This window comes from Capricornis sumatraensis, chromosome 1 (assembly GCF_032405125.1).
Source record: "Capricornis sumatraensis isolate serow.1 chromosome 1, serow.2, whole genome shotgun sequence".
NCBI lineage: Eukaryota > Metazoa > Chordata > Mammalia > Artiodactyla > Bovidae > Capricornis > Capricornis sumatraensis.
In genome coordinates, this window is record NC_091069.1 from 193,981,507 (window position 1) to 194,125,685 (window position 144,179).

Here is a 144,179-nt window from a genome sequence, read left to right on the forward strand (position 1 = left end):
GCTGGACCTGGAATCTAGCCTGAGTGAGAAGGAAAGTGCAACTTGGAACTCGAAGATGAGAAAGTTCTAAAGATCTAATGCCGAGCATAGCGATTGCAGTCAGCCATGCTGTGTTATGTACTTTAAAGCTGCTAAGAGACTAGACCTTAAATATTCTCTCCATAAAATAGAAATGATAATTATGTGATGCAAGAGAGGTGTTAATGCTTTGGTGGTGATCATATTGCAAAATATCAAATCAGCACGTTGTACATCTTAGATTTACACAAGGGGTAAAGGGGTCCAGTTGGGTGCATATGTGCTATCAGTGAAGGTTGTTCTGAGAACTAACATTTGAATCTAGGTAAAGGTGCGACAAATGAAAATGTCAGGGGCGAGAGGCTTCCAGGCAGAGGTAAGAGCAGGTGCTGAGACTGAAGCTGGAGCCTGCCTAGTGTGTTCACTAAGAAAACTTTGTAATGTTAAGAAGGCTTTTGCGTGTCTGGACCAGAGAGAGAGGGGGAAGAGGGAGGAGAGATATCATGTTAGAGGGATATATAACAGATTGTGTAAGACTCTGCATTGATGTTGTTGTTTAGTCGCCAAGTTGTGTCCAACTCTTTGTGACCCCATGGACTGTCTCCCACCAGGCTGCTCTGTGCATTGGATTTCCCAAGCAAGGAAACTGGAGCAGGTTACCATTTCCTTCTCCAGGGAATCTTTCTAACCCAGGGATTGAACATGCATCCCCTGCATTGCAGATAGATTCTACTGCTGAGCCACCAGGGAGGCATAAAGCTTTGTAGGTCAAGATAAACAGACTTTAAGCTGAGTGGAGTGAAAAGCTATTGTAGAATTTCAAGCAGAAGAGTGACTTGTATTTTCAAAGGATCACTAGTTTGCTATGTTTAGAATAGACTGGAGAGTGGGCAAGGGAGATAGGAAGGAGACCCAGTGAATGATAATGGTGACTTAGACCAAGGTTGGAGAAGGCAATGGCACCCCACTCCAGTACTCTTGCCTGGAAAATCCCATGGATGGAAGAGCCTGGTAGGCTGCAGTCCATGGGGTTGCGAAGAGTTGGACACGACTGAGCAACTTCACTTTCACTTTTCACTTTCACGCATTGCAGAAGGAAATGGCAGCCCACTCCAGTGTTCTTGCCTGGAGAATCCCAAGGACGGCAGAGCCTGGTCTGCTGCCATCTATGGGGTCACACTGAGTCGGCCACCACTGAAGCAGACCAAGGTAGAGTAGAGGTAATCAGAGTTGGTCAAATCCTGGATGTTTTTTGAAAGAATGCCTGACATGATTTGCTGGTGGATTAGAGGTAGGATATAAAAGAAACCGAACAGAGAAGTTAAGGGTGACTCCCAGGTTTTTGGCTTAAACAATTGAAAGGACAGAATTGCCATTTACAGAGATGAGAAAGACTTCGGGATGGTGTGGGGTTCACTTTTGAAGTAAGTTGAGGTGCCTTTTAGGCATCTACGTCCGAATGTCTCTTGGTACCTTTGGAACTGTTGTAAAGTATTTCTCACTGGACTCAGTTCTAGTACTAATTGTCTGTAATTTAGTCTTGAATACTACTACTCAAGGTGTCTCTTCCATCCTCTCATCCCATTCCTCCATAAAATCTTTAGTAAATAATCTAGATCTGTATTTACTAAGCCATTTTAAGTTCCAGTAGTAATGATTGCATTTGAGATCAGAAGAACCAATTATATGTCAGTATTTAAAAAGTAGGTTAATATGTAAATAGAGAAGTGAATCCGTCTTCCTCTTTCTCTTTTGTACAGGGCTTTCATTTGTTAGTTTCTACCGTGAGGAAATTCAAGGATGAGTGAGCTGGAACAACTGAGGCAGGAAGCTGAGCAGCTACGGAATCAGATCCAGGTAAGAGCAAACTTTTTCATTTTGAAACTTTATTAACACTTTTATGAACTACTAGTGATGAACAATGGAGAAGGCAATGGCACCCCACTCCAGTACTCTTGCCTGGAAAATCCCGTGGATGGAGGAGCCTGGTGGGCTGCAGTCCATGGGGTCGTGAAGAGTTGGACACGACTGAGCGACTTCACTTTCACTTTTCACTTTCATGCATTGGAGAAGAAAATGGCAACCCTCTCCAGTGTTCTTGCCTGGAGGATCCCAGGGACGGGGAAGCCTGGTGGGCTTCCATCTATGGGGTCACAGAGTCGGACACGACTGAAGCGACTTAGCAGCCGTGATGAACAAAATTTGAATATTAGTTTGCATATATTAAATAATTTTTGAAGTGAGAAATGGTCACTTTGTTTTTATCATGCCTCTAAAGAACACCCCAAAAGTCATTTCTAACAAATACCTATGTGGACCAGTGACCTCTCTGTCCCTAGGAGGTTAATATTATACATGTAATCCCTGCTGACATCATCCTCTTCTACTCAGCTGGAATCACAGAATTAGTGCTTTTGAACTATGGTGTTGGAGAAGACTCTTGAGAGTCCCTTGGACTGCTGCTAAGTCACTTCAGTCATGTCTGACTGCAAGGAGATCAAACCAGTCAATCCTAAAGGAAATCAACCCTGAATATTCATTGGAAGGACTGATGCTGAAGCTGACACTCCAATACTTTGGCCACCTGATGCAAAGAGCTAACTCATTAGGAAAGACCCTGATGCTGGGAAAGACTGAAGGCAGAAGGAGAAGAGGATGACAGAAGATGAGCTGGTTGGATGGCATCATCAACTCAATGGACATGAGTTTGAGCAAGCTCCAGGACATGGTAAAGGACAGGGAAGCCTGGCATGCTGCAGTCCATGGGGTCTCAAGGAGTCGGACAGACTGAACAACAACAGTACAATGAGGCAGATATTATATTGTAATATACTAGAAAATTAATCTCTAAAAAGTTAGATTGCAGAAAAATATTAAAAGTAATTAGTGGCATAATGCTGCTTCTAAGTCGCTTTAGTTGTGTCCAACTCTTTGTGACCCCATGGACTGTAGCCCTTCAGGCTCTTCTGTCCTTGGGGTTCTCCAGGCAAGAATACTGGAGTGGGTTGCTGTTTCCTGCTCCAGGGGATCTTCCTAACCCAGGAATCAAACCCGTGTCTCTTTTGTCTCCTGCATTGTCTGGGGAGTTCTTTAGCACTTGCGCCACTTGGGAAGTCCAGTGGCATAATAAAGACAAGTCTGTCTTCTTAACTCTTGGAAGTCACCTCAAAACAGTAAAGAGCATGAGGAACAAATACAGCTTCATCTTTAACAAAATTTAAAAACACTCAGAACTTCAGACCCTAATATAAGGAGGGAAAGTCATCAAATATCAGGGTGTGGACAGGCTCTGAAAGGAGAATTCTGAGGCTGTGAATCTTATATTCCCACAGGGACAGCATCATTCCTTTCTTTTGGAACAATGGAAACATGCTTCTCTGGACTGAGGAATAGCAAGGAAGGCAGAGATAAAGAGGAAAGGGTATAGACATGCCATCTTTTAGGAAGCCTCTTGGTGAGCAGGGTAGAGGAGAGACTAAATTGTGTGTAGTGTGGTGCTACCTACTTTCCACAGGGAAAAGTAAGAGTTAAACAACTTATAAATGAAGAACTTCATTATGAAGCAGGAAAAATCCAAGTTATTAGTAACTTGGAACACTGCTGTGATCCTCCAATATGAGCGATATGAATCTTTTGCAGCAGTAATTTCAGAATACTTACCTAATTTAAAAGTTAAGATTTTAAAAAAAAGGAACAATTATAGGATCTATGCAGAGGTATTACAGGAAGGAGAGGAAGGGAGTAGAAAAAACAAGGGGTGGGTAAAGAACAGCAGAAAAATGTTGATATGAGTGGATTAAAACTATAACCGTCTTCAGTTCAATTGTGCAGTCATGTCCGACTCTGCGACCCTGTGGAGCACAGCATGCCAGGCCTCCCTGTCCATCACCAATTCCCGGAGTTTACCCAAACTCATGTCCATTGAGTCAGTGATGCCATCCAACCATCTCATCCTCTGTCATCCCCTTTTCTTCCCGCCTTCAATCTTTCCCAGCATCAGGGTCTTTTTCCAATGAGGCAGTTCTTTGCCTCAGGTGGCCAAAGTATTGGAGTTTCAGTTTCAACATCAGTCCTTCCAGTGAACACTCAGGACTGATATCCTTTAAGATGTACTGGTTGGATCTCCTTGCAGTCCAAGGGACTCTCAAGAGTCTCCAACACCACAGTTCAAAAGCATCAATTCTTTGGTGCTCAGCTTTCTTTATAGTCCAGCTCTCACATCCATACATGACCACTGGAAAAACCATAGCCTTGACTAGACGGAAATTTGTTGGCAGAGTAATGTCTCTGCTTTTTAATATGCTGTCTAGGTTGATCATAACTTTGCTTCCAAAGAGCAACCAGTCTTATTCCCAGGAATTCAGGAAGTTAATGATTTAGGTGTGAATGAGAACTCTGAGTGGATACCTTAGGTGTCTAAACAAAGGTGTCAAAGGGGGATTTATTTTGCCTGGGATGATCAGAGAAGGCTTCATAGGCTAATCTCTGAGTTAGATGTTGCTGCCACCACCAGAATGGATTCTCCAGCATCTCTTTATCTCACTTGTTCCAGATCCTGAGCAGGAATGACTGACTGGCCAAGCACATTGGTCATATGGCCATCTCATTTTTTAAAATTCTGTTCTCTGTATCTGTAAGCTTGGGTGTTTTTTGTTTGTTTGTTTGATTGAGCATGTGAGATTGTATGGTATTTGTCTTTCTCTGTCTGACATATTTCTCTTTTAGTGTAATGCCCTCAGAGTCCATCCATGTTGTCAGCACAAGTGGCAAGAGATTCTTTTTTATGGCTGAGTAACATTCCACTGTGTGTGTGTGTCCTTTCATCTGTCAACAGATACTTGGTTGTTTCCTTATGTTGATTATTATAAATAATCCTGCAGTGAACATGGGGATGAGTATATCTTTTTAAGTTAAGGTTTTTGTTTTCTTTAGATAAATACCTAGAAGTGGAACTGCTAGATAATATGGTGGTTCTTTTTATAATTTTCTGAGGAACGTGTATACTAATATACTATTTTCCATAGTGGCTGCACCAATTTACATTCCCACTAACAGCACTCAAGTTTCCCTTTTCTCCACATCCTCATGGACACATGTTATTCTGTCTCTCTTTAAATTTTTTTTTGTTTTTCTGTTTTTAATTTTTTTAATTTTTATATTTTGGCTACACTATGCAGCATGTGGGCTCTTGGTTCCCCAGTCAGGGATGGAACCCATGCCCCCTGCATTGCAAGCACAAAGTCTTAACCTCTGGACCCCTAGGGAAGTCCTTCTCTTCTTTTTGATTATAGCCATTCTGACAGATGTGAGATACTATCTCATTGTGGTTTAAATTTTCATTTCCCTGATGATCAGTGATTTGAGCAAGTTTTCACCTATCTGTTGACCCATCTATATGTCTTTTTTGGAAAAATGGTGTAAGATAGTGGTCCAGTTTCATTCTTTTGCATGTAGCTGTCCAGTTTTCCCAACACCACTTATTGAAGAAACTGTCTTTTCCCCACTATATATTCTTGGCTCCTGAGTTGTAAATTAATTGATCATAAATGGGTGGGTGTGTTTCTGTGCTCCCTATTCTGTTTCGTTGATCTGTGTGTCTGTTTTTGTGCCAGTATGATATTATTTTGATTACTATAGATTTGTAATATGTTAATGCCTGGAAATCAAGGCGTGTGATACCTCCAGCTTTGTTCTTTCTCAAGACTGCATTGGCTGTTTGGGGTCTTTTCTGGTTTTATACAAATCTTCGGATTATATGTTCTGTTTCTTTGAAAAATGGTATTGGGATTTTGATAGAGATTGCATTGGATGTAGGTTGTTTCTGGTAGCATGTGCATTTTAACAGTATTCTTCCAGTACATTGAGTACAGAATGTCTTTTCACTTATCTGTGTCACCTTCAGTTTCTTTCTCAGTGTCTGAGTTTGCGGGGTACAGGTCTTCTGTGTGCTTAGCCTCTCTGTTGTGTCCAACTCTTTGTGACCCCATGAACTGTAGCCTGCCAGGCCTCTCTATCCATGGGATTTCCCAGGCAAGAATACTGAAGTGGGTTGCCATTTCCTACTCCAGGGCATCTTCCTGACACAAGGATCGAACCTGCATCTCCTGTGCCTCCTGCATTGGCAGGTGGATTCTTTACCATTGCACCCTCTGGGAAGCCCACAGGTCTTTAACTTCTTGGATAAATTTAGGTGATTTATCCTGTTTGATATAACTGTAAATGGGATTGTTTTAGTTTCTCTTTCTGATGGTTCATTATTAGTGTATAGAAATGCAGCAGATTTCTATATACTTATTTTGTATATTTCTGTGTAATTGTATGTTTACATATTTTTATATATATGCAACTTTGCCAAATTCCTTTATTAGTTCTTAGTTTTTGATTGAGTCTTTAGTGTTTTCTGTATGTAATATCATGTTATTTGCAAGTAGTGATAGTTTTACTTCTTCCTATCAAGTTTTAATGCCCTTTGTTGTATTTCTGTTTGGGTTTGCAATACTATGCTGAGTCACAGTGGCAAGAGTGGGCATCTGTGTCTTGCTCCTGATCTTAGAGGAAAAGCTTTAAGCTTTCCACCATTGAGTATGATGTTATATACGCATGGTGCTGTATACGTCGTATTTATCATGTTGAGGTACATTCCATCCATGTCCACTTTGTTGAGAGGTTTTTTTTTTTAACCATAAATGGATATTGAATTTTGTCAAAAGCTTTTTCTGCATGTGTTGAGATAACTGTATGACATTTATCCTTCATTTTGTTAATGTAGTTATATCACATTGATTTGTGGGTGTTGAACTGTACATACATCCCTTGAAGAAATCCCATGTGATCATGGTGTGTGATCCTTTTGATGTATTGTTGAATTCGGTTTGCTAATATTTTGTTGAGGATTTTTGAATCTATATTCATCATGGATGTCAGCGTGCAGTTTTCATTTCTTGTGATGTTCTTGTCTGAAGTGCTTGGCCGATTATTTGGTCACATGTTAATTTCATTTAGTTCTCGTAGCGACCCTGTGAGGTAGATGGTCCTACTTCATTTCGTAGTTGAGGAAACTGAGCCTCAGTGAGATTAAGGAACTTGTGAAGGTGACATAACTTTGAAGTGGTAGGTTCAGGACTCAAGCCAGGTGTATTTTGGTTCCAGAACCAGTGCCATGGGTACCACAATGGACCTGCCTCCCAGCCGGGTCTAACATCTGGCTTTGTAGCCTGTGCTATAGCCACATGAGTTTCTTGTCATTCCCTGAGCATGCACAGCTCTTTTCTGCTTTCTTTCTTTTTTCCAAATCTTTTACTTTGCCTGGAATTATACTTCCTCTGCTCTAATTTTGCTCCTGGGACTTCTATTCATTGAATCCTAGTCTTCCTCTAAAAAGCCGCCTCAAAGTCCTCCACTTGTATTTCTTTTTCTTTTGCTGGAAGGCAGCATGGCCTGATGGAAAAGTGCATGGATTCCGTCTTTTAATTATTTTGTGATCAGGACACATTTACAGATTTTTTGATGCTCAGTATCTTTGCTGTAGAGCATGAATACTAAAGCCCGCTATGTAGGTTTATGGAGAAGAGTGAAACAAATGACACGTAAAGGATTTAGACCAGTGCCAGTAACTATCAGTTCTTTGTACAGCTTTTTAGATTTGTGTTATAGGGTTGATTGCAGCTTGCTTTGTATTATAGTTCCTTGTGCATGTTTGCTTCCACCACCTGTGTCTGACTGGAAAATTCTGTGTCTTAATCATCTTTATATCTCACCAGCATCCAAGTAGAATGTCATGAGCATATAGCTCACTGAATCATCTTACATGATTTCAAGTAACCACATATATGTAAAATACCACATACTTTTGAGTTTAATGTCATGCTATAATTAAAAATCCTTTCTTCCTTCTTTCCTTTTTTTCCTCTCTTAATTCCAGAAATATAACTTAACTGTATGTTTAACTAAGATATAAACACATGACATAATAGAACTGTATGCTATTTGGTACAGTACATGAGTCATTAAAAAAGTTTGTGTTTTGTATTTGAGTATCATTGATTAACCATGATTCATTTTAAATTGAAAAAAACAGAAATAGAAAAAACATAGATTTTCTTTTGTAATTTCTGCTTGTTTGGAGCAGAAACAGCAGAAACAGCTTGTTTGAAGCAGCACTTTTCTCTTACTTTGCACAAAGATGTTAATATCAGAGCTTGCATTTCTTAAGATGAACAGTAAGAAATTCAGCTGTTAATTGGGAATGAACCCCTTATATTGAGTTTTATAGTGAATATAACTGTTCATTAGACCAAGTTCAATAATGTTCACTTGCAGTGTTTTAATTGTGTTGTTAATATTAAGGCTAGCTCTGTGAGGGCAGGGCTTTTTGGTCTGCTGCTGTTTCCATGGTGCCTAGAGTAGTACCTGACACATTGTACAGCAGACATTTTTTATTGAATGACTGAATTAAGAAAAATAACCTAAACAATGATAGTTCATTTTCATAAAGCTTAAAATCAGAGAGTTCTTTTTATAGAATTTAGTCTTCAACTGCACCATTTTTGGACATGGCTCAGGCCATCACTGTCATTTCTGAAAGTTCTTTTCATTGTAGGAGAGTGGGCTAAATTATTCCCTGCCAAATCAGGTTTCTAAACCCATAATTAAACTGAGAATGAGAGAATCAAATCATATGTTTGTGTAACTACTTATGAACACCTTTATATAGAAATATTCTAAGTGTTTATAAATAGGTCAAAGGCCACCAAAAAGATCATATATCCATTTAGCCTTTGTTGCAGGTGACAGGTGGCATTTTTCCCCTGAATGAATGGAACAAGTTGTCCTTTGGGGACATTAATTCAACAAATAGTGCCTGCAAAGCACAGTGGGGAAAAACAGTTGAAGACAATACTACCCTAACCTTTAGAGGAAAATGTTTGGAACAAATCTAGTTGGAAAAATGAATTGTGCTTCCCCATGTATATGGGGCTTCCCTGATAAAGAAAGTTGGTAAAGAATCTGCCTGCAATGCAGGAGACCCTGGTTTGATTCCTGGGTGGGGAAGATCTGTTGGAGAAAATCTGGGTTCGATCCCTGGGTTGGGAAGATCCCCTGGAGAAGGGAAAGGCTACCCACTTTAGTACTGGTTGGATCTCCTTGTGGTTCAGGGACTCTCAAGAGTCTTCTCCAACACCACACTTCAAAAGCATCAATTCTTTGGTGCTCAGCTTTCTTTATAGTCAAACTCTCACATACACAATGACTACTGGAAAAACCATGGCCTTGACTAAACAGACCTTTGTTGGCAAATAGTAATATCTCTGCTTTTTAATATGCTATCTAGGTTGGTCATAACTTTCCTTCCAAGGAGTAAGCATCTTTTAATTTCTTGGCTTCAGTCACCATCTGCAGTGATTTTAGAGCCCCCCAAAATAAAGTCAGCCACTGTTTCCACTGTTTCCCCATCTATTTGCCATGAAGTGATGGGACTGGATGCCATGATCTTAGTTTTCTGAATGTTGAGCTTTGAGCTAACTTTTTCACTCTCCTCTTTCATTTTCATCACAAGGCTCTTTAGTTCTTCTTCACTTTCTGCCGTAAGGTGTCATCTGCATATCTGAGGTTATTGATATTTCTCCTGGCAATCTTGATTCCAGTTTGTGCTTCATACAGCCCAGTGTTTCTCATAATGTACTCTGCATAGAAGTTAAATAAGCAGGGTGACAATATACAGCCTTGAAGTACTCCTTTTCCTATTTGGAACCAGTCTGTTGTTCCATGTCCTGTTCTAACTGTTGCTTCTTGACCTGCATACAGATTTCTCAAGAGGCAGGTTAGCTGGTCTGGTATTCCCATCTCTTTCAGAATTTTCCAGTTTACTGTGATCCACACAGTCAAAGGCTTTGACATAGTCAGTAAAGCAGAAGTAGATGTTTTTCTGGAACTGTCTTGCTTTTTTGATGATCCAACAGATGTTGGCAATTTGATCTCTGGTTCCTCTGCCTTTTCTAAAACCAGCTTGAACATCTGGAAGTTCATGGTTCACATACTGTTGAAGCCTAGCTTGGAGAATTTTGAGCATTACTTAACTAGTGTGTGAGATGAGTGCAATTGTGCAGTAGTTTGAGCATTCTTTGACATTGCCTTTCTTTGGGATTGGAATGAAAACTGACCTTTTCCAGTCTTGTGGCCACTGCTGAGTTTTCCAAATTTGCTGGCATACTGAGTGCTCAAAGCATCATCTTTTAGGATTTGAAATAGCTCAGCTGGAATTTTATCACCTCCACTAGCTTTGTTCATAGTGATGTTTCCTAAGGCTCACTTGACTTTGCATTCCAGAATGTCTGGCTCTAGGTGAGTGAACACACCGTCATGATCATCTGGGTCGTGAAGATCTTTTTTGTACAGTTCTTCCGTGTATTCTTGCCACCTCTTCTCCCCACTAGTAGCCGCTAATTTGTTCTTTATTTTTAAGTCTTCCTTTTTGTTGTATTCACTAGTTTGTTTTATTCTTTAGATTACACATATAAGTGATACCATGCAGTGTTTCTCTGGCTTATTTCACTTAGCATGATACCACCCAAGTCCATCCATATTATTGCAGATGGCAAAATTTCATTCTTTTTTATGACTGAATAGTATTCCATTATATGTGTATGTGTGTGTATGTATTTTCTTTATGCATCATCTGTTGTCGGGCATTTAGATTGTTTTCATATCTTGGCAATTATAAAGAATGTTGCTATGAACATTGGGATACATGTATCTTTTTAAAGTAGTGTTTTCAGGGGGTTTTTTTGGATAAATACTCGGGAATGGAATTGCTGAGTCAAGTGGTGTGTCTGTTTTTAGTTTCAGTTTAATTTTATTATTGGGGTATAGTTGATTTACAATGACCATGTTAATTCCAAGTATACAGCGAACTGATTATCTTTCTGTCAGGTTAGTTTATTTCTCTCCCTCTGTTCTTATCTCATTGCAACACAAATTTGGAATGGTAGACTAAATGGTTTAAAACAACAGGCAAGTTACACCTCAGTTACAGCTCAAGCAGACTGAACTTTTATTAAACAGACACTCCCTAGACATGGGAGCAGGCTGACCCCAGAGTCAAAAGGTTTCCCTTTTTTGTACTTCCCCTCTCCTCCTTTTGGTTCTGCCCAATGCAAAATAGGGCTTTAACCACCACCAGTCAGGAAAGGGAATGCAAGTGGACTTATTCAAGTCTGATTGACAGTTGCAGGCTATCTAACAACAGGCTTTGTTGCACATGTCTTCCCATAATTCAGTCTGTTGTTACCAGATGTATGTATGTATGGAACATTAAGTTCAGTTCAGTCCAGTCACTCAGTCGTGTCCAACTCTTTGTGACCCCATGACTCGCAGCATGCCAGGAATCCTTAATGGCTTCCTAGCTGCCTAAGGTTACTTAAGTAGTAAGCCCCTGTGGTTTTTTGTATCCGCTGTGTGCTTAAGGCGCTTGTGAGAAATCGGAAAAGTCTCTGTGATTATTTTTGTAGGATATCTGTGAGCTCCCTTGGGCATGTCTGCGATGGGGTTTAAAGGTTAGCTTGCATCCTTTTCACCTAGGCCACCCCTCATCACTCATGCCTAACTTCCTACCTAACGTATCCAATCATTTTAAGATTCTTTTCCATATAGGTTATTACAGAATAATGAGTAGACATTCGAGTGCTATGCAGTAGGTCTTTGTTGATGATCTAGTTTATATATAGTAGTGTGTATGTATTAATCTGGAACTCCTAATTTATCCCTCTCTCTTCATCTTTTCTGTTTGGGAAGCATACTTTTTTTTTTTTAAGTCTGTGAGTCTTTTTCTGTTTAGTAAATAGGTTCATCTGTAATCATCTTTTTTTTTTTTTGGCCAGGCTGTGTGGCATGCAGGATCTTAATTCCCTGACCAGGGATTGAACCCATGTCCCCTGAAGTGGACAATCAGAGTCCTAACCACTGGACCGCCAGGGGATTCCCTGTAATCTTTTTAGATTCCACGTATCAGTAATTATCATACAATATTTGTCTTTCTCTGTCTGACTTACTTCACTTAGCATGATAATCTCTAATCTCTGGGTCCATTGTTGTTGTTGCAAATGGCCTTATTTCAGTGTTTGTTATGGATGCATAATACTCCATTGTATATATATGTACCGTCTCTTCTTTATCCATTTATCAATTGATGGACATCTAGGTTGTTTCCATGTGTTGGCTGTTGTAAATGGTGCTGCAGTGAACATTGACATGCCTGTATCTTAAAAAAATTTTTTTATTTACTTTTGGCTGCACTGGGTCTTTGTTGCTGTGTGCAGGCTTTTTCTCTAGTTGTGGCCAGCAGGGGCTGCTATCTAGTTGCAGTGCGTGGGTTTCTCATTGTGGTGGCTTCTCTTGTTGTGGGTCATAGTGATAGCTTAGGAGAACGATGTCGGATTCTTGATCGCCGAAGATTTAGCTTCAGGACCAGGGACCAGGCTTGATCACTCAGGAACTTTTGTGTAGCAGACTTTTAAAGTATAAAAGGGGACAGAGAAAACTGACATAGACATCAGAAGGGGGACAGAGAGTGCCCTGCTTCGCCCAGTCTGTGCAAGGGAGCTTTATACCTTGTTACAATAAAGGGTTTTACCAGACCCACTCCCAGAATATAAGATAACAGGATTAGAACTAACAATAGAAAGATGTTACCAGACCTACTCCTCCAACATACATCTTAACAAGATTAGTCAGAAGGTCCTTGTTAAGGAGAAACATGTCCTTAAGCAAGATACATTGTTATATTGACTAATACAAAGCAATGTAGAAAAAAAAGCCCTTTTCTCCTCCTTGAGAACCTCAGACCCCTTTCTCCTATTCAAGGGCCCTGGACCTTTTCCTCCTCAAGGGCCCCAGACTACTTATCAACCTACCTAAGGATGAGCTTTGAGATTGGAATGAAAACTGACCTTTTCCAGTCCAGTGGCCACTGCTGAGTTTTCATTCCAATCCCAAAGAAAGGCAGTGCCAAAGAATGTTCAAACTACCATACAGTTGCACTCACCTCACATGCTAGTAAAGTAATGCTCAAAATTCTCCAAGCTAAGCTTCAACAGTACATGAACGATGAACTTCCAGATGTTCAAGCTGGATTTAGAAAAGGCAGAAGAAGCAGAGATCAGATTGCCAACATCTGTTGGATCATCAAAGAAGCAAGAGAGTTCCAGAAAAACATCTATTTCTGCATTGTTGACTATGTCAAAGCCTTTAACTGTGTAGATCACAACAAACTGTGGGAAAATTCTTCAAGAGATGGGAATACCAACCACCTTACCTGCCTCCTGAGAAATCTGTGTGTAGAACTGGACATGGAACAACAGACTGGTTCCAAATAGGGAAAGGAAGGAGTACGTCAAGGCTGTGTATTGTCACCCTGCTTATTTAACTTATATGCAAAGTACACTGTGCGAAATGCTGGGCTGAATGAAGCACATGCTGGAAGTAAGATTGCTCGGGGAAATATCAATAACCTCAGCTATGCAGATGACACCACCCTTATGGCAGAAAGTGAAGAAGAGCTAAAGAGCCTCTTGATGAAAGGAAAAGAGGAGAGTGAAAAAGTTGGCTTAAAATTCAACATTCAGAAAACTAAGATCATGGCATATGGTCCCATAACTTCATGGCAAATGGATGGCTAAACAATGGAAACAATGAGAGACTTTATTTTGGGGGGGCTCCAAAATCACTGCAGATGGTGGCTGCAGCCATGAAATTACGACGCTTGCTCCTTGGAAGGAAAGCTATGATCAACCTACACAGCATATTAAAAAGCAGAGACATTACTTTGCTGACAAAGGTCTGTCTAGTCGAAGCTATGGTTTTTCCAGTAGTTGTGTATGGATGTGCGAGTTGAACTATAAAGCTGAGCACTGAAGAATTGATGCTTTTGAACTGTGGTGTTGGAGAAGACTCTTGAGAGTCTCTTGGACTACAAGGAGATTAAACCAGTCAATCCTAAAGGAAATCAATCCTGAATATTCATTGGAAGGACTGATGCTGAAGCTGAAGCTCCAATACTTTGGCCACCTAATGTGAAGAACTGACTGACTCATTGGAAAAGACCCTGATGCTGAGAAAGATTGAAGGCAGGAGGAGAAGGGGACGACAGAGGATGAGATGGTTGGATGGCATCACTGACTCGATGGCCATGAATTTGAATAAGCTCCAGGAGTTGATGATGGACTGGGAAGCCTGTTGTGCCACACACAGTCTGTGGGGGCGCAGAGAGTCGGACATGACTGAGCGAGTGAACTGAACTGAAGGATGAGCTCTCTCGGTACGGTGCACTAGCTTCAGTAGTTGCTGCACGCAGGCTCAATAGTTGTGGCATGCGGGCTTAGTTACCTCTTGGCATGTGGAATCTTCCCAGAGCAGGGACTGATCCCATGTTCCCTTCAGTAGTAGGTGAATTCTTAACGGCTGAACCACCAGGGAAGTCTCTGCATGTATCTTTTTTAATTACAGTTTTCTCTGGATATATGTGCAGAAGTGGAATGCTGGATTATTTGCTAGTTCTATTTTTAGTGTTTTAAGGAACCTCCATACTGTTCTCTGTCGTGGCTGTACCAATTTATATTCTCACCAACAGTGTAGGAGGGTTCCCTTTTCTCCACACCCACGTCAGCATTCATTGTTTGTGGACTTTTGCATGACGGCCTTTCTTAACTCGTGTGAGGTGGTATCTCATTTTAGTTTTGATTTGCATTTCTCTAAAAATTAATGTACAACAAATGAGGCAAGAATTTACAGTGGAGAAAAGACAGTCTCTTCAATAAGTGGTGCTGGAAAGACTTGAAGAGCTACATGGAAAAGAATGAAATTAGAACATTCTGTAACACAAGTGAGACCTAATTAAATTTAAAAGTTTTGTACAGCAAAAGAAGCCATAAACAAAATGAAAGACAACCCGCAGCATGGGAGAAAATATTTACGAGTGAAGCAGTCAACATGGGATTATTCTCCAAATTATATAAACTGCTCTTATAGCTCAATATGAAAGAAATAAACAACCCATGCAAATGGTGAAAGATCTAAATAGAGATTTCTCCAAAGAAGACAAAGAGATGGCTAAAAGGCACATGATAAGGTGGTCAACATTGCTAATTATTAGAGAAATGCAAATCACAACTACAGTGAGGTATTATCTCGAAACAGTCAGAATGGCCATCATCAAAAAATCTACAAATAACAAATGCTATAAAAGGTATGGAGAAAAGGGAACACTTCTACACTGTTGGTGGGAAGGTAAATGCTCCATAAATATCAGTTAAGTCCATTTGATCTAATGTGTCTTTTAAGGCCTCTTTTTCCTTATTGATTCTCCGTCTGGATGACCTATCCATTGCTGTAATTGAGGTGTTAAAGTTCCCAATGATGATTGTGTTACTGTCGGCTTCTCATTTTATGACTGTTAGCAAATTTGGCTTATTTGTTGAAGTTTTCCCATGTTGGGTGCATTTATATTTACAATTATTGTATCTTGTTCTTGGATTGATCCCTTGATCATTATGTAGTGTCTTTCTTTGTCTCTTGTAACAGTCTATATTTTAAAGTCATTTTCTCTGACTTAAATATAATACATGATACCATAATACTCCTGCAAGACAGCATGGGCAAAATATTCTCTGACATAAATCATAACAATGTTTTCTTAGGTCAGACTCCTAAAGCAATAGAAATAAAACCACAAATAAAGAGATGAGATGTAAACATAATTACCGTATGACCCACCAAGTCTGTTTAGTTGTATGCCCAGGAGGACTGAAAACATACATATACACAAAAACTTGTATATGAGTAATCACAGCATCATTAGTCATAAAACCACAAAGTAGAAACAGCATAAATGTCCATCCAGTTAATTAATGGATAAGCAAAATGTAATATATTCATACAATGAAATATTAGTCATAAAAAGGAATGAAATACTGACACATGATACAATATGAATGAACCTTCGGAACATTACATTTAAATGAAGGAAGCCAGACACGCGAAAATCATGTATTGTATGATTCCATTTGTGTGCATTGTCCTGAGTGGGTAAATCCATTAGAAAGTAAATTAATGATCACCTGGTGGTGGGGGAAGAGGGAATTGGAAAGTATAGGGTTTCTTTTTTGGGGCGTGATGAAAATGTTCTGTAGCTAGGTAGTGGTGATGGTTGCCCAACATTGTCAATATCCTAGCCAATCCAGCTGCACACGTTAAAATGATTAAAGTGGTTAATTTTATGTTACGTGAATTTTCTCAATAAACCAAAGATTGTGTAGTACACTAAGGAGTGTATTTCAAATCTACATTTCCAATGAAAACCTTATTTTAAGTCATATCTAGGGATTTCCATGTCTAAATGTATAATCATCTTTATTTCAGGATGCTAGGAAAGCATGTAATGATGCAACACTTGTTCAGGTAAAGTTTTCTTCTTCCTCAGTTTCTTTTACTAATTTGCATGAAATAGCTTGACAACGATGCAAATGACAGGTTCTATTTATTAGTATTTCATTGAAAGAAAAATGAGATCTCTATTAAAAAGGCTTTGTAACTTGTCAGATGCTGTTCAAGAGCCTTTAAAACATACTTGTGAAAATGAAAGTCTGTGAAAAAGTAAATACTATAAAAATACATAGATTCATATAATATGTTTCTTTTTTAGATAGCTTCTGCTTCTTTTTGATATACTCTGATTAAGTTTTTTTTCCTCATATAAACTATTAGGAAAGTTTCATTAATTAAAATTGCTCATTTTTATTAAGAATATTTTATGTGCTATTTAAATCAAAAATTGGCTTTCTTTAAATAGTTAAAATTATAAATATTTTACTATTTGATCATCTTTTAGCTTTTTATTTGTGGCTGTTTTTTTTACTAAGTTTGGATGGTATGTCTATTTTTTTACTTTTTTACTAGTCTACAGAAGATGTTCTTATTGGAAGGTGTGCAAATAAATCATACTTTTTCTTGAGCATCATAGGAATTATTTATATTAAAATATCTTTCGTAACTGTCCATTTATTTTATGTCTACTTTAGTGCCAATTAATTGTTTCTGCTTTATTTTTTGAGCTGTGTCTAAGCTAAAGAATAACATTCTCATCACTTCCTAAAGATCACGTCAAATATGGATTCCGTGGGTCGAATACAAATGCGAACGAGACGTACGTTGAGAGGTCACCTAGCTAAAATCTATGCTATGCACTGGGGATATGATTCAAGGTTTGTACCTGCCATTTTCAAACTGTCAGCAAAATTATTTTCTTGACTCACCACTTGCATTGTCCATTAGAAACAACCTATATCTATGAAATGTTTGAAAAAAATGCATCTAATATGACTGCTTTGCTCTTAATAAAAATATTCATTGACACTTTAAAAGTTTAGAAACCTTTAATATGGAAAAGAAATTGACCTCTCAGAAATACTGTTTATTGAATGATTTAGGAAAAGTGTTTAGGATTTCTTTTCTTTGCAGTGGAGTATTATACTTTGTTTATTAACATGTCAAGGTAGTTTTATTGCATAATAAACATTGAAATTTCAGGTAATAAGGAAATAGTTGTTGAATATTGCTGTGTACAAGTTACCAGATATTACTACAATTTATTCATTACCTAAATTCATGAAGGATGGAATTACAAAAAGACATTTCCATTGAACACATCTTTTATTCCCCAGCCACACCCTGTAAGTGTGTGTGTAGTGAGAGTGCATGTGCACACACACACACAGCAGCCATCGGGATTGCAGTCGAATGGTTGGTCATGACTTGTTCACAGGGTTACAGTATGGTCTGTGCTTTTTCCAGAGTATCTAACAATACTACACAGTGTCTGACCCTGCTTCCATAATGGTTGACTTGTTCCTTTGATTTGTCCATCTAATTGGGAAAACTTCTTAACTAAGAAATTATTTTGGGGGACTTCCCTCGCAGTCCAGTGGCTAAGACTCTGCACTCCCAATGCAGAGGGCCGAGGTTCGATCCCTGATTAGGGAAGTAGATCCCACATGCTACAACTAAAAGTTCGCATGCCACAGCTAAAGAGCTGGCATGCCGCCACAAAGACCAAAGATCCCCGGTGCCACGGCTAAGACCTGGCGTAGCCAAATAAATAAACAGTTTTTAAACTAATTTTAAAAAACGTATTTATTTGCCATTGTCCCTGGCTGTGCCGGCTTGTTGCTGCCTGGCTCTTCTCCAGTGGTGGTGCGCGGGCCTCCCCTTCACTGCAGTGCGTGGGCCCCTCACTGCAGTGGCCTCCCATGCAGAGCACAGGCTCTAGGGCACGGAGGCTCAGCAGCTGCAGCTCTCAGGCTCCGGGGCACAAGCTCAGTAGTTGTGGTGCGTGGGCTTCATTGCTCTGTGGCCTGTGAAATGTTCCCCGATCAGGGATTTAACCCATGTCTCCTGCATTGGCAGGTGGATTCTTTACCACTGAGCCACTGGAGAAGCCCAGCCAATTAGTTTTTAATAGACGTTGCACATGTATTTTCTCTTCTTCCAGGAGAATCTAAAAATGTTGCTGCCTGTTCCTAATGGTTCCCACATCTCAGTATAAATAGGATTTTTGAATACAGTAATATAGAACTTCTGCCTCTGCAGAGGGGATAAATGAAAGTATATAACTAACAACCGACATAAAGCTAGGCCAATTTTTTTTTCTCTTAAATTTAACATAAGAAGTAATCTAACCATTGAGATAGCAAATACATAACTCACAATACAATCACTTGAAAATGTTAATGGTTCTTACGTAAAATTTCCTCAAGACTATTAATCTTCATAGAACACAGAGTGTCAGCAAAGCACCTGTCTCCCCTTGTCTTTCTACCCATTCTGATTATCAGCCTGTTACTTAACTCTTTTCTCAACTCAGTGCTGATGATACCAGTTGTTTTTAAAAAAGCTTTAGTTCCATCCCATACCCTGTGGTTGTATCTGCCCTTTCATGAAACTTACAGTGATTACTACATAAGAACCTGATAACATTATTTACCTGTAGTGAAGGGAAATGGGTGGCTGAGTGATAGGAACATAGAACGTGATTCTTTTCTTTGTATATCTATCCTTTTGTATCTTTTGAATTTTATACCAGAGTGAAAAATAAAATTCCAAAAGAAAACAAAAAATCCAGTGGCCTATAACTTCAGTCAAGAGTTCCTAATTAGCCTGGCAGAGCTTTCTGCTATTTAAGCCCAGTCTACTTTTCCCAGCTGTTTATTCTATTTCTTATGAAGTCTGTGTAACTGGGAAATTTTGAAACACCCATTGTATTTTTCCACCTCTTGCCATGGAACTTGCCCTCTTTATAGAGTACAGATTTCTCCAGCTTTCAAAATTCTGCTTTTTAAGACATGTTTTCTTTCGCCAGGCTACTTGAGTAACTCAGTAGTTATCTGTCCCTCATTTGTTTTCCTATGGCCTTTATTTTATACTACTCCTTTGACTATTTTCACTTACCTAATTTATTTTAGTAAATGTCCTATCTCCACCAGATGGTAGAGGACCCAAAGGTAGGAGGTATCGCCTATGTTGTGCCATTAATACAGCCTTTCCATCACAGGCTCTCAATTGATATTTTTAGATTGAATGAAACATGGTTGTTAGACTTACATGTGTACTTCATTGTCATTATATTTAAGTCAGTACATTCTAAGCCAGTCAACTAAGAGCTACCGAAATCCTGAATAATACCTAGAATGTTGTCACCATGAAAAAGTTGGATTATAACCAGAGACATTTTTAGTAAAATCTCTTAAAAAATTTTAATGTTGACAATTTTTGGCATGCAGAATATATTTTTTTAAGTTGAGAATGTTTCCTGGTATCAAGTTTTTTATTAGAAAAATTATATTTGTCTTTTCTAAACTGTTCTACATTAATGCAATGCATAATTAATTTAAACTACTTTTTTCCTCTAAGTGTCACATTATATTTGTGTTTGCTCCTCTAGGCTACTAGTCAGTGCTTCCCAAGATGGAAAATTAATTATTTGGGATAGCTATACAACAAATAAGGTAGAATTTTTTAATCATCCTCTTATATAACCTTTTATTTGGTTTGATAAACCAATTCTTTCCTTTATTCTATTACTTCAAGGTTACAGTTTCTTCCTGGGATAAATTTATTCCATTAATTTTTACTTAGGTCCTCTCTTTAGGCCTAGTATTTGCTTTTAATATTTAGTCCTTTTTTTATTCCCAAAGACAACTCTAGGAATATAGTTCAGTGTGTCTTGAGTCCCATATTTCATACTCAAATATTAAAAGATAGTGTGCATCAGTTTTATATACAAATGATTTTTGTAAAGTTCCCATTTCCTAATGTGACAATGACCTATAGTTTTATTTTTAGTTGTGGATAAGCTGGAATGTTAGGCATTGATTTGTGTTTTGGGGCTGTTCAGAAGATTGAATAGGTTGGAGGCAGATTACAACTTGTTTAGATCCCTTGGTGGTAAAAACTAGTGGGTTCTTCTAATGTCTCCTGGAAAGAATTCCTGATGTAGAGGTGTTGAGTAGTAGTGGAAAAGCTCTAAGAAAACGCTCACAAGTCAAATACTTTTAGATTCTACGTACACTTATACCACTGTTTCCATTAAAGATTTAGAAGTACTATTTTGTGAAGCAAACAGTAACTTCAGCCTGCTTGAGAATTTAAAAGCTAGCTAGGATAGATTTGTAATATAATAGTTTTCTTAGTTTTTTGGTGTCAATTAATGACTTTCAGCGATATTTTCCTAAAATGAAAAATACTCTTCTGGGTTAAGTGAGAGCATAGTAATCACACAATGTATTGATTCTGTGTCTGGGCCATTTAGCCTTGATGTTCCCATTCACAGTAAACTGTGCTACCTGATTTGCAAATGCTTGATGTTGGGTAATAAGACATCAGACGGTGGTGTGAGTAGATCAGTGCAAACTATTACCATTGTTCAAATTCAAGCCCAGAATACGAGTTATTAGAAATACATAGTTCTTCGTGGAAGGACCATTCTATTCAGCTCCAGTTCTTGTACTGTTCAGTGTTCTGTTGTGGGAAATTCCTCTTTTGAACACTACTGCAAAAAGCCAAGAATTTTATTAATTTTTTTTTTAACATTTTACACTTAATATTTCAAACAGCTCTATTAGTATTGAAACATTCTCTGTCTTCGTTCTTCCTAAAAGAATACTTTCTGAAAAGAGCACTTAAATCCAAATGCTTTGCAATATGTAGAAAATATAACGGGCATTTTAGTGTGTGTTGTTTTTTTTTATTCAGTGTCTCAGCTCATTGTATTCTTTAGTTTACTTGGCTTATTTTTAAGCTGTGTTTACGTTGGAGTAATATCTGCTTCACTGTAAGTAGGTTTGAAAAATCCATGACTTTTGTAATATTAGTTTTGATGTTGTGTGTGTTCTGCAGATGCATGCTATCCCTTTGCGGTCTTCCTGGGTGATGACCTGTGCTTATGCTCCCTCTGGTAATTACGTCGCTTGTGGAGGACTGGACAACATCTGCTCTATATATAACTTAAAAACCAGAGAGGGCAATGTGAGAGTGAGCCGAGAGTTACCAGGTCACACAGGTGAGCTTCGCTGCATACTGTCTTTTCCTCCCAAATTTGACTTCTCTGAAGATCAAGGAGAAAGAGGGACAAAAGGGGCTCAACTGACCAAAGGATGCATGTTAGTCAAGTGAGAATGGAAATTACTGTCAATCTGAGAAGCATTGACTTTTGATAATTATACAAATGATGACTCTACTTCTATTTTTCTTTTAAAAATAGTATTGTTTTATAGAAATTACTTATTGCAAAAAATTCAAACAATAATGAATACAGAAAGAAAGCAAATATGATTTTCTGTATTCTTTGCAAACCTATGACAATTATGACATTTGGATGCTTCATTAGGTAATTGGAAGTGTGTGTCAAGATACATTTATGAAGTATTTTTTCACTGTGTGATAATGCATTGCTTTATTAGTGTGCACACCATAGTTCATCAGTATAGTATTTGGCTAGCAGTGTTCATAGGAATTTGTTGTCACTTACCAGGTTTCAGCCTCTCTGAATTCTTGGAAGTACTGTTTGGCTATAATTTTTATAAAATTTCTATAATGGTATTCCTCCTGCTATTTCCATATGTTGAACAGCTGGTGAATTCTGAGCATTCAAATCCGCCTCTCTTTTTTTGAGTCCACCTTTTTAATGAAGCTTTCACTGAGGTTTTTAAAGTATTTCTCCAAGGTACTTAACCCAGTCTGCTATAGCTTATAGATAATATTTGTATTAAGGCATATCCTTCTCCTAGGTAATTGTAGTAGGTGGAAGGGACTGGGTCTTTTACTCAAGTTCGTAACTTTCAGAGTCATTGACATAGTAAATACCTAAGAGAGGGTTTGTTGGTAAAATAAAGTTGAAGGCAGCATAGAATTGGAAGTTATTAAAAGTAGAACTAAAAAAAAGTAGAATATAGATTTTTCTAACAAACACTTGTTGCCCAGGTATTATATTTTTTAAATACATATTACTATTTTATATGGTAATCGAATTAATCAGTGATAACCTAACATTTATCTCTATGCTGTAGGCTACTTGTCCTGCTGTCGGTTTTTAGATGATAGCCAAATAGTTACAAGTTCAGGAGACACAACTTGGTAAGTTTATTCCAGAAGATTACTAATTTGAGGTTGAGCGTGGTAGTAGGAATTAATGCAAGAGGGGAGAATAGTCACTAATGATTTCTGTCTGTTTTTGACTATAGTGCTTTATGGGACATTGAAACTGCCCAGCAGACCACCACATTCACTGGGCATTCTGGAGACGTGATGAGTCTTTCCCTGAGTCCTGACATGAGGACTTTTGTTTCCGGTGCTTGCGATGCCTCTTCAAAATTATGGGATATTCGAGATGGAATGTGCAGACAGTCTTTCACTGGGCATTTGTCGGATATTAATGCTGTCAGTGTAAGTGAACAGCATTTCTAAGGAAAATTTATTGTGTGTATAAAGTGTTGAACTCCACAGTATGATTTTAACAACAAATTCCCTTTAAGGATTCTATAAATAATGTGTTCTTAACAACATTTAATCCCCAAATAATAAGAGTTTGATTTTATTTTAAAGGAAAGGTTTTAATAGGTCTAAGTCTTCATTTTCAGGGGAACAGGAATAAGTTTAATTTCTAGATTTACAGGGCAAGATAATCTTGAACAAAAAAGTGGATCCAGAGTATCAGCTGTGTTCAGAGGAGAACAGTGTCCTGTATCTCCACAGTCAGGGGAGCAACCCCAAGAGAGAGCAGTCAGGAAGACAGAGGTGGCTATTTAATGTAGAGAGCATAGCTTTTGAAATCCACTAAACCCTGGATTGAATCTTAGGACTCTGGGAATCAGCTGTGTGAGATCAGGTGGGCTACTTAACCTCTGTGAGCCACACATTCCTCCATAGGAATAATGCTACCATGGTGTGGAAACTAAATGAAACGAGATGGGTGCTCAGTAAATGGTATAAATTATTTATCAGCTCCTTCATATTAAGGGAAAAACAATTCAGACATGTAGCCACAAGTAGATTAAGCCAAATAATAACTCCATATATATGAGAGTGAACTAGACATACGTGTATAAATTAAAGCCAAAAGGCATTTTGAATGACAATCAAAATGGTTTATCAGTCAGGATTGAGGGGAGGGGTATTAGAAAGTGGGATACTCCTTGACTTAGGTAAATTGTACTATGCAGATCAGATGTCAGAATGTATACAGGTGACCAGATTTTCCAAAAGTACTGTAATTGCTACTGTATATATGTATAAGATGTACTCTGATTCTGCACTAAGATATTTTGGGGATAAATTTTATTTATCATGTACATGTTGAAAGTCACTTTTATATCATCTTTTAGAAAATAGCAGAGAAGGTAAAGGCTCTGTGACCTCCCCTGCTATTAGGCCAGCTTGGCTTGTAGAGTAGAATCTTAGAGCAGGCACATCCAACCCTGTCCATCTCACATCCCACCGCCTTTATCAAGTTGATGATCTCTTCTGTTCCTAGTTGCTGCAGATTTATCAAGAATGAGTGTTGAAGTTTATCAAATGCCTTTTTTCATCTGTTGATGTGATCATGTGGTTTTATCTTTTTCAGTCTGCTAAATGGTGAATTTACATAAGTTGAATTTCAAATATTAACCTAACCCTACATTTAGCCTCACTTGCCTTTAATACATAATCATTTTTTATTTACTGGTGGATTTTGATATGTTGAAATTTTAAGGTTTGCATCCATATTGATAAGTTATGATATGATTTTTCATTTCTTGAGAAATTTTTTTCCCACTTTGGTATTAGCTTAATGCTAGACTCATAGAAGGAGCTGGGAAGTTAACACTTTGTGTGGAATTGATAAGATTTCATCCTTAGTTGTTTGGTTGACTTTGCTGTCTGGCCAAGGTAGTTTTCTTGTGTGAGAAGAAATTTAACTAAAAATTTAATGTCCTAATTAGATTTAGGCCTACTTCAATGGTACCCCACTCCAGTACTCTTGCCTGGAAAATTCCATGGATGGAGGAGCCTGGTGGGCTGCAGTCCATGGGGTCACGAAGAGTCGGACACGACTGAGCGACTTCACTTTCACTTTTCACTTTCATGCATTGGAGAAGGAAATGGCAACCCACTCCAGTGTTCTGGCCTGGAGAATCCCAGGGGCGAGGGAGCCTGGTGGGCTGCCGTCTATGGGGTCGACAGAGTCGGACACGACTGAAGCGACTTAGCAGCAGCAGCAGCAGGCTATCCGTTCCTTTGTGAGCAAGCTTTGGTAGAATTTGCCTTTCAAGAAATTTGGCTCTGTAACTTGTGTTGTCAGATGTGCTAGCTTACAGTTGTTCATAATATTCCCTTAGCTTTCTTTTGATAGCTATGGAATCTATAGGGTATCTCATTCGTGATATTGGGAATTTGTCTCTTAGTTTTTTCCTGATTGGTCTTGTGGGTTGAATTGAATATCTCTAAAAATTTACATGTTGAAGTCCTAAACCCCAGTACCTCAGATTGTGACCTTATTTGAAAATAGTTATTGCAGATATAATTAATTAGTTGAGTCATCCTGGAGTGGTGTCCCCCTTAATCCAATATGACTCTTGCTCTTAGAAAAGGGAAATTTAGAGACAAACACACAGTGTTAACAGTGTGACGAGACATAGGAAGATAGCCAGCCCATCTGTAAACCAAGGAGATTGGCCTAACAGACCCTTTTTAGGCCTCAGACACCTTGATTTCAGACTTCTACCCTCAAGACCTATGAAATGATAAATTTCTGTTGTTTAAGCCATTCAGCTTGTGTTCCTTTGTTACAGCAGGTCTAGCATTTGGTTAAAGGTTTATCGGGGCTTCCCTGGTAGCTCAGTTGGCAAAGAATCCACCTACAATGCAGGAGATCCAGGTTTGATCCCTGACTGGGGAAGATTCCCCTGGAGAAGGAAAAGGCAACTCACTCCAGTATTCTTGCCTGGAAAATCCCATGGACAGAAGACCCTGGTGGCCTACAGTCCATGGGGTCACAGAGAGTCAGACACAACTTCATCAGTTTTTTAAATTTCTCTTCTCTAAGAACCATTTTTGGCATCAAAGAGTCTCTGTTTTCTGTTTGATTGATTTTTCACTCTTATCTTTATTTCTTTTCTTCTGCTTACATGGGTTTTGTTTGCTTTCCTGTTTCTCATTTCTTAAGGCAGAAGCTGGTATCACTGGTTTGAAACCTTTCCTCTTTTCTAATATTGGAACTTAAAGTTATAAGTTTCTTTCTAAGCATTGCTTTTTGCTGCATTCCACAAATTTTGATTCATTTTAGTGAAAAATTCTTTATAATTTTCCTTTTGATCTCTTTGACCTATGAAGTTATTTAGAAGTAGCTTCTATAGTTTTAAATATTTGTAGATTTTTAAGATATCTTTATTTTTGTGTTTCCCTGATGATTAGTGATGTCGAGCATCTTTTTGTGTGTCCCTTTGCTGTTTGTATACCTTCTTTGGAAAAATGTCTATTTAGTTCTCCTGTCTGTATTTTAATCAGGTTATTTGGGTTTTTGATACTGAGTTTTGCAGATTGTTTGCATGTTTTGAATATTAACCTTGTTTTGGATATATTGTTTGCAAGTATCTTCTCTCACTTAGGAGGCTGCGTTTTCCTTTTCTCAATAGTTTCTTCATTTTTTCTAGTTTGGTTTAGTTGCATTTGTTTAATTTTGCTTTTGCTTTTCTTGCTTGAAGGGACAGATCCAAAAAAAATATTCCTAAGACCTGTGTGAAAGAGCATTCTTGTGTTATTGTGTGTTAGTCACTCAGTCGTGTCCGACTCTTTGTGATCCCACGGACTGTAACCCACCAGGCTCCTCTGTCCATGGGATTCTCCAGGCAAGAATACTGGAGCGGGTTGCCATTTCTTTCTCCAGGGGATCTTCTCGACCCAGGGGTCAAACCCTGGTCTCCTACATCACAGGTAGAGTCTTTACTGCCTGGGAATTCACTGGCAGTCCAGTGGTTAGGACTCTGTGCTTTCACTGCAAAGGGCCTGAGTTTGATCCCTGGTCTGGGAACTAAAATCCCACAAGCCACACAGTACGGGAAAAAAGAAAAAAGCATACTGCCTATGTTCTAGGAGATTTATGGTTTCAAATTTATAAATCTAAGTATTTAATCCATTTGAGATTATTTTTATATATGTGGTATGAGAAAGTCATCCAGTTTGATGCTTTTGCATGGAGCTGGCCAGTTTTCCCAACACCATTTATTGTCTTTTCCTCATTGTATATTCTTGCCTCCTTTGTTGTTGACTGTGTGTTTTGGGGTTTATTTCTGGGCTATTCTATTCCATTGATCTGTGTATCTGTTTTAGTGTCAGTAACATACACTTTTGATTCCTGTAGCTTTGTAGTATAGTTTGAAATCAGGGCCTGTGATACCTACAAAAAATTGCTTTATATTTTTTTAATATAAATTTATTTATTTTAATTGGAGGTTAATTACTTTACAATGGTGTATTGGTTTTGCCATACATCATCATGACTCCGCCACAGGTATACATGTGTTCCCCATCCTGAACCCTCCTCCCTCCTCCCTCCCCGTACCATCCCTCTGGGTTGTCTCGGTGCGCCAGCCCAAAGCATCCAGTATCATGCATCGAACCTGGACTGGCGATTCGTTTCATATATGATATTATACATGTTTCAATGCCATTCTCCCAAATCATCTCACCCTCTCCCTCTCCCACAGAGTCCAAAAGACTGTTCTATACATCTGTGTCTCTTTTGCTGTCTCGCATACAGGATTATCATTACCATCTTTCTAAATTCCATATATATGCGTTAGTATACTGTATTAGTGTTTTTTCTTTCTGGCTTACTTCACTCTGTATAATAGGCTCCAGTTTCATCCACCTCTTTAGAACTGATTCAAATGCATTCTTTTTAATGGCTGAGTAATACTCCATTGTGTGTATGTACCACAGCTTTCTTATCCATTCATCTGCTGATGGACATCTAGGTTGCTTCCATGTCCTGGCTATTATAAACAGTGCTGCGATGAACATTGAGGTACACGTGTCTCTTTCAGTTCTGGTTTCCTTGGTGTGTATGCCCAGCAGTGGGATTGCTGGGTCATAAGGCAGTTCTATTTCCAGTTTTTTAAGGAATCTCCACACTGTTCTCCATAGTGGCTGTACTAGTTTGCATTCCCACCAACAGTGTAAGAGGGTTCCCTTTTCTCCACACCCTCTTCAGCATTTATTGCTTGTAGACTTTTGGATCGCAGCCATTCTGACTGGCGTGAAATGGTACCTCATTGTGGTTTTGATTTGCATTTCTCTGATAATGAGTGATATTGAGCATCTTTTCATGTGTTTGTTAGCCATCTGTATGTCTTTGGAGAAATGTCTGTTTAGTTCTGTGGCCCATTTTTTGATTGGGTCATTTATTTTTCTGGAATTGAGCTGCAGGATTTGCTTGTATATTTTTGAGATTAGTTGTTTGTCAGTTGCTTCATTTGCTATTATTTTCTCCCATTCTGAAGGCTGTCTTTTCACCTTGCTTATAGTTTCCTTTGTTGTGCAGAAGCTTTTAAGTTTAATTAGGTCCCATTTGTTTATTTTTGCTTTTATTTCCTATATTCTGGGAAGTGGGTCATAGAGGATCCTGCTGTGATTTATGTTGGAGAGTGTTTGCCTATGTTCTCCTCTAGGAGTTTTATAGTTTCCGGTCTTATGTTTAGATCTTTAATCCATTTTGAGTTTATTTTCGTGTATGGTGTTAGAAAGTGTTCTAGTTTCATTCTTTAACAAGTGGTTGACCAGTTTTCCCAGCACCACTTGTTAAAGAGATTGTCTTTTCTCCATTGTATATTCTTGCCTCCTTTGTCAAAGATAAGGTGTCCATAGGTGCGTGAGTTTATCTCTGGGCTTTCTATTTTGTTCCATTGATTTATATTTCTGTCTTTGTGCCAGTACCATACTGTCTTGATGACTATGGCTTTGTAGTATAGCCTGAAGTCAGGCAGGTTGATTCCTCCAGTTCCATTCTTCTTTCTCAAGATTGCTTTCGCTATTTGAGGTTTTTTGTATTTCCATACAAATTGTGAAATTACGTGTTCTAGCTCTGTGAAAAATACCGTTGGTTATATTTTTTTAAAAGTAAACTATATTAGAAGGAAAATGATAAGCTATATTTGCCACAAAGAAAACAAATTTATTCTTCATTTTATTCCTGCAGATCAACAGGTCCTAAAAAAAGCAATACAGATGACCAGTAGATATATGAAGAGAAGTGATTTCTTCTTTGTAAAAAGTGTTGAGTAGTGCCACAATATCTGAGAAATGAGATTCACAAACTAATAATGCATAGTTTTTTTCTGTGTGTGTGTGTGTATATGTGTGTGTTTGCATGCGCGCACGTGAGAACATTTAGTCTACTGCTAGCTTCACTATAACCTAGCCTAACTGGATGATTTAAGTTCTGTTTTATAAAATGTTTCTATATATTTCTTATAATGAAGTTTTTGGAACATGTCTTTGAGTCCACATTCATATATGCTAAGTTGCTTCAGTCATGTCCGACTCTGTGCGACCCCATAGACGGCAGCCCACCAGGCTCCGCCGTCCCTGGGATTCTCCAAGCAACAACACTGGAGTGGGTTGCCATTTCCTTCTCCAGTGCATGAAAGTGAAAAGTGAAAGTGAAGCCACTCAGTTGTGTCTGACTCTTTGCGACCCCATGGACTGCAGCCCACCAGGCTCCTCTGTCCATGGGATTTTCCGGCAAGAGTACTGGAGTGGGGTGCCATCGCCTTCTATAAATACTATAAATAGTAATATTTGATTTAAATGTTTTAGTAAAACATATGGAGGATCAGAGGCTTCCCTGGTGACTCAAGGGCAAAGTTTCCACCTGCCAAAGCAGGAGATGTGGGTTGATCCCTGGGTTGGGAAGATCTGGAGAAGGAAGGATTTGCCTGGGAACTTCCATGGACAGAGGAGCCTGGCAGGCTGCAAGTCCAAGGGGTTGCAAAAAAGTGTCTACAACTCAGTGACTAAACAACAGCAGAGGACCGGAGCCAGGATTTATTATGTGTCTTGTGCTGAACAATGGGTTATGGGTCCTTTGTGTGTGTTATTTCACTCTGCCCTAACCAACATGCTAAAGCTGAGACTAAGGCTTCCCAGGTGGCACTAGTGGTAGAGAACCTGCCTTCCAACTCAGGAGACATAAGAGATGCCAGTTTGATCCCTGGGTCAGAAAGATCCCCCAGAGAGGGGCATGGCAACCCACTCCAATATTCTTGTCTGGAGAATCCCATGGACAGAGAAGCCTGGTGGACTACAGTCCATAGGGTTGCAGAGTCAGACACGACTGAAACGACTCAGCATGCAGCATGCACAAGGCCCAAGTGTTCAGGAATCTTCAGGGATTAAAATCACTCACCTGACCCAAATCCTAGTTGAAAATTAAATCTAGGTCTGTCTTACCCACTCCTGAGAGTCCCTTGGACTACAAGGAGATCTATCCAGTCCATCCTAAAGGAAATCAGTCCTGAATATTCATTGGAAGGACTGATACTGAAGCTAAAATTCCAGTATTTTGGCCACCTGATGCGAAGAACTGACTCATTGGAAAAGACCCTGATGCTGGGAAGGATTGAAGACAGGAGGAGAAGGGGACAATAGAGGGTGAGATGGTTGGATAACATCACTGACTCAATGGACAGGAGTTTGAGCAAGCTCTGGGAGTTTGTGATGGACAGGGAAGCCTGGCGTGCTGCAGTCCCTGGGGTCATAAAAAGTCAGACACAAATGAGCTACTGAACTGCTGTCTTACCCCAGAGTCCATCATTACACTGCCTTAAATAACGTTTGTGTACTTAAATGGAATAAGTGTTTGTTGCTTTTCTTTCTAGTTTTTCCCAAATGGATATGCCTTTGCCACTGGCTCTGATGATGCCACTTGCCGGCTCTTTGACCTTCGTGCAGACCAAGAGTTATTATTGTATTCTCATGACAATATCATCTGTGGGATCACTTCCGTAGCTTTCTCAAAAAGTGGGCGTCTCCTGTTAGCTGGCTATGATGACTTCAATTGTAACGTATGGGACACACTCAAAGGAGATCGTGCAGGTCAGTAAATTGATACACATTAGTTTTTTGTCAGGAAACATGAAGTTTCCTATCAGTTGTTCTTGAGGTCTCCTGGATACCCTGGGGAATGGCAGCCTGGCAGTTTTCATTCATGGCTGTTGTTAACCTTTGAGTTCAGTTACAGTTCATAAACCACATTTGTTTCTATTTTCTAAAGAGTAATATTTGATTATATATTTTCATGTTTGATAACTTTTGACATAAAGATGAACAGTGAATATAATTTAGTGTGGTCTTCCAGATTACAGTTTGCTTATAATCTGACAGGAAACAGTGTAATTGCTGTGCATCCTCTTTGGTTCAGATCTTGTCTAGGAAAGGGCATAGAATCACTGTCTCCTCTTAATCTCATACTCTTGAGTTCTCCCCTGCAGCTTCTGAAATTCTAGCATCAAGTCATACTGGGGACTGTCATTAATAACAAATTACCAAGTTACTTAAAATGTTTTTAGAATCAAAATTATATGCAAAGAATCAACTAGGTCTACATGGGTTATTACTGAAACACAGCAGTCTTCTGACCTCAGCCCATATTTTCTGCTCCTAGAGGTAGCTACTTTTAAGTATTTATTTCTGTATCTTTAAATGACATACCTGTATTGATTTTTTTAAATTAACATTTAGGCATTATCTCTTGAGGTTTGGCTTTAACATCCTTCCTCCTACCTCAGCTTCCTTCTTCCGATTTTTCCCATGTAGTGAATTGTTTAGAACATCAGTCAGTGTTTATTACACACTTATGAATTTTTAAAACAGTACTTACTGCTGAGCAGTGACGTATGTATGTGACTTCCTTTGTGATGCAGATTCTTAATATTCTCTAGGGTCAAATCATTGGACCTTCTAATTTTTTGGCTCACATTCTTACTTTTGATGTGCTTCTCATTACTCTTCAAACTTTCTGCAAGTTTTGCTATGTCTGGAGGTAGATTCATTCCCATCTATCATTCTGAGTATTCAGTGGACCTTTTCGATCTTGAAACATATACTCTCTAGCACTGGAAAGTTTTAAGGGGCTCATTTAATCAGTTGCACATTTTTCTCCTTTATCATTCTCTTTGTAGGACTCCCATTATTCTGATGTTGGACTTCCTGGACTTTCCTTTGACTTTCTTAGTTTCTCTATTTTCCATCTGTCTTTTTTATGTTCTGGGAGAAATCCTTGCTTTTTCTTTCCATGAACCATCTGTTAAGCTTTGGTTTTCCATTTTTGCTCCTATCTTTTTGAGATTTTTTTTTTAAGGCCATTCTTTTCTTCATGAATAAAAGTCTTTTGTTTCTGTAGGGTCATTAACGAAAGCCTCTCTTGAAGTTTTCTTTAAGCATAATCTTTTGTTTTCCAAGTTGCCTTTTCTCCCCCTTTTTTTTTTTCAGTCTCCTGTATAGTGTATTTCCTTGAAACTCTGATGATCTTTAGCCCGACTCTTTGAGATCCCAGGGACTGTAGCCTACCAGGCTCCTCCGTCCATGGGATTCTCCAGGCAAGAATACTGGAGTGGGTTACCATTTCCTTCTCCAGGGGAATCTTCCCGACCCAGGGATCAAACCCAGGTCTCCCGCACTGGAGGTAGACGCTTTAACCTCTGAGCCACCAGGGAAGCCCTAATTATCCTTAAGAGTGAGGTATTAAAACTGTCTAAAAGCCCTCTGTGTATGCTTGGGGTGTACTGACAGTAGGCCTCACTGAACAATGATCTGGCCAGGCTTTCATTAGGGAATTTCTGATATGTCTTATGACCTTTTCCCCCTTGGGTCTGCTGTGTTCTCTGATGTGGATTTTTCCAGTTTTCTACCTGGAATCTCTCTGACTAACAGTTTAGGGGCTGATTTCAGGAAGAAAGCTGGAGTGCGAAACAGGAAGTAAACTTTCCTTATTCCCCAGCTTTCAGTAGTTGCACTGCTCAGCTGTGCCTGTTTTCTTCCAGTTAAGAGACCCTCTTGTTCTCTCTCTAGCATGTCTCTAGTCTTGTGTTCTGGGCGGGATGATAAATCATCTGACTCTGCAGAGTGAAGGTAGAGACCTGGAGAGTCTAATTGATGCCCAGATGTTTTCTAATGCAGTCTTCATTTACCCCATCTTTGCTCCTGTGGTTCCAGAGATACTTGGTTCCACTAGTTTCTGACCCCTTTGGAGCTTCTGCAGTCATTTTTGTTGGCTTATCAGATCATTTGAACTCAGCATTTAGGATCCATTAATAATCACCAAGAGCATACAGCTCACAAACAGGGTGTGTCCTTACCCTTTTAAATTCCTGTACAGTTTTAAGGTTTCTGAAGTAGAGGCAGTGTCAGCATTACTAGGGATAATTTTCTACAACCTCTTAAGAGACTGCAGAAGAGTTCATGGTTTAGCTGATTATTTTTTTGAGGTATTAGGTGGGTTTTGCCTGGATTGAATCAGTATCCATAACTAAATAGAAATGTGTTTGTTTTTCATATTTTTTAACATCTGCTTGAGATTTAGTTTTGCTTTGCTGATAGTTGTTTGGTTTCAGGTTGACTCAACTGGCTACTTTCACCTTAAAATTGAATTGTGACATGAATTGCTAATTCATTCTTCTTTCCAATATGATTTGGAGTATTTAGTCACAGTGGTCATTTTTTGTTACTTCAACCCATAATGGTAAATTTGACTTTTTCCAAACATTGCTATGCAAAAGGTACTGCAGATAATATTAAAGAGTTATACAAGATTAACTTCTGTGCCGGAGATTGGGTGAAAATGATATGCCTAATTACATGTGAGAGATATTGCAAACTCAAACAGTATATTAAAGAAAGATTCTGAGAATTTGATATAGTCCGATTTTTTAATCTTTACATCTCATTTTCCTCCCAAACAGTTGGGAATATTTAATTTTATCCTGTCTGGTGGTCAGAAGATCAGATAAGCTTAATATTCAGAATAAACTAAAACTAGATGAGTTTGATGGTTTCACAGAGTTATGACCAAAACATTCCAGTGTTAGTGGTTAAAGGAATAAATTATGTTGGTATTTTTGGTGGTGTATTCTTATGTTTCTGTTGTTCTGGTGGTAAAAGTTCATTGAACTTCATTTAAAATTATTACCAAAATTCAGAAGTATCATGTACTTATTAGTGACATACAAGTCTACATGTTTTTGAAGACATGATTTTGAATATAAGAAAGCATAGTTATACATTTTAAAAAAATGAAAAACAATTTGATGCATATGTCAGAAATTCATGTAATACAAAGAAATTTTATTTTATATACATGCCATAAGTACCCATCTAAGATCTTTCTGCATACACTTGTTTAATCCTAAAACTTGCCCTTCGCTAACTTTTCATTGAACTTTTGTCTTTCAGGTGTTCTTGCTGGTCATGACAACCGTGTCAGCTGTTTAGGTGTAACTGATGATGGCATGGCTGTGGCAACAGGGTCTTGGGACAGTTTTCTTAGAATCTGGAATTAACAACACATGCAAATTTTCCATTCTCCACTGATACCTGGAGAAATCAGTACTACAGCCTATAGCTGTGAAAAAGAATTTACCTTATATTTGCAGGTGAAGATTTTTCTATTGAGATTATTATATACAAAAAAGAAGCTTTCAGTAAACTACAAATAAAAAAGGTGAAAACAAGGTAAAGGTGCTTGCTGAGATCAGGACCAGTGTATTAATCTGAGGAGTTGAGCTCATTTAACCTTGATGAATTCTTGCTTGTATTGTCTAATTCTTTATTTTGTGTAGACAGAAATGTACACATTACAGCAACCTATCATGTTAGAATGTATGTTTGCATTTCTTCAGAATTACATTTTTAACTTTATATAGAAGTATCGCATTTTTGTGTTCTGTAGTGGAGGAACGAGGCACAGTAATACATGGAAGTGAGACCATACATGTGTGTATTGATGTTTAAGAGAATATCTCCTTGAATTCCAGCTTTCTTTTTGATCTGAAAGAGATCCTGGCTGCTTATTGTTTAAGAATGCTGACAACAGGGACCTACTATATAGCTCAGTGTTATGTGGCAGCCTGGATGGAAGTTTGGGGGAGAATGGATACATGTATGTGTGGCTGAGTCCACTTCGCTGTTCGCCTGAAATTATCACAGCATAACCGGCTATACCCCAATACAAAACGTTAAAAAAAAAAATGCGTCAGACGTAGGTACCGCTGAGGGGAGTCTGTGTGAGTATCAATAGTTTCTGTCTCATCCTCTGCCAGCTTATCAATTTAAGTAAGTGCTTATGTTGAGTCCTTTAAAGGGGACATAATCTAAAGGCCAGGGAATCTCACTCTGGAATTTGAGACATACATAAGAAACTCATATTCTATTAACAGGTAGATAGCAGTAATCATATGAATTGTTCTTATTTTTTAAAGTTAGATATGATCAAATGACATTTAGCATTCTAAATAGTTAGGCTTTCCTACTGATTTCATCTTCTAGAGGTGAGTTTGCAGGGTGCATTCTTAACATCTGGACTGTCTTTGCATCTGAAGAAATTTTCCCAGTGTTTCCATCAGTATGTATCTAGGAAGGACACACAGTGTGTGATGGCATGATGATTTTGAAAGAAGTATACAATCTAACAAATCTGTTACAAATAGTTACAATGTAAGGTTGCTTTATGAATGTTCATATAAAATCTGAATTGATGTTAACTCTCTGTGTCTTCAAATATTTAAAAAGTAAACATTCAAGCTTTTTGATCTTCTGTACCATTTCCTCCCACTAGGACAAAATACTGGTTTCTAAGTGGTTTTGCTTCAAAGGATACCTAGATCAAAGTGATCCCCACTTTAAAGCCAAAAGAAAATTCCAAGAACAGTTCTTAAAGGAGTCAGAGGAAAATACTAAGCCATTTCTCTGCTTCTCAATGATATAATGTGTTTATTACTAGAATGAGCCCCCTTGAATTTAAACAAAGATACTTTTGCTCTTGAATTTTCTCTTACAAATAATCTAAATGATTGACAACAGAAGATTGTTAAGTCTTGCTTGATAGTGAAGTCATAGAGTTTTTCTAATATAGAGGTGCACTGTTTTGTACTTAGTAAACTGTGTCAGTTACTGTTGAGCTTTATCTGTTAACTTCTGATCACCTGTAATCCTAAATACTCCCAAATTTTACTTGTGGATTTCCATTTTAATATTGTGGATATGCTAATAAGCACATCAGCCATAAGGAATTAACTGTTTTAGGCTACTAAAAAGAGAATAAAATGGAAAAAGGAAGATTAAGATATAGGACCAAAAAAAAAAAAAAAAGACTGTTGTAGATGGCAGGCATGAATGTATATTTATATACATATAACAGGATTTCTGTGAATTTCTGATGTTAATGTTTGTGGACTATTTAAGAAGTGATATAAAAAGCCGCTCTTTGAGATAAGGCAAGACAATTTTTAAGGGACAGTCATTTCCAAAAACAGGAGTGAGGATTATCATGTAGTTCAGCAATTTATTCCAAAATCCTGTTGAAGCAAGCACTTGTAGCATGTGCAAAATTGCCTTATATATATGAAGAGTATCTCCACTAGTTTGAAAATGATTCTAGTAACAAGATATTTTAGAGGCACAGACTGTACGAATTCTGTGGTCTTAAACATGTTAATAAAAATGACTTAATATTATTAAACTTTTTGTAGGTGGTTAAAAGGCAGTTATCATAATTAAACGTGTACTAGGCTACTGAAAATTAACCACTATCATGGCTGATTATACATATGACCAAATGGTGATACCATATTAACTAACTTACAGGTTAAAACTTTAGTTATCTAGTGATATGGGTCCCACTTGCTAAATTTGTATACTTGCAGTCTGAGTTCATCTGATTGTGTATTTAAAACTTCCTGAAATGGGTATATTTTATAGACACACAGTACAGCTTGAATCTTAGTTTTTCCAAACTTAAAAAAAAGGCCAAATGTAGTTTTAAGGAATTTGCATCAATATTGCAGTTCTGGTGCCTGATTTTTTTCTCTTTACCTAAGAAACATTTAAACTTAATGTGCATCAGTTGGGTTTATTTGTAGATTCTTTAATCATTGCGTAAAAACAACAGTTAAGATATGGCAGTATTTTAAAGGCAAATATTCTTTTCTAAAAGAGGGGTGATGGCCTTGTGTTCAGCAAATCAACCCATAAACCTCAAAAAAGCACTTCATGCTCTCAGCAAGGACACTGCCTCCACTTTGATGGACCGGCCTCATTTTTGGCAGCTGTGCTATTAGAGATTTAGACTAAATATTCAAGTTTCTTCCCTAGCTCAAATTTTTATAGTTGTGAAACCATGGTTACAACAGCATATTGAGTTCCATCTTTAGAGAGGCAAAGATTTAGGCTTAATATCTCAAGAGATACTTAAGTATCAGATACTTCTTAATTCTGCAAGAGGGCTTACCTGGTAGGCAGTCTCCTTGTTTTAATTTAGACTCATCTGAACTGATTAATACTGCATGATGATAGTAAATTAGTCTCTTTACATAATAGAGGTAGGTGATTCTGGAATATGTTAAGTAATTTTAAAGTTAACCTATGAAAGAGAAACCTTGGCTTCTTCAGGTGACAAACTGAAATTTTTGAAGTTGCTAAAAAAAAAATACTGTGTCAATATTATAAAACTAACTTTCTCCAACACTTTTGATATTTTAGATTTATAAATTACATTCTGTTTTAAAAATGAAGATGTTCAGGGAAATTTATGCTTATTAGTGAGTGTCTCACAGTTTAAATTATAACAGTTGAATACTTGTGGCTTACCTGTTGATGTGTTTAAATGTAATGGAAACTGATTAAAAACAATCTCCCAAATGGGCCTACGATTTTAGTAATAGATTCTTTCTAAAATCTTCAGGGTGTGAGTTAGGCTTAAAAAAATTTTCAAATTATTATGTTCAGTTTCTAATTTCCCTTTTGCCATCGTGGAAAGCAAAATTTTAAACTATTTCTTACCTCATTTGAATTTTGAAAAAACCCACCAGTCAGACTATCTTGTGAGAAATGGTAGCACAGTGGATAATACTGGTATTTTAAATTAGACTAAATAGAATGTGACGCACCCTTCGTATTTACTACTTCTCCCATTGTTCATTGTAAGCTGCCTTAAATTCAGTGCTATATTTAAAAGTATTGGTTATCATAGGTACTCAATAAAATGGTCTGTAGTTGAATGTCTAAGCTAGCATTGCTTTAAAAAGTAATTTATTAATCAGAATGATGGTACAACTTGTGTTTAGCAAATTTGTTTGCATGTTGATAAAATTTCCTAAGTCTTTTTTCTTAAAACCAGTTATTGAGCCTATAAAATAGTTGACTAATGCAGCATATGGAAAAACTGGTTAAATTTTAGTTTCAACTGATGTTAAGTGTGCCCGACAAAATCTTTCATCATACAGTATTTTTTAATTACTAGAACTTCAGTGATATACTTGGTAGATATTCAAGCCTTTTCTGTCTCTTACACAATGGTGCTCTATCTATTGTTTTCTCAAAGAAGCATCTGAACACTTGCATTTGCATATTCTTATCCAAAGGCATTCACATCTAATGGATTTTTTAAGTTGATTAAAATGTTTTTCTTCACCTAGAGTGGTTTCTACAACACTTGTGGCCAACTGAACCTGAATGTCAGTAGTCTGTGGGAAAGGTGAATGTATTAGATTAAAGCTCTTAGAAAAAAGCTTTAAACCAAACTATGTACTTGTATCATGACTTAACAGTATTCTTGAATCATTCTTGCAGTAATTCATTCCTTTATTTGTATAGTAGCTCTGTGAAATAATGTTGCTGTGAATTGATATTGTAATCAATAAAGTGCTTTTAACCAGATTTCACGTGGCATGTTTTAAATCGTTTTTAGTAGGATTACTTTTTTAAGTCTCACAATTGGAACTCCAAGCCCAGCAGTTCATGCTCAGCTCTGATTCCATTATCTAAGCATTCTCATCATGAAAAACACATTGGCTGCCAGAAGCAAGGAAGAAATTGGAGGTCCAATGACCTATCCTATAGTAAGTACTGTTTACGCTGGCCTACTGTTAAAAGGCCACAGATTTTAATTAAAAAGCAGAATTTAAGTCATTCTTCCCTTAAAGCTCCCTTAGGATAAATATAAGCCAGTTTCCCCAAGATAGCTTATATCCTGCCGTAAAAATCATCAAAAATAAAAGATTAAAACTCACTAAATGCCAGTATAAATGTTCTATTTATCAACTTTCAGGCAAACAAGTTTTATTTTCACCTTGCATATTATAAAAAATCTAGGTTTGTAAAAAGCTGAAGGTTATACAAAGTTTATAAATAATCCTGAAAACACACAGAGTAGACAAGTAAATGTGCAGTAACTTTGAACATCAGCCATAAATCACAATTCTTTATCATTCATGGGCTTGGTCATAGGTGAACTTACCCCAAGCATAAAGGTGGGCTTCATTCAAACTTGATCAGGCAGAACTGGATTCAAGCTACTAATGGAAAATTTAGTATAAACTTACTATAGCAAAACCACTATTCCACAGTTCCCAAATTTTGGCATGCATCAGGATCACCTTCAGGGCTTGTTAAACCAGAAACTGCTGATCCCCAAACCTAGTATTTGATTCAGTAGGTCTAGGATGAGCCCCAAGAATGTAATTCTTACAACTTCACTAGTGATACTGTTGATTGAGGGACTGAACTGTGAGAGCCACTGTACTTAGCTCTCATGGGCTAATACCAAACCACTGTACTATTTCAGAAGTTCAAGTACTGGTGTATAAAGATTAAGGCCTTCAACTTGTAACCTCAATTAGCAGTACCCAGTCTTAAACATCAGTTTTTTCTGTTGCAGTTGTTACTTAGTCCCACTTCTTGGTGACTTGTATAATTTTTTGGTTATAAAGCCACAATGTTAGCTATAAATGAGTATCTGGATTTGAATATTGCATTCTAGTATCTGATTTGCATAAACAAACATTAAAGGCTTCTATGGCCTAAATAATTTTATTTTCTCCTTAAAATAACCTGAAAAAGTGTTGCACCTGTAATGAAAAGACTGAATAGTATCCAAGAGACTTAAACATACAGAAAAAGTACTGAGTATTGAAGAAAAAAAGCCTGAAACATTATCCCTTCCATGGAAGAGCACCATCAGCTCTACCGGCCAAATGTGCTGTCTTCTGGGATTGTGGATTCCTAACATGCACCTGGTGATGTTGATTCAGTGGTCCTCAAAACTATTTTTGCATAGCAAAGCCTTAGACCAGTTTTTCATGTTTCCATATAAGTTTCTATTAATTTTTTAACATAGAAACAAACACAATATTTTAACTCAAACATTTTCATTAAGGTAAAAAATAAAATTTTTAACCATGCCCTGTCAAATTCATACAATTTAAATAAACATAAAAGTCACCGTGGGGGACAACCCAGAAGTATCCTTGGCAAATACTTTTCGAAGAACAGCATTTTTGACTGTAGCCACCCAAAATTCAGATCTTCCATCTCTTTGGTATTTTTATTACTTCAAACTTAACTCTTAAAATAGAAAGCTTTCCTTACTGGAATCACAGCTGAGGCTGAACGTGTTTCTTGAGAAACATGAGCAGACTAGACCCAAATACTTTCATACAGGACTTTTTCTACTAACAGACCTATACACTGCTTTACATCAGTTTCAGTGGGAATAAAAGGGAGTAAAAACAGCATTGTTTATTAGTGGTTTACATACCTGTCAGGATGGCAAAAGTGATTGTAACCTGCATAAATAATACACTCAAGAATATTCCACACTCCTTTGTGGTTACAGCAATACAGTTTATAAAACAAAAATCTGATTATCCCCATTAAAGTCGGCATCAAAAATTAGTTTTGAGAAAGAAGGTGAAAGGAGCATTCTCTAACTCCTGGATGCCAGGAAGCAGAGTTTTTCAGAATCAAAAACAAAGAGAGCCCTAATTAAGAGCAAGGCCCCACCCCTCAGGGGTCACAGAGTTGTTTCTTTTGCTTTAAACTAATTCATCATTTTCACATATCAAAGGATTTTTCTTTACCCAAAATTATAGAGACACCATAACACTCTTCAGAAGTGCAAACACCCTGAGATAGATCAATACCGGGATCTACTCAAGGATTTGCTATTTAGGGGTATAGTTAGTATAATTCATACTTAAAATCACTTCATAGAAATAACCGTCCAAATCTTCCAAACTCCATTTTCTCCTATGATGATCACCAAAGCAATCTCTATTGTTAAGATTCTTCTTCTCTGCTTGAATGTAGAAACCGCTTAGTAAAATTCTCCAGCTGGTTTTCAAGTTGAACAGCTTTATTTCTAATTTAAAAAAAAAGAATAAACACCAATCTAATTATCATAAAAGTCAATGAGAAAAAAATGCATCCCATCCAAATCTTGGAAAAAAAAAAATCACTAGTTAGCTGTTGCTACATTAATCTGAATTCAGATCCACTCTTAAAAAGCATTTACTATATATGCTTCTATAACTTAGTAATAAATACAGACTCCACTGGCCAGGAAAGATATACTGAGATAAAATCTGTAACAAGAATGAAAAGCCTACACATATGTATACCCATGGCTGATTCATGTTGAGGTTTGACAGAAAACAAAATTCTGTAAAGCAATTATCCTTCAATTAAAAAATAAATAAACTTAAAAATTGAAAACAAAAAAAAGCTTAAGAGATAGTGGAGTCACACCACCTTACAAAGAAATTTATCCTAAGTCACATGAAGACATAATTGTTCCTGAATTCCCTTTAAGTATAAAACATAGAATAAGTGGTTTTCTGTATACATACAGTAGCTGGCAGATGTCAGGACCACAGCTGCCAAAAATATATTTTTTAATATTAAAAAACTGTATATAAAGAAACCAAATGCCCATAAAAAGAAAGCAGGTCTGTGTCTCCCATTCTCATAATGTGCCATGGTGCACACACATACTTAAATGAGTCTCTCTCTTTCCTTCTTGGTCTTGTTTTGTATGTTGCTAAGTGGATACTGTCAAGGTCATATAATTTAAATGTGCTCCACTGTATATTTCTTCAGAAAATGCTCCTGAGATACATAAGTACCAATAATCTATCAGTTTTTTTTTTAACTATAGCAAGATGAAAAAATAAAAACGTACCTCAGTTAAAAATTGTTTTCTATTGGATACTGTTTCACCAAATTTGAAAGGCTGTATTTGGGATGATCTAATTTAAAATAGGAGCAATGGATCACACGAAATTCGCTTGGGTAGCAGGTGGTGTGTGTGTGTGTGAGAAAGGATGCTGGGGTCTAAGTCACAGGCAGTCACGTTTCCAGAGACTCTGAAACAGAAATGCGATATGAATGTGACCACTGATCAGACTCAAATATCATGCATGGACAGATTGTGTGTGTGTGCGCGCGTGTGTGCGTGTGTCTGTCTGTCTGCCTGTCTGTCTGTCTGTAAGGATGTTGGGGTCTAAGTCACAGGCAGTCACGTTTTCAGAAACTCTGGAACAGAAACGCAATGAGAATGTGACTGGTGATCACACTGAAACACCATGCATGGATAGATTCTCTGTGTGTGTGTCTGTCTGTAAGGATGTTGGGGATAAGTTGCAGGCAGTCACGTTTTCAGAGACTCTGGAACAGAAACGCGATGAGAATGTAACTGCTGATCAGACCGAGATAGCATGGACAGATATTTGTGTCCCAAAATTCAGGTCACAAGGACAGCCTCTCCAATTTGCAGACATTGCAAACTGTTTTTATACAGGCAGCTATATGTAAGTAGTAGCAGAAATGAAATGATGCTTAGTGATTCTCCCAGACTTGTAGTTGAGCGAGCTAATGCGTAGCAAGTTAAGAACCGTCAAGAAGTATAGACCTGTGCTAATACTTCTGGTCTTGACTCCCCAAAGCAGAACTTATTTAGGGTCCAAAGAATCCATGGCAAATCATATTAAAACCATAATTCCACTTTATAATATTAGGATATCTTGTTTACTTCTGCTGCTTCAAATTTAAGTATACCTATGAGTCCCCACTGAGATGAGAAGTTATGAATCTTGGATACATAGGACTGAAAACTCATAATTTTAATAACAGAACTGCTCTACAAAAGGACAAATATAGCTTAACACAGGGCTCTAAGTCTGGATCTAAAAAAATCCCTTTAATTCATACTTTTTTGCTGTTGAAATTAGTTTTCACTGAAATTATAAAACATATGGAATTAAATATGGAAAATTATAATTAAGCCAATGCAGAAAGCCAAAAATTTTAACATAAATTTGCTAGCAATTTTACATAATTGTATTTTGGTAATGAGACCAGTAAATGTTCTTATTATTGAGAAGAAAAAGTTCAAATACCTTAAGAGCTTTGAATTGTTTTGTATTTTCTCCAACTGATCTATTTCTTTGGATAATCTAGCAATTTCTTCTTCTAGATGACTTTGTGTAATATCAACTTGTTGGCACAGGCGAGCAAAAGTGGTTGCCATTTCCCTTAAAATAAAAAACAATTTTATCAGCAGTCATGAATGTCTTTTTAAAATGAATAAGCTTTAATTTAAAGCTTACATTAAAAAAGTCACAAGATTAAAAAATCCCTAAGACATAAGGTATCAAAGAACATTGCTAAGAATGGTATGAGGGAGGGTAGAGTGTATGGTACTTGTAAACTTAATATGACTGTGGGCTTGATTTCATCTGGCCTCAAGACAAATGCTCAACAGGTAGTAACTACTCTGCCATTTTGTTGTGAATGTGAATAAGCTATAAAAAGGCAAAGGTTGGGTATATTTCTTCAGAAAATATTAAGCCTTACTTTCATCCCCTACCAATAAGAATAAATTACTGGAAACAGGAAAAGGAAATTTCATGAACTTCTGTGACTTAGTCAAAAATACTTTATAGCAACATTTAACTACATTTCTAGAGTCAAAGGGTGTATTTGTGTGCTAGTTAATATGTTAACTTTGGCAAATATTGTGTATTTGCTATTGGGAGCAAATGCCTAGTAGGTGTGTACCACTGGACTTTGACTGACTGACTTGTTTTTCTCTGCAACTATTCTATTCTCTTGCCCATCTTCATCTTTTCCATGGTCTTTTCCCTCTCCCATCTCTCCTCATCTGACCAAATACCAAGATTAGACAAATGAAGCATCTATTTTAACATTTTACTACATTAATATTTGGCTAGTATTATTTTATTTAACTGGAATAATTATTTGAAGTTGCCTCTGTTAAAGTGTAAAGTCATGTAAGAAAGAATACAACTTTTAATTTACCATAACTTCTAGCTATAGTTATTGTCACATGGTAGGTGATTAATGTTTGATAATGATGAATGGAAAGCTTCATTCTGTTTTTATGAAATGTGAACCTCAACTGATTTCTTTTGGAGGTCTACGTCATCCTCATTAATATAAATAAATCAAAATTAACACCATTAAATAAAATAGGAGCTCAATAAATATTTGGGAAATGAATGGACTAAATCACTGGTCTCAATTCTGTGACCTCGTTGTTTCTGTTCCCTACAGCTCTAAATAGGTTATTACAGGCTCTGATCTTGTGTCTGAAACAGTTCAATCTTCTGGCAGTTTTTGTCTCCTGAGTCTAAACCACTTTACACACTATACCACTGCCAAGTTACCTGTTTTAGAGCTTAATATTAATGATGTCACTCCCAAGATTCCTGATAGCCAAACCTGTCCTATCGTTAGGCTTATACTCAAATGGACTCCTCTTATGTACACATCTGCCACACTGAAATTATCTCATGTTTCTGAACATATTCCCTTTCTCCCCGACTTCTTGCCTTTAGTTTGGGCTCTTTTCTCTGTCTCCCTCTTTCTATTCTGCACATTCAAATCTCATTAGGCTACCTTTCCTCCAGGAAACCTTTACTGATCCACTGTCCTTTATGCTTTAAGATTCTAGAGCCTCACATTATGAAGCTCTCATTACCTATCATTTTCCATCTTTTTAAAAAATAATTATGTAAATGTTGCTTCTTCTACTAAATTGCAATTATCTTTAGCTCAGAAAACTTTCTAATTCAGCTGTCAGTAGCACCCTAATATAGAATATTATGCATCGATCTGACTGGGGTCCTGTGTATTTTTACTAAATTAACAATAAATATTTGAGATACATAAAAGAAACTCAGAGGACCCAGGTGTTTATTATTATAATAAAATTCTCTTGGGTTTTAAAAAAAAATCATGCCTATAAATCTGGGCTGTAATAGTAAAAACAAATTACATTCACCACCATGCATTTATTTTGAGCCCACTGTTTGATCATTCTATTTTTTCCATTCTGGTGGCAATTATAAAATATGTCCACGGTGTGATAATTATTTGAGTTGTACTCTTATTCATGCATTTCTGCATGTATGTCATACTTCAGTAAAGCTTTAAAACAAAAACACAGATGTATCTTTCAACTTACTGTTGTACTTGATGGCTGCAGTTTGCGCTTGTGAAGCTAACAATCATTTGTAGTTTTTCAGTTGCATAATTCACAAATTGCTGTTTAAAGGCTCTCTCCTTGGCACGGGTGGTCCAAGTGAGCCTTTCATAAAGATACAAAGCTCCATACATACTTAATGAAACAGATATGAGTTTCCAACCTACAGTTTTCCAAATCTGTAAGATAAATTCACAGCTTACTTTGAGAAAAAAGACACTACTAGAGAGACTACTCAAAGGCATTTTAGAAAATGCATTGGCTCTGTACAGATCCTTGAGTTAGATCCATTTTTTAAAAACGTTATCTTCCTTTTCTATAAGATAATATGAAATTACTGAAAATCAAGCTGAAAAAGGAGCAGCACAGAAATAGCAGGCAAGAACTTTTATAACCTGCCAAGTATTTGGTAAGTTGATTCAATGTATCTCAAAAAGGGATGTTAATTTTTTTAGGTCAAAAGTTTAAAAAATCAAAACAAACTATATAAAATAGACTTCCCTGGCAGTCAAGTGGTTAAGGTTCTGCACTTCCACTGCAGGGGATATGGGTTTGATCCCTGGTCAGGGAACTATGGGGACTTCCCAGGTGGTGCAGTGGTAAAAGAATCCGCCTGCCAATGCAGGAGACACACATTTGATCCCTGGGTCAGGAAGAACCCCTGGTGTAGGAAACGGCAACCATCCCAGTATTTTTGCCTGGAATATTCCACAGATAGAGGAACCTTGTGGTTCTTCATGTGGCTGCAGTGGCAGACATGACTAGGGTGCACACACACACACACACACACACACACACACACAGAACTGTGATCCCACATACCATGCAGTGAGGCCAAAAAAGAAACAAAAGTAGCCAACAAGTACCTACTTATAGCACAGAGAACTATACTCAATATTTTATAATAACCTATAAAAGAATCTGAAAAAGCTATATATATACACGTGTGTAATGTGTGTAAATAATCACTTTGCTGTACATCTAAAACATGATATTGTAAATCAAGCTACATGTCAATTTAAAAAAAGGAAAACAAGTAAACCTATGCTGTTAATGACATAAAAAAATTTTTTTAATATGTAAGAACTACTACAAAAAACAACATTTAATACTTTAAGGTGATCTCTTTGGTATTTGGAGAAGGCTAGATAAGGGCTCTGGATCACTGTTATTCCAATGTATAAGTATTGTTTCTTTGTGTGCTGTGATGGAAATATTACTTAAAAATGTATGTTGTGATAATCATTTCACAATACATACATACATTAAATCCTGTGGTACACCTCAAACTAATACAATTTTATATGTCAACTATATTTTAATATAAAAATAAATATTTAGGGTGGTGGGAGGGAGGCTTAGGAGGGAGGGGATATATGTATATTATGGCTGATTCACACTGTTGTGTGACAGAAACCAACACAACATTGTAAAGCAATTATCCTCCAATTTAAAAAAATTTAAAAACAAATAAAAATAAATATTAAAAAAATTTAAAAGATTAGATCCAGTTCACTAATTTTAACCTACAACTTTTCGTATCATCTTATAGAACCTGGAAACAGAAGTAAACATATCTTTCTTTTCCTGATCTAGCAGGTAGCTTTGCAAAAATTTCAATTTTAATTACACCAAAAAATACTGTTTCTAAAAAAAAAAAAGGTACTGTTTTCTTACCACTCCTCCAACAACGATGATGCCCATAGACGTTCTAGATGTAAGAGAGGCTAATGTTGTTATTAGGGTAACCATGAGTTCTTCCTGTGATGCATTATCTGGCGTTGCTGGGTTGGAAGGGGCAGTGGGAGTAGAAGCTAAAGATCTGGGGAGCTGATAAGGTTGAGGGGTGAAGAATTAATTCAATTAAACAGCTATACATGGAATAATCATTTACAAAATTCTGTTATATTCTCTTTTAAAATTATAGCAGTAAAACTACAAAAAGAATGACTCCAATTAATGAGTTTACCATAAATACATGAAGAAAATAAAAATGATCTGAAACCATAAAGAATAGATTTTTATAATATACAATGAGTCTATCTATAACAATAGGCCCTCAAGTCTCAAGAGAAATTAAAACTGCATATCAAATTTTTTCACACCAAAAACAGTCTTTTAAAAAAATATTGGGCTTCAAAATTAAAACCTTGAGAATTTCCTTGTGGTTCAGTAGTTAGGACTTCACACTCACTGCCAAGGGCTTGGGTTCAACCTATGGTCAGGGAACTAAGATCCCACAAACCATGCAGCCAAAAATAATAAATAAAAATAAAAAATGAAAGCATAAAATTAAACTTAAAACCTTTACACTTTAAAACATACCATAAGAAAATAAAAAGGCAAGCTACAGACTAGAAAAACATAAATATTTTGAAATCATATAACTGATAAAGACTTACATCTGGAATATATGTAAAGGACTCTTAAAAGTCAGTAAGAAGTCAAATAACCTAATTTAAAAATGAGCAAAAAATTTGAATACACATGTTACAAAAAGAAATACAAGAATAAGCATATGAAATGATGTTCAAAATCATCAGTCATTAGGGAAACACAAATCAAAACTATCAATACAATGAGATACAACTTTGTATCTGCCAGAAAAAAAAGCCTTGATTAGAATGTGGAGAAACAGAATGTTAATATATTGCTGGTGGGAATGTAAAACAGTGCATCTGCTTTGGAAAACAGTTTGGCAGTTCCTCAGAAAGTTAAACATGGAGTTACCATATGGCTCAGCAATTTCATTCCTAAATACTCAAAAGAAATGAAAACACATGCCCACATAAAAACAGTATATGGGTATTTATAACACCATTATTCATAATAGCCAAAAAGTACAGCAACTCAAATGTCCATCAGTTGATGAATGGATAAATAAAATGTGTGACAGCCACGGTGGAATATTATTCAGCGATACAAAAGAAATGCTGAATACTGACACATGCTACAACATTCATATAGTATGATGACAAATCTTGAAAACATTACGCTAAGTGAAAGTAGCCAGTCACATTTTGTATGATTCCATTCATAGGAAATGTCCAGGAAGAGCAAAAATAATAGCTAAAGAAACCTGACTAGCAGTAGGGCTGGTGGTGGAAATGAAGCCTGACTGCAAATGGGCACAATCATATCCTCAGGGGTGACAGAAATGTTCTAAAACTAGATTGTGGCAATAGTTTTAAAACCCTGTAATTTTCCTGAAAAATTACTGAGTTGATAAATTCAAAAAAGTTTTTTCAAATGATTAAGATTAGAAAATTTACAAAATAAGAGTATCAAAAGTGAATGCAGAGTAACCTACAACAGTACTGAATGGAAATTTGGGGATTGGCTTTTCCTTAAATATAGTAGTATACCTAATTCTAAAATGGCTCTATATCATAAATATTACCGTACAAATAAGCAAAGCTGACACGGCTAGTTCTACAGAGAAAATCACACAGATGAAATAAAAAGAGACTCTCAACTGGTAGGATCAGATACATACCGGTACAGTATAGCAATAACCACCTAATAAAAAGCCTACTCAAATAGAAAATTTTTTTAAAAATAGCCTACTAAAAGATATTTATATATAGATAGATACCTGAAAGATAGGCTCTGATAATCCTAGAAGCACCCGCTGAGCATTTGTAGGGCCCAAGAAACGATGGACAAGAGAAGACCAGCCCAGAGAAAAACGAAATACAATATCCTCTTGAAAATCTGAACATAACTTGTGACAATTTAGGTCATAGCTAAGATCAAATTTCTTGCAAGGAACCAGTGTATGTAGTTTATTCTGAATACCAGCTGGAAGTAATGGCTTCAAATTTTCTAGAAAGAACCAAATTATGATACTTTGGTTAACAACAGTAAATAATGTTTTACATTTTATAAGATATCTAAAAGATATTATAATAAATCTTTTATCATTGAAAAAAAGAGAAAAAACTACATATGAACTTGCAGACATAAATATTACCAATAATTTCTTGCTGGGATTGAAGCATTGAAGCGTTGACTTCATTGGTGCACCGATCAGCCAAATTTCTTCCCATTCCGTCTTCTATGTGCTTATTTAACTCCTGTTAACAATGGTAGTAAGTGTCCACATTATTTTCTTCTCTAGAACATATACAGACTTTACAGAAATGCTAAAACAGTAGTAAACACTAAAATGACTTTATTCTTTTGAAGTGGATAATTTTCTTATGTATTTTATAATTTACATTTATTGTAAGAATGCACAGGAGATCTAACAATTTAATCCTGTACTGATTGCCATGAGGACACTAAAATGGCCAAATCACTAAAGAGTGGAATAAGACTCAGTAAGATAAGTAAACTGTATCTGAATAACATTTAACAACAACGTAACTTACATTTTTATATACTTTCAATACACTTGGAGTAGGATGAAACTCAGAACAAAATTCATCAACCAAAACAGAGAGTCGACAGATTTCATCTGTCATTGCACATGAAACCTGGAAATACAAAAAAATCAGAATTAGAAAATTTAAACAAGGTGACTGACTACTCAAAAAAATCAAATTGAAAAAACTTAATATTCTTTTAAAGTAACAGATGGATAATATTTTTAGCACTATCAAAAGTATTTTCATTCCCAGATATTATCACAAAGCTAATGTTACCCACCTTATTTGCAACCTCCTCTGTAACCTCCCTGATTTTTTTTTTAACATCCAGTGTTAAAAGGTTCATCTGGTTTCGGATAAAGTCCAGTCTATCAATTTGGTCTTCCCTCTCTTCTATTGAATAAACCCTATTATAGTATGAAGAGTAATTAATATTCAGGATACATTTTAGTTCTAAAGAAATTAAGGAGACACTCACATATATTGAACCATCTGTTAGTGTGATATAAGAAAAAAAAAAAAAAACACCTTGTATTTCAACATCTAAAAGGGATTCAAATAACATTTCACTCATAAAATGTTTTACAGATGACTGGATAGAAACTGCTCTCTCTCTGCTCCTGTGGTACCTGAATCCCACAAAGTATTAATAAGGATTCTAAATCTCCACCCATTTCACAGATACAAATATTCAAAACAGAACTAACTCATTATTGAGTCTACTTAATGAAGCACCCTGCAAGCTCAATCCAGCCAGCTGCTAGTTTTTGTTAGTTTCCTTGGAATGCAGTCACATGCACTCATGTACCTATTGGGTGTAATCGGCTGCTTTTGCTCTGAACTGAAGAACTGAGTAGCTGCAAAATAGACAGTATGGCCCACAAAGCCTAGAATATTTACTATCTGCTAAATTTGTTAACCCTTGGATGACACAGGAAAACAAAAGCCTGAGATTCCTTTTTTAAATACCTTTAGCTAAAAGAGTTACAAACCATCCTCAATTCACATCAGTTTTTTGTGCCAGGTTTATTTCAATGTTTATATTTTTATAAAAATTAAGGTCAATCCAGTGGACCAATACTTACTTTGGCTACTGTAATATAGCAACTGAGTTCAATATACAGAAACACTGTGACACAGCAGCGATCAGACTCTGGGTTCTGACCCTTTTGTTTATTATGCTGCAAATTCTCTAATTTTATACATAATGCATCCTGCCAAGGTGCCAAAATTAGGCAACAGACCTAGATATGAGTGGAGTTTTCTTCTCAGCAAGATCAAATACATTTAAAATTACCAATTTTATATCATCTTGGATTTAATCTTAGATGCTTTGTATCTTTCCATTGATTGGCTTAAGTCCACTTAAAGGTTCAGTTGAGGCTTAACATCATTATGCTTGTAACATCTAGTAACATCTTGATCTTAGTTTCAAGTGTACCAAGTTTGTGAGAACTACCCTTTTCTTTGAATAGTGCTGGTTTCTGTATTCGTTTTCATTGTTATCAGGCAATAAATGAAATAAAATACTGTACTACAGTATGACATATGGAGTAATGCTTACCAAATTCACCTTCTGGCTGGCAGGTAGTACCACCTTGATTGTTTACCAGCTGATATAAAACCACAACTGGCATAAAAGAGTGATTTCAAGGTTTTAACATATGAATAAATAAAAGATGAGTGATAGGTTGAATGTAAAAAAAAAGTCACCTGTTTTGAACTTTGAAAAATTCTGTTTAAAGAAATGGTTCTTCTACTGCTTTAAAGGTATTTTCAAGTCACTGAACATTTAAAACTCACAACTCACACACAAGAATACTGAGATCGTATTCTGAGACTGTAATACTGAGAATGTAAATAATGTGTTCAAGGTTGTAAAAAAAAATGCTTAACAGTTTCAAATATTCATTAAAAAACATGCAAGTAGGCATCAGCTAAACCTATTAGGCTGATGTTAGTGTGAAAGGTATTCAATAATAATAAAAATTTCAGATCAGTCTTTTCATGTCGACACAAAAATAATTTTTATTTTGCAATAAAATGAATTCATACCTTTTCTCTGCTGCTGCCACGTTTATTGAATCCATTATGTTTTTCACAGTTTCTAGTATCTGTTTAGCTCTGATAGTGTGCTGTTCAAACTTTGTTTTCACTGCTGACTGCGAGATACACTCCTGCGAGGGGCCCAAGCCATAACACATTACTGTAATTCCATCCAAACATTTTCAGGAATTTAAACACAAAAACTTGCTGTTCATAACATTAACCAAAACAGACATAAGGAAAGAAAATAAATGAAACATAAACACAACTTAAAGTTATAAAGTTAAAAAAAGTCAAGGATTCAAAAGTAAAAGAGCTTTAACAGCAAGTTCATAGCTTTGTGTAATTTTACACAGTAATGTGCAATGGATCTTTGACTATACTATCTTCAAAAACAAATTAAAAAGGGTACTATTTTCAATGTTAAAAAAGATTTCCTATTAGATTACTAATTTTACTTGGATCACCTTTAATCTATTTCTAGTTCATCTATCTTGATCTTTCTCAAATTTGTAATTGATAACCTCATAAAGTTCTTAAGCCATGGAACCAGAATTCTACATTGAAAAAAATTAGTCGAATGATGCCACATAAAATTCATAAAAGAACTTCTACAGATTAAAGCCTGAACAAACTGAAAAGTACTCTTTTAACAGTACACAATGTAGTATTTTAAATTGTTTATAGAAAATATCTATAGCTATTTCTAAGATAATGCCATTATTGTCATGGGACAATATAGCATGTGCATACAGGTCAGAAGGATACATTATCTCATGTTTTACTTTCAAGTTAATTGCAGCTCTTAACTTACTAACAGTTCTACAAATCAGTGATTCATGACGAGTATTTTTTACACAGAGAATACAACAAAATGCATCACATATGATCATGGATGTTTCTTTTGTGAAATTGTTTCAATTTCAGTATGTGTGCATACTGCTTGTTATTTAAAACACTTAGTGTGATTCATCACTTAAATCTTAGCAAAATTATTAAACTGAAATTGACCTTTCACTTTTACTTCATAGAAAGTCTAATTCTATACACACATTAACGTCTGAAAACAACTTCAAGCATCTATAGAAAAATGCTAGCTGGTCTTCAAACAATCAAGAAACACTCATCTGGGTTACAACATCAATACTCAAAACAGATGTTCTGTAGGACATCATGTTTATTTTTTACAATAAATTTTTAAAAGGATATACCTTCCAACTCTCTAATATTTCCATGAATTTATTTTCTTGAGCTTAATATAAAACTGGTACAAACTGTGATAATTACTTCCTAAAGTAATACTATCCTTTATCAAAATAAATAGCTTTCAAGTTTTAAAGGTAGTCAGTACTCTAGCACTGTTGTTCGTTACCTTGAAATCATTGGTATACATTTAATCAATGTCCTATTTATAATCTATATTAAGCCTTTACATTTCTAAAATGATGATTTTGTTCACTTCACTTTACAGAAAGTGAAAGCACTCAGTCATGTCCGACTCTTTGCCACCCATGGACTATACAGTCCTTGGAATTCTCCAGGCCAGAATACTGGAGTGTATAGAAAACAAAACAGATTCATTTCTTTAGCTCCAGGGTACATGAGGATAATTCATTTAGCTAACAGTTTCCTTAACTCAGAGCCCACTACTTTTTTTCAAAGCATAGTCTCATTTTTGCTCATCATCAAGCTCATTTATAAGTTTCTCAATTATCATTAACCTTGAAAAGATTAGTGTTAGGAAGTTAAGAGTATTACTGTTTTGTACATGCCAGAGCAAAAGCCACTAAAACTACATAATATCAACCATAATATCAACCGCTTATTTTTTAATGACCAAAACAAAGCTTTGATTTTACTTTAAATAACTGTCTCATTAATTGCCAAATTAACCTTTACAAAACTATAATAAAAGAAAAAGAATAGTTTTAAAAGAAAAAAAGTTAAAAGAAATTCTATGTTCCTCGATGAAGCAGATCTAGATATCAGCAATGAAGACCCCAAATTTGTAGATAACAGCACAGTATTAGAGCTAGACTAGACAAAAAGGAAAAATCTCTAAGTTATTACAAGTTATTCCTTGATTCAAAAATATACAGTAGTGAATATGTAGGAAGAAGAAAACAGGCAACTGTTTTCTAATTAAAAAGTATGCCACACTGATGTTCTGATTAGAAAAATATCAAAAGTCAACTACAAAAGGAATACTCTATTCCAAATGAAGTACAGGAAATGCTAATTTAAATAAAACTTCTTTACTGAACCATTTCTCAGAGTCCTGTATACACTAACGTACTTATGAATCTCCATGGAGGTCACATATAGCCTGCAAATAGTAGCCAGACTTATTTCATCAGGAACTCTGCTTTCATAAGGTGAAGTTTAAAATACTACACCAGATGATTTCCATCTTGTCAGAATATGCCAGAGGCTGCTTGAAAACTTATTAAATTAGAAGCAAAACAATAATCACATTTAAGATCTTCTGATTTTCTACTTACATCCAAAGAAAATAGCTTACAACCAGTCATATGTAGTTACAAATTTATAAGTATTAATATTTATGTGTAATTAAAACATAAAACAAATTTGTCAAGACTTCTTGATAAAAGACCCCAAATACCCAATAACATGCTATTTACCACTCCAAACGTGTTACTTGGAAATATTTTAAACTGACAGAAGTGGAAGAAAGAACACCAAGATACCATATACCTTTCAGCTTCTTCTAAATCAAATGAATCTCAAGAGTTCTATGGTAAAGATCAGATTGTTTGATAAAATGATGAACTTGGTACAGTTTTTCTTTTCACAAAAATTGTAAGACTACACACACACAAACAGAAGTCAATTCTGAAAACAGAAAATGGGCATTTAAGGCCACATGTTGTCATCATAACGTTAAAAAAAAAAAATCAAGAAAAGTCATATGGGAAGAATCAAAATACCTGAATTTTAATAACTCCTGTATTGAGTAGGAAATGCCAAAAACTATAATTAAAAATTAATCAACAACGAAATCTGGATACGGAAAGCCATGGAAAACATCCAAAGCTACACTCACAGACAAATTCATTCCACTTTTATAATCAAAGCAGAAAAAAACTTCCTGTAAACATTAGTTGAACTGAATGACTAACAACCAAAAAATGCTATTTAGAATCTGATAAATTATTCAATTAATCTTTAGAGGATACAGCAAAGCAATAAAATCATTGACAAATCTCAATTAAGATTAAAATATATATATTTCTTATATACTTTAATGATATATCTATATATAGGTATATAGACAGATATAGAAAAGGAATACAGAAATTATTAAATAAATAATTTTATACTAAATTATAAATTCTCAGCAATGTATCAATTTATAAGAAATCATAAATTATCAAAATTAATTTTAAAGGTAACAAATTTGAGCTTTGGCCAACAGTTGAAAAGAGCTGTCAATGTAATTACCAAAAAAAGGTTTGGGCATCAAGACAAAATTGTTTGCCCATATGACTATTTCTTTAGGTAAATTCAAATCACTTTTAGCTAATTCTCATTTTATATCTATCATAGCTTTAAACAAAAATTTCAAACTCTAAAGCCTAACATTCTCTACAACTTCATGGAAAAGCTCTTGCTCATAAATAGTTTTTTTCAAACATAATTTTTAGATTCTCAAAAGAACTTTTAAAATAAAAAAGGAAATACCAAGTTTCTTCTAAAAACATTAGAAAGAACAGTTCCCAACTCTTCCTGATTATTGCAATCACTTGGGGAGGTTTAAACATTTAAGAGATTCCTAGGTCCGTCCTAGCCCTACTGGATTAACTCTCTGGGATAGGTCAGGAGCCTGCAGGTCTCTAAAGTACCTCATGTGTTTCTCATCACCAGCCAGGTTTGGGGACCAGTGCTCTACAGCACATCTTTTATTCTTCTCATTCCCACCTCTTCAAGGAGATATTCTGGGAAAGCAAAAGCTGTACCAGGAACCAATATGAAAGAGGTATGAGTGTATAACTGAACAGTACATGATTTGGTAGGAGAAATCAAAGATAAACACATACAGACAAAGAAAGAAAAGCTCAATAAATAAGAAAAGATGAGGGAAACAACAAAAGATACTCTCTCCAATATTTTTCCCATGGATGAAATGACTGTTCCTGATAACAGTGGGTAGAGGATTAAATCTCTTACGCAAGAAAAGGGCAAGAATATAAAAATGATCTTTAATTAACTGGGATATCATGTATCCTACAGCTTAACTTGACAAAACACCTGTTGATATTCCAAGGACCTCTGAAGAATCAGAAACACCTTACCAAGGGAACAGAGAGTATGCTGTCTTAAACATTTTGTCTTTGTCTACCTAATGGTCTTTTTTCTTCTCACCAAATTAAAAGTAGGGGATAGTGAGCAAATGATTAATTTAAAAAATTCTGCCAAGTACATTCAATACTTATGTCCTTAGTATTATAATAGTTACTACTTACAAGGAAGAATTACAGATGGAAGTTTTTTCAGTTCTGAGTATTTGTGTTCATCTGGGGGTTAGGAGATATGAAATCTAATAAATACAACTAGATAGAGCTAAATTAGAGCCAAGAAGATTAACAGCTGAAGTATTTTTCAGTCAATCTAGGATGTTTTAAGGTCTCTGAATAAAACACCTATCCCAAAACATAACAGGATCTTCTCTCTCCACTAGCACACACATTAGTTATTCCTGCACCTCAGTAGCTTAGATTCCCCTAAAGTATAGGACATGTATCTTAATTATTTTTGCATCCGTTTGGTTTGTTCAGCACATTTGGCATAAAACGTGGAGAATTAACAGGTGGCAATACAGTTGAGAAATGTAATTAACTTTTGTCAAATGGTGTTAACTATGTTCTATCAAAAGAAAAGAGATCTTCATTTTGCTCTATTACCCATTCCAACAGCAACTACATTTCTTTAATCTTGTCCCTAACTACTGAATATAGAGTATTATATTCATCACACAACACAATATTAGAAAATATGTCTCATTTAGATACAAACGCATTTTAAAAAAAAGAATAAGAAATTACAATCATTAATTCTCCATTCTTACAGATCATCCATTTTGCAGGGACCTTCTTTCTTCAAACTTTCCTTGCTTCACTTGCTCTGTCAGAAACTACACTAAATAACACCAAAGGTTATTAACAAGGACAGGTAATGAAAACAGAAGATTATGCTCACTTTCCAACCAATGCTAGTTTTATATTAGTCAATACATTCACAAAACTCCTACCTCAAAGATTTGTTCAAAATTCTGAAACTCTTGTAATCTTGCCTGAAATCCTTCTGCAAGTGCCCCACCTGTAATATTTAGGTGAAGAGGTTTAAAACCTGGTATATAACAAGATAAGATATTTGCATGCTACTTTTATAATCTATATTTATATTTCAAAAGGAAATCTATAATGAATACATACCACCTTCTGGCATCCCCTGTGCTTTCTGCTTTCTAGCACTAAGAACTTCCTTTGCAGAAACAAAAAAGATACGATTGCGTGCTTCTAAAGGATCCACAACTCTGAGCTCCTCCACCAAAAAATGCAGGCATCTTTCCATGTGCTGTCTGCGTACCTAGCAAAAAAAGAGGGTATTAAAAGAATTCTAATAACTAAACAAATGTGAGTTACAGGCCTATACTAACTCCATTTATAGTGATATTAAGGATGGCATCACCGACACAATGGACATGGTTTTGGGTGGACTCCAGGAGTTGGTGATGGACAGGGAGGCCTGGCATGCTGCGGTTCACGGGGTCACAAAGTCAGACACGACTGAGCAACTGAACTGAACTGATTACTATACTATGTAGTAACAGCTGCCTTATATTTTTTTTTATAGCAATTTTTTTTCACCTACTTTTTAAAAAATTGGACTATAGCTGCTTTACAATGTTGTGTTAGTTTTGCCTTATAATTAACAAATAAATCTAAAAATTCTAATAAATGAAGTCTGATACTTGCTGATAGGAAATCTTCCTCTTAATGATTCTTCCTTGAACATTTAATTTAAAACTCTGATGGACCATCAAATACTACACAACCATTAAGAAATATATTGTAGCAAATACTAGTACTTAATGGCACAGGGAAAGGTTCTTAATTCTGTATTAAGGATATATGATGTGTATACATATTTACATAATTAATACGTGGCATACAGGCAACACTCACTAAAATGGGCGGCAATTTAATTTCTTCCTTAGGATTTTATTTTCTAAATTTTCTACAATGAAGCTATTAATACCTTTAAAATTAGAAAATAAGTGCTGCAATCAATTTGCTATAATGAAGTTAGTTTTATTTTGGAATCAGAGCATAAACGGTATATTTTTCTTCCAAAAAACACTGGGAATTAAAATTTGGGAGAATATATTAGCTATGGATTAGAGCTGTGACATTAAGTTTAAGATTAGCACTTGGGTATCTAAATTACGAATAAGGATTAGAAGTTAGTTAGGGTTTAGTACCAGCATTTAACATTATGGCTACGATAAGAGATCTCCATGTTAAGACTTAATAAAATTAAAGAGGCATGGAGAAGAACAATCTGTGGGTGCTATCTTCTGATTCTCTGATGATTAAATGAGAGCTTGATTTGAAAGAGTATGATCATAAAATGAGTTAATAACAGGATATAAGGTTTCACATTAAGCAAAATTTCAATTTGGGGGGGTCAGGGGAAGAATGAAAGCAAATAATCTAACATGTGAATAGTGATGGGACAGTATAAATTTTATTTTTTTAATGTATTTTCTAAAGTTTTTTTGTTTGTTTGTTTTTGATCAGGCCATGTGGCTTGTGGGATCTTAGCTCCCTAACCAAGGACTGAACCCATGTCCCCTGCAATGGAAGCATGGAATTCTAACCACTGGACTGCCAAAGAATTCTCCATAAGTTTTCTTAAAAAAATAATAAATACATACTACTATTAAGATCAGAAATACCATCAAGCAAATTAAATATTACTTGTACACTAAATGCCAGATTCTTCATCCTTTCTAAAAAGTTTCTAAAACCACTGGCGTGACTAAAATGAGAAACTAGAAGCAAAAAATACCAAGCACTGGCAATGACACAAATCAAGCACCACTCTCAATGTGGTGATGGAAATATAAACCTATATGAGCACTTCAAAAAGCTCTTGGGCTGCATTTATTAAAATAGCATTTTCTTTACCTATAATCCAGGAATTCTACTCCTCAGTCAATACCCATGGATTACTGATTCCTGCATTACTGACACTGTGAGTTGGATAAATCTGGTCTGGGGGCAAGAGCTATTCTCTGTTACAGATTGTTTAACAGCATTGCAAGCTTCTCCCCACTAGATGCCAGTAGCACACAACCCCTCACAGTGAGAACCTCTGGTATATATCCAAGAGACATACACACCAGTGTGCAATAAAAAGACATACACAAGAATATGCCCAGCAGCATTATTCGTAATAGCTAAAAGAAGGAAATTTACCCAAATGCCCATCACTAGCAGAATGAAGAGATCAACTGTTATTCATAGGATGAAAGACTATACCATAATGAGAATGTACTTCATCTATGCACGAAAGAATGGATATACGTCACACATTTAATGCTGAACAAAAGAAACCTGACACAGAAGTGGATATTACGTGGTTCCATTACACAAAGTTGAACAACCCAAAAAATTAATTTAGGCTATCAGAGACACAAGTGGTTATCCTTTGGTAGGAGGGTAGAGGCTAGAAAAGCAGGATACTGGGGTGCTGGAATGTTCTGCTTCTTGACCTGGACCCTTACAAAGGTATTACATTCGTAAAATTCACTGAGCTGGACACCAATGATTTTTTCTGTTATGTTATACTTAAACAGAGAATTAAAAAGGATGTTTCAAGATCTAAAATGATTTGACAGTACTGTCATAATACAACTTTATTTCAAAGTAGCTTAATATTCTGTCTACTTAGCACATATCCACTTCAGGTTCTGTACAACTATACTCTTTTCTCAAGTAAGAGAATAGCTGCTTATGATGTTCTACTCTATGATGTGTATTGTTTTCTCAGATACCAATGTACATTACTATATTTCAAAACTTGAGGGAAAAAAATGTAACTTACATCGTCCATATATTCTGGCTCTGATGCAGAGGCATCCCAACGATTATTCAGGATAAAAATATTAGGCTTGGAAAGTCGCTCATTTACCTTGTGAAAAAACTGTTTTTCCTGAAAAACACCCAATACCCAACAGTATGTTCACTTTTAAAGCTACTTTATTTCTATATTTATATGTGAAACCTTATTTGAATCTAAAAGTTTGAACCATTTAACAACAGTGAGAACACCCAGAACACCCACAGAGATAAAAGATCCCAAAGCACTCAGAACATTAAACTTCCAGAGATGACAAAATTAAAATATAAGAAAGCAAGAGTTAAGGTTTTCCTGCTTCTCTCATGAGTCTTTATTGAAATTCAATTGAACAAATATTTATCTGTTTCTACTACATGCAGGACATAAGATACTGCTAGATATGATAGTATAGTTAAAAATCTACCTCAAATCTTCTTAGAGATTTAGACTAAGTAAATTAATGTAAAACACATATATCATAATAAACAATAAAAGCTATGTGCCATAAATGCTATACAATCCAACTAAAATTAAGAAATGATCTATAAAGGAGGAAGTGGTGATAAAGATGGGCTTGATGGTACCGATAATGGCTTTTTGAAGGATGGAAAATTGAGAGGGGAAAGAATTGTGAGCCAAGAATAACATAAACAAAGGTACCAAAGTCAAGATGTATATCAAAGTTTGTTTATCTGACACCTCAAGAATGGAGTTACTCTAAACCAGATTTTAAACATTTACCTCTTTTTTATACCATCAGGTTGTAAACAGCTGTCAGTGCTGTCAGAGCAACAGGGTTTATGATACAGTCGGGCCACATAAACACTGACAACACAGTGACAAAACAGGACTTGTTGGTAACACGTAGGTTTTAATAGTGTTTAGCCATTTATATGCTTCACTATAGCTTTGGATATTAGATATAAAAACTCTGGAAAGTTTATTTGAGATATGTCTGGTTCTAGACATCCTGGATAAATACTCTTCTGTGTTTAACAGCAGCTTAGAGTGTACACAGGTAAGTGGAAATCTAGGGTATACACAGGTAAATCTTTGTGAGAAAGTTGACAAAACTCAAAATATGAAAAAAGCTTTGCCTGCCAGACAGGGAGGTGAGGTGGGAGTGTTATATCTTATTTAAAATACTTAAGTCAACAGCTTAACAATTCTGGTGTCTGTTCCTTTAGAAACCTGCAAATAACTACAGTGAATGTCAACAACACACCTTGGACTCAAATACTCACTAAAAGCTAGAACCATCAATCCAAAATCAGTCCTTCTAGTAGCACAGAAATGCAAACCCCTTCATTCACCCGTGATATTACAGCTTCATTCTAATATATGATTTGGATTTACCTTACTTTTCATAATCAGAAAGGGTATTACTTCATATTCTATCACTCAAACAAAATAATGATTAGATCCTACCGTGTTCATTAGAGTTGATTCGGAATTTGCAACCAAAACGAAGACATCAGCATCTAAGCAAAACTTATCAATCCAGCTATCCAGCTCTGTAGTGACATCTGTGCCCGGACTAATGGGAATAAAATAAGAATTATACTTTATATATATATATATATGTACCTATGTATTTTTTCTTTTTGCCATGTTGCACAGCATGTTAGGATATGAAATCCCCAGTTCCCTAATCAGGGATGAACTCACACCCCCTGCACAGAAGCGCAGATTCTTAACCACTGGACCTCCAAGGAAGTCCCTATACATTCTTTAAAAGAAAATTTAGATTACAGAGAGATAATTTTTTTTAACTTTTAAGAATTAGTTGAAGTCTAAAGGATAGGATTGCTACCAGTTATCAGTCTGAGGCCTACGAGATTTAAATTACTTTCTCACCTATCAGAGAGCAGTTGTGGAAAGTTGAGAATTGTACGCTATGTATTTCTGTTCTGCTGACAACTCCCAGAACCTATCCAACTGACAACTAAACAAGTGTTAAAAATGTTTATTTATTAAAGAGAGAAAACTTCATGATTTTTGACAAAACAAGTAACATGAGGAATATTTAAGATCTTTATGCTTTAATATACAATATTTGTTGTTCTCTTTCTGACCTACTCTATTCTGTGTGTCAGACTCTAGATCCATCCGCATCTCCACAAATGACCCTATTTCCTTTTTATGGCTGAGTAATATTTCACTGTATATATGTGCCACTTCTTTATCCATTAATCTGTCATTAGATATTTAGGTTGTATCCTTGTCCTGACTACTTTAAGTAATGCTGCAATGAACACTGGGGTACATGTGTCCTTTTAAATTATGGTTTTCTCAGGGAGAGTAAGACTGATATGTGTGTGTGTATATATATATACATATATATACACACACACACACACACACACTACCATATGTTAAAATAGATAGCTAGTGGGAACCCGCTATGAAGCACAGGAAGTCCTGTTTGGTGGTCTGTGATGACCTAGACGGGTGGGGTGGAGGGAGGTCTGGGAGGCCTAAGGGAGGGGACATATGCACACATATAGTTGATTCACTTCATTGTACAGCAGAAACTAACACAGCATTATAAAGCAATTATATTCTAATAAAAAAAATTTTACGCTTTAGGAGGCTCAAAATAAGCACTAGAAAAAAAAGTGAGGCTAATACACAATTTATACTATAAAAAGTATAGTCCAACTGTACATACATTGGCTTGATGTATCCTGTGACCAGCTGGCAAGATAAACAGGTTGGGGTCATGGATACAGTCTGGCCATCAAGTAAAAGAAAAATTAAAACTATTATATCTAAACTAAATGTTTTTAGGCGATTTCTCTGGCAGTTCAATGGTTAGGGGGTGTAAGTTCAATCCCTGGTTGAGGCACTAAGATGCCATATAACACATGGTATGGCCAAAAATTAATTATTTAAAAAATTAAAACATAAAAAAATAAACTCAATGTTTTTATCTCCCAAGTACCTTTTCTCTCATCCAAGCTATGTCTGTTGATTACTTGAAATACTCTTTCAATCAAAAGGGAAGGCCCTCATCAAATTAAAAATAAAATTCCATAAAACACTGAAATTTTAACGTAAAAGAGCATACCACAATTTTTAAAAAATCATTTAACTACTTTTTTTTTGGTTAAGGACTCTGCTAAAGGGACACACATTACCGTTTTATTAAGAAGCAATGTAGTAGGATGATTTTTAAAGAATGTATCAAATGCAGGTTAAACAGAAGAGCTAGGAATAAATTACAAAAGCTTCTGATTAATTCTTGAACAACGAAAAGCTGTATGAACTGTCCAGCAGTTATTTTGCGAAGCTAGGTCTCAAGAATGATTACTGATTAAAAACGATAACTGGTTAGAGTTATCTATCAAAGATATCTGGGCTCCCAAGGATGTTGGTTCAATCCCTGGGTCAAGAAGATCCCCCAAAGAAAGAAATGGCAACTCACTACAGCATTCTTGCCTGGGAAATCCCATGGACAGAGAAGCCTGGTGGGCTACAGTCCATGGAGTCAAGAGTTGGACACAACTCAGCGACTAAACCACAATAATCAACATATCTAGAATCAGACAGTCTCTAAGGCCCAGCTCATTATCCAAACTACAAAGTCAATCTGGTGAAAAAAGTGGTCAGTTCTTGAAATTTCCTGTACTAGAATCATACTGGTAAATCAGCACTTTCATGTAACCATTAAGAAACAAAATAAAAAATAATACCTTAAATGTTCTGTCTAGCAAAGCAGAAAAAACCAGCACAAAAATTAAATATTTTTATGTAATGCATTCTACACGCAAGCAACATTTCTATTAAACAAAACTTTAACAATGAGAAAACACTTCATGTGTAATTTTACCTGTCTACTAAAACCAGGTCATCTCTCAAGAGGGCACATTTTGCCTTTGGCCAAAACACATGCACAAGACACCCAGCTTTCAAGTCTTTGTCCATATGAAGGGCGTGGGCGAGCTGATTAACTGTCTAAAGAGGGAAGGGAAGAAGAAAAAAAACTACTTGTAACAAAATACTAGAAAAATTTTAATTAGGACTTGCTAAGCTTATTTTTGCAAAACACGTAGAAAAAGTAGAACTTTATATAATTTGAAATAAAACCATCTGGGGAAATCTTGAAAAACCTGAGGTTAAAAATTACCAAGTAGGAAAAAAATAACAGCCATGAAAACAGTTGACTCATGCCATCGTGCCAAACAATGTGGGCTGGAAACATTCTAAATGCCCCAACAAATGGCATCCTATGCAACACCTGAACTTGATTAAACTGTATGTATGAAAAAAAATCTATAATATATTAAGGGAAAAAAAGCAAATCAGAAAATAGCATATAAAACCGTTTTCTTTTAAAACTACAGAGAAACACCAATTTCACTCTATACCAAAGTATTTCCACTGATTTTGGAAGTGTGTGAGTTGTGGAGTTTCTTTTCTTTTTTTCTAATTGTATTTCCTGACTCTTCTAAAATGAATTTATTGCTTACTAATTGGGGGGTAGGTGCGGGTAAAGGAATGTCACTAGGCAGTATTCACACAAGCATGCTTTAAAGTTAATGACTATGCCCACTCGCTGGGCTGGATGAAGCGCAAGCTGGAATCAAGATTGCCAGGAGAAATATCAATAACCTCAGATATGCAGATGACACCACCCTTATGGCAGAAAGCGAAGAACAACTAAAGAGCCTTGTGATGAAAGCGAAAGAGGAGAGTGAAAACGTTGGCTTAAAACTCAACATTCAGAAAACTAAGATCATGGCATCCGGTCCCATCACTTCATAGCAAATAGATGGGGAAACAGTGAAAACAGTGACAGACTTTATTTATCGAAAAGGAAAGGAAAGTGAAGTCACTCAGTGGTGTCCGACTCTTTGCGACCCCATGGACTGTAGCCCTACCAGGCTCCTCTGTCCATGGGATTTTCCAGGCAAGAGTACTGGAGTGGGTTGCCATTTCCTTCCCCACGAGATCTTCCTGACCCAGGGATTGACCCGGGTCTCTGGCATTGTAGGCAGATGCTTTACCATCAGAGATACCAAGGAAGTCCACCAGGGAAGTTATTTTTGGGGGGCTCCAAAATCACTGCAGATGGTGACTGCAGCCATGAACTTAAAAGACATTTGCTCCTTGGAAGAAAAGCTATGACCAACCTGGACAGCATACTAAAAAGCAGAGACATTACTTTGCCAACAAAGGTCTGTCTAGTCAAAGCTATGGTTTTTCCAGTAGTCATGTATGGATGTGAGACTTGGACTGTAAAGAAAGCTGAGCGCAGAAGAATTGATGCTTTTGAACTGTGCTGTTGGAGAAGACTTTTGAGAGTCCCTTGTACTCCAAAGAGATCCAACCAGTCCATCCTAAAGGAAATCAGTCCTGAATATTCTTTGGAAGGACTGATGCTGAAGCTGAAACTCCAATACTTTGGCCACCTGATGGAAAGAACTGACTCATTTGAAAAGACCCCGATGCTGGGAAAGATTGAAGGCAGGAGAAGGGGACGACAGGGAATGAGATGGTTGGATGGCATCACTGACTCAATGAACATGAGTTTGAGTAAACTCCAGGAGTTGGAGATAGACAGGGAAGCGTGGTGTGCTGCAGTCCAGGGGGTCACAAAGAGTCAGACACGACTGAGCAATTGAACTGAACTGACTGATGGCCTCTCTTTCCGTTTAAGCTCCCTAAAATATTTCTACTCCTCAAGATGACTTCTGATATACATTCGTTTATTATCTTTCATGTATGTGTTAAATTAAACATACAATTAAGTTCAAAGGGCTTAAGACAAAATTAATAATCAAGGAAAGGGCATCAGCACACATACCTCTATGATTCTTTTGCAATTTACATGAAGCTTTAAAAGGGAAACATCTATTATCAAATGGCCACAGTAGTCCTGATCAGGGTTGAAGTGAATTTCCACAGTGACAATGATAGGTAGTGTTTTTTTTTGCTTCCTTTTATAAACTTTCTGATAGAATTACAAACCTGTGACTCCTCTGTATGGCTTAAAAGTTTGAATATTTTCATAAATATCATCTCACTTATTGTTCATAAATAAATACTGAAGGGTATTAGACCGATTGAGTTACCTGCTGTGATCAAATAGCAAACTCACAGGAGGATGACTAGACCTATGAATTTGCCTACAGTTTAGTCAAAACTAAAATGGCATGGATCTTCACATACTGAACTTCTGTATTTGTGGGAAAGCTCTTATGACTGAAGTGAATATAATGAGAAACAGTGCCTTTTCCACCTGCTTTCATACCAAAGCAAACACCTTGAATCCTAATTGTTTTTTCATTTTGGCTGAAAAAACCTAGTGCCACTGAATTCCTTAAGAAATTTATACAAGGTAGGGAACTACCGGAGAAGGCAATGGCACCCCACTCCAGTACTCTTGCCTGGAAAATCCCACGGACGGAGGAGCCTTGTGGGCTGCATTCCATGGGGTCGCTAAGAGTTGGAGACGACTGAGTGATTTCACTTTCACTTTTTACTTTCATGCAATGGAGAAGGAAATGGCAACCCACTCCCGTATTCCTGCCTGGAGAATCCCAGGGATGGGGGAGCCTGGTGGGCTGCTGTCTATGGGGTCACACAGAGTCAGACACGACTGAAGTGACTTAGCAGCCGCAGCAGCAGGGAACTACCACTGGCCTTTATCTGATAAAGTATAGCATTTAGACATGAATTAGCTTACCAAATATTCCAAAGGCAAAAACAGTTTCTAAAGACACAGATTTGGGTCAAAAACAGATTCCAGAGCCCAATTTTTTAAACAAAGTTTTGTTTAGAAAGACAAGATTTGTGATTAAACAGCAATGACACACTTCAGTAATGTTCTTTTCACTGGGAACAGCACTTTAAAATTTTTATAAACTTTTCATTCTAATTTATCTTCATTTTAAGTTAAGGACAGGTTTGATTCTTCTAAGAATTTAGCTCTGAAGCAAAAGTACTTTAGGAAATCCAAAATATTACTGATGGTTTTAAAAGCTATGACCCTGTATGCAAGACAGCAAAAAAGACACAGATGTGTATAGCAGACTTTTGGACTCAGAGGGAGAGGGAGAGGGTGGGATGATTTGGGAGAATCGCATTGAAACATGTATACTATCATGTAAGAATTGAATCACCAGTCTATGTCCAATGCAGGATACAGCATGCTTGGGGCTGGTGCATGGGGATGACCCAGAGGGATGTTGTGGGGAGGGAGGTGGGAGGGGGGTTCATGTTTGGGATCGCATGTACACCCGTGGTGGATTCATGTCAATGTATGGCAAAACCAATTATTAAAAATTTAAAAAGAAAAAAAAATAAGAAGAAAAAAATTAAAAGTAAAAGCTATGAAGAGAAATACTAATGGTTCTTCCATCTCTAGCAATGCAGACATCTTGTAAAAAGACTTTCCAAAAGAACAAGTTAAGGACATTATTTCAGGTGCATTATGCTACTAAAGGTCAAACAGTATACCTTCACACTCTTTTTTTCATCTGACCCTTCTGTCATGAGATAGGCTTTATCTCCATCGGTTCCTTCAACACTCAGGAAGCAATTGGTTGTATGGCCAATCCCACTAGGGAGGACTTTATCCCACAACATGGCATTGATAACAGAACTCTTCCCACTGCTTGTCCTGAAGAATGAATACACAAAATCACGACAAAACATAATGATGAAAATTTTGTTCTTTCACTGGGTCAAAGGCCAACTTTTTTAGAATGCAAATATTGTACAAAAATTTCACCAGCTTCCATTTTTTATGAAAAAGTTGACAACTTGATTTACATAACTATTAGCAATGTACATTTCAGAAAAATAAAATGGAGGAAAACAAATCCTACTCCCATAAAGCTATCCTCCCTTACCCTTTTTATCTTTCTTGCTTTTTGATTCCCATCACAAGGTGTTGTCTAATATCCCAAAAATCTGGGCGGGACCTTCTTCACATGCAAAACCCATTCCTATTTCTTCTTCTCAAGTAGGACAACTGAGTCATCACTTCCCCAACAAGCCTCTTCCCTCCTACTCTGACTCCTACTCCACCCTAATCTGAGGTAGGATCTCTTTCATGGACTTACTTCACACTGCTGTTGCTGCTGCTGCATTGCTTCAGTCATGTCTGACTCTGTGTGACCCCCGAGACGGCAACCCAGCAGGCTCCACCGTCCCTGGGATTCTCCAGGCAAGAATACTGGAGTGGGTTGCCATTTCCTTCTCCAATGCATCAAAGTGAAAAGCGAAAGTGAAGTCGCTCAGTCACGTCCGACTCTTAGCAACCCCATGGACTGCAGCCTACCAGGCTCCTCCATCCATGGGATTTTCCAGGCAAGAGTACTGGAGTGGGGTGCCATTGCCTTCTCCTTACTTCATACTAGACTTTGCATAAGGTCAAGCGGGTAAACCAAATAAATAAAACAAAAGACAAACAGAAACAGAGCTTGAAGAAAAGTTTTCAAGGACATAAACAAGGTGGTTTAGTAGAGAATAACTGAAAAGGAATACCTTAGATAGCTTGATCTGGAAAGGTTTCTACAGTATCATTTAGAATGAGACTTAAAAAATGCAAAGGAGTCAGACACTGAACAAGACACAGAGAATTCTATACACAGGCTACCACCAAGCACTAAAGCCCTAAGATGGGAAATAGCTTAGAAGGCCTACGAGGTTAGCTTAATGAGTAAATAAATTCCTCCACTGATACACAACACATGATATCTGAACAACCAAGTATGGGCCTTGTCATTTGTCTTTGCATCTCTAGTGCCTAACAGAGTGATTGGTACACAGACAGTTAACAAATGGTCCCTAAATTAATGTATGAGCTGTGGCAGAAACCATTCTTTTCACTCCAGAATTTCTTTAAGGCATGGCATGTCTTATTCTTCCTCTGGGAATCATGGGGCTGAAAATCTTTTTGGAAGACACACCTGATAATCAATAGAAACTTAAAAGAGTGAGTCACAAATTATACTTATCTGTTTTTCTATTCTTATAATTGGCTAAGAAGCCAATTCTTAGAGATGAGCACCCTTAAAAAAGAAATGACTTTCATAAAGCTTTATTTTATACCAGGAACTAAAATGAACAAATTCTTTTACATGCTAATAGCTTTAACATTTAATATTAGCAGAAATTGCTGTAAACAGGAGGAGAAGGAATACCCTTGCTGAAACATCAAAAACAAAGCTGCAAACTATCCTTGAGAGGAATAGTAAAGAATTACCTGCCAAAAAATGCCACCTTCATGTGTCTCCGAGACAGCACCTCACCAATGATGGAAAGCTTGTTTCTATACCTCTGTATTTCCATCAGATCATCCTCCGTAGCTACTCGGTCAAGTTCTGGATTCTTATATGTTGCTGTGAAATTAAAATGGTGTTAGACAAAATAATACAGATGAATATTAAGTTAATTATAGGGCTTCCCTTGTAGCTCAGTCAGTAAAGAATCTGCCTGCAGTGTAGGAGACCTGGGTTTGATTCCTGGGTTGGAAAGATCCCTGGAGTAGGAAATGGCAACCCACTCCAATAATTAGAAAAAATACTTAAGATGTACATACATTTCAGTTTTGTTCTATATTAACATGAAATTTGAAAATAAAAATAGCATGGTATCTGAATATTTGGTAAATGGTGTATGCCTTGTTGCAATGGGTCATTAAGAATACTGCTCAGAATTTACAAGATTATTAAAAATTACAGAGGTCCAGTCAAAAGGGTATTTATTTATTTTTAAAATGTTTATTTGGTTGTACCATGTCTTAGTTGCAGCATGTAGGATCTAGTTCCCTGACCAGGATTTGAACCCAGGTCCTCTGCATTGAGACAGAGTCTTAGCCACTGGACTACCAGGAAAGACCCCAAAGGGTATTTACTATTCATCTAATACAAAGTACCCACCTAAGACCAAAACGCATTTCTGAACAGAGTTAACTAGAACCTAATATCCACCAATTATAATTTCATTCTGACAGGAGCTTCAAATCTTGAACTGAGAAGAGGGATTCACATGCTAAGAGTGAGGTTTGAATAGGTAATGGTTGTTCAGTCACTAAACTCTGTCTGACTCTTTGTGATGCCATGGACCACAGCATGCCAGGCTTCCCTGTCCTTCACTATGCTCAAATTCATATCCATTGAGTCGGCGATGCTATCTAACCATCTCATCCTCTGCCATCCTCTTCTCCTTTTGCCTTCAATCTTTCCCAGCATCAGGTGGCCAAAGTATTGAAGCTTCAGCCAACTCCACTGAGCTGGCTCTTTGCATCAGGTGGCCAAAGTATTAGAGTTTCAGCTTTAGCATCAATCCTTCCAATGACTATTCAGGGTTGATTTCCTTTAGGGCTGACTGGTTTGATCTCCTTGCTCTCCAAGGGACTCTCAAGAGTCTTTTCCAGCACCACAGTTCAAAAGCATCAATTCTTTGGTGCTCAGGCTTTATGGTCCAACTCTCACATCCATACTTGACTACTGGAAAAACCATAGCTTTGACTATTCGGAACTTTGTTGGCGAAGTGATGTCTCTGCTTTTAATACAATGTCTAGGTTTGTCACAACTTTCCTGTCTCACTTTTCACTAAAATAGATCTGAGATGTTGACTTAACTGTTGAGTTGACAGTGAGATAAGTATAATGGCTAAATGTGGGCCGCTTGACTTTTTAGTCTGGGCATTTACAAGCTGTGTGATCTTTGGTAAGCTGCTTACCTTTTCTGTGCCTTAGGTCCTTTATCTTTAAAATGAGTGTGATTAAAATCTGCCTCAGTGTTAAGTATTAAATGAGCTATTATTAACTGCTTAGAACAGGACCTCACATATACACTTCTTAGTTGCTATTAATATAATTCAATTATCCTCCTTTGGTCAGCAGAAATGGGTTTTCTTATGGTATCTCATATAGCACAATGCTCTGTGTGTGTTCTGTATCCAAGGTTGAAAGAATAAAGGATCTTTATATATTTTCAAAAGTAATTATTTTAAAAACTTAGAGAAACGAACCTTCAACAAACTGTGATCCTTCTGTAACAAACTCCAGTAACTGGTCGAAGATTGCTGTAATTGTCTTCTTAGCCAGCACGAAGTGCTTCAATGGAGAAGCAGTTTCTGCCATTATGCTGAAAATAAAAAGTTAGAAAAGTACGAGTTAAAGACACGTGAGTTAATGGCACTTTTCAGCAACACTGACTCCCCAATGAAACAAACTTCCAAAATATTTATTTGGCTCTGCTGGGTCTTAGTTATAGTTTGTGGGCTCTTCAGCTACAGCATTCAAGCTCTTAATGGTGGCATGTGGGATCTAGTTCCCTGACCAGGAATCAAACTCAGGCCCCCTGCATTGGGAGTGTGGACTCTTAGCCATTGTACCACCAGGGAAGTCCCCCTAAATATTCTTAAGTAGCTATTTTGGGGAGAGAAGTGATTTACTCAGACAATTAAAGACTACTTTTGGGCAATATTCCACTAAAATATGTGAAGTCTATTGCCCAAAATTTGACTGCAATTTCTACTTTAGTTCCCTTTGCTGATGATGAAAACTAGCCAAATTCTGAGTGCATGTGACTCTGTTTTTTCCCCCCAAACTTTACACTTTTTATTTTGTACTGTTAGTTAGTTCAGTCGCTCAGTTGTGTCCGATTCTTTGCGACCCCATGAATCGCAGCACGCCAGGCCTCCCTGTCCATCACCATCTCCCGGAGTTCACTCAAACTCACGTCCATCGAGTTGGTGATGCCATCCAGCCATCTCATCCTCTGTCATCCCCTTTTCCTTCTGCCCCCAATCCCTCCCAGCATCAGAGTCTTTTCCAATGAGTCAACTCTTCGCATGAGGTGGCCAAAGTACTGGAGTTTCAGTTTTAGCATTATTCCTTCCAAAGAAATCCCAGGACTGATCTTCTTCAGAATGGACTGGTTGGATCTCCTTGCAGTCCAAGGGACTCTCAAGAGTCTTCTCCAACACCACACTTCAAAAGCATCAATTCTTCAGTGCTCTGCTTTCTTCACAGTCCAACTCTCACATCCATACATGACCACTGGAAAAACCATAGCCTTGACTAGACGGACCTTAGTTGGCAAAGTAATGTCTCTGCTTTTCAATATGCTATCTAGGTTGGTCATAACTTTTCTTCCAAGAAGTAAGCGTCTTTTAATTTCATGGCTGCAGTCACCATCTGCAGTGATTCTGGAGACCAAAAAGATAACTGGGGTATAGTCAATTAACAATGTTGTGGCAGTTTCAGGTGAACCTTGAAGGTACTCAGCCGTACATAGGTGTGCTAAGTCACTTCAGTCGTGGCCAACTCTTTGTGACCCCATGGTCTATAGCCTGCCAGGCTACTCTGTCCATGGGATTCTCCAGGCAAGAATACTGAAGTGGACTGCCATGTCCTCCTCCAGGGGATCTTTCAGACCCAGGAATTGGACTGGTGTCTCCTGCATTGGCGAGTTCTTTACCACTAGCACCACCTGGGAAGCCATACATATACATGTATCCATTCTCTCCCAATCCTCCTCCCATCTAGGCTAGCATATAACATGAAGCAGAGTTCCATGTGCTATACAGTAGGTCCTTATTGATTATCCATTTTATATATAGCAGTGGGTACAAGACCTTCTCAAAGTCCCTAACTATCCCTTCCCCTGGCAACCATAAATTCCTTTTCTATGAGTCTTTTTCTGTTTTGTAAGTTTATTTGTACCATCTCTTTTCAGATTCCACATACACGGGATGTCATAGGATATATCTCCTTCTCTGACTCATTTCATTCAGTATGATACTCTCTAGGCCCATCCATTCTGCTGCAAATAGTATTATTTCATTCTTTTTAATGGATGAGTAATATTCCATTGTGATATATGTACTGCATCTTTTTTATCCAGTCCTCTGCAGACAGACATTTAGGTTTCCTCCATGTCTTGGCTATTATAAACAGTGTTGCAATGAACACTAGGGTGCATGTATCCTTTTGGATGTTCTTTTGCAGATCTATGCTCAGGAGTAGGATTGCTGGATCATATGGTAGCTCTATTTTTAGTTTTTTAAGGAACCTCCATACTTTTCTCCATGGTGACTCTATCAATTCCCATAGTGACTATTACATTCCCATAAGCAATATAGGCTGAAACTCCAGTACTTTGGTCACCTCATGCAGAGTTGACTCATTGGAAAAGACTCTGATGCTGAGAGGGATTGGGGGCAGGAGGAAAAGGGGACGACAGAGGGTCAGATGGCTGGATGGCATCACCGACTCCATAGATGTGAGTTTGAGCGAACTTCAGGAGTTGGTGATGGAGAGGGAGGCCTGGCGTGCTGCAATTCATGGGGTCGCAAAGAGTTGGACAGGACTAAGCAACTGAACTGACTGAAGCAATATAGAAGGGTTCTTTTCTCTCCACACCCTCTCCTGCATTTGTTGTTTTTGGATTTTTTGATGACAGCCATTCTAACTGCTGTGAGGTGATATCTCATTGTAGTTTTGATTTGCATTTCTCTAATAACTACTGAAGCTGAACATCTTTTCATGTGCCTATTGCTCATCTGTATGTCCTCTTTGGAGAAATGTCTATTCAGGTCTTCTGCCCATTTTTTTGAATGGGTTATTTGTTTTCATGCTAGTAAGAGTGCATATGACTCTTAACTACATCAGGGAACAAGATGAGTGAGATGAAGCCAAGTTCACCAACACTAAGTTACTGTCTCTCAATCTGGACCTCTACGTGGGTGGAGGTAGATAGGCAGAGTGAGTAAATAAAACTTCAACATCATATTAACGTTTGACGCAATACTAATGTTTAGAAATTAATTTTCGTCGCAACAAATAAGGAGGCAAGCTTTAAAAAGAGCAATACTAACGTTTAGAAAGTAGGAGTTCTCATCGCAGCAAATAAGCAGACAAGCCTTATAAAGAGTATCAACATTTCCAGCCAAAGTAACAAGAACTTCAAGGAATTTAAGTTAAGAAAAATAATTTTTGGTGGTAGCTTCTCATAAAAAGCACCCAACAAAACCGATCACACACCGGTCTAATCCTCGTGTGCATGTGTGTAATATGGAGCAGAGCAGCCATAAAGAAGGCTGAGACTTCCAAGGGGTCGGAAAATGACTGACCGAAGGGCTGCATGAGAAAGCACGGTGAGAGTAACCACCCGGTTCAGCCGGTTGTGAACGCCTGCCTTGGAGAAAGGCCTTTCCCGTCCTCCACACCAGGCGCGGGAGCCCCGCCTGCGGGGCTCGGGGCCAGACCCCACCCCCGTCCCTCGAGCCTTTGCCCGGGCCCGGCCGCCCGACTCCCTGGGCTCTGACCTCGCGGGGTGTGCGGGCCCGACCCGGGCGCCGACCCCACTCGCAACCCCTACGGCTCGCTCCTTTGCCGCAGACCCGCGGCGGCGCCTCTTCAAAGAGCGCCCCGCGCACGACTCCCCGCCCCCTATCCCCGGCAGGACGAAGGTCACCCGAACAAAGTGAACCGATCCGCGGCCGAGACAGCGGGCACTCACACAGTCCGGGCTCCGACTTGTCACCCAGTAGCCGCACCTCAGCCACAGCCCTCAAGCAGCCTCATTCTCCCAAAACATGCTGGGAAACTAAGACGGGGCGGGAGGAGAGGCACGAGGGCGGTTACTTCCGGTCTCCTGCCCTCCCGGATTTTGTTTGGCTCCGTGACCGGAAGTGCGTCTTCGCCAAACGTCATATTTCTTAAGGGCAGAGAGCGAGGAGTTTTTGTGGGCAGAGAATGCTGCTACAAGAATGCTTTTCAGTTCCCCTAACTTCTGCTTCGCCTCCGTCTGCCTTCAGAATTTTCAAAGCTCTGCCCAGCCTCGGCGTAGCTAGCTGCCAGCGGTTGGTGTAGTGAGGGAGAGCGAAAAGGAGAGGTGCGGTGAGATGAGGTTGGCTTGGGTGCCAGACAAGGAACCTGCTTGCTCGGCCCTCAGCAATAAAGAAAAACCTTTTGACTGATAGACTACGTTAGCTCTGTGTGTGTGTACATGTGTGCGCGCGTGCGCACGCTTGCCCTCACTTACTCGTGTCCAGCTCTTCGTGTGTCCAACTCTTTGCGACCCCGTGGACTCTAGCGTTCCAGACTCCCCTGTGTACAGAATTTTCCAGGCAAGAATACCTGACGAGGTTGCCATTTCTTACTCCTGGGGATCTTCCAGGTCCAGGGATCCAGCCTATCTCCCGCCTTTGCAAGCGTATTATTTATCACGGAGCCACTCCTTGACTCAGTTCAGTTCAGTCTTGTCCGACTCTTTGAGACCCCATGGACCGCAGCACACCCAGCCTGCCTGTCCATCACCAACTCCCGAAGTTTACCCAAACTCATGTCCACTGGGTCGGTGATGCCATCCAACCATCTCATCCTCTGTCCTCCCCTTCTCCTCGTGCCCTCAATCTCTCCCAGAATCAGGGTCTTTTCAAATGAGTCAGCTCCTCACATCAGATGGCCAAAAATTTGGAATTTCAGCATCAACAACAGTTCTTCCAATGAACACTCAGGACTGATGTCCTTTAGGATGGACAGGTTGGATCTCCTTGCAGTCCAGGAACTCTCAAGAGTCTTCTCCAACACCAGTTCAAAAGGACCAAGTCTTCAGCGCTCAGCTTTCTTTACAGTCCAACTCTCACATCCATACATGACTACTGGAAAAACCATAGCTTTGATTAGAGGGACAAAGTTGTTGACAAAGTAATGTCTCTGCTCTTTAATTTGCTGTCTGCGTTGGTCATAACTTTCCTTCCAAGGAGTAAGCATCTCTTAATTTCATGGCTTCAGTCACCATCTGCAGTGATTTTGGAGCCCCCCAAATAAAGTCCCCATTGTTTCCCCAGCTATTTGCCAGGAAGTGATGGGACTGGATGCCATGATCTTAGTTTTCTGAATGTTGAGCTTTAAGCCAGCTTTTTCACTCTTCTCTTTCACCTTCATCAAGAGGCTTTTTAGTTCCTCTTCACTTTCTGCCATAAGGGTGGTGTCATCTGCATATCTGAGGTTATTGATATTTCTCCTGGTGGTCTTGATTCCAGCTTGTGCTTCATCCAGCCCAGCATTCCTCGTGATGTACTCTGCATATAAGTTAAATAAGCAGGATTAAAATATATAGCCTTGATGTATTCCTTTTTCTATTTGGAACCAGTCTGTTGTTCCATGTCCAGTTCTAACTGTTGCCTCCTAACCTGCGTACAGATTTCTCAAGGGGCAGGTCAAGTGGTCTGGTATTCCCATCTCTTGAAGAATTGTCCACAGTTAGTTGTAATCAACAGAGTCAAAGTCTTTGGAATGGTCAATAAAGCAAAAATAGATGTTTTTCTGGAACTCTCTTGCTCTTTTGATGATCCAGTAGATGTTGGGAATTTGATTTCTGGTTCCTCTGCCTTTGCTAAATCAGCTTGAACATCTGGAAGTTCCTGGTTCACATATTGCTGAAGCCTGGCTTGGAGAATTTTGAGTATTACTTCACTAGCGTGTGAGATGAGTGCAGTTGTGCAACAGTTTGAGCATTCCTTGGCATTGCCTTTCTTTGGATTGGTTTGAAAACTGACCTTTTCCAACCTGTGACTAGTGCTTCTGAAACTTTGTACTCAGGAATTTTGTAGTTGAGGATCTTATTAAACTGCAGATTCTGATTCATTGGGTCCAAGTGTCCATTTCTAACATCCCTGGAGTGTTGCTGCTCCTGGTCTGCACATGAATCAAAGGAAAGTCTTGGGACTTTCTAAAGTTGGCAAGTGACACAGTTTTGCAATTAAAGCCACTTCATCCTTCTGAGCCTCAGGTACTTCATCCACAAATGCAGAATACTAATACCTACTTCATGGTAAGAGTGAGTATCCAGTTATTCAACCAAACACTAACCCTAGGTATTTCTGGGAGATTATTTGTGATTAACATCTATAATCAGTTGACTATGTAAAAGATGGAGAAGCTCTATACAGTCAGCAAAAACAAGATCGGGAGCTGACTGTGGCACAGGTCATGAACTCATTGTCAAATTCCAACTTAAATTGAAGAAAGTAGGGAAAACCACTAGACCACTCATAGACCATTCAGGTATGACCTAAATCAAATCCCTTATAATTATACAGTGGAAGTGAGAAATAGATTCAAGAGATTAGATCTGATAGACAAAGTCCCTGAAGAACTATGGACGGAGATTCATGACATTGTACAGAAGGCAGTGATCAAGAACATCCCCCAAAAAAAAGAAATGCAAAAAGACAAAATGGTTGTCTGCTGAGGCCTTACAGCTATGAAATTAAGAGAAGAGAAAGGCAAGGGAACATTTCATGCAAAGATGGGCACAATAAAGGACAGAAATGGTACAGACCTAACAGAAGCAGATATTAAGAAGAGATAGTAAGAATACACAGAAGAATTGTACAAAAAGATCTTCATGATCCAGGTGACCACAATTGTGTGATCACTCACCTAGAGCCAGACATCTTGGAATGCAAAGTCAAGTGGGCCTTAGGAGGCATCACTACGAACAAAGCTAATGGAGGTGGTGGAATTCCAGTGGAGCTATTTCAAACCCTAGAAGATGATGCTGTGAAAGTGCTGTACTCAATATGCCAGCAAATTTGGAAAACTCAGCAGTGGCCACAGGACTGGAAAAGGTCAGTTTTCATTCCAATCCCTAAAAAAGGCAATGCCAAAGAATGCTCAAACTACCGCACAATTGCACTCATCTCACATGCTAGTATAGTAATGCTCAAAATTCTTCAAGCCAGGCTTCAGCAGTATGTGAACCATGAACTTCCTGATGTTCAAGCTGGTTTTAGAAAAGGCAGAGGAACCAGAGATCAAATTGCCAACATCTGTTGGATCATCAAAAAAGCAAGACAGTTCCAGAAAAACATCTACTTCTGCTTTATTGACCATGCCAAAGCCTTTGACTGTGTGGATCACAACAAACTGTGGAAAATTCTGAGAGATGGGACTACCAGACCACCTGACCTGCCTCCTGAGAAATCTGTATGCAGGTCAGGAAGCAACAGTTAGAACTGGACATGGAACAACGGACTGGTTCCATATTGGGAAAGGAGTATGTCAAGACTATATATTGTCACCCTGCTTATTTAACTTATACGCAGAGTACATCATGAGAAATGCTGGGCTGGATGAAGCACAAGCTGGAATCAAGATTGCCAGGAGAAATATCAGCAACCTCAGATCTGCAGATGATACCACTCTTAAGGAAGATAGCAAAGAAGAACTAAAGAACCTCTTGATGAAAGTGAAAGCAGAGAGTGAAAAACTTGGCTTAAAGCTTGATATTCAGAAAAATAAGATCATGGCATCTGGTCCCATCATTTCATGGCAAATAGATGGGGAAACATGGAAACAGTGAGAGACTTTATTTCCTTGGGGCTCCAAAATCACTGCAGATGGTGACTGCAGCCATGAAATTAAGACACTTGCTTCTTGGAAGAAAAGCTATGACCAACCTAGACAGCATGTTAAAAACCAGACACATTTGCCAACAAAGGTCTGTCTAGTCAAGGCTATGGTTTTTCCAGTAGTCATGTATGGATGTGAGAGTTGAACTAGGAGAAAGCTGAGCGCTGAAGAATTGATGCTTCTGAACTGTGGTGTTGGAAAAGACTTTTGAGAGTCCCTTGAACTGCAAGGAGATCCAACCAGTCCATCCTAAAGAAAATCAGTCCTGAATATTCATTGGATGAATATTGATGTTGAAGCTGAAACTCCAATACTTTGGCCAACTGATGGGAAGAACTGACTCATTTGAAAAGACCCTGATTCTGGGAAAGAATGAATGTGGGAGGAGAATGGGATGACAGAGGATGAGATGGTTGGATGGCATCACTGACTCGATGGACATGAGTTTGAGTAAGCTCTAGGAATTGGTGATGGACAGGGAAGCCTGGTGTGCTGCCGTCCATAGTGTCACAAAGAGTCGGACACGACTGAGGGACTGGACTGAATGTAAAAGAGGTTAGTTCAGGTAATCTAGGTGATCCAATCAATCAAAAGATTTTAGAGCAGAGCTGATATTTCCTTAATAAAGGCATTCTGCCTGTGGACTGCAGGATCAACTGTTAGTTCCTGCCGAAGCCTTACTGATGACTTGCCCTAAGTGCTTTTTGTTTTAAACAAAATTTTAATTCTCTCACAGTCATATGGAGGGCAGATGTCTACAATCTAAATGTCTGCAGGACTAAGTTCTCTCTGGAGGCTCTAGGGGGAGGTTCCTTCCTTGCCTGTTCCAGTTTCTAGTGGCTACAGGCATTCCCTGGTTTACATCTCCTGCATTGCAGGCAGATTCTTTTACCATCTGAGCCACCAGAGAGGCCCTGCCTTAAAGATACATGGCACCCATCCATCTCTGCCTCTATCTTCATACGACCTTCTGCCCTTGTCTCAAATCTCTCTCCCCTTTCTTTTATATGGCCACTGGTCAGTAGATCCAGTATGGGAATTGGGATCTTGGGTCCTAAATCCAGGTTGATCTCATCTCAAGATCCTTAACTTAATTATATCTTCAAAGGTGCTATTTCTGAGTAAGATCGTATTCACAGATATCAACAGTTAGAACTTGGACACATATTTTGGGGAGATACTGTCCCACCTATCATTACACTTGTATTTTCTTTAGACCATGGTTTGCTTTTTCACCCTTTAGAAAATTTTGATAAGGAAAATCTTAACTATTCTGTGGAAGAACAATCAGACTAAAATAAAGGAAGACAAATGTCATGCTCCCTTCATGTCAGACCTTTCACAATGTGCATTGTGCATCTACAAACAGACCTTCTCAAAGCAGGAGGTTGAAATCACCCTATGAGAAAAGGTTGGCCCCTTTCTTCACAAGACAGAATTACACTGTAATTCTATATTTAATGTATTTTTTTCATCTCAGACAAGGGTAAAAGGGGTGGCACTGACCAAAGCCTTGTCTGCATATATGTAATTGAAAAAGAAAAAATACTTGGTTGATTGAACTACTCATCGATACAATGCTAACCTGTCAATGTGTTATATAATTTGCCTCAAAAATCTATAAAACTGCATCTCTAACTCCTGAACAATGGAGCAATTCTTGGAGCTTCTGAAAATTTGTTTCCTGGGTTATAATCCTCAATTTGGATGGATTAAATTCTCTTTTCTTCTTAGCTTATTTTTTTGTCAACAAATTGAAGTTTAATTGATGTATGATGTTTTGTTAGTTTCTGGTGTATAGCAAAGTGATTCAGTTGTATATACATATATATACACACATCCAGAGAAGGCGATGGCACCCCACTCCAGTACTCTTGCCTGGAAAATCCCATGGATGGAGGAGCCTGATGGGCTGCAGTCCATGGGGTCGCGAAGAGTCAGACATGACTGAGCAACTTCATTTTCACGAATTGGAGAAGGAAATGGCAACCCACTCCAATGTTCTTGCCTGGAGAATCCCAGGGACGAGGGAGCTTGGTGGGCTGCTGTCTATGGGGTCACACAGAGTCGGACACGACTGAAGTGACTTAGCAGCAGCAGCAGCACACACATACATATACAATTCCTTTTTCAGATTTTTTCTATTATAGTTTATTACAAGATACTGAATTATTGAATATAGCTCCCTGTGCTATACAATAGGACATTTCTGTTTATCTCTTTAATAGTTTGTATCTGCTTATCCCAAACTTCTAATTTATCCCTTCTTCCCTGCTCCTTTCCCCTTTGGGAATCATAAGTTTTTTTTCTATGTCTGTGATTCTTTTTCTGTTTTATAAATAAGTTTATTTGTATCATTTTTTTAAAGCTTTCACATGTAAGTAATATGATATTTGTCTTTCTCTGACTTATTTCACTTAGTATAATCTCTAGGTGCACCTAAGTTGCTACAAATGGCATTACAGTATTTCATTCTTTTTATTGCTGAGTAATATTCCAGTATATGTATGTATATATAATATATATGTATATCCCTATATATTTTGGATATATATCTATATATTTATATCTATATATAAATATAAATGTCTATTTATGTCTATATCTATATATTTATGTCTATAGATATTTATATCTATATATAGAGATATATTTACCCCTATATATATATTATGGATTTGCCTAGCCAGCAACCCTCAATTCCTTGCAATAAATTTCTTATCCTCTGAACTCTAACTGACACACACTGTAACCCAGCTGACATGGAAGTAAGAGACTATGCTTGGTCTTTGTTGTAAAGCAAATTTTGATAGAAGTACAATTCTAAGGATTCCTAGCAGAAATAATTAGCATACTGTTATGTAAACATTTTGTTTATGGTGTAGAGAGGGAGGTTAGGGAAAGAGATAAAGAATTAAAAAGCACAAAACACTCTGAAATCAAAAGACTTCTGTTGTACTTCCCTGACCAATAAGTACTATAATTTAAAATCATGTTAAAGCATTAAGCAAAAAGGAAGGAAATTTTAAGGATGAATTTCAAGCATCAACCAGCATGTGAAAGGTGAAAGCTGTTATCATCCTGAGATTTTCATGTTTATTCAACAAATATATATTGAAGAAGAAATCTTTTAAAGAAAGAGCATGTAACTTAATCTGAAGACCTTGAAGGTGAAGTCACTCAGTCGTGTCCGACTCTTTGTGACCCCATGGACTGTAGCCCACCAGGCTCCTCCGTCCATGGGATTCTCCAGGCAAGAATACAGGAGTGGGTTGCCATTTCCTTCTCCAGGGGATCTTCCCAACCCAGGGATCGAACCCGGGTCTCCCACATTGCAGGCAGACGCTTTAACCTTTGAGCAGACCTTAGTTCGTATCTATACTATGCCAGTTAGTAGCTATTTGAAATCATGCTGCTGCTGCTAAGTCACTTCAGTCATGTCAGACTCTGTGTGACCCCACAGATGGCAGCCCACCAGGCTCCCCCGTCCCTGGGATTCTTCAGGCAAGAACACTGGATTGGGTTGCCATTTCCTTCTCCAATGCATGAAAGTGAAAAGCGAAAGTGAAGTCGCTCAGTCATATCCAACTCTTCCCGACCCCATGGACTGCAGCCTACCAGGCTTCTCCATCCATGGGATTTTCCAGGCAAGAGTACTGGAGTGGGTTGCCATTGCCTTCTCCGATGTGAAATCCTAAACCACTCAAAATCAGTTTTGAACACAGGGAATCTCAAAGGTAACTTTTGCTTTATTTATATTATTTGAATTTTTAAAATCATAATAGTATCACTTTACAAATAACAACTACATGTTTAATATAATTACTGTATTTCAAATAAAAGTGACATTACATGTTATAGATTATAAAAATAAGTGTTTTCATATAAGTAACTTAATCCATCATTTTTCTTATTATGGAAGACTCATAGGCAAAAACCACATGAATAAACATAAAGAAGAAAGGATAAAAAAATTAAATATAAAGGCTAAATAAAACAAATAGAGATGAACAAAAACTAAAATTCAATTATTTAAAAACTTATGAAAAACTAGTAAGTATTCAAAAAATTGAAATGGCAATTTCCCATATATAACAAAAACAAGCCAGCCTAAATGACTTTAGAGATAACCCTTTACTAAATCTTTCAAGAAAAGATTAATCTTATCTCATACAGGTTTTTGTAAAGCATAGAACAAGAGAAAAAACAGCCCAACTCACTTATAAGACTAGAATAACCTTAATACCACTTATAGGAGGTGTAAGTAAGGAAAATCACATGTATGACTATAGAGGCAAATATCCTGTGTGAAATATTAGCTAACTGAATCCAACATTGTACTAAAAATTTTTTTCTACAGGTACAGTTTTCCTAGAAATACAAAGATAATTCAATATTAGAAAATCAACCAATGAAATTCATATTAGCAGACTTATAGGAGAAAGCCCATGTTTATCTCAATAGCTATAGAAAAAAATCACTGCTAAAGTTTAATCCTACTTACAATAAAAAGTCTTCAAAACTAAGAAAACCGCTAAAGGCTACTTATGAAAACCTACAGAAAACATACTTGACAGGGAGATTAGAGCAGTCTTAAACTTAAGGCTAGGAACAAAAAAAGGAATGCCTGCTAATGCTATTCCTGCTCTTTATGGGAGTGGAGGAACTGACAAATTCTGTGATAAGAAAAAAAGAGCCATTCAGGACTCGCAGACTAGGAGTAAAAAAACAAGTATATAATTTATGACAATTATATGATGATTTACATTAAAAATTAAGGAAAGACAGCTATTAAAACTAAAAAGATTAAAACCCAAACATTTCTATATGCAAAATCAATATTTCAAAATTCAGAAGCTTTCCTGTAAACATGCAGTAACCAATTAGAAAACAAGAAAGCATGTCAAAGCAACCAAAACTAAAGAATCTAGTTATTGACTTAACAAAAACTGCATACAACCTTTATGGAAAAAATTTTAAAGAACATTAAAAGAGAGCTAAGTAAATGGAGAAAAATACAATGTTTCTGAAAGCAAAGATTTAGCACTATAATGATGTCAATTCCCTCTAAAATGATCATAATTGTAATGCAATTCCAACAAGACTTTAGATAGAATTTGGAACTGATTCTAAATTTACATGGAAGAAGGAAAAGTCCACCAATAGCTAAAACAATTCTCAAAAGAAGAGCAAAGAGAGTAAATTCACGCTACCTGATATTAAGGCATACTGTACTGAGCTGCACACTACTTGATATTAACACATACTGTACTGAACTGAGCTTTCTGTGCTTTATAGCAGTTTCCACTAGCTATTTATTTTACACATGGGATGGGGATTGGGGAGTGAGATCCAAAAGGGAGGGGATATATGCACACATAGAGCTGATTCATTTTATTATACAACAGAAACATAACATTGTAAAGCAATCATACTCCAATTAAAAGAAAGACATACTGGAAAGCTATAATGTTTGAAGTAACTGTTAAAACATGTGATACTATTGCAGGAACAGCTAGGAATATAATGAGTACAGACACAAATTTGTATGCCAATTATGCCCATGGGGAGTGATACACGATCAAATTGTTATCATGAATCACTAGGAGAAGAATGCATTATTTAACAAATAGTACTGATGAAATTGGCTCACTTGAATGAACAAAAAACTTGAATCATTCTTACACACAGAGAAATTCAGACCTAAACACAAAAGTTACAACCAGAACATTACTAGGAGAAAATGTAGGAAAACAGTTCTGTGACTTTGGGGTTACAGAGGAGTTTGTTAACAAGACTGTAGAAAGCACAAGGTTGTGCTTTCCAACACGGTGGTAGAAAGCACAACCTGTAAGGTAAAACGTGATGGATCTATCCACATGAAATGTAAAGATTTGTGTTCAACAAAAGACATCAGCAATGGATGGCAATCTGGGAATCTATTCTTTGCAGTGTGTATCATCAACAAAGGACCAATAATTAAAAATTTTAAAGAACTTCTCAAAAGTAACCAGAAAACCCAATAGAAAAGTGGACAAAGGGCAATTCCCTGGTGGTCCAGTGGTTAGGTCATTGGGCTTTCACTGCCAAAACAAACAAACAAAAAAACAAAGCATATGCAGAAGCACTTCACGAAATGAGAAACCAAAGTGTCTCATGAACATATTGAGACATTTCCAATCTTGTTAGTAACCAAACAATGCAAATTCAAACAATAGTAACATACTGCTTTATGCCCGTCAGATTTACCAAAATCAGTTCACTTTATTGTCTATAAGGATGCAGGGAAACATGATCATCTGATGGGTGTATAAACTTGGGCCAGTCTGGATAATATTTTGGACGTATTTAATCACAAGCATACAAAACATATTTATAGAAAGCCCACATCCCTCCAAGGGATTAAAAAAAAAAAAATTCCAAACTCCTTAACACATATAAGAATGTTTATGGTAGCATTATACAGAAAGTGAACAGTTAGTTAGAAACACAAAAGGCACTCCAGCTTCATATTTAACTGGAGTTCTGAAGAATGACAGAGAAGAGTTTCCTGCCCTGTATGGTAAATGCATATAGCTCGGGAAGAGACATTCCATAGTTGTTAATCAGACTAGTAGTGAAACAGGTTTTTAAGGAGTTGAAAGAAAAACTTGGTAACATTACATCCATTGTCCTTGGTTACTCACACAATTTATGGTTAGCTAACAGGGACTAGAAAATAAGGTCTAATGCCAATGACATTAGTACCCTCCATTACATTATTTTCTCTCTTCAGTTGTCTGGTATGACATTTCACTGAAAAAACAGGATACATTTTCACTTTTTCTAAAATTCTTTGAAGAGTGGTAGAGAGTTATGTGTTATTTATTATAGCTTAAAAAGCATTCGACTAACGATGTTAGAGAACCATTTTTTGAGCTATAAATAAGAAGTTTAGATAAGGATTTTGTATTCTCAAATTTGTCGTCCATGTTTTACCTGCCTATTTTTTTCCATGTTAATGTATCATTATTTACTTGTTTTCCTTTAAACGTTTGCTTAAAAAAAAAAAAAATCAGTTCTGTCCTAAGTAAAAATATTCATGAATGAGATTTGATGTTACATTTTACAACATATAATTTAAAACCATAAAATAAAATTATGTACTATATACAATTATTTTTATGTAATGTGCTTTATGGGTCTAGATTAGATGATTTCTGAGGTTCCTTCCAAATTAACATTCTGTCATTCTGTTAGTTTTTCTACTTCGGCAATTTAGTTGTTCAATAAAGAATGCAATTAACTATAATCTTATAACCATAAAGAAGTGTTATGAGGGAACTCCCTGGCGGTCCAGTGGTTAGGACTAAGCGCTTTCACTACTGTGGCCTGGGTTCAGTCTCTGGTTGGGGAATTAAGATTCCACAAGTGCAGCACAGCCAGAAATAAAAGTGCCATGATATTCTGCTTCTTAAAAATCTAAAATAGACACATTAAAACTTACAAATTCACTACTTCTGTTAGATAGGAAATTATAAAATATTTACAGGGTGTAGAAGTGAGTGATGAGGTATATGGTATGAAAGGAGTAAGTTATTTTAACAGATTGGAGAATAGAGAGAAAGAAGAATTAAGACATCCACTGTCTCCTTACCAACTGGGAAAATTTTACTCTCTCTTGACTTTCTGAAAATCTAAATGAGGTGAGAAAGGGTTGCAAAAAGAAGGGTAATCAGTCATAGAATATAGCTTGAGCAATATATTTCAGAAACATAAGGTTATAGCAGAGAAGTGATAACCCTAAATAAAATGTGCAAGGTAGGCAAGAAAAAAGAATTCAGTACTTTCATATTTCAGCCAACCAAAATCATGGTAAATGGTCTTTAGGCAGATGATCAAAAACAAAAACTAACACCCCTCCCCCAAACAAAACAAAAAGCAACCCCATCACCCACCAGAAATGATGCTTCTGTTATTTTCATTTGATTCCAATTCCTAATCTTAGCTTACTCTGAAGAATAAGTGCAAAAGTACCAACGATTTCATCTGTAATGTTTTTCAGTAGCAGACAGTATCTAGATATTAAAAACCAGAAAACATGGAGTTTTTATTCAAAATATACTTGTCATTAAAATTTTCAATGTATTATTCATTCAGTTCAATATTTTTAGCAGCAAAAATAAAGATTTTCCAGGTCATATCTGTTTGCCTATTTAAAACTCAAAATAAACAACAATAAACTTAACAGTTATGGCAAAAAAAAATTCCTTTAAAAAAAGAATTTAAAGTCATTAAAAAAAATGTGAATAAAACCAGTAGATAATACAATATTCCTATTTAGCAATGTTTCTTTTTACAATAAAGAAATTACTTTTCATAAATGTAATTTATTTTAGGTTCAGGGAGTTACTAGTTTAATATCAAGGTTATTAAAGAGGATGAACTTAGTAAGGAAGTCGTGGTGATGCTTTAATATGGAAAATCTTTGTATAGAAAATTATTTTCAAATCATTAGTATAGAGCAAACACCATTAAAATTTTTTTAAACTTGTAAATTGAGCATGTAATTTCATATAAACATGTAAATTACATGTGACAACTTTAAGCTTTGTGTATTTATATTTTACACCATAAATGCACACATTTCTTTCTCTTAGATTTGAATGTCATCTTAAGATATTAATTTATGGAAAGCTAAACCAATACAAGGTATATTTAAAATTCATAAACACAATGCCATGAATAGAAATTCTAATAGATATTCTGTATCTTCAGTCATTAGAACTGAAAGTTACAAAAGACTGTATCTTCAAAAGTTCATTTTTAATTTACAGGGATGAGACTGTTAATTGTAGCATAAAACTGACTAACCAAATTTGCTTCTCTGTTGGGATTTACAGTTAATCGTTAACTATTTATTTTCAGTTAAGTAAGTAGTATTGATTATTTTAAGTCAACCTGCTTCCCAGGAGGATTGTGGCTGGTTGATTTTTATTAGCTTTTTCAAATTATGTCACTTTAGTGCTTTTAAGTCATCAGAATTCCATTAAAAATTAATCACAGTAGTTCGGGGGATATATTAACCTGCTTTTAAAAGGTAGTAAGACTGAGAAAAGAAGCTAAGACAAACTGTAAAGTGCCAGGAATTAATTCAATGCTTTGAAAATCATATTTAAAAATTAGGAATATTGTTAGTTTACTAGGGAGAAACCCCCCCCAGAAACCTGTATGTGCTACACCTGTGAATAATTCAGCAATCACCTAACAAGCTGTGGACCCTGTGAAAAGAAGAAACTGGTTAGTATGTGATGATACATATTCAGAGGAACCCAAGAAAGGCGATTTAAAATGCGAAAACTGGCAGATTTACAAGCAGGAAGAGAGGCTTTTGAATACCACACAACCATTTTCAAATAACACTCATTTCAAGGTGAAGATGAAAGGAAAAAAACAAAAGATCCATCACTGTTGTTCACTGCTGACAATAATTCTATTGTGTATTCTGTTATGTATTCTCGAGTCACAAGAGTACAGTGGAATTTGAGTAGAAAAAATCCAGAAGCAGTTAGAAAATTTTTTCAGGTAAGTTTGTTTTTCCAAAGAAGTTTATTAAACTAAAAATATAGACTTGCTACCGCAGCAATTTAATGGTCACTCATAGGCTTATTTGAAAGCTGAGTCAAAGCAAAAAGATTTTATTGGACAAACTGGCAGTAAAATGTGGCCTCAAGCTGCAGATTCATCAAAAAAACACCAAATTATACGGTTCTAAAACTTGGATTTAATGCCTCTTGAGTTGTTCCATTACAACCTCTAATTTGATTACTAATGCCTGACCAAAAATGTAATGCTATAAGATACACAATTAGAAAATAAAAACAAACCAAGTCATTACTTAAGGTTTGTTTTCTGAAAATCAAATTCCTGAAGCTGAATGGATATTGAAAAAGTATAAAAACTGAATTACCAAGAAGGCAATTCTTGGCTAGGATATAGTCATGAAAAATATCCCAAGGACAAAGCTCAGATTTTTATAACATGGTGTAATGGAAACATCACTAGACCGGAAGCCAAATAACTTGGATTCCACTCCTGTCTGCTCTAACTGGTTTTGTGACCTCGGCCTAATGATAACCTGTTTCTATAAGAAACATAGAAAACAAGAGGATGCAGATCAGATGGCTTCTAAGGTTTTCTTCCAATTTAATTACAATTTTAAGTCTTCTAAGAAACGTTTTTATCAGACAGCCCTACCTGGAATGGTATAATCAGATGGAATGGTGATTTCTAGGAATACAAGTATGGAATACAAGTATGCATATACGACAAAAGGGTAGAAGCTTCCCTGGTGGCTCAGAGGTTAAAGGGGCCGCCTCTAGTGCGGGAGACTGGGGTTCGATCCCTGGGTCAGGAAGATCCCCTGGAGAAGGAAATGGCAACCCACTCCAGTATTCTTGCCTGGAGAATCCCATGGATGGAGGAGCCTGGTGGGCTGCAGTCCACGGGGTCACAGAGTCGGACATGACTGAGTGACTTTATTTACTTAAAAATGGTTTTGAAAAACTTATTGCTGTCACTGTTTACAAAACAGACTAAACTCCCATGGGTCTCAAGGTGGGAAAACCATAGGTCATAAGCCAGTCTTTTCAACTATATTAATATTCCTGAGTGACAGTAGTTTGCTAGCAGCAGTGTTTATTTGAGGCCAATGATGCACAAAATACCATCTTCTTGATACTATTTAAGAAGCTGTTACTGAATTGTGGTGGTTGTGTCTCCCTCAGTCTCCCCAGTTCATATGTTGAAGTAACGGAATATGACCTTATTTAGGGAGTGTCTTTATTAGGTTAAAATGAGCTTGGCAAGGTAGGCCTTAATCCAATGACTGCTTGATTCCTTGTAAAAGGGAGACAGACTTGGACACAGGGAGGCCATGTGAACATGAAAATGACCACATATAAGTCAAGGAGAGTAGCTGAGAACAGATTCTTCCTTTACAGCTCTCGGAAGGAACCAACTATGCTAACATTTCAATTTTGAATTTCTAGCCTCTACAACTGTGAGACAATAAACTTCTACTTTTTACGCCACTTAGTTTGTGATAATTTGTTATGGCAGCCACAGAAAATACAGACGCTAAGACTGATTTACCATTATCAAAAGTAATTTATACCTTCTCATAACAGCAACCCCAACCTCTCATACCTTCCTATTTCTATTTTAATACTTCAGTGGGTTTTCTCAGAAAACAAATGATTTGGTATCAGAAGTTCAGGCATGACTTTGCAGTTGGATAACTGAAAAGGAACAGATTACAAATGACCTGTTTCATTTATAATTGAGTTATGAAATGTTCCTTTATCGTTTAACCCCTTTATCAGTTCCTCCCCATCTAAGATTATTTAGCACATGGATAGGGGCTAAAATAAGGTTTACCAAAAAAAAGGATTGCATAGAAAATCAGATCTTTCCCTCTTACCGTAACACGGGGCTCCTAGTGTCACTGAAAGGCTCACACAGATGGAGAGCACTGACTATCCTGGGGATAGGAACTACTGGGGAATGCAAAAGCAGGGTCTGGATCTTCTTAACGGGAGTATCAGTGGCCTTAATTGTGCATTATGTTGCACTTTAGCTCTGGAAGTGCAGTACTTTAATGACTTCATCCATGAAAGACTGATCTTGTTTTGAGTTTGAAGAAGAAAAAGTTTGTAACACCTGTATTTATGGAAGGAAAACTATAGTTTCTTTAGTGTATATTTCCTATCAACTCATAAAATCAGAGCACATGCAAGAAACACAATGACAGTTACCAAAAGTGGTTAAAATCACAAATGCATTGAAAATATCACATTTAGGATACAACTATATACTGAAAAGGCAGCAATGCCAAGAAAACTGGCAATTAAAAAGATCTTGTTAAAGACAATTCTCACAAGTTGTGTTTAAAATCATTCATTTTAACATTTTCAAAATAGTTGAATTTATTATTTCACATCAACATTATGGAAGTTAAAGGAGAACAATCAAGTTGTTTCATGGACTGGAAGGTGACTTATTAATTCCCTTTCATTTCCAAACCTCATCAAGCAGTCACTACATTTATGAGGTAAATCAGCCGAATGCTTGAAATCTAGATGAATTTTAAGATCTTCAATCTGTCCTGTTGAATATTCACAGTATTGACATAAGTAAATCCCTTCAGATAAATGTGAATTTAAATGTTTGCAATATTCTAGCATACTTGAGAAGCCTTTCCCACAGTCATCACAAACATGAGGAAAAATTTTAGTATGTTCAATGGCAACATGTCTGTTAACATTTGTATGAAGTCTACTCCGAAACCCACATACTTGACAAACAAAGAAGTTTTTACATTTGTCAAATGTGATTTTGCTTAAGAGGCTATACTGTCCATGTTCCCCATTGTTATACTTATCACTTAACTCTATTAATTTACATGCATGCTCATTTACCACATGGCTATGCAAGTCTTCTGGATCATTCGTTTCATGTTCACAGAACTGACACAAGTACTGTTCATCACAGCTGTGCTCCTGGAAATGTAGGTAGAGTTCACTGCTTGAGGAGAACTGTACGTCACATTGCTCACACCAATAAAGGTGATCACTAAAATGGGTGTCTGCAATGTGCTGGCTGAGGTTCTCAAAAATTACGGTCTTATAATCACAGTATTTACATATGTAGGGGTCCTCTTCATGGAGTTTGGCATGTTCAATCAGAAGCATGTTGGTAGAGAAACTCTCTTTGCATACTCGACACACGTTTGAATCAGTACGCTTGTGCTTCAAGATCATATGCTGCTTTAAATCAGAAAAATATTTGCTGTTGAACTCACAAAGTTCACATTTATAGAGGCCACTGCTGTTAGCTCTCAGTAAAGGCCATTTCTGCTGGGCAGTCACATTCAAAGCTTGGCTCTTGTCAACAATTTTGCAAAGTTTAGCTGGTGGTTCTTCATCAGTTTGGTCTTGGAGACTCTCAGAGGAATTATTTTCTGTCTCTATATCATAGTCTTCAGAAATTGCATGCACTTCTGCGGCAATTGGAACATCTTCAGCAGTGTGAACTTCTATGGGGCTCTCCTCTTGGGTTTGCTGGTGGACTGATTCAGGGGAGTCACAGTCTTCATCACAAATTTCAATATCAGCAGATTTTTCTGAAAAACAAAGCAAGACTATTAAATAAAACCTATTAAATAGTAATTGGCAAAACGAAATTTATTTTACTTATTTTTTTCACTGAACTATACAAAATGTGCAGATGCTATTAGTTTCTCTTACCTGTAGGAAAGGCAGTGTGGTCTAGAATTCTAAGTACAGGACTGGGAACCAAGTAGTTTTGATTTCTATTTCTGGCTTTGATTCCATCTGTAAATTTTGGCAATTCATTTGATGTCTCTGTATCAGAATCATCATCTGTAAAAAAGAATTTGGAAAAATACCTATTATTTATGTCAATCAAAACATTAAACATTACATGGATAAACTGAAATGCCAGTCACTAGAGAAAATTGGGCTTCAACATCATGTCTTTTTAAAAAAGACTGTATTTTTCAGAAGTTTCAAATTTACAAAGTAAATAAATAAATAAGAAGGTTAATACAGAGAATTCCCACATATCGCGCATTCAGTTTCTCCATTATTAACATCTTACATTGTTTGTTATAACAATGACCAAATGCTGGTAAGCTATCATTAACTAAAGTCCATACTTCATCCTGATTTCCTTAGTCTTCATCTAATATCCTTTTTCTGTTCCAAGGTCCCATCCAGGATACATAACATTTATTTGTCCTATCTCTAGGCTACTGCTAGCTGTGGCAGTTTCTCAGACTTCCCTTGCTTTTGATGACCATGACAATCCTAAGGAGACTGGCCAGGTATTTTGCAGGATGCCTCACCAATTAACTCTGCTTTTTCATGATTAGACTGGGATGGCCCAGACAGTAAAGCATCCGCCCGAAATGCGGGAGACCTGGGTTTGATCCCTGGCTTGGGAAGATCCCCTGGAGAAGGAAATGGCAACCCACTCCAGTACTCTTGTCTAGAAAATTCCATGAATGGAGGAGCCTGGTGGGCTAAATTCCATGGGGTAGCAAAGAGTTGGACACGACTGAGCGATTTCCCTTTCCCTTATGGATTATTTGAAGGTAAACACAGAGGTAAACTGCTTTGTTTTAAAAATCACATCATATAGAGAGTATAAACTATCAACATTATTATGACTGCTGACATTGAACTTGATAACCTGGGGCTTTATCAGGTTTCTCCACTGTAAAGTCACGCTTTTACTTTCCATACTCTACAGTTTGGAACTAAGTTACTGAGTGTAGTCTGTACTTAAGGAGTGGAAAGTTATGCTTCACCTCCCTGAGGGAGCATTACCTACGTAAATAATCTGGAGTTCCTCTGTACAGATTTGCTTCTTATCCCTTATTTATTTATTCTATCATTTATTTATATCACTATGGACTCATGGATATTTATTTTATACTTTGGGTTATAGTCCAATTTCTCCCCCTCTCAAACTGTTTCAGCTTTGGCTACTGGGAGCTCTTTTAGTTGGCTCCTTATGCTCCTTTGGCATACTTGTATTGAATGACTCTATATGTTGAGTACTTTCTTATTTTCTGGCACAACAAAATGCTCCAGGCTCATCTTTTAGGTTTTCTGCTCCAGAACTAGAATCAGCCATTTCTCCAAGAAGCCCTGTTCTTTTTATTGGAAAATGGTATTAGAAACCAGGATCAGGGCACGAGATGTGCTTATTGCTACTGGGATGTCATTTCTGTTAGACTCTCAGTTAACAGAGCAAAAAATACGTGCATGTGCACTACTACAAATATACTGACATCCCATAAATGTTTCTGTATGTAACTGTGTCTCTATTAAGCCAAATATGAGCTCATACTGATGTCTCTGACTGAATGTTCTTTAAATGACCACATCCTTCACCTTGTGTTCTTTCCTTCCATTAGCCCTCCAAATGAAATGTACAGCTGAGCAGAACAACTGTGTGTAACACTGTTCTTTCTGTGTTGTTGTTTTTTTTTTTGCCACTCTACACGGCACTTAGGATCTTAGCTCTCTAACCAGGGATTAAACCTGCACCCCCCGGCAGTGGAAGTACAGCGTCTTAACCACTGGACCATCAGGGAACTCCCTGAAATACCACTATTCTTAACTTTTCATCATAAATACACAAAACTCTGGGTCACTCCTGCTTCGCCACGAATTCCTAGCTGACTAAAACTGATAGAGGAGGATGTGTTTTTGATGTATATGTTTGAAATAATGTTAAAAATTAAAATTCACTTACCCAAAAGTCTCTTGTTTTCTTAAAACAAGTTTAGATACTTGCTCATTTTGAAATCATCACTTTCACCCACATTTTCAAATAGGAAATGAAAAATTATAAAAGCAATTTGAATGAAAATATTTTGGAAATTTAAATATACCTTTGTTGTCAAAATATTTTAAGTCTGGTTGTCTCATAGAACAAACACTGTAACAATGATCAGAAAAAATTCCATTGAATCCATCTGCAATTCTGCTTATTCCAGAGGAATCTGAACATAAAACAAAATTTAAAAATTTTCAAGCACACCAAACACATAAACATCTAATGACAGCCATCTCTTTATCAAACATAAATAAATTTTCATAGTATTGTAATAAGGTATTAGTATTTCCTTCAATTCTGAAGGCTTTCATAATTCAGATATTGACTTTGAGCTTTGAAAGAACTATAAATTATACAATTTAAAATACTTAGAAACACACTAAGATATAATTCTCATGGTCAAGAGTCCCACAAAATATGAATATGCAAGAAATGCGTTAATTGCAAAAAACACTGAATTAGAAGGGCCAGTTAGGTAGACCAGGTTTAATTTCCTCAGATATGAAAAACAAGTAGGCTGGGTTGGTTACCAGGTATACCTGAGACAGCCCCAAGTATACATGTGCATAGCATAAGAGGCCAGGACCTCTTATTTGCCAAGATAGTAGAGCCATACTCAAAGAAAAGATCTAAAATTATATAATCAAAATGAAACTTACAACATTTCTGAAAATAATGTACAGGATAAAGATTTTTCCAATGATGCAAAATTACTTCCATCAAGGCTATTATTAAAACTTAAGCACAAGCTTGGGAAACAAAGGCAAATCTCAATTATGCTATGTAAGTATGTAACTTGGATATCTAATCTTAAATATCTATAAACTATGAAGTTGTGAGAATTAAAATAAATGTCTGTGAAATTTTGATGTATGCCTAGCATACAGCAGATATTGAGAAATATATTTTGAGAGAATTTACTTAAAGTTTCCTCTTAGCTAAAAGTTAACCCAGATATTTAACTCTAATCAGATCATTTATGAGAAAATGGATGTAAACACAACTGCATGGGAATTGAACATGGCCTAACTTTTAAATAATTTAATCGTACACTGACCTGAATAACGAGAAGGATGTAAAGTCTTCCTTTTTCTTTTTTTAGGATATTCATTCATATCTTTTTAATCTAAAAAATGGAAAAATTTAACAAATACATCACAAATAACAAGTGTTAATATTGTTATGCAAATTTCTTCTAATAAAAAAATTGGCTGGCGATAGGAAATGTGTCATAAAAATCGACTTCAAGAGAGAAATGTTAAACAATCCGGCTTATATTTTATATTTACTTTTCTGATCAAGTTTAAAGGCTGTGTTCTGTTTTCTTTCTTCCTGAGGTTGAGAACGTTTCAAATGTTGATGTAATTGTGAAAACTGAATAATTACATAAGCCGCAAGGAGATCCAACCAGTCCATTCTAAAGGAGAACAGTCTTGGGTGTTCTTCGGAAGGAATGATGCTAAAGCTGAAACTCGAGTACTTTGGCTACCTCATGTGAAGAGTTGACTCATTGGAAAAGACCCTGATGCTGGGAGCGATTGAGGGCAGGAGGAAAAAGGGACGACAGAGGATGAGATGGCTGGATGGCAACATTGACTCGATGGACGTGAGTTTGAGTGAACTCCAGGGGTTGGTGATGGACAGGGAGGCCTGGCGTGCTGCAATTCATGGGGATGCAAAGAGCCGGACACAACTGAGCGACTGAACTGAACTGAATGCTTATTTTCTATAAAAGAAAAATTGTACCTATGATACCAAAAAAGAGTTTTATAGGTATATTTCTTACAGTTGGGAATATTTTGACAGTTTTGAAGCCACAGTTCAGTTCAGTTATGTCCGACTCTTTGCAACACCATGAACTGCAGCACGCCAGGCCTCCTTGTCCATCACCAACTCCCAGAGTCCACCCAAACCATGTCCTTTGAGTTGGTGATGCCATCCAACCATCTCATCCTCTGTCGCCCCCTTCTCCTCCTGCCCTCAATCTTTCCCAGCATCAGGGTCTTTTCAAATGAGTCAGCTCTTTGCATCAGGTGGTCAAAGCTTTAGAGTTTCAGCTTCAACATCATAACTACCAATGAACACCCAGGACTGATCTCATTTAGGATGGACTGGTTGGATCTCCTTGCAGTCCAAGGGACTCCAAAAGTCTTCTCCAACACCACAGTTCAAAAGCATCAATTCTTCAGCACTCAGCTTTCTTTACAGTCCAACTCTCACATCCATACGTGACTACTGGAAAAACCATCACCTTGACTAGAAGGACCTTTGTTGACACAGTAATGTCTCTGCTTTTCAATATGCTGTCTAGGTTGGTCGTAACTTTTCTTCCAAGGAGTAAGTGTCTTTTAATTTCATGGCTGTAATAATCATCTGCAGTGATTTTGGAGCCCAGAAAAATAAAGTCAGCCACTGTTTCCCCAACTATTTGCCATGAAGTGATGGGACAGGATGCCATAATCTTAGATTTCTGAATATTGAGCTTTAAGCCAACTTTTTCACTCTCCTCTTTCACTTTCATCAAGAGGCTCTTTATTTCCTCTTCACTTTCTGCCATAAGAGTGGTGTCATCTGCATATCTGAGGTTGCTTATATTTCTCCTGGTAATATTGATTCCAGCTTGTGCTTCCTCCAGCCCAGCGTTTCTCATGATGTACTCTGCCTAGAAGTTAAATAAGCAGGGTGACAATACACAGCCTTGACCTACTCCTTTTCCTATCTGGAACCAGTCTGTTCCATGTCCTGTTCTAACTGTTGCTTCCTGACCTGCATACAGGTTTCTCAAGAGGCAGGTCAGGTGGTCTGGTATTCCCATCTCTTTCAGAATTTTTCATAGTTTATTGTGATCCACACAGTCAAAGGCTTTGGCATAGTCAACAAAGCAGAAATAGATGTTTTCCTGGAACTCTCTTCCTTCTTCGATGATCCAACAGATGTTGGCAATTTAATTTCTGGTTCCTCTGCCTTTTCGAAAACCAGCTTGAACCTCAGGAAGTTCATGGTTCTCGTATTGCTAAAGTCTGGCTTGGAGGATTTTTAGTATTACTTTACTAGCATGTGAGATGATGCAATTGTGCAGTAGTTTGTGCATTCTTTAGCACTGCCTTTTTTAGGGATTGGAATGAAAACTGACCTTTTCCAATCCTGTGGCCACTGCTGAGTTTTCCCAATTTGCTGGCATATTGAGTGCAGCACTTTCACAGCATCATCTTTCAGGATTTGAAATAGCTCCACTGGAATTCCATCACCTCCACTAGCTTTGTTCGTAGTGATGCTTCCTAAGGCCCACTTGACCTCACATTCCAGGATGTCTGGCTCTAGGTGAGTGATCACACCATCGTGATTATCTGGGTTGTGAAGATCTTTTTTGTACAGTTCTTCTGTGTATTCTTGGCACCTCTTCTTAATATCTTCTGCTTTTGTCAGGTGCATATCATTTCTGCCCTTTATTGAGCCCATCTTTGCATGAAATGTTCCCTTGGTATCTCTAATTTTCTTGAAGAGATCTCTAGTCTTCCCCATTCTATTGTTTTCCTCTGTTTGTTTGCATTGATCACTGAGGAAGGCTTTCTTATCTCTCCTTGCTATTCTTCGGAACTCTGCATTCAAATGGGTATATTTTTCCTTTTCTCCTTTGCTTTTCGTTTCCCTTCTATTCACAGCTATTTGCAAGGCCTCCTCAGAGAGCCATTTTGCTTTTTTGCATTTCTTTTTCTTGGGGATGGTCTTGATTCCTGTATCCTGTACAATGCCATGAACCTCCATCCATAGTTCATCAGGTACTCTGTCTGTCAGATCTAGTCCCTTAAATCTATTTCTCACTTCCATTGTATAGTCATAAGGGATTTGATTTAGGTCATACCTGAATGGTGTAATGATATTCTCCACTTTCTTCAATTTCAGTCTGAATCTGGCAATGAGGCCTTCATTATCTGAGCCACAGTCAACTCCCGGTCTGGTTTTTGCTGACTGTATAGAGCTTCTCCATCTTTGGCTGCAAAGAATATAATCAATCTGATTTCGGTGTTGACCATCTGGTGATGTCCCTGTGTAGAGTCTTCTCTTGTGCTGTTGGAAGAGGGTGTTTGCTATGACCAGTGCATTCTCTTGGCAGAACTCTACTAGCCTTTGCCCTGTTTCATTCTGTACTCCAAGGCCAAATTTGCCTGTTGCTCCAGGTGTTTCTTGACTTCCTACCTTTGCATTCCAGTCCCCTAGAATGAAAAGGACATCGTTTTTGGGTGTTAGTTCTAGGTCTTGTAGGTCTTCATAGAACTGTTCAACTTCAGCTTCTTCAGCATTACTGGTCGGGCATAGGCTTGAATTACCGTGATATTGAATGGTTTGCCTTGGAAACGAACAGAGATCATTCTGTTGTTTTTGAGATTGCATCCAAGTACTGCATTTCAGACTCTTTTGTTGACCATGATGGCTACTGCATTTCTTCTAAGGGATTCTTGCCCACAGTAGTAGATATAATGGTCATCTGAGTTAAATTCACTCATTCCAGTCCATCTTAGTTCACTGATTCCTAGAATGTTGATGTTCACTCTTGCCATCTCCTGTTTGACCACTTCCAATTTGCCTTGATTCATGACCTGACATTCCAGATTCCTATGCAATATTGCTCTTTACAGCAACGAGCTTCTATCACCAGTCACATCCACACCTGAGTGTTGGTTTTGCTTTGGCTGCATCCCTTCATTCTTTCTGGAGTTATTTCCCCACTGATCTCCAGTAGCATATTGGGCACCTACCAACCTGGGGAGTTCCTCTTTCAGTGTCCTATCTTTTTGCCTTTTCATACTGCTCATGGGGTTCTCAAGGCAAGAATACCGAAGCCACACATCCTCTTCAAAAAAAATAGTCACAAATTTGTATTAATCTTCTGGCTTCAGAGGGGGTAAAAAAAATCACCCTCATCATTCAGAGGCTCAGAATATAATTTTCAAGAAAATATCCTTTTCTTACTCATGAGGTCACGTTCAACATTCCATTGAGAACAAAAGAGACTTGGCAGCTACTGAATAAATATCCATAGACTGTTATAAAATTGAGTAACTAGTTTTACCAGATCCCACTTACTTGGTGTAATTCTTAATACTGGAGTGAGGAAAACTGAATTACAGGGAAGTTTTCACAGATGGTGAAATATGCCTGTAGGAAAAACAGGACAAAAGTGTTATGAGCAAAAATGTAGTTCATTGCTGAGACTCAAGGTACTGGATGTTAGTTTACTGGAAAGCTATACAGAATTAACTCAAGTACAATATGTTTTTGAATACATACTGCATTAAGTACTAAAACTTGTATAAACTGATAAATGTCACTATATATAAATATGTGTCATATTTCTTTGAAGTGAATTTACCTTCTAAAGCTATTTTAACACCAAAAAAGGAACATAAATAAATACACAGGAATATAAATCTCATTAATTTATTTGTGCGTGCTCAGTTGAGTCCAACCTCTTGAAACTCCATGGACTGTAGTCTGCCAGGCTCCTCTGTCCATGGGATTTTCCAGAGAAAAATACTGGAGTAGATTGCAATTTCCCACTCCAGGGGATCTTTCCCACCCAGGGATTGAACTTCCTTCTCCTGCCATTAATTTATTCAGTCACAGTGAAAGCCAATATAATGAAAGCTGACAAATTAGTACAGGCTTTTTTTGGTCTCTTTTTTGGCTGCACTGGGGTGGCTTGTGGGATCGTGATTCCCTGATCAAGGATAGAACACGTGCCCCCCGCTGTAAGAAGCACAGAGTTCTAATCACTGGACCACCAGGGAATTCCCAAATTACAGATTTTAAACTGTTTAAATCCTCCTTATAGATTATTAATAGAAGAATAATGATGATCATTTACTGGGCACCAATTATGTACCAAGCTGTGAACATACTTTTTTATTTAAACCTATGATTAGAAAAATCTATAACACGCTCTCCAAATCACTATTATCTATCCGTTGTTACTCATAAAGAGGGCTTACCAGGTGGCTCAGTGGTAAACAATCTGCCTGCACTGTAGAAGATGCAGGAGATACAGGTTGGGACCATGGGTCAGGAAGATCCCCTGGAAAAGGAAATGGCAACACACTTCAGTATTCTTGCCTGGAAAATCCCATGGACCAAGGAGCCAACGCAGAGTCTGACATAAAATGATGGCTAAACAACAACTGATAAGGAAATTAAGGCATAAACTTAAGTCAGGGGAATAGTAAATAAGTGACAGGGTTGAACAGAGATCTAACTTGAACATAAGATTTTCTATGCTTTTAATCTCTTTTATTTAGGGAGATAAAGTGATCAGTCCAACTGAAGTAATAGTGTTAGAATGAGAACTCTTTCTTCCATTTCAGATTAGTGTTCTTTCTACTATAGCAGTGGGAAAATAAGGAATGTCAGAAAAAAATGCATTGTAAAGTTTTTTCTGTGAACTTATAAGCTTCTTTTCTTATCACCATGGTGATACAGGTACACAGTAGGTAGAACTTGGCATTGTTATTTCTCATCTCAATTCTAGCAATAGGGAACTTGAGATGCACATACTATTTTTGCTGCTTTATTAATTGCTGGGTATATCATTATTGGACTTCCTAGGAGGTTCAGTGGTAAAGAAACCACCTCCCAATGCAGGAGAATCTGGTTTGATCCCTGGGTCAGGAAGAGCCTCTGAAGAAGGAAACAGCTACCCACTCCAGAATCCCTGCCTGGGAAATACCATGGACAGAGGAGAATGGTGGGAAATACACAGTCCATGGGGTCTCAAGAGTTGGACACGACTTACCTACTGAGCAGTAACAAATTATCAGCACTATACATAATGTAATCATACACATAAAGTGCTGCTGAATTTACTGAGAATTTTCTTTACTTGATTTTCACAACAATCCTGTAAGGTAGATAGAAGGTCTACTATCAAATCTACTCCAATTTTACTGAGGAGGAAACAAATTCACTGAAAGTGAAGTCAACTAATTAGAAGAGCCAGTAATGAAAAAGTGTGTCTTCTGACTTCTGGGTTTACAACTGTGTGATTAAATCTTCATTTCTAATCACTGTCACCAGCAAGTTACATCTTGCTTCCAGTCCTTAGTCAGCCACCAACTGGGAGGAGGGTGAGGGAATCACTCAAAGAAACTGACAACCATGATATTTGCAGAAATGGTGTCAACAGGTATAATGCCTCATCTAACAACACAAATTAGCATTCCCTGAGCTCACCCCATCAAGTGCATTAAAAAAAAATAAACAGCTGTTTTCATATTTATGTAGTAAACTAAAATCTTAAGACTTATTTCTAATACTTCTTTTGTACAGAATTTACACAGCTGAAAGCTTTATACTTCATGTTCTAAATGCTTTACAAGTATCAGACGGAACACTGAAAACTGTCAGTCGAGCATTTTAAACACTTCAAACTTTTTCAAAAAAGCAAGGAAACCAAGCATGGCATTAGAATTAATGTTGCAAGCTGGCTAGGATTCAGACTGTCAGGTGAAAACAACAGGATTACCTTGATCAGGAAATGTTTGACTCCTACCTAGGGCTGAACAATATCCACAAGTTTACCAGACCTCCTTTAAGCAAGATGGTAAAATGCCCACTCAAGACCAAAAATGCTAACCACCCTTTATTTCAGCAAATGTTTTTACGTGCCTTTTGTGTGTATAACTGCTCTGATGAACTCTGGCTTTTTACCTAAGGATGTCATACACACATTTGCTCACTAGTCCTCCTCTTTTAATGGGAAGATTCTGAACACGCAATTTTTCACTCAAGTCCTCTTCCTCACTTAAAAAGCTACAGATAAAATGAATATGTCACTGTAGTAAAATCAGAAAAATAAAATAATTAAGTCACTTAGAATCTATTCATCCAGAAAAACACTGTTAACATGGTCTTCCCTGGTAGCTCGGTGGTAAGGAATCTGCCTGTAATGAAGGAGACACAAGAGAAATCGGTTGGATCCTTGGGTTGGGAAGATCCCCTGGAGAAGGAAATGGCAACCCACTCCGGTATTCTTGCCTGGGAAATTCCATGGACAGAAGAGCCTGGTGGGCTACAGTCTATAGGGTCGCAAAAAAGCTGTACAAGGCTTAGCGACTAAACATTCCAAAGTATAGACATGTAGACATTTTCTCATGCTAAGGGATTCATACATACTTTAAATTTACAAAAAGCTAACCATGCCATCTAAAACACTCATTAAAAAAAAAAGCAACTTAGAAGACACTTGTAATCATCTTTCCAGCTGTCACTTTTTCAACAATAAGAACGTCTAAGTACAAACCACAATACAGATTGGCAGACTCCTACCGGCAGTCAGCACTTGTATCAGAGTTCAATCTTTTTAAGACCTTTCATGCAATGTAAATATATATAAGACAAGCATTTACAATAAAAAGCGGTTCTATACTAAAGAGTTTTAGAAGCATGCTGTTCCTCAGCCTCATTTTGAAACAAGTGTATCTTTTCCAGATTTTGAAAGACAGGAGAACACAAAAATGCTGCAGGAAACTTTAGAACCCACCACACGTCCCATTTAGTGTCAGTGTTTGCTTTATCTCTTTGCTTACAGATAGACTGCCTCAAAGCACTCTTGTCCCTAGATTGTACTGAAAAACAAAACCAAAATGGGTTCGAAGTACCCTAATAAGTGCCTTAGACTATACTGGCTGGGGGCTTAAGAGCCTGAAGGTTGTGACTCCCGGCGCGGGCAAAGGATGCGCCGCCGAAGGGTCACCACGCCAGCCGGCAAGGCCTGAGGGCCAGCGTGGCACGGATGGGGGCCCGCGGCCCAGAGAGGCCGCTCAGGAGCCATCGGGACCCGGCTTCTCCACCCGCGCGCCACGTACTGGCCCCATTCGGGCCCGGCGACTAGCCAGGAGTCCCAAGTCCCGACCCCAAAGGCACCACTCGGAAAAAAAGCAGCGGGGGACCGAGGCCAGCCGGGGCCGAGGTGCCCTCCGCAGGGGGTGGAACTGCCTTCGGGATGGGGGAGGGGCGCGCCATCCCGCCAGAAAACGAAGGCAGGGTTTCAGTTTTAAAGGCGCCATCCGGTCTTCCCTGCCCTCTCCCGCAGGAAGCTGCGCCCGCACGCCCGCGGCCCCGGCAGCAGTCCGGCGCCCGGGCCGCTCCGCCCTCACACTCACCAGTCCCCGGGGCCCGCCCGGCCAGCCCAGGCGCAGCTGCGAGGCGGCGGCCGAGACGCCCGAGCGCGGGCGGAGGGGTAGCGCAGCCCTGCCCGCAGGCGCACGGCGGCGGGCGGCGCCGCTTCTGGCCCTCGAGCTCCCCGGCGCTCCGCCGGGCCGGCCCCACTCCCTCCCCGCGCGCCCTACGCCCAGCCTGCGAGGCCCCGGGCCCAGGCTCCGCGGCCACACTCACCGCCGCGCTTCGCGCCTGCGCCGCACGCCTCAGGCCCGCCGAGAGGGCGGGGAGGTGACGAGGTGAGAGTGGGGGCTGGGGAGTGAGCGGCTTGGCCTCGTCTCGCTCCCGGGCTAGGAGGGACCACCGGCCTCCAGCCCCCGGGGCGGCCCGGCGGCCCGCGCCCCCTGCAGGCACCTCCGCGCCTTCGCGGGTGCCTTCCGGGAAGGGTACCGCGCGTCCCGGAAAGAGCGGGTGATTCCACCCTCTAGAATTGCTCCTAGCGAGGCTGCCGGGGAACTCCCTCCACCACCGCCGCCCCGCTCTCCCTCCCGCCCAGAGGAAGTGGGAGCAGCAACGCGCGCCAGACACCCTTTTCCCACCAAGTTCCTCCATGGGGACGGGCGAGAATGGTCTTGGTCGGGTTAGGCAAGGCATGTGGCATTTCAAACCCCACAGAGTGGAATGCCTCCTGTTGGGGACGAAAAGGGCAGCCGTCCGCAGTGCAGAAGGGGAAATATAAAAGATCGCGGGTCAGTCTTTATCCGAATTCCCTGCCTCAAAAAATGTTGGTGGAATGAATGAAATTATGGCGGATTGGATTAGATGATTTCACTTTTTCTGACCTTGAGTTTCTAGGAGCAGATGTAGAGAAGATTAAATTAAGTGAGCATAAATAAACTTGGGAACGGGGTGTGATCACACGTTTAATCTTTTTGACAAAGAGTTAAGGTTGTTAGTACAAATTTACAAATTAGTAAAGTGAGCTTGTGAGGGTGTAGAGTGGATTGTTGTGATTGTTAAGTGGATGATGCGGCCCTTCTGGATTATCATGTGCCCAAGGTCACTAGTAGGACTGCAATGCGTGTTTTTTTCTTTCATCGTGTGTGTGCTTTTCTTGGTTATCACATACTAACCAATCAATCACCAGATAATAATAATCATAGACCTTACTCTGACCCCATCAGCTAACTCCCAGGAGATAAAATCATATTTGAAAGAGACCCTAGTGTGTGAGACTCAATTTTTACAATCTCATAACGTTTATGTGTGTGCTCAGCCCAAATGAATATTTACGAATGCTGACATGGCCTGAATAAAGTACGAAGAGGTTTAGAGGCACCTTTTAATCCTAGTACAGTCAGTTATGGCACGGAATAGGGAATTGACACAGGTTTCTGGAATCTGTAAAGAACAGGGTGTTTCATTCCCCCCTCTCCCGGAGGGTTGTTTCTTGACCAGATACGGTGGAGGCCACAAGGGGGTGGTATGGAACCACCTTTAAGACTCCTCTTTGCCTGCAGTGATGAAAACCAGGCGGCGGTCCTGGGAAAGAGGAGGTGGTTTTGCCCGCCAGCGCCTTGGTTCCACTAGCGTCGTGCTCTGGCCTCGAGAGCCTTTCGCGCTGGCAGCAGCTGGACATCAGCTCACTGTTGGCTAAGCCGAGTCTTCTGAGAACAAGCTCATAGAAAAGGTACACCACAACTAAATTTGGACTTTATTTCTTTCACCTCTTCTCTGCCTGGGACAGTAGTGTAATGAATCATCTTTGATTTGGAGTATGTTTCTTTATTGACTTAAGAGATATGAACCTGTTTTCTAATGCCTTGTGAATAATGACAGTTCCTACAGCGAGCCCCTGTTAAATAAATTACTGGCAAGGAGTCTCACGCTCTGAGCATAGTTTGCCAAAAACCTGAGCACTTTATTTTTTGTAAACTTGAATATTTTCTCATATGATTCTTGGCCATTTGTATTTCTTTTGTGAATGATCAGTTATGTCCTTTGCCCATCTTTCTAAGTTTGTCTTTAAAAAAAAATATTAAGGTTTTAAATGTTTTATCTGAGATAAATGTTATGTGTGTTTCTTCCTGGTTTGTTTTTACTTTTTAATTTCTTTAATGGCACAAACATTTAAAATTGTGAAATCAAATCTATTAATCTTTTCCAAGTTCTGTTGTTGCCTTACACTGAAATAACCTTTTCTCCTACACAAGATCTGATTGCATTTTTTACTTTAACTTTTTAATTGATCTGTAATTTATTTTGTGAGATGTGATGTGAGATGAGGTAAACTTTTTCTCTGTCATATTTCTTTTTTCTTATTTCTCTCCATTTTGTATAACAGCCTGAAATAAAATTTCTGAGAATAACTTCATCTGATGTTCAAGTAACTTCCTAAGGCATTCTAATTTCAACTGCATCAGCATCACTAGGAGGTGATTGTTAAAGTATAGAGGCCTGTGCTCTAGCCCAGGAGTGTCTAACTGGGTAAGTCTGAGATGGAGCCTGTTGTTCAGTTGCTCAGTTGTGTCTGACTCTTTGGACCCCATGGACGCCAGGCTTCCCTGTCCTTCACCATCTCCCAGAGCTTGCTCAAAGTCATGTCCATTGAGTCAGTGATGCCATCCAGCCATCTCATCCTCTGTTGTCCCCTCCTCCTCCTCCCTTCAATCTTTCCCAGCATCAGGGTCTTTTCTAATGAGTCGGCTCTTTGCATCAGGTGGCTGAAGTATTGGAGCTTCAACTTCAGCATCAGTCCTTCTAATGAATATTCAGGGTTGTTTTCCTTTAGGATTGACTGATTTGATCTCCTTGCAGTCCAAGGGACTCTCAAGAGTCTTTTCCAACACCACATTTCGAAAGCATCAATTGAGTTTCTAGCAAGTTCTCAGGTGATGTTGCTGCTGCTGGTGCAGGATCAGACTCTGAGAACCACTAGCCTTTAAGGATTTCCCCACCCAACCTCTCATTAGTTAAACAGTACAGTACTTTTCACTATTCCACAGACAGACACTGATGCTGAAGCTCCAATACTTTGGCCACCTGATGCAAAGAACTGATTTATTTGAAAAGACCCAGATGCTGGGAAAGATTGAAGGCAGGAGGAGAAGGGGACCATAGAGGATTAGATGGTTGGATGGCATCACCGATTGGATGATGGGTTTGAGCAAGTTTGAGCAAGCTCTGGGAGTTGGTGCTGGACAGGGGAGCCTGTGTCCATGGGGTCACAAAGAGTCGGACATGACCGGGCGACTGAACTAGATAGGTCTAACTCTTTGCTCTTTTATGTTTCTTCTGTGTTTCTTCCACCTGCAATTCCTTTGTTTCTGTCTATAAGATCAAGCTCACACTTTATCTCTTTTCTATGAAATCTTTGATTTTTCCTAGCAGAGATCTCTGATCACTCTTCTGAGATTTTATAATATTTGGTGCCTTAGTCCCCTTACCATCAAAGATGTATTTATTGTGAAAATGATGCAGCTTTAAGCTTCAAGTCTCTGCCACTACATGAACTTCTTCTAGGATAAGGTACTTAATTTCGCATTTATAATTTTGTTCTTTTTCTTAAATTAGTCCCCCCAATTTGCATAAGCTTCTGTCCTGACAAAATTTGACTTCACCCCTGTTTATCATATCATCTCTCCACAGGCTTTGAATTCTGGTTTTGTTATATTCTAGTCTGTTCCATTTCCCTGCTTAGCACAGTGTCTTGCATAAAGCCTCAATAAAATTATTCACTCTTTATCTACCTTATGTCCAGCACTGTGCTAGGTACTGGGGATACAGTATGAGCAAGATGGACATGGTCATTACCTTGCTAGTCTTTACATTAGAGGAGATAGGTAATTAAACAGCACTGGAATGTGATGACTCTCCTGTGAAGAGGCTAAGCCATATCAAGGGAAATTGAGATTAATAAAGGATGAAAAAAGCATTTCCCCAGTAAGAAAGTATATTTGATATCCCTGGGAAGAAAACTCAATGATTGTTTAGGTCTATGGTGGGCATTACTAATGTCAACAATCTCCCAGTTTCTGGTGCTCTCTACACCAAGGCATATATTTCACCCCTCATACCACTGAATTTGGGTAGAGCCGTATAACTTGCTTTGGTCATTGAAATGTCAGTAGACTTGCTGTGTTAGTCCTACATGGAGGCAGTTCATTTCTGGTGCTTGCTTCTCTAGCCCTCTCTTCTTCTGTCTGGAGAGCTATCAGGACACAAAGCAGATGTAACGAGAGCAAGAAACACACCTTTGTTGTGTTAAGTTGATAAGTTTTGGGGATAATTTCTTATAGAAGAATCATTTTTCATCACTGACTAAGACAAGGGCTAAATTTATACACCCATTCCATTAGGTCCAAGGCTTGGGAGAGGGATCCAGGTGGTTACAAAGCTGCCTAGTGGCTCCAGAGGGGGACTTCAGGCAGAAGTCCTAACACCAGAGGGGTTCCTTAAAGGCTTCTGGGCTTGGAGGCTCCTAGCTGTGCTTGCGTGCTAAGTCATTTCAGCTGTGTCCGACTCTTTGTGACCCCATAGACTGTAGCCCGCCAGGCTCCTCTGTCCATGGAATTCTCCAGGCAAGAATACTGGAGTGGGTTGCCATGCCCTCCTTTCAGGGGACCTTCCCAACCCAGGAATTGAACCCGAGTCTCATATCTCCTGCATCAGCAGTCAGGTTCTTTACCACTAGCCCCATCTGGGAAGCCCAGTTGTGCCTGAGGGTGAACCTTTCCAGGAAATACTGACCCAACCCAGCCTGGGGTCCAGTCAGAACTGTGAAGGTTGGTCAGGTGGTCACCCATCTTCTTGATGAGTTTCACCTGCTTTTCCAGGAAGTAGCTTTCTAGGAAGTCACAAAGGTGGGAGCCTGCAGGGGCAGAGCCCAGGGCATGCAGATCTGAAACGGTGGTTCAGGTTCTTCTTGAGAGTGGCGGCTTCCATAGTGTCCTGGGTTTTACCCTACTCTTCTTGAGATGGCTTTTGCACATTCTGGAAGAGGGTGCGGCTGCTGTGCTGGTTTTGCCTTTTCAAGAGATACTTGATGTCCTTGTGCTTCTATTGTCCAATTCATGGAAAAAGTGGCCGATATCCTCCAGAGCCAGATCCTAGCAGTCAAAATATCAATAGAAGCCCAGACAGAGATGGGGTGTAGAAGGCCAGACGTAGGTTGACCAGATGGTTGATGGTGGCTTCCACCTTGGTAGAATAATTCTGGTGAATCTGGGAGCTCATGGTTGATTGGTAATGAGGAATTAAGCTCAAAAAATGGTGTTGGCTGGTCCTGGTGACCAAGGATAGCTGAGTGGCTGATTCCAGAGGTTGCCACTGGAAAAAAAGGTCTGAGGGTGGTCAGAGGCTGGAACAAGAGGCCTCTCTCCGTCTATTCCATCCAAACACTGTTGAAGCAAAAGAGATCTATGGGGCTGCCAAGTGCACCAAGTGTGTAGCAATCTTATCAGGCCACACTGAAAATCTATATAAATCTGTTAGAGCTGTAATTTTCTTGGAGTATTTTCATGTAGCTCTTCTCATGTCTTATACCAAGTGGTACCAAATTCTAAATGGTGACTATGGGAGCTGCTTCTGATGCCAAAAGCTCAGCTTCTTTGTACTCCAATGCTGAATTAAATCTTGGGACAGAGTTTTGGGTGAAGTAGAAAAGGATCATTTTATTGGTTTGCCAGGCAAAGGGAGACACCCTCAAAATCATGTCTCCTTCCCTTGGGGAAGATAGTGAGAAGGTTTATATTTTCCAAGAGGGTGTGATAGTTTATGGACATTCTTCTGATGGGTTCTAGTGAGGTAAGTAGGAATCAGCATTGTCAACCTTCAGGTCCGATTCATCTGGTGTCTACATGTTTGTAGGTAGCATACCGTCATAATCATTAACTTCTTCCACCTAGAGAGGGTTTCGGTATGTGCAAAACAACTCAAACACATTGTTGTGTGGATCCGTTTTGGGGAAACAGGTCCTTGCCCCAAGGCTGCTCTTGAATGTTTCTCCTGGTCTTATATCTCCTCCCTTCCTTAATTAATAACTACTTGAATCTGCCCATTGGAACGCAAAGAAGGTCATGAACGCTAAATGAAATCTGTTTCCTATGATCAAAGAAGTGGGGACGGGGGCACAGAAAGGCTCTGTTCCCAGGAGCCCCACAGGGCCCTACATGGCATCACTTTTGATGATCAGGAATATCCAGAGTTTACCTGTTTCGAACTTCGATTAGTCTAAACTGACTAGCATTGCTTTTCCTGTTGGCAATGGGAGTGAAAAAATCAAAAGACATGATTATTTATAATGGTCGCTAATCACAGTAAAACACCGCCTCCTAGCAGAAGTGGTTAGGAATTCTCTGGGGTCTTCCTCAGTAGACTGTATGCTTAGTGAAGGTAAGAAATATCTGTCTCATTGACTGCTAATCCCTAAAGCTTGCCTAGCGCAGTGCTGACAGAATGATCACCTAATATTTACTGTAGGAATGAAGCACAGAAGGAAAGGATGCATGAAAACCTTATGCAGTATAAATATTTGTACAAGGTTTAGTCCATTTTGTGTGTTCAAAGTATGTTTAATAGTAAAGATTACTTACCAGGCATTCCTCTCATATTCAATTTCCCCCTCAAATATGTTTTGAAATGTTAAATCTGTTTTGAAATAGGAAAACTGATGTGAAGTCTTAAGGGGAAGGGTAACATCAAAACAAGCTTAGCTCAGTTACCCTTAAAGCTACAAGATTTTCAGGTACTTTGAAGCCATTAAGAAAAGAAAAATGATTTAAGGAGGAACATCAAAAGGAATGAAGGTCAGGATTTTTCTGTGCTTCACAGATGTAAAATCCCTTTGAGAATTTTTATGGATTGTGTATCATTGATTTACTCATAAAAATGATGAGGTTTGGCATATTCAAAGGGTAGTTTACTTGGAGAGTAATCTCACTTAAATTTATTGTTTCTGTTTTTAATCTGATGTCTTTTGGATATTTTCCTTGACTTTTATAGATTTTCCAAATGTATATAAGAATAGAGAGAAGAATAAATGTACCCTCATATACTCATCATCCCATTTTCAATAATTACCAAACCATACACTACTTGTCTTTTCTTTTTTCCTTTGGTTGTCCTGCCTTCTCTCCCTCCTTTTTTTTTTTTTTTCCTTTTTCAAGCTTTTTGAGGAAATCCCAGGTATTTTACTCCTACACATTTCTCTATAAAATATGGACATCTCCTTATGTAAACACATTTCATTTTCTTACCTAACAAAAAGAACAGTTATTCCTTAATGTCATCAAAGACACAAATTTCTGTCTCACACATGTCCTTTTATTCAATTTGTTGAAAAACAAGATCGAAGCAAGGTCTATAGTCAAGCCTACTTGTCATGTTTCTTTAGGTATGATTAACCTGGAAAAACCCACTTCCCACTTTTTTACTTTTGTTGATTATGGAAGATGAACTTACATTTTTTTAAATTTTCAAATACTGTAAATTTTGTTACAAATATAATCCCCCAAATTTGCACTTTAAGGAATTTTGCATCTCTTAGTCTTTGCTAGCTTACAAAAAGAAGGGAGACTCACAAAACAAAACAGCCAGGCTTATGGGGTGGTGGGAAGGAGAAACTTGTGAACTTTTGTTAATTTATCTGACTCTGTAATATTAAACTGATTGAGAGGTCTCATTTTTCAAGGAAAAACAAAACATTATTGAGTACAACTAAGTAATTCAGTGGAGGAGGAAATGGCAACCCACTCCAGTATTCTTGCCTGGGAAATCCCATGGACAGAGGAGTCTGGAGGGCTATAGACCATGGGGTTGTGAGGGTCGGACATGACTTAGCAACTAAACAACAAGTGATTCAGTCACATTTTCTAAGCTTATCACTATTAACATTTCTTGTTTCTTTGGCTAATTAATTTTTATTTTTGTAAGGGCCTCTGAAAATTAGAGGTTAAAATTAAAATCATTGAGACTGAGATTTTCAGTTCCCCGTATACATATATCTAACCTTCTTCCTTATGAACAAAACCCTGACTTGAGACAGAAATGTGTCCAACTTAAAAACTGCTTTCCAAACAGTATGGTTCCTCAGAAAACTAAAAATAGAATGACCATAGGATCCAGCTATCCCACTCTTGGGAATATGCCTGGACAAAACTATAACTCAAAATTAAACATGCACCCTATGTTCACAGCAGTACTATTCACAATAGCCAAGACATAGAAACAATGTCTTAAATGTCTATCCACGATGAGTGAATTAAGAAGTGATATCTATCTATATGTATATCTAGATACACAACAGAGACATCACTTTGCTGACAGAAGTCCGTATAGTCAAAACTATGGTTTTTCCAGTAGTCATGTATGGATGTGAGAGTGGGACCATAAGGAAGGTTGAGCACCGAAGAATCAATGCTTTTGAACTGTGGTTCTGGAGAAGACTCTTGAGAGTCCCTTGGACTGCAAGGAGATCAAAACAGTCCATCCTAAAGGAAATCAACCCTGAATACTCATTGGGACTGATGCTGAAGCTGAAGCTCCAGTACTTTGGCCATCTGATCAGAAGAGCCGACTCATTAGAAAAGACCCTGATGCTGGGAAAGATTGAAGGCAGGAGAAGGGGACAATAGAGGATGAGATGGTTAGATGGCATCACTGATTCAATGGACAAGAGTTTGAGCAAGCTCCAGAAGATGGTGAAGGACAGGGAAGCCTGGCATGCTGCAATCCATGGGGTCACAGAGAGTCAGGCACAACTGAGCAACTGAATAGAAACAAATATATATATATATATATATATATACATACACAATGGAATATTACTCAGCCATAAAAAGAATGAAACAATGCCATTTGCAGCAACATGGATGGACCTTGAGATTATTATACTTAGTGAAATCAGTCCAAGGCAAATATGATATCAGTTAAATGTGGAGTCTAAAAAATAATACAAAGGAGTCAACATACAAAACAGAAACAGATTCACAGACATAGAAAACAAACTTACGGTTACTAAAGGGCAAAGGGACGGGGGAGGGGTAAATTAGGAGAATGGGATTAACAGATATAAACTACTATGCTTAAAATAGACAGGCAATAAGGATTTTCAGGGAACGGTATTCAATATCTTATAACCTATAATACACAGGGAACCATATTCAATATCTTATAACCTATAATGGAAAATAATCTACAACAATATAATTGAATCATTTTTCCATACCCTGAAACTAATATTATAAATCACCTATACATCAATAAAAATTTTTTGCTGAATTCTTTGAAGAGAAATTCCCCAGCTATTACTGTATTGCTGTTTGTTTCTTTTTTAGTTCAGTTAGTGCTTGCTTTATATATTTAGGTGCTCTGATATTTATTACATAAATATTTAATATTGCTGTGTCTTCCTGATGAATTGACCCTTTTGTCTTTATATAATAACTGTTTTGTCTCTTTTGACTGTTTTTAGCTTAGAATCTTGGAGAAGGCAATGGCACCCCACTCCAGTACTCTTGCCTGGAAAATCCCATGGACAGAGGAACCTGGTAGGCTGCAGTCCATGGGGTCGCTGAGAGTTGGACACAACTCAGTGACTTCACTTTCACTTTTCACTTTCATGCATTGGAGAAGGAAACGGCAACCCACTCCAGTGTTCTTGCCTAGAGAATACCAGGGACGGTGGAGCCTGGTGGCCTGCCGTCTATGGGGTCGCACAGAGTCAGACACGACTGAAGTGACTTAGCAGCAGCAGCAGCAGCTTAGAATCTATTTTTTCTAGAATTTGTCTCTGCTTTTTTTTTTTTTTGTTTGGATTGTTGTTTGTTTAGAATATCTTTTTCCATCTCTCACTTTCAGTCTTTGTGTGTCCTTAAGGCTAAACTGACTGGTTTTAGAAAAGGCAGAGGAACCAGAGATCAGATTGCCAACATCCGCTGGATCATGGAAAAAGCAAGAGAGTTCCAGAAAAACATCTATTTCTGCTTTATTGACTATGCCAAAGCCTTTGACTGTGTGGATCACAATAAACTGTGGAAAATTCTGAAAGAGATGGGAATACCAGACCACCTGACCTGCCTCTTGAGAAATCTGTATGCAGGTCAGGAAGCAACAGCTAGAACTGGACATGGAACAACAGACTGGTTCCAAATAGGAAAACGAGTACGTCAGGCTGTATATTGTCACCCTGCTTCTTTAACTTGTATGCAGAGTACATCATGAGAAACGCTGGACTGGAAGAAGCACAAGCTGGAATCAAGATTGCCGGGAGAAATATCAATAACTTCAGATATGCAGATGACACCACCATTATGGCAGAAAGTGAAGAGGAACTAAAGAGCCGCTTGATGAAAGTGAAAGAGGAGAGTGAAAAAGCTGGCTTAAAGCTCAACATTCAGAAAACTAAGATCATGGCATCTGGTCCCATCACTTCATGGGAAATAGATGGGGAAACAGTAGAAACAGTGTCAGACTTTATTTTTTTGGGCTCCAAAATCACTGCAGATGGTGACTGCAGCCATGAAATTAAAAGACGCTTACTCCTTGGAAGAAAAGTTATGACCAACCTAGATAGTATATTCAAAAGCAGAGACATTACTTTGCTGACTAAGGTCCATCTAGTCAAGGCTATGGTTTTTCCAGTAGTCATGTATGGATGTGAGAGTTGGACTGTGAAGAAGGCTGAGCGCCGAAGAATTGATGCTTTTGAACTGGGGTGTTGGAGAAGACTCTTGAGAGTCCCTTGGACTGCAAGGAGATCCAACCAGTCCATTCTGAAGGAGATCAACCCTGGGATTTCTTTGGAAGGAATGATGCTAAAGCCAAAACTCCAGTACTTTGGCCACCTCATGCGAGGGTTGACTCATTGGAAAAGACTCTGATGCTGGGAGGGATTGGGGGCAGGAGGAGAAGGGAACGACAGAGGATGAGATGGCTGGATGGCATCACGGACTCGATGGACGTGAGTCTGAGTGAACTCCGGGAGCTGGTGATGGACAGGGAGGCCTGGCATGCTGCGATTCATGGGGTCGCAAGGAGTCAGACACGACTGAGCGACTGAACGACTACCTGACTGAAGGCTAAACTGAAACTCTTTGTGCAGCACATCACTGGGTTTCTTTTATCCATTCATCCCTTCCATGTCTTTTTGGGGGGGGAGCAGTGGACTGTGGCTCTTAGAATCTCAGTTTCTTGAACAGGGATCAAACTCAAACCATAGCAGTGAAAGCCTGGAATCCTAACCATTAGGTCACCAGGGAACTCCCATTCCATGTCTTTTGATTGGAGCATTTAATCCATTCTGTTGAAAGTAGTTCTTGATAGGTGGGGACTTCCTATTTCCATTTTGTTAATTGTTTTCTGAGTTTCTGTAGATCCTTTGTTCCTTGAGTGCTCTCTTGCTGTCTTCTATTGTGATTTGATAACTATGACAGTAGGCTTTGACTCCTTTATTATGATTGTCTGTGTATCTACTACAGGTTTTCCCCTTGTGGTTACTGTAAGGCTTACAAAAAATATCATATAGTTGTAACATTTTATTTTTAAGTGAGAAGAATTATTTACAGAATGCATATTATGTGCCTGTGTGTGTGCTACTCACTGGGAAATACAAAGTAGAATAAAAGAAAGCCCCCAGTCATGAGAAACTGTCTGGGTTAGACAAATGTTATTTGAGCTGGGGAGTGCAGGGCAGACAGGGCTTCTTGGAAGATTAGTAGGAATCAGCCATGTTACAAAGATGGGGATGTTTGTTGGCCAGAAGAAATACATATACAAAGGAGAAGAGAAACAACAGATTTGGTTTTTCTGGGATAAAGTGTAAAATTTGAAGTTGGATGTGTTTTTAGACTGGATAAATGGACAGGGACCAGGTCCAGGAGGGTTTTGTTTGTCTTGATAAGGAGCTTAGACATTATCCTGTAGCCAGAAGGAAGCCATTGATAATCAGTAGCATAAACATCAGATTTGCATTTTAATGGTAGCTTCTAGCAACAACAGTATGAAATAAGGGTTGCTTCCCAGGAGGTAGAGAAAACAGAAGCTGTATTATTCTAGGTGGTAGATGATAAGGACAGAGGAAGTGGACAAATTCAAGGAGTATTTAAGAGGTAAATTTGTCAGAACATGGTGATAGGATGTTTGGAGATGAAAAAGTGGAAATAATATAGAATGAGTTTCCAGTGTCTGCCTTGTGTGGCTGATTAAATGGTAGATTAACTGGCATAGAGAATGCAGAAAGGGGAGCAAGTGTGCTGGCAACAGAGAATGAATTGGCTTTTGATATTGTTAAAACCTAGAGGAAATCAACCCTGATTATTGGAAGGACTGATGCTGAAGCTGAAGCTCCAATACTTTGGCCACATGATGTGAAGAGCCTACTCACTCGAAAACTGATGCTGGTCTAAATTGAGGGCAGGAGGAGAAGGGCACAACAGAGGACGAGATGGTTGGATGGCATCATCAATTCAATGGACATGAGTTTGAGCAAATTCCGGAAAATAGTAAAGGACAGGGAAGGCTGGTGTGCTGCAGTCCGTGGGGTCACAAAGAATTGGACATGACTGAGCCACTGAACAGCAACAACAGTTGTTGAATTTGACATACAGATGGAGTTAGTTAGGCACATATGATACTTTGTAGAAGGACTTGGTCTCAGTTCAGTTCAGTTCAGTTCAGTCGCTCAGGTGTGTCCAACTCTTTGTGACCCCATGAATCACAGCATGACAGGCCTCCCTGTCCATCACCAACTCCCGGAGTTCACTCAAACTCATGTGCATCGAATTGGTGATGCCATCCAGCCATCTCATCCTCTGTCGTCCCCTTTTCCTCCTGCCCTCAATCCCTCCCAGCATCAGAGTCTTTTCCAATGAGTCAACTCGTCACATGAGGTGGCCAATGTATGGGAGTTTCAGTCTCAGCATCAGTCCTTCCAATGAACACCCAGGACTGATCTCCTTTAGGATGGACTGGTTGGATCTCTGTGCAGTCCAAGGGACTCTCAAGAGTCTTCTCCAACACCACAGTTCAAAAGCATCAGTTCTCTGGCACTCAGTTTTCTTTATACTCCAACTCTCACATCCATACATGACCACTGGAAAAACCATAGCCTTGACTAGACAGATCTTTGTTGGCAAAGTAATGTCTCTGCTTTTCAATATGCTCTCTAGGTTGGTCATAACTTTCCTTCCAAGGAATAAGTGTCTTTTAATTTCATGGCTGCAATCACCATCTGCAGTGATTTTCTAGCCCCCCAAAATAAAGTCTGACACTGTTTCCCCATCTATTTGCCATGACGTGATGGGACCAGATGCCATGATCTTAGTTTTCTAAGAATGTTGAGCTTTAAGCCAGCTTTTTCACTCTCCTCTCTCACTTTCATCAAGAGGCTCTTTAGTTCCTCTTCACTTTCTGCCATAAGGGTGGTGTCATCTGAGGTTATTGATATTTCTCCCAGCAATCTTGATTCCAGCTTGTGCTTCCTCCAGCCCAGCTTTTATCATGATGCACTCTGCATAGAAGTTAAAGAAGCAGGGTGACAATATACAGCCTTGACCTACTCCTTTTCCTATTTGGAACTAGTCTGTTGTTCCATGTCCAGTTCTAGCTATTGCTTCCTGACCTGCATACAGATTTCTCAAGAGGCAGGTCAGGTGGTCTGGTATTCCCATCTCTTTCAGAATTTTCCACAGTTTATTGTGATCCACACAGTCAAAGGCTTTGGCATAGTCAATAAAGCAGAAATAGATGTTTTTCTGGAACTCTCTTGCTTTTTCCATGATCCAGCGGATGTTGGCAATTTGATCTCTGGTTCCTCTGCCTTTTATAAAACCAGCTTGAACAACTGGAAGTTCATGATTCACCTACTGCTGAAGCCGGGCTTGGAGAATTTTGAGCATTACTTTACTAGCATGTGAGATGAGTGCAATTGTGAGGTAGTTTGAGCATTCTTTGGCATTGCCTTTCTTAGGGATTGGAATGAAAACTGACCTTTTCCAGTCCTGTGGCCACTGCTGAGTTTTCCAAATTTGCTGGCATATTGAGTGCAGCAGTTTCACAGCATCATCTTTCAGGATTTGAAATAGCTCAACTGGAATTCCATCACCTCCACTAGCTTTGTTCGTAGTGATGCTTTCGAAGGCCCACTTGACTTCACATTCTAGGATGTCTGGCTCTAGGTGAGTGATCACACCATCGTGATTATCTGGGTTGTGAAGATCTTTTTTGTACAGTTCTTCCGTGTATTCTTGCCACCTCTTCTTAATATCTTCTGCTTTTGTCAGGTGCATACCACTTCTGCCCTTTATTGAGCCCATCTTTGCATGAAATGTTCCCTTGGAATCTCTAATGTTCTTGAAGAGATCTCTAGTCTTTCCCATTCTGTTGTTTTTCTCTATTTCTTTGCATTGATCACTGAGGGAGGCTTTTTATCTCTCCTTGCTATTCTTTGGAACTCTGCATTCAGATGCCTATATCTTTCCTTTTCCCCTTTCTTTTTTGCTTCTCTTCTTTTCACAGCTATTTGTAAGGCCTCCCCAGACAGCCATTTTGCTTTTTTGCATTTCTTTTCCATGGAGATGGTCTTGATCCCTGTCTCCTGTACAATGTCACGAACCTCCGTCCATGGTTCATCAGGCACTCTATCAGATCTAGTCCCTTAAATCTATTTCTCACTTCCTCTGTATAATCATAAGGGATTTGATTTAGGTCATACCTGAATATTCTAGTGGTTTTCCCCACTTTCTTCAATTTCAGTCTGAATTTGGCCATAAGGAGTTCATGATCTGAGCCACAGTCAGCTCCTGGTCTTGTTTTTGCTGACTGTATAGAGCTTCTCCATCTTTGGCTGCAAAGAACATAATCAATCTGATTTTGACGTTGACCATCTTATGATGTCCATGTGTAGTGTCTTCTCTTGTGTTGTTGGAAGAGGGTGTTTGCTATGACCAGTGCGTTCTCTTGGCAAAACTCTATTAGTCTTTGCCCTGCTTCATTCCATATTCCAAGGCCAAATTTGCCTGTTACTCCAGGTGTTTCTTGACTTCCTACTTTTGCATTCCAGTCCCCTATAATGAAAAGGACATCTTTTTTGGGTGTTAGTTCTAAAACGTCTTGTAGGTCTTCATAGAACCGTTCAACTTCAGCTTCTTCAGCATTACTGGTTGGGGCATAGGCTTAGATTACTGTGATATTGAATGGTTTTCCTTAGAAATGAACAGAGATCATTCTGTCATTTTTGAGATTGCATCCAAGTACTGCATTTCGCTTTCTTTTGTTGACCATGATGGCTACTCCATTTCTTCTAAGGGATTCCTGCCCACAAAAGTAGATATAATGGTCATCTGAGTTAAATTCACCCATCCCAGTCCATCTTAGTTCACTGATCCCTAGAATGTCAATGTTCACTCTTGCCATCTCCTGTTTGACTAATTCCAGTGTGCCTTGATTCATGGACCTGACATTCCAGATTCCTATGCAATATTGCTCTTTACAGCATCGGACCTTGCCTCTATCACCAGTCACATCCACCATCCCTTCATTCTTTCTGGAGTTATTTCTCCACTGATCTCTAGTAGCATATTGGGCACCTACTGACCTGGGGAGTTCCTCTTTCAGTATCCTATCATTTTGCCTTTTCATACTGTTCATGGGGTTCTCAAGGCAAGACTATTGAAGTGGTTTGCCATTCCCTTCTCCAGTGGACCACATTCTGTCAGACCTTTCCACCATGACCCGCCCATCTTGGGTGGCCCCACAGGGCATGGCTTAGTTTCATTGAGTTAGACAAGGCTGTGGTTCATGTGATTAGATTGACTAGTTTTCTGTGATTATGGTTTCAGTGTGTCTGCCCTCTGATGCCCTCTCTCAACACCTACTGTCTTACCTGGGTTTCTCTTACCTTGAACATGGGGTATCTCTTCACGGCTGTTCCAGCAAAGCACAGCTGCTGCTCCTTACCTTGGATGAGGGGTATCTCCTCACGGCTGCCCCTCCTGACCTTGAATGTGGAGTAGCTCCTCTCGGCCCTCCTGCACCCATGCAGCTGCCACTCTTTGGATGTGGGGTTGCTCCTCTCGGCTGGCTCCCCTGATCTCGGGCATGCAGTAGCTCATCTAGGCTGACACCCCTGACCTGCAACAGACTGCGCAGAAGCGTGGCCAAGAGAAGCTACCCCTCTACCAAGGTCAGGGGCGGTGACTGAGAGTGCCAGGCTGCATCGGCACAAAAGCGGCCAAGAGAAGCTACCCCACATCTGAGGTCAGGGGCAGCAGCCGAGACGAGCTACCCTACATCCGAGGACTTGGTCTGGAGATACACATATGCTCAGCATTCAAAGTCATGGCTTATCCATGTACCATGAGAGGTGCTATCTCAGATTTATTCATTCCTGGATTTTTTTGCCATTAACACACTCAGAAACTTGTTGCAAGTGATGGAAATCTGAATTTAATTTTAATTTTAGGCACTAGAATATTGGCTCACAGCAAGTGGAAGAGGAGGATCCAACTTATGGCCACCCCAGAGAGAGAGGCCAACAGTATTTTAGAACCTGGAAAATAGATACACAGGGCTTAACAAACCACAGAAAGCTGATTTCTGTCAATGTTCACGCAACAGAGATCATCAGGGCCACACCTGGAGTTAAACAAAGTTGTTTGGTTCGCTGTGGCAAGGGAGAGCACACCCCAGAGGAGTCTTGGAAGCATCTCAGTAAGGGAGAATTGGGAAAGATTCTTTTTTTAATTGGTGGATAATTACTTTATAATCTTGTGATGGTTTTTGCCATACATAAACAGGAATCGGCCATAGGCATACGTGTGACCCTTCCTTCTTGAATTCCTCTCCCACCTCCCTCCCTAGCCCATCCCTCCAAGTTGTCACAGAGCACCAGCTTTGTGCCCTGTGTCATACATCAAGCTCTCACTGGTTATCTATTTTACGTATGACAATATGTATGTTTCAATTCTTTTCTCTCAAATTGTCCCAACCTCTCCTCCCACTGAGCCCAAAAGTCTGTTCTTTATGTTTGTGTCTCCTTTGGTGCCCTGCACAGAGGATTGCCCAAACCATCTTTATAGATTCCATATATAGGTGTTAATATACAATATTTGTCTTTCTCTTTCTGACTTACTTCACTCTGTATAATAGGCTCTAGGATCACACACTTCATTAGAACTGACTGAAATGCATTCATTTTCATAGCTGAGTAATATTCCATTGCGTATATGTACCACAACTTCCTTATCCATTCATCTGTTGATGTATGTCTAGGTTGCTTCCATGTCCTAGCTATTGTAAGTAGTGCTGCAGTGAACATTGGGGTACATTTGTCTTTTTCAATTCTGGTTTCCTCGGAGTGTATGCCCAGTTACAGGATTGCTGGGTCACATGGTAGTTTTATTCCTAGTTTTTTAAGGAATCTCCATACTGTTCTCCATAGTGGTGGTTTCAGTGTGCATTCCCACCAGGAAAGAATTCTTACAGAGTTGGGTTTTTGCTGCATGATTCTGAGGAGGGATGTGAATTGCCATTTCTGGATGGGATATTGTTGAGAAATGGGGACATTTCAGCAATCGGATATCTCAGAAATCTTTCTTCCAAAAACAAAGAAAAAAGCAGACTGGGAATATCATTGGTAGGAAAGCACTTAGAAGGAAAGATGGTTAGTTGTTCTGTGGCATGGCCTTATATAGAAATGCTGTTTAGATAACCTTGTTCACGTCCCTTGGAAACATTGTTTATGTTCTGGAGCAATATCACAGTCTGATTGCCAGCGGGACTGTTTTTCACTTTCTCAGATCTAACTGCCTGTAAGAGGGTAACTTCGAGGAGCAAGCCAGTTTTCACAGCAGTATCCTGGGAAGCTCAAATTAAGCACAACAGGCACAGGTATGAGTGGGACTGAAAATATGAGAATGTCTGTATGAACATGAATGTTTACATAAGAAGCCAGTGAAGACCTTGTTATGGACTGAAAACTTGTGTTCCCCACTTAGGACTTCCCTGGTGGCTCAGACAGTCAAGCGTCTGCCTGCAATGCGGGAGACCTGGGCTCGATCCCTGGATTGGGAAGATCCTTTGGAGAAGGAAATGGCAACCCACTCCAGTACTCTTGCCTGGAAAATCCCATGGACGGAGGAGCCTGGTGGGCTACAGTCCATGGGGTCGCAAAGAGTCAGACACGACTGAGTGACTGCACTTCACTTCTAAAATCATGTGTTATTAGTAAGTCCTAACCCACAATATGATATTGTTAGTAGGTAGGGCCTTTTGGAAGTGATTCAGTGATGAGAGTGGAATCTTCATCTTTGGGGTTAGTGTCAGAGAGCTCCCTTGTCCATCCTTCCACCATGTGAGGACACAGTGTGAGAAAACAGTTTATCTATGAAGCAGGAAGCAGGCTCTCACCAGATACCAAATCTGCTGGCATTTTTTTTTTTAAAGGAGAACCACCACTTTATTTTGAATAGTAAACAAAACTCTATTTATAACATGATAAACAAACCTTCCCTCAGTTTCTTCACAGTTAGTCCAAAGAACAAAGCCTCTGACTTAACTAGAATTTACATTTAATCTTAAATCTGCTAAAATCCATTCATGTCAACTTTGGAATTTTAATCTTGCCTGATACTATGAAATGGGGGCAAACCTTGATGGATGGTCAAATTCCTAATTTTTGTTGTTCAGCCATTTCTTAACCTTGCTCTCAGATTCTGTACATTCCAGGGTGTTCTGTAGAAATTTGTAATAAACTTCCGAGATGAAGAGGAATTTCTTGCTGTTTATTTGCCTGACATCTTCGGTTGTGTTCATCTTCTTAAACAAAAAATATGCTTCAAAAATGCCTACAAGTTCAGCTACTCATACATCCTTTCAAGATCTTTGGCAGTGGATCCATACTCTGTGCCATGCTGGGGTGTGTCCTTGTGGGGCTCTGCTAGCATCTTGATCTAGACTTCCCAGCCTCCAGAAATGTGAGGGACAAATGTTGGTTGTTTAAAGCGTTCGGCCTACAGTACCTTTGTTATAGCAGCCTGACTGGACTAAGACAAACCTCTAGAATTTTTTCTGTTCTTTGCATGTTGTTTTTGTTGTTCAGTTGCTCAGTCATGTCTGACTCTTTGTGACCACATGGACTGCAGCATACTGGCTTCCCTGTCTTTCAAGGTCTCCTGGAGTCTGCTCAGACTCATGTCCATTGAGTTGATGATGCCATCCAACCATCTCATCCTCTGTCAACCCCCTTCTCCTCTTACCCTCAATCTTACCCAGCATCAGGGTCTTTCCTAATGAGTCGGCTCTTTGCATCAGGTGGCCAAAGTATTAGAGCTTCAGCTTCTTTACATAGCCAGGCTCCAATTCACTGGCCCAACAGAAGACTGAAAAGTTTACTCCTCAGAAAGGTTGACTCAGAGACTGGACTTGGAAACATGGGAAACAGCAAAGGAAGGGAGGTCCTACTGAGAGTGGGCACTGAGGGAAAGTTTGCAGAGTTAATGGTTAGACTCCAGCCTCTTTCCCTCACACAGCTGTCAGGAGATTGATTTTCAGGCTTAGAAATGGGATGGTTCTTCTCTTGGGAAACCAAGGAAAACAAACTTACAGATGTTGGCAGTAGAGAATGTGAGCACCCAGAGAAATAGCTGCTTTCCAGCCTGATTACTTTATAGTGAAGCCCACGCTTAGCTTCCAACTAGCTTTTTCATGCCTTACTCTTACATATGGATGGCACCCAAGCACCATGAGAGATTTGGGAAAAGCATTTAACATGAAAGAGAAAATAAAAGAAACATTTAAAAAATTTAGAAGAAAAGAGATAATCCAAGGAGCAAAACATGACATTGAATCTATGAAGGGAGTGAAAAAATACTCTTAAAGGGAATATTCATCAGTTAAGGAAGAGCTTTTGGAAGATAAAAAGGTATTAGTTAAACTAAAAAAACATTTCTTTATTGAATTATAGTTGATTTATAGTATTAGTTTCAGGAGTATAACATGATTTGATAGTTTAATAAATTATACTCCACTTAAAGTTATTATAAAATAATGGCTATAATTCCTTATGCTGTAGAAAAAAAGTTCTATTAAGTGAATAGAAGCTTTGGGAGATAAAGTTGAAGACATCTTCAAAGTAGGAAAAAAGAGAACTGAAGACAGAAAATATAAGCAAATAAAATCATTTGAGCGGGTCCAATATCCAAATAACAGAGTTCCAAAAAGAATAGAAAAGAGAGAAGTTAATCACGGGGAAAAAATAAAGGAGATTTCTCAGAAGAGAAGTGCATGAATCTTCAGACTGAAAGGGTTTGCTGAATGCCTAGCAAAATGAATGAAACAAACAAAACAAACAAAAGCATCGTGAGGTTTTAGAATACTGTGATTAAAGAGAAGAGTCTAAAACTCTGAGTTTGGGAGGGGAATAGATCACATACAGAGGAGAGGAAAGCTGGCCCACAGTAAAGCAAGGCCTTCAAAATTCCAAGGAAAAATGGAATCTAATCTAGAATTCTGCACCTACCATACTACCAATCAAATATGAGGGTAGAAGATAAAGATTTCAGAATCCTTATGGCAATGTGCTCTTCTTCAAAAGCTCTAGAGAATGCACTCCATTAAAGTAAGTAAATCAGAAAGGAATATAAGGACCTCAGTAAATACATAAGGACACAACATAAGAGAAAGGTGTGAGTTCCCAGGATGATGGGGAAAAATCCCAGAGCACCGTAATGTAGCCGGCCTAGAATAAAAATAACCCAGATAGAGCAGGAAGGTGGAGGGTTCCAGACATGTCTACATTTAAAAATTAATAAGTAAGTAGTACTCTACCCAGTAGACTACCAGCTATCTTTTAAAGGAGTTTTGACACAGAACTTGAAAGGAATTAGAAGGTTATGCCTAATGAAGCATTTAACTCCAAGGAAAATTATAAGCTCATGAGAAATGAAATGGCTCAGATGAGAGTCACAGTTATTTACAATGTTGTTATAAATGCTAAATATTTAGCCAAAAATCTGTATTAGGGAGTGTGTGTGTATGTGGTGGAGGGAAGTTGTTCCCTGGAAATAGATGGAGAAGCAAGAGATCTAAACACTTGTGATTAAGAGTACAATGCCAATAAAAAAATAACTGAATCTGAAAAATGAAGTTCCCCTATAATTGTGCTGTTTAGAAATACAGAGAGAAAAAAAAAGAAGCTATAAAAAAAAATACATAAGAAAGCATCAGGTCCAAAAAAGTTGGATTGCTTTGGGGCCAGAAACTGGGTATGGGGAGGGCTGAAGCAGGAGACTAGTTATATTAGGCGCCTAATAAAACAATTTAACTTAAAATATGCACATATATTACTTTGATATAAGTAAAACATGATTTTGAAAATCATAATAACTGAGAAAGGAAGGTGGTTAGGTGCTCTCTCTCTCCTGTTTCCTCTCTATGCAACCGCATCATTTCCCTCACTGTGAATCAGTTATGAGTGTGGAGTGAGAAGCAGGGGGATGGAGGAGTTAGGGAGAGGTGTGGCTACTAGCAGACACATCTTAGCTAGGGATGGCTCCTAGCAGTTCTCATTATTCTCTAGCACGGCTAATTTAGAGCAAAGGATTCTTCCTCCCAACTCCAGTATAAGGATGACCTATATTTTTTCTCCATTACTCTCCTCTGTGTCTGTGACCTTTAGTTCAGTGTCTTTCGGACCTTTCCTCCCAGTGCAGGTACACCTGATGAATATGGAAAAATTTGTTTAAAAAAATATAGATTTTATTTGCTTGTATTTGCAAATATATTTCATTTTTCAGAACAGCTTGGAACCTCATAATGCTTTCCAGTGATACCAGTTGCTACTACTGTTTTGGTAAGGAGATAAAAGAAAACAAGTAGACTGATGATTAGTTTTCTGATACATATTAACAAAAGCATCTCACTTATGTGATACTACATTTCAGTGTAGTGGTGATCCCTTCTGGGCAGGAATTGGTCTTTGCTTACTCACCTAACATCTTGTCGCTCAGTTGCTAAGTCATGTCTGACTCTTTGTGACCCCGTGGACTGCAGCACTCCAGGCTTCCCTGTCCTTCACTATCTCCCAGAGTTTGCTCAAACTTATGTCCATTGAGTTGATGTTGCCATCCAACCATCTCATCCTCTGTCACCCCCGTCTCCTCCTGCCCTCAATCTTTCCCAGCATCAGGGTCTTTTCCAGTGAGTTGGCTGTTCACATCAGGTGCCCTAAGTATTGGGGCTTCAGCTTTAGCGTCAGTCCTTCCAATGAATATTCAGGGTTGATTCTTTTAGGGTTGACTGGTTTGATCTCCTTGCTGTCCAAGGGGCTCTCAAGAGTCTTCCCCAGCACCACAGTTGGAAAGCATCACCTCTTTGGGACTCAGTCTTCTTTATGGTCCAACTTTCACATCTGTACAGGACTACTGGAAAAACCATAGCTTTGACTATGTGGACCTTTGTTGGCAAAGTGATGTCTCTGCTTTTTAATACACTGTTTAGATTTGTCATAGCTTTTCTTCCAAGGAGCAAGCATCTTTTAACTTCATGACTGCAGTCACCATCTGCAGTGATTTTGGACCCCAAGAAAATGAAGTCTGTCACTGTTTACCATTTTTCCCCATCTATATGCCATGAAGTGATGGGACTGGATGCCATGATCTTTGTTTTTTGAATGTTGAGTTTTAAGCCCACTTTTTCTCTCTCCTCTTTCACTTTCATCAAGAGGCTCTTTAGTTCCTCTTACTTTCTACCATAAGGGTGGTGTCATCTGCATATCTGAGGTTATTGATATTTCTCTCTGCCATCTTGATTCCAGCTTGAGCTTCATCCAGCCTGGCATTTCGCATAACGTTAAATGCATATAAGTTAAATAAGCAGGGTGACAATATACAGTCCTGACATACTCCTCTCCCAATTTTGAACCAGTCCATTGGTTCAACTTAATGAAACTATGAGCTGTGCTGTGTAGGGCCACCCAAGATGGACGGGTCATAGTGGAGAGTTCTGACAAAACATGTTCCACTGGAGAAGGGAATGGCAAACCATTTCAGCATTCTTGCTTTGAGAACCCCATGAACGAACAATCTGAGCAAATCATAATTCTGTTCCTCTTCCTTTAATATTTCTTTTTTTTTTTAACTTTTGGCTAAACCGTGTGGCATGTGGAACTTCCTCAATGAAGGATTGAACGCGTGACTCCTGCAATGGAAGTGCAGAGTCTTAACCACTGGACCACCAGGGAGGTCTCTATTTAATATTTCTAATAGAGTTAACTGTGGAAAATTCTGAAAGAGATGGGAATACCAGACCACCTGACCTGCCTCTTGAGAAACCTATATGCAGGTCAGGAAGCAACAGTTAGAACTGGACATGGAACAACAGACTGGTTCCAAATAGGAAAAGGAGTCCGTTAAGGCTGTATATTGTCACCCTGCTTATTTAACTTCTATGCAGAGTACATCATGAGAAACGCTGGGCTGGAAGAAGCACAAGCTGGAATCAAGATTGCTGGGAGACATATCAATAACCTCAGATATGCAGATGACACCACCCTTATGGCAGAAAGTGAAGAGGAACTAAAAAGCCTCTTGATGAAAGTGAAAGAGAGAGTGAAAGAGTTGGCTTAAAGCTCAACATTCAGAAAACGAAGATCATGGCATCTGGTCCCATCACTTCATGGCAAATAGATGGGGAAACAATGGAAACCATGTCAGGCTTTATTTTTTTGGACTCCAAAATCACTGCAGATGGTGATTGCAGCCATGAAATTAAAAGATGCTTACTCCTTGGAAGGAAAGTTATGACCAACCTAGAGAGCATATTCAAAAGCAGAGACATTACTTTGCCAACAAAGATCTGTCTAGTCAAGGCTATGGTTTTTCCAGTGGTCATGTATGGATGTGAGAGTTGGACTGTGAAGAAAGCTGAGTGCCAAAGAATTGATGCTTTTGAACTGTGGTGTTGGAGAAGACTCTTGAGAGTCCCTTGGACTGCAAGGAGATCCAACCAGTCCATTCTGAAGGAGATCAACCCTGGGATTTCTTTGGAAGGAATGATGTTAAAGCTGAAACTCCAGTACTTTGGCCACCTCATGCGAAGAGTTGACTCATTAGAAAAGACTCTGATGCTGGGAGGGATTGGGGGCAGGAGGAGAAGGGGACGACAGAGGATGAGATGGCTGAATGGCATCACCGACTCGATGGATGTGAGTTTGAGTGAACTCCGGGAGTTGGTGATGGACAGGGAAGCCTGGCATGCTGTGATTCATGGGGTCACAAAGAGTCGGACATGACTGAGCAACTGAACTGAACTGAACTGAATGGAGTTAACAAAAAAAGGGGTATTTCTAAAAATTGTGATTCTGTAAGTCACCTGGAAGTCTTATTTTTTTGAAAACTCTTCACAGGAGGTTGCACACACAATATAGAGAGGTCCTATGTACCCATCACTCAGTTTCTCCAAGTGGTTAAAGTTTTTGTTAAATTTAGTACAGTGCCCCAAGCAGGAAATTGATACAGTGTGTTTGTATAGCCCTATGGCATTTTATCAGCTATGGACATTCCTGTCACCATAACTGCAATCAAAATACAGAACTATACCATAGCCATAAAGATGCCCCCTTATGCTACCTCCTCAAAATCACATGCGCCCCTCTCCTCCCACTTAACATTTAACCTCTGAAAGTGAGTAATCTATGCTCCATCTGTATTGATTTAATTTAAAAAATTTTATATACATGGGATCATACAATATATAGCCTTTTGGGATTGTTTTCCTCATTCTGCCTAATGTCCTTAAGATCCAAGTTGTTGGGTGCAAAAGAGTTTTCCTTCTTATTTTGAAATAAATATAAATTCACAATGTATTGCAAAAATAGTACAGAGAAGCACTGTGTATCTTTCACCCAGTTTTCCCCATGGTGCCATCTTAGATAATTATAGTATAATATAAAAAGTTGCAATCCACAGACTTATTCAGGTTTCACCAGTTTTATTTCCATTCTTTTGTGCATGTTTGTGTCTGTGTATAGTTCTATGCAATATTTTTAGCTTGTGAAATTTTATTTTACTTTTTAAGATTATACTGTACTACATTTAAATTTATTATAGTATATGCTTGTAGTTTACTTGTCTTGTACATGGTAGTTTGTACCTCTTAATCCCCTACCCCAATATTACGTCCCCCTTTCCCTCTTTTTCCATTGATAACCACTAGTTTGTTCTCCAGAAGTCTGTTCTAGAAGTCTGTTTTGTTATATTCATTCATTTGTTTTATTTTCTAGATTCCCTATGTGTGATATCATATAGTATTTGTCTTTCTCTGTCTGACTTATTTCATTAAGCATAATACCCTCTAGGTCCATCCATGTTGTTGTGAATGGCAAAATTTCACTCTTTGTTTCTGGCTGAATAGTATTCTATTGTGTGTGTGTGTGTGTGTGTGTGTGTGTGTATTCATATACCACGTCTTCATTTTATCTGTTGGTGGACACTTAGGTCCATATCTTGGCAATTTTAAATAATGCTGTTGTGAACTATTGGGGTGTGGGTATGTTTTGGAATTCATGTTTTCATTTTCTTTGGATATATAACCAAGAATGGAATTGCTGTATTGTGTGGTAGTTCTGTTTTGTTTTTTTGAGGAAACTCTCTACTCCTTTCCATAGTAACTGTATCAAGTTACATTTCTACCAACAATGTACAAGGGTTCCGTTTTGCCACACACTCTCTAGCATTTATTATTCATAAACTTTTTGATAATGGCCATTCTGATCAGTGTGAGGTGATAGATACTTCATTGTGGTTTTGATTTGTATTTTTCTAATAATTAGTAGTGCTGAGCATCTTTTTATGTGCCTCTTGGCTATCTGTATGTCATCTTTGGTGAAATGTCTGTTTAGGTCTTTTGCCCATTTTTTGACTGGGTGGTTTTTTTGTTATTGAGTTGTATGAGCTTTTGATGTATTTTGTTTAATTAAGCCCTTGTACTGAAGCAACTTAGCAGCAGCAGCAGCAGTCACATTTGCAAATATTTTCTCCCATTCCATAAATAAGTTATTTTTTTGTTTTGTTGATGGTTTCTTTTACTGTGTGAAAACTTTTAAGTTTGATTATATTTAATTTGTTTGTTTTTTACTTCTATTTCTTTTGCCTTGGGAGGCTCATCTAAGAAGAGATTACTAAGATTTATGTCAAAGAATGTTTTGCCTGTGTTTTCTTCTAGGAGTTTTATGTCTTACATTTTCATGTTTAACCTATCTTTTAAAAAATATCTATTTATTCATTTATTTGGCTGTATTGAGTCCTAGAAGCAGCTGGATGTTGTCTTCCTGGACTAGGAATTGAACCTGCATCATTTGCACTGCAAGGCTGATTCTTTACCACTGAGCCACCAGGGAAGTCCTATTATGTTGTACTCCTGAAACTAATATGTATTATATGTCACTTACATCTCAACAAGAAGTCTTTTCCCTAGAGATATTGTTAAGCATTCTGTATCTTGTGATTCAAGAGAGAAAAATGTATTTGATGTTTCTTTTTTAAACCCAAGAAAGTATTTTAAGATAAGAATCTTACAAAGTAAAAAATCCCACAACTCATGGATTATAAATAAAAAAAGGTTTAATCTTTAAAACAATATTTTATGTAATTAGGGACCAAGTGAACTTAGTTATCATGTGAATGATTCAGAAAGGCAAATTAACTGAAGTGGGAAAAATTTTGGTCTAGTGTGGTCCTCTATATCCATGCAACTCAAATCATATGTGAAAAAGGAAATCTCTTTCTGGGGACAGCTGCATTCGTTGAGCAAGCTACCTAAGTAAAGTCTGTGGCCCAAAAGAAAGTGAGGGAGACAGACTCAGAAATCTCTTTGAGTATATTATTTGAGGAGGTTGTGTGAGGGATGGTAGCGAGCATGGAATATTCATGGACTGACTTGATTGTTGGCCTGTTGTCAGATGGTTTGAAAAAGAGAGAGAGAACAGTTAGGGCTGTGAAGTTCACACTGTGAGCCCGCCCAACCTTCCCTTCCTGTCTGCTTGTCCAACAGATTTCGGATTTGCTTAGACAGCCTTCATAGTCAAATAAGCTAATTCCTTGTAGTAAATCACACACACATACCGCACACTGAAAGGGAAAGGGTTAGTGGGAGCAGCAGTTTGGGGAGGGAAAATCAGGAATTTTCTCTCCGATGTGTTCAGTGTGAGATAGTTTAGACCTCCAAGTGAGGTCTAAGTAGGAGAGGTCAAGTAGGCATTTAGGTAGCTAGTAAACGTGAGGGCTGGAGATATAAATTTTGGGATGCTTATGTTAAATCCCAGATCTCCCGAAACTGGATGGGATTGCCAAGGGAGAAAGTGTATGTAGAGAAGATCAGGGGAACCATGACTGAGGCCTGGGTGGTCCAACCTTTAGAGCCCCAACAGTGCAGGGGGACAAGGAAGCTACATGGAAGAGGAGCAGTCCCTGGGGTAAGAGGCCAGGGGACTGCCACATTAGAGAAGCCAGAGAAGGCAGTGTTTCAGAAAGGGGGAGGCCAAATAAGTCTTATGCTGGAAAGCTGTTGAGGAAAATAGGTGACCATTGGATTTGATAATAACAGGACATATTTTGGAGCACTTTTGTGAAATATGGAACGTCAGTTTTTTCTCTCACACGAAGATATTGGGAGATATTTATGATTATTACTATCCCTCTTTTCTTACCAAGGAACCGAGGCTCAGATAGAGTTCAGGGAATTGCTCAAGATTAAAGTAGTTAGTTGGGCTTCCCTGGCAGTTCAGTGGTAAAGAATCTGCCTGCCAATGCAGGAGATGTGAGTTCTATCCCTAGGTCGGGAAGATCCCCTAGAGAAGGAAATGACAACCCACTCCAGTATTCTTGGCTGGGAAATCCCATGGACAGAGGAGCCTGGTGGGTTACAGTTCATGGGTTCGCAAAGAGTCGGACATGACTGAGCTCGCATACATGCAAAGTATAATAGCTAGTTATGGCAAACCTGGTTAGAAGTAGATTTCTTCATTCCAAATCCTGATTCTAAATCCTGGTTGGCGTAGGAATCACTTGTCCCATTTTCTAAAAATACAAACACTGGTGACCTACCCCAAATATGTTTCATCAAAGCACTCTCAGATAAAGGCTAGGGAATGAGCATTTAAAATAAAGTAAATATGTACGACTCAAGTTGTTTTAAATGAGAGACCAGGGTTGAGTATCACTCAGTCTACAATGTATTCTAAGCAACCTTTAAATTAGACTTCAAAGGATTAAAGTCAATGCAGAGTTTGGTTAACCAAGTTCACAAAGGTCACTTGAAACTTCTTTGAGTTTCCTCAGGGTGGAAATGCTCAGTAACCCAGTATGTTAATGCCTCAGTTCAGTCTGCTGAGGTGTTTTCTTATAATTAGTCTCCTGCTTCTGAATGGAGAAAGCATTTCCCAAAAGACAATTCTTTCCTTTGTGGCTGAACTTCCAAATTAGACTTCATCATTTCATTAGGTGAATTTCCATGACTGGTTCCTCCAGGTTGAAAACCAGATAGTGTAGTGAGAGATATAACTGATGGAAATGTGTGGAGGTAGTCACCTGCACGTTAATGAAATAAGGATAATGTCCAAAGCATGAGCACGTCTCACCTACTACAAAAGGCAAAATTGTGCCTTACATGTAATTTTTTTTTTTTTTTTTTGGTTGAGCTGCATGGCTTGTGGGATTTTAGTTCCTCAACCAGGGATTGAACCCAGGGCCTCAGCAGTAAAAGTGTGGAGTTCTAACTGCTGAACTGCCAGGGAATTCCCATTTTATAGGTGATTTGAAGCAGGGACACAAACTTACTAAATTCAAAGGTACTTTTTGTCAAATTTCAGAAGCATGTGCTCACTCACTGATGGGTATTTCCAGTCTTCCCCTAGGTGTCTCTGCTTCACCTCTTCTTTCCCTGGGGTGCAGTCAGTCCAGACCAGAGTGACCCCAGCACTAACCTTGCTTAGACACAGCCACTTAGAAGGACCCTCTTGCATCTGTCTATCATTCATTATTCTCCAATATATCTCCTATCTCTTCTTCTAAGAGCTGACTGCACATTAGAATAATCTGTGAGCTTTAAAAAAATAAAATTTATGCTTAGGTCCCTACTTCCAGGACTTTAATTTATACTGCTTTTATTACCATGTATTTAGACCTCTACACATTTAGTCTCCTACCAAACTAATCCAGTCTACTTATTCCTGACAGGTTACTCTGTCTAAAACCCATCTTGATGAATTTAGAAGATTAAAGATTTAAAAAATGACCTGCCTCTTCACACCATGTGTTAATATAAAAATTAACTCAAAAAGGCTAATGCTGTAAAGTCCTTAGAAGAAAACATTGGTGTAAACTTTGTGACTTTGGATTAGATAGTGGTTTCTTAGATATAAGTACAAGAAATAAAAGCAAAAATAAATAAATTGGGCATCATTAAAGTTAAAAACTTTTGTGCCTCAAAAACATCCTGTTTACCACAGACTGGAAGAAAATTTTTGCAAATATACTCATGATAAGGGACTTGTATCTAAAATAGAAAAAGAGTTAGAGACATTACTTTGCTGACTAAGGTCCGTCTAGTCAAGGCTATGGTTTTTCCTGTGGTCATGTATGGAAGTGAGAGTTGGACTGTGAAGAAGGCTGAGCGCCGAAGAATTGATGCTTTTGAACTGTGGTGTTGGAGAAGACTCTTGAGAGTCCCTTGGACTGCAAGGAGATCCAACCAGTCCATCCTAAAGATCAGCCCTGGGTGTTCTTTGGAAGGAATGATGCTAAAGCTGAAACTCCAGTACTTTGGCCACCTCATGCGAAGAGCTGACTCATTGGAAAAGACTCTGATGATGGGAGGGATTGGGGGCAGGGGGAGAAGGGGACGACAGAGGATGAGATGGCTGGATGGCATCACGGACTCGATGGACGTGAGTCTGAGTGAACTCCGGGAGATGGTGATGGACAGGGAGGCCTGGCTTGCTGCGATTCATGGGGTCGCAAAGAGTCAGACATGACTGAGCGACTGAACTGAACTGAACAACTTAATAATAAAAGGACAAATAGCTCAGTTTAAAACAGGCAAAGGAAGAGGTATTTCTCCAAGGACATACACCCTACTCAGTGAGCACACGAGAAGATCCTCAATGTCATTAGTCGTCAGGAAAATGCAAATCAAAACTGTGATGAAATATCAGTTTATACTTAGTAGGATGGTTATAATAATAATAAAAAAGATAATGTCAAGTGTTGGTGAGGATATGGAGAAGTTGGAACCCTCATACATTGTGGTGGGAATGTAAAATAGTGAGATATCTTTGGAAAATGTTTTGGCAGTTTCTCAAAAAGAAACAGGAGTCATATGACCCAGCAATTCCACTTCTAGATGGGAGAAAGTTGGAAACCTGTGCCCACACAAACACTTGCATACCAGTGTTCAGAGTAACATTATTCATAATAGCCAAAAATATGGAAACAGCCCAAGTGTCCATCAACTGATGAATGGATAAATGAAACGCAGTATATCTGCGTAAGGAAGTGTTATTCATCAATAAAAAGAAAGGATAGGGACTTCCCTTTTGGTCCAGTGGCTAAGACTCTACGATCCCAATTCAGCGGACCTGGGTTCGATCCTTCGTCAGGGAACTAGATCCCATATGCTGCAACTAAGAGTTCACATGCCACAACCAAAGATCTGCGTGCTGTAACAAAGATTTGGCACAGCCGGTTCAATAAATAAATATTAAAAGAGAGTGTACTGGTACATGCTGCCATATGAATGAATTTCAAAAACATGCTATTTGAAAGAAACCAGTTCCAAATGACCATATACTGTATGATTCCATTTACAGTATATGAAATGTCCAAAATAGGCAAATCTATAGTTAGAGAGTAGATTAGTGGTTGTCTAGGGCTGGAAGATACCAAGGGAACATTTCATGCAAAGATGGGCTCGATAAAGGACAGAAATGATATGGAGCTAACAGAAGCAGAAGATATTAAGAAGAGGTGGCAAGAATACACAGAAGAACTGTACAAAAAAGATCTTCACGACCCAGATAATCACGATGATGTGATCACTCACCTAGAGCCAGAGATCCTGGAATGTGAAGTCAAGTGGGCCTTAGAAAGCATCACTACGAACAAAGCTAGTGGAGGTGATGGAATTCCACTTGAGCTGTTTCAAATCCTGATAGATGATGCTGTGAAAGTGCTGCACTCAATATGCCAGCAAATTTGGAAAACTCAGCAGTGGCCACAGGACTGGAAAAGGTCAGTTTTCATTCCAATCCCAAAGAAAGGCAATGCCAAAGAATGCTCAAACTACCTCACAATTGCACTCATCTCACATGCTAGTAAAGTAATGCTCAAAATTCTCCAAGCCCGGCTTCAGCAATACATGAACTGTGAACTTCCAGATGTTCAAGCTTGTTTTAGAAAAGGCAGAAGAACCAGAGATCAAATTGCCAACATCTTTTGGATCATGCAAAAAGCAAGAGAGTTCCAGAAAAACATCTATTTCTGCTTTATTGATTATGCCAAAGCCTTTGACTGTGTGGATCACAATAAACTGTGGAAAATTCTGAGAGAGATGGGAATACCAGACCACTTAACCTGCCTCTTGAGAAACCTATATGCAGGTCAGGAAGCAACAGTTAGAACTGGACATGGAACAACAGACTGGTTCCAAGTAGGAAAAGGAGTATGTCAAGGCTGAATATTGTCACCCTGCTTATTTAACTTCTATGCAGAGTATATCATGAGAAACGCTGGGCTGGAAGAAGCACAAGCTGGAATCAAGATTGCCGGGAGAAATATCAATAACCTCAGGTATGCAGATGACACCACCCGTATGGCAGAAAGTGAAGAGGAACTAAAAAGCCTCTTGATGAAAGTGAAAAAGGAGAGCGAAAAAGTTGGCTTAAAGCTCAACATTCAGAAAACGAAGATCGTGGCATCTGGTCCCATCACTTCATGGGAAATAGATGGGGAAACAATGGAAACAGTGTCAGGCTTTATTTTTTTGGGCTCCAAAATCACTGCAGATGGTGATTGCAGCCATGAAATTAAAAGACACTTACTCCATAGAAGGAAAGTTATGACCAACCTAGATAGCATATTAAAAAGCAGAGATATTACTTTGCCAACAAAGATCCATCTAGTCAAGGCTTTGGTTTTTCAGTGGTCACGTATGGATGTGAGAGTTGGACTGTGAAGAAAGCTGAGTGCGGAAGAATTGATGCTTTTGAACTGTGGTGGCAGAGAAGACTCTTGAGAGTCCCTTGGACTGCAAGGAGATCCAACCAGTCTATCCTAAAGGAGACCAGTCCTGGCTGTTCATTGGAAGGACTGATGCTGAGACTGAAACTCCAATACTTTGGCCACCTCATGCGATGAGTTGATTTATTGGAAAAGACCCTGATGCTGGGAGAAATTGGGGGCAGGAGAAGAAGGGGATGACAGAGGATGAGATGGCTGGATGGCATCACCGACTCAATGGACGTGAATCTGAGTGAACTCCAGGAGTTGGTGATGGACAGGGAGGCCTGGCGTGCTACGATTCATGGGGTCACAAAGAGATGGACACTACTGAGCGACTGAACTGAACTGAACTGAGGGCTGGAAAGGGAAGGGGTATTGAGGAGGTTATGCTTAGGGGTGTGGGTTTCTGTTTACAGTAATGAAAATATTCTACAATTAATTGCAGTGCTAAATGCCCAACTTTGTACATGTACTGAAAGTCACAGGATTGTAAGCTTTTAAAACATGAGCTTCTGAGTTATTTTGAGTGCCCTCAGCTGGTTTTCACTATCTACCACTGGGGCTTCTACTCTGTTCAAGCTTAAGTTTTATTTCCTTTTATTTTCCACCTCTGTGGTAGGTCACAGTGAAACTGGGTTTCTCAGGGTTTCTTCAAACAGGCCTTACATTTCGTTTCTCCCTGTAATTTTCTGTCTGCTCCCTTTGCTTGCCAGTCTAACCTTTGAAAGTCCAAGTGAGACACCTCCTCCTCCATCTCTGCTGCTGCTGCTGCTAAGTCGCTTCAGTCGTGTCCGACTCTGTGCGACCCCATAGACAGCAGCCCACCAGGCTCCCCCGTCCCTGGGGCTCTCCAGGCAAGAATACTGGAGATCCCTCTCAATTCCCATAATATTTTTGCTCAATCTTCTAAGCAGTCAATTATGATAGAATATATGGGGAAAACCTTGCCTCTACCTTTTTATTTTCCAGGCTGCCTCCATTTGGTTGCTTTTACCCTCTGTTCTTAATTACTACAAAATATGTGAGTAATATAGGCATAATTACTTTTGGCAGAGGGAAGAGTTGAGAGAACGCTTGTATTTTCTGTTTTGCTTAAGCTGTTTGTGGGGTGTTTGTATGTTGGATAGTGTGGTTTTAGAATATGACCATCAAGGTCAGGTTGGCCCAACAAGAACACATCTGGGGAGAGAGAAATGTTTACTATCTCCTTTTATCCTTATACCAATCGTTTCGGGAATATTGCAGATGTGGAAACAGAGTTAGAAAGATTGATAAATTAACCACAGGGAAAACACCCTATAGGCTAGAATGTGTGCTTGTTTGGCACTTGGTTAAGTTTCAGTGGTTGAGAGCTAAGTAGGGAAGTGTATGCAGATGTTCTGTACTCAGTCGTAAGCCCTTTCAGGATAGCTGCCTTGTCTTACTCAGTCCCCAGAGTGCCCAATAGGAGCAGAGGCTCAATAAATGTTTGTTGAATGAATGAGTGATGGTTTATTTGAGTCTCTGATGTACATGAATAATACATTTTGACAGTGAGATTTTGTGTCTTTTTTCCTACGTGGTTTCTATTTTTTCTGAAGTTATTTTGTATTCAGACAATATTTGAAAGAGGGTTCCAGAGCTTGCCTGTATCAGGTACTTCTTAGTCAGAGAATCCCTCAGAAATAAGAAGGAGAAAAACAGATTTTGCCCTCAGAAACTAAGACCTTACTTTAAAGTTGATTGCTTGTGTTTTATAACTATAAAACTATTCTTAAGGATTCTCTGACTTAGAAATGCCTAGGCTCTGTACGGAGAAGCTTGTCAAATAAGTATGCAAGGATAAATATTGTTTTAACAGTTTACCTGGAATTAAAATTTAATTCATTGCAAAGAGACACATTCATTGCAGCATTTTTTGCCTGTTGAAAATAAGCTCTGAGGCAGGAGGTGCATAGGTGGAACAGCAGCCCGTTTGTCTTGGTGCTCTCAGTGCATGTCACCTGGGATAGGACTTGGTCGTGTTGCATGAATGAACCCTGTAATGAAGAGTTGAGGACACTAAGGATGACTAAGTTGGAGAAGTCTTTGGAGAGTTGACAAGACTGCTATCTTTGTTTTTGTTGTTGTTGTTGTTTGTTTTTGGCCACACCCCACAGCATGCAGGATCTTAAGTTCTCCAAACAGGGATCAAACCCATGCCCCCTGCATTGGGAGCACAGAGGGTTTTTTTTTTTAATTGGGGTATAATTGTTTTACAGTGTTTGCTAACTAACAAAGTTTCTTCATTGTTAGCACAATGAAGTGAATAGCTATATGAATATGTGTATCCCCTTCCTCTCCACCATCCCTCCCAAACCCCATCCCATTCATCTATGTTGCCACAGAGAACTGAGCTGAGCTCCCTGCGCTATCCAGTAGGTTCCCACTAGCTATCTGATTTACGCATGGTGGTGCACATACGTTAATACCAATCTCCCTGTTCATCCCACCCCCCACCACGTCCGCACGTCCGTTCCCTACGTCTGTGTCTCTATTCCTGCCCTGCAAATAGGTTTATCTGTACCACTTTTTCTAGGAAACTCTGCCCCAGATCTATGTGGGACACCGTGTTTTAACCACCAGACCACCAGGGAAGTTCGAGATTGCTATCTTTGGATATTGGAAGGCCTAACCTGTAGCAGGAGAGCCAAATGAATACATGAGTGAATGAATATTGGATGCTTGCAATAGGTGGATTTTTATTTGTCACATTTCTGCAGAAAAACAACTCAATCACAAAACCAAAACCTGGAAGAGGAAAAAGTTGCATTCTTTTTCTGGTTTTATTTTTTTCAGGGCATTTTTACGGGGCACCTCTTCCCCCCTGTTATTTATTCCCTTGTTTTCTCCAAGGTTCACTGAGTTCCCTGATTCAGCAGGAAAACTCCATCTTTCTCTCAGCATATCTACTTTCTGGGGGAAGATGATTCTCTCTGGGTCATTATGTGCATAATTCAAGGCTTAGGAGTCCATGGCTGTAATCAGTTAAAAAATAAGATCTAAGACCTGTGATAAAACAGAAATCAATCTCAGGACTACCTAGACCTTTCCAGCATTGTTCCTGATGAGTGTCATATTGCTAAGGACTCCTCACAAATCAGCGTGAAAAATTAGTCCCTATAGACAGCACTGTGTCTGTCGTCCTTGGTATTATTTGCATATTATCTTATTGTCAACATGTGTGGTATCTTGGATTACATTTATTAGTTTTACCTTGATTTTTGTTTGGATGATAAAAATCTCAATTACTGGGCTTAAATTCAGACTTCATCCCTTGTTTGGAAAATGCAAGTAATTTAAGAGAAGTGCTATGACTTAGAGAGATATACCCAGAGCAGGAACACTAAGTGTTCCAACCTGAAGTCTGCTTCAGAATCCTTATGTAATCATAGGTAAACTGTCCAACTTCTTAGGATCTCATTTTTCTACACATAAAGTAATATTAACAGAAATTTACCGTATTCTTCCTATTGAAGAATGGAGGTATGGTTAAAGATTTTTGGCATGAAAATATTAAATGGTCTTTGAAAAGGTCATATTGTTTTTTGTCTTAGTTTTTAATCTTTATTCACACTTCTAGCTTTCTTTCTCTCTTTTTTTAATTAATGTATTTATTTGGCTGCTTCCAGTCTTAGCTGCGGTGCTTGGCATCTTCGATCTGCACTGTGGCATGTAAGATCTTTGGATGCGGCTTGCAGACTGTTTAGTATTAGCATGTGGAATCTAGTTCCTTGGCCAGGGATCAAATCCAGGCCCCCTGCATTGGGAGCATGGAGTCTTAGACACTGGACCACTGGGGAAGTCCCTCAATTATTATTATTTAACAATTATTACTATTATATAAGCTAAAGGCAAAGAAGAAAAGGAAAGATATGCCCATTTGAATGCAGAGTTCCAAGAATAGCAAGGAGATTAAGAAAGCCTTCCTCAGTGATCAATGCAAAGAAATAGAGGAAAACAATAGAATGGGAAAGACTAGAGATCTCTTCAAGAAAATTAGAGATACCAAGGGAACATTTCATGCAAAGATGTGCACAATAAAAGGCAGAAATTGTATGAGCCTAACAGAAGATATTAAGAAGAGGTGGCAAGAATACACAGAAGAACTGTACAAAAAAGATCTTTATGACCCAGATAACTACGATGGTGTGATCACTCAGCTAGAGCCAAACATCCTAGAGTGTGATGTCAAGTGGGCCCGAGGAAGCATCACTACAAACAAAGCTAGTGGAGGTGATGGAATTCCAGTTGAGCTATTTCAAATTCTAAAAGATGATGCTGTGAAAGTGCTGTACTCGGTATGCCAGCAAATTTGGAAAACTCAGCAGTGGCCACAGGACTGGAAAAGGTCAGTTTTCATTCCAATCCCTAAGAAAGGCAATGCCAAAGAATGCTCAAACTGCTGCACAATCGTACTCATCTCACACGCGAGCAAAATAATGCTCAAAATTCTTCAGGCTAGGCTTCAACAGTATGTTAACCGTGAAATTCCAGATGTTCAAGCTGGATTTAGAAAAGGCAGACAAGCCAGAGATCAAATTGTTAACATCTGTTAGATCATTGAAAAAGCAAGAGAATCCCAGAAAAGCATCTACATCTGCTTTATTGATTACACCAAAGCCGTTGACTGTGTGGATCACAACAAATTGTGGAAAATTCTTCAAGAGATGGGAATACCAGACCACCTTACCTGCCTCCTGAGAAATCTGTGCAGGTCAAGATGCAACAGTTAGAACCAGACATGGAACAACAGACTGGTTCCTAATTGGGAAAGGAGTAGGTCAAGTATTGTCACCCTGCTTATTTAACTTATATGCAGAATACATCATGTGAAATCCTGGACTGGATGAAGCACAAGCTGGAATCAAGATTGCCGGGAGAAATATCAATAACTGCAGATATGCAGATGACACCACCCTTATGGCAGAAAGTTGATGAAAGGAGAAAACTGGCTTAAAACTCAACATTCAAAAAACTAAGATCATGGCATCAGGTCCCATCACTTCATGGCAAATAGATAGGGAAACAATGGAAACAATGACAAAGTTTATTTTCTTGGGCTCCAAAATCACTGCAGATGGTGACTGCAGCCATGAAATTAAAAGATGATTAATCCTTGGAAGAAAAGCTATGACCAACCTAGACAGCATATTAAAAAGCAGAGACATTATTCTGCCAACAAAGGTCCATCTAGTCAAAGCTATGGTTTTTCCTGTAGTCACATATGGATGTGAGAGTTGGATTATAAAGAAAGCTGAGTGCTGATGAATTGATGCTTTTGAACTGTGGTGTTGGAGAAGACTCTTGAGAGTCCCTTGGACTGCAAGGAGATCCAACCAGTCCATCCTAAAGGAGATCAGTCCTGAGTGTTCATTGGAAGGACTGATGTTGAAGCTGAAACTCCAGTACTTTGGCTACCTGATACAAAGAACTGACTCACTGGAAAAGACCCTGATGCTGGGAAAAATTGAAGGTAGGAGGAGAAGTGGACGACAGAGGGTGAGATGATTGGACGGCATCACCGACTCGATGAATATGAGTTTGAGCAATCTCCTGGAGCTGATGATGGACACAGAAGCCTGGCATGCTCCATGGGGTTGCAAAAGGTCGGACACGACTGAGGGACTGAATGAACTGTACTATTGTATAAACACAGAAGACTGGTCTTTTGTGTAGCAGCTCTTCGTCTCTTGCCTTATTTCTGTTAGGGTTATGTGTGTATTTGGTTTACTTTGATGCTTAAAGCGAAGAATTATAAGTCAGGGAAGAAAATGTTCTCATCTGTGACTTGTAATTCTCAATATGGTCTTAGCTCAGAGGGTAGAAATTTCAGTTACATTGTCCCCATGGGTGGTACAAGTGGGTTTCTTCTGCTTGTCTGCGAGAGTCAACCAAGGTAGCAGAATTCATTTGTTGTCCTCAGTCCCCTCGGCAGAAATAGTGTTTTGTTTTGTTTTGACCTAACTGGCATGTCGGATCTTAGTTTCCTCACCAGGTATCAAACCTGTGCCTCCTGCAATGGAAGTGTGGAGTCTTAACCACTGGACCACCTGGGAAGTCACAGAAGTAGATATCTTAAAAGACTCTGATGAACCTGGCACTGTTTCCTCTCTAGAAAATGGAGAGAAATCACCAAAGGGATTTAAAAAAATGTAACCACCTGTCGGTTTTACTTTTTCCACCAGCCAATCAGCTCCATTTTCCTGGGAAGAAAAGGCAAAAGGGATAATCAGCCCCTGGGGATGCTTGAGTCCCCTGTACCATGGGCTGTGGGGCATCTCAGGTCTGCCCCACACCTTGACAGTCCGGGATCTGTGCTTTGGGAGCAGACCTGGAGGCTAAGAAGTCTTCCTTTGATCTCACATTAATTGTTTTCCCAAAGTGCTTCCAGATACATGGGAATGCGGGATGCAGGAATGCCAGAGGCGGTCGCACCCTGGGCCTGCTGCTGCCTTAACCTGGGGGAAGCTGGGGTATCAAGCAGGATGGATGGAGCCACCTCATTTCTTGACCAAGTTCCCATGACTCCTCACCCTCACCTTTATTCCTACACCTGTCACCCGTCATTCCTTGGTAGCTCTGTCACCACTGGGGATATGAAGGCCTCTGGCAGAGTGCTAAGCTCGCAGGGGCCCCGTCTACATGGTGTGTGTGTGTCTGTGTGTGCTAAGTCACTTCAGTCATGTCCAGCTCTGTGTGACCCCATGGACTGTAGCCCGCCAGGCTCCTCTGTCCATGGGATTCTCCAGGCAAGAATACTGGAGCGGGTTGCCATTTCCTTCTTGAGATCTTCCTCACCCAGGGATTGAACCTGGGTCGCTTATGTTGCCTGCTTTGGCTGGCAGGTTCTTTACCACTTGTGCCACCTGGGAAGCCCATGCGGTAGCTGGCGTGAACGGCACCGCCTGGAGGTGTACCCTGCCCAGCCTGAGTAACCCCTCTGTAGCAGCTCCGCGTGGGGATGGGGTGGAGTGGGTGGTTAATACACTGCCCCTGTGTATTTTTTTTTTTTCTCCTGGCATCTGGTGCATGGTTAGGTGCTCAACAAGCATTTTTTGAATGAATGAGACTGGCCTTACCATTTATTTTAAGTTGATTTGACCCTTTTTCCTGATATGTGGAGCTTTCCATCTAGACAGTTTTCCTATTAGTATGAGATTCCTGCTCCCTTCATCCAGGAAAGTCCTTCGGTTTTAAAAGATTGATGTTATTGATGTTTCTTGTGCATCCAGCAAAGCTTCTAATGAGGTGTGCTCACAGGAGGAGGAGCTGGGCATGTCCAGGCTGCTCAATGCCTCTGGGGTCTCACCTGTGGGGGTAACCGGGCCTGCAGGTCCATTTGGTCCATGCTGCACATACTTTGAAGGCTGAGGAACAACTGAGTGACCTTCTGGCTTCATTTTCAGTGTCACAGATGTGGCTCTGGAAAAGAAACCGAGTTTATATTTGCAGAATATAATAGCATTGAGTTTGGGTCACAGCTGCAACAAAATCAACCTGAAACAGATACACAATATGTAAGCAAAGTGTGGATGAATTCAATCCATTTTTCTAATTTGGAATATGGATCTGGGGAGGGAGATTGTGGGTAGATTATCTGTCTTGGAGTTTTCTGACTGCTTGAATTCGTATTTCAGTGAGGAGAAATTTAGCCCAGAATGCTAATGGTATCAGACAGGGAAAGCCTCTCAAGTTCAGTGGATAAACAGTTATGGGCACTCATTGTGTGTCAGACCTGGGGTGGCCAGGATGGTCACTTCCTCTGGGTCCTTTCTTTGTGCACTGCCAGCCTCATGTTCTGGGGAGAAGAAAACATGTCATCCTTATTGCTTTGGAGAAACTGAGCTGCCCAGACCTGAGTTCACCTGATCTGCTTCTCAACTGTTAGAAAGGAACATAAAGGCATGTGGAAAATCCTTTTTTTCTGACAAAGCCTGCCTTTCAAAATCTATTGTGTTCTTGTTGCAGAACCCCAAATCACATATTTGGGTGTCAGAGACTGACTATGGAGGCTCCTCTATTGACATTCCTACTAGGAAAATCCTATCCCCTTCTGAGGCCCAGGGACCTCAGAGAGTTGTGTGTCTGTCCGACTAGTGAGAAGGTCACTCACACGGAGATGCAAAAGAGGAAAATCCATTAATATATTTTAAAAATGTTTCCCATAAAACAGCATTTGTATTGAGGCAAGAGAATCCACAAATCCTCAGCTTCCCAGAGGGCAGAAAATATTTCCTGGGGAAAGAGATGTGGTATCAAGTGTTGTTACATGAGGATATGGTTTTCTCTCCCACTTCCCAGGGAGTCTGTGCTGCCGTCTCACACTTGACCCCTCCCTCTACCCTCTTATTTACCTCCCTGACAGTGGAAGCCTTGCAGGGCACATACAAGGTTTGTGAAATCAAGTGTCTATAATTCTCTTCCTGAGGAGCAAATGGAAATAGATTGAGCTTATTAATAAAGGGCTTGTAAGACTTGACAGGCCATGCTACAAAACCTAGTTTGGAAAAGGGGAAGCAAATCTTTGCTTTTGGTGCTCAGGAGTCAGTCCAGGATTGTGATGTGTGGTTTCCTCTTCAGGTTTCTTCCTTCCTTCCTTTCTTTTCTCTTCTTAAGTTGGCAGGGAAATGTGGCCTAGAAATTTCAGCTTGGAGGAACCAGATGGGGTGATCCATGGAGCTGCTCATCGCTTTTGCCCATGTGGCTGCAAAGCCAAGTGCCTAGTAAATAATGTGCTTTGGTGTAACACATCCTTTTAAATGAGAGGCCGGTTTCCTTGCTGCCAAAATGACAGATGTCTTATCATTTAACTCTGCCAGTAGAGTAGATTGTTATTGGCTTCAATTTATGATTAATAATTGACACAAAGAGAAAATTTGATTTCCTAGTCTATTTGTTCCCTCATAGATCCTTAGGCATTTAAAATGGGTGAACTGATGTATACTGCTCTCTTTATTATCTTTCCATGTTTGGGTCAGGTTTTCTGTCCAGGAAATCAGAAAATAGGAATACTTTAATATGTTGGTGAAACTGTTTCCTTTTACTGAATCGCTTAGAAATTGACTCTGTTTTCAGAGACAAATGACAGACACTCAACTCCATCCACCTTGAGCAAAAAAGTGAATTTATTGACTGATATAACAGGGAAGTGCAGCCAGGAGTGGATTATTTTCAGGCACAGCTGGATCTGGAGGGTTCAAACATTATCATCCAGGGCACTTTTCTCTCTCCA

General features: G+C 38.7%; 3 protein-coding genes across 5 annotated transcripts; 1 reads left to right on the top strand and 2 right to left on the bottom strand.

Annotated features, from left to right (window-relative positions):
• The first annotated feature begins 1,798 nt into the window (after positions 1-1,798).
• GNB4 (G protein subunit beta 4) lies at positions 1,799-34,822 on the top strand. Its single transcript, XM_068982817.1, has 9 exons — positions 1,799-1,875; positions 16,429-16,467; positions 17,164-17,270; positions 20,006-20,069; positions 21,460-21,622; positions 22,629-22,695; positions 22,803-23,004; positions 30,474-30,690; positions 34,045-34,822. Exons 1-9 carry the CDS (start codon positions 1,819-1,821, stop codon positions 34,149-34,151), a joined length of 1,023 nt encoding a protein of 340 aa, XP_068838918.1. The 5' UTR covers positions 1,799-1,818; the 3' UTR covers positions 34,152-34,822.
• Positions 34,823-38,950: 4,128 nt separating this feature from the next.
• Positions 38,951-74,322, bottom strand: MFN1 (mitofusin 1). 2 transcript variants are annotated; one of them, XR_011144087.1, is made up of 19 exons: positions 74,197-74,322; positions 70,700-70,815; positions 68,927-69,062; positions 67,174-67,336; positions 63,542-63,666; positions 61,138-61,246; positions 59,695-59,802; positions 57,018-57,171; positions 56,834-56,901; positions 51,574-51,695; positions 49,799-49,925; positions 49,522-49,626; positions 49,122-49,224; positions 48,744-48,973; positions 46,826-46,978; positions 45,131-45,327; positions 43,041-43,175; positions 41,825-42,008; positions 40,895-41,005 (listed from the first exon to the last, which is right to left on the bottom strand). XR_011144087.1 is itself a non-coding variant. In XM_068961024.1 (18 exons), the coding sequence occupies exons 2-18, from the start codon at positions 70,809-70,811 to the stop codon at positions 40,924-40,926; spliced, it is 2,229 nt and encodes a 742-aa protein (XP_068817125.1). In that variant the 5' UTR covers positions 70,812-70,815; positions 74,197-74,322; the 3' UTR covers positions 38,951-40,923. The 2 variants fall into 2 exon arrangements, 1 of the variants encoding a protein (XP_068817125.1); XM_068961024.1 differs by lacking the exon at positions 41,825-42,008 and having other exon boundaries at positions 38,951-41,005.
• A 15,681-nt stretch (positions 74,323-90,003) lies between these two features.
• Positions 90,004-103,015, bottom strand: ZNF639 (zinc finger protein 639). 2 transcript variants are annotated; one of them, XM_068980061.1, is made up of 6 exons: positions 102,894-103,015; positions 98,592-98,663; positions 94,564-94,632; positions 93,562-93,672; positions 91,385-91,519; positions 90,004-91,260 (listed from the first exon to the last, which is right to left on the bottom strand). In XM_068980061.1, exons 3-6 carry the CDS (start codon positions 94,619-94,621, stop codon positions 90,107-90,109), a joined length of 1,458 nt encoding a protein of 485 aa, XP_068836162.1. In that variant the 5' UTR covers positions 94,622-94,632; positions 98,592-98,663; positions 102,894-103,015; the 3' UTR covers positions 90,004-90,106. The 2 variants fall into 2 exon arrangements, with proteins under 2 accessions (XP_068836162.1, XP_068836169.1); XM_068980068.1 differs by lacking the exon at positions 102,894-103,015 and adding an exon at positions 99,497-99,537.
• Between the last annotated feature and the right edge of the window lie 41,164 nt (positions 103,016-144,179).

Bases quoted from the DNA above. Each gene is read 5' to 3' on its own strand.
- ZNF639 (XM_068980061.1), bottom strand. From the start codon at position 94,621: ATGAATGAATATCCTAAAAAAAGAAAAAGGAAGACTTTACATCCTTCT. The intron at 93,673-94,563 runs GTCAGTGTACGA...TTTTATGTTCAG, and splicing joins ACATCCTTCTCGTTATTCAG to ATTCCTCTGGAATAAGCAGA. The intron at 91,520-93,561 runs GTATATTTAAAT...TCTTTTTTACAG, and splicing joins AAAATATTTTGACAACAAAG to ATGATGATTCTGATACAGAG.
- GNB4 (XM_068982817.1), top strand. From the start codon at position 1,819: ATGAGTGAGCTGGAACAACTGAGGCAGGAAGCTGAGCAGCTACGGAAT. The intron at 20,070-21,459 runs GTAGAATTTTTT...TGTGTTCTGCAG, and splicing joins ATAGCTATACAACAAATAAG to ATGCATGCTATCCCTTTGCG. The intron at 30,691-34,044 runs GTCAGTAAATTG...TTTGTCTTTCAG, and splicing joins ACTCAAAGGAGATCGTGCAG to GTGTTCTTGCTGGTCATGAC.
- MFN1 (XM_068961024.1), bottom strand. From the start codon at position 70,811: ATGGCAGAAACTGCTTCTCCATTGAAGCACTTCGTGCTGGCTAAGAAG. The intron at 49,627-49,798 runs GTGGGTAACATT...TTGTATTTCCAG, and splicing joins CAGAGGAGGTTGCAAATAAG to GTTTCATGTGCAATGACAGA. The intron at 41,006-43,040 runs GTATTTGAACTT...TTTTTAAATTAG, and splicing joins AACAATTCAAAGCTCTTAAG to AAATAAAGCTGTTCAACTTG.